The 133431-nt window shown below is 60.7% G+C and overlaps 10 protein-coding genes and 1 long non-coding RNA gene across 27 annotated transcripts; 6 read left to right on the top strand and 5 right to left on the bottom strand.

The window, feature by feature from the left end:
• Nucleotides 24200-35965, bottom strand: ZNF70 (zinc finger protein 70). Of its 5 annotated transcripts, none has more exons than XM_018060918.1 (3): nucleotides 29871-30207; nucleotides 29149-29288; nucleotides 24200-29058 (listed from the first exon to the last, which is right to left on the bottom strand). In XM_018060918.1, the coding sequence occupies exon 3, from the start codon at nucleotides 29010-29012 to the stop codon at nucleotides 27651-27653; it is 1362 nt and encodes a 453-aa protein (XP_017916407.1). In that variant the 5' UTR covers nucleotides 29013-29058; nucleotides 29149-29288; nucleotides 29871-30207; the 3' UTR covers nucleotides 24200-27650. The 5 variants fall into 5 exon arrangements, 4 of the variants coding, with proteins under 4 accessions (XP_017916407.1, XP_017916404.1, XP_017916405.1 ...); XR_001919347.1 differs by lacking the exons at nucleotides 24200-29058; nucleotides 29149-29288; nucleotides 29871-30207 and adding exons at nucleotides 30399-30572; nucleotides 30756-30939; nucleotides 31403-31447; XM_018060915.1 differs by lacking the exons at nucleotides 29149-29288; nucleotides 29871-30207 and adding an exon at nucleotides 35678-35965.
• On the top strand, nucleotides 36077-42165 carry C17H22orf15 (chromosome 17 C22orf15 homolog). Of its 2 annotated transcripts, none has more exons than XM_018060913.1 (6): nucleotides 36077-36225; nucleotides 39955-40064; nucleotides 40510-40596; nucleotides 40699-40836; nucleotides 41072-41372; nucleotides 41810-42165. In XM_018060913.1, the coding sequence occupies exons 2-6, from the start codon at nucleotides 40040-40042 to the stop codon at nucleotides 41949-41951; spliced, it is 693 nt and encodes a 230-aa protein (XP_017916402.1). In that variant the 5' UTR covers nucleotides 36077-36225; nucleotides 39955-40039; the 3' UTR covers nucleotides 41952-42165. The 2 variants fall into 2 exon arrangements, with proteins under 2 accessions (XP_017916402.1, XP_005691796.2); XM_005691739.3 differs by lacking the exon at nucleotides 36077-36225 and having other exon boundaries at nucleotides 39831-40064; nucleotides 41072-41146; nucleotides 41231-41372.
• Nucleotides 36956-39801, bottom strand: VPREB3 (pre-B lymphocyte 3). Its single transcript, XM_018060914.1, has 2 exons — nucleotides 38091-39801; nucleotides 36956-37396 (listed from the first exon to the last, which is right to left on the bottom strand). The coding sequence occupies exons 1-2, from the start codon at nucleotides 38137-38139 to the stop codon at nucleotides 37080-37082; spliced, it is 366 nt and encodes a 121-aa protein (XP_017916403.1). The 5' UTR covers nucleotides 38140-39801; the 3' UTR covers nucleotides 36956-37079.
• On the bottom strand, nucleotides 42137-45585 carry CHCHD10 (coiled-coil-helix-coiled-coil-helix domain containing 10). Its single transcript, XM_018061195.1, has 5 exons — nucleotides 45540-45585; nucleotides 44613-45117; nucleotides 44180-44402; nucleotides 43314-43461; nucleotides 42137-42335 (listed from the first exon to the last, which is right to left on the bottom strand). The coding sequence occupies exons 1-5, from the start codon at nucleotides 45583-45585 to the stop codon at nucleotides 42316-42318; spliced, it is 942 nt and encodes a 313-aa protein (XP_017916684.1). The 3' UTR covers nucleotides 42137-42315.
• MMP11 (matrix metallopeptidase 11) lies at nucleotides 47773-56746 on the top strand. The gene is made up of 8 exons (XM_018060912.1): nucleotides 47773-47889; nucleotides 52407-52636; nucleotides 53461-53604; nucleotides 53696-53829; nucleotides 53939-54180; nucleotides 54261-54477; nucleotides 55145-55402; nucleotides 55949-56746. The coding sequence occupies exons 1-8, from the start codon at nucleotides 47773-47775 to the stop codon at nucleotides 56080-56082; spliced, it is 1476 nt and encodes a 491-aa protein (XP_017916401.1). The 3' UTR covers nucleotides 56083-56746.
• On the top strand, nucleotides 58307-73402 carry SMARCB1 (SWI/SNF related, matrix associated, actin dependent regulator of chromatin, subfamily b, member 1). Of its 2 annotated transcripts, none has more exons than XM_018060908.1 (9): nucleotides 58307-58624; nucleotides 61831-61942; nucleotides 63273-63402; nucleotides 66171-66308; nucleotides 66968-67095; nucleotides 67274-67440; nucleotides 69578-69768; nucleotides 72715-72846; nucleotides 73072-73402. In XM_018060908.1, exons 1-9 carry the CDS (start codon nucleotides 58532-58534, stop codon nucleotides 73109-73111), a joined length of 1131 nt encoding a protein of 376 aa, XP_017916397.1. In that variant the 5' UTR covers nucleotides 58307-58531; the 3' UTR covers nucleotides 73112-73402. The 2 variants fall into 2 exon arrangements, with proteins under 2 accessions (XP_017916397.1, XP_017916396.1); XM_018060907.1 differs by having other exon boundaries at nucleotides 61831-61969.
• On the bottom strand, nucleotides 74496-77281 carry DERL3 (derlin 3). Of its 3 annotated transcripts, none has more exons than XM_018060909.1 (7): nucleotides 77102-77281; nucleotides 76926-76991; nucleotides 76761-76834; nucleotides 76541-76634; nucleotides 75945-76140; nucleotides 75453-75543; nucleotides 74496-75352 (listed from the first exon to the last, which is right to left on the bottom strand). In XM_018060909.1, the coding sequence occupies exons 1-7, from the start codon at nucleotides 77228-77230 to the stop codon at nucleotides 75271-75273; spliced, it is 732 nt and encodes a 243-aa protein (XP_017916398.1). In that variant the 5' UTR covers nucleotides 77231-77281; the 3' UTR covers nucleotides 74496-75270. The 3 variants fall into 3 exon arrangements, with proteins under 3 accessions (XP_017916398.1, XP_017916400.1, XP_017916399.1); XM_018060911.1 differs by having other exon boundaries at nucleotides 76926-76988; nucleotides 77138-77281; XM_018060910.1 differs by having other exon boundaries at nucleotides 77138-77280.
• SLC2A11 (solute carrier family 2 member 11) lies at nucleotides 84569-99488 on the top strand. Of its 9 annotated transcripts, none has more exons than XM_018060902.1 (12): nucleotides 84569-85180; nucleotides 88644-88742; nucleotides 90280-90440; nucleotides 93430-93554; nucleotides 95068-95197; nucleotides 95671-95819; nucleotides 96839-97026; nucleotides 97139-97249; nucleotides 97706-97807; nucleotides 97964-97980; nucleotides 98103-98361; nucleotides 98583-99488. In XM_018060902.1, the coding sequence occupies exons 1-12, from the start codon at nucleotides 85100-85102 to the stop codon at nucleotides 98781-98783; spliced, it is 1623 nt and encodes a 540-aa protein (XP_017916391.1). In that variant the 5' UTR covers nucleotides 84569-85099; the 3' UTR covers nucleotides 98784-99488. The 9 variants fall into 9 exon arrangements, with proteins under 9 accessions (XP_017916391.1, XP_017916394.1, XP_017916393.1 ...); XM_018060905.1 differs by having other exon boundaries at nucleotides 97905-97980; nucleotides 98234-98361; XM_018060904.1 differs by lacking the exon at nucleotides 98103-98361.
• Nucleotides 105996-107111, bottom strand: LOC106503063. The gene is made up of 2 exons (XR_001296739.2): nucleotides 106597-107111; nucleotides 105996-106275 (listed from the first exon to the last, which is right to left on the bottom strand). It is a non-coding gene; the product is annotated as an uncharacterized LOC106503063 (long non-coding RNA).
• MIF (macrophage migration inhibitory factor (glycosylation-inhibiting factor)) lies at nucleotides 108570-109454 on the top strand. Its single transcript, XM_018060897.1, has 3 exons — nucleotides 108570-108804; nucleotides 109015-109187; nucleotides 109270-109454. Exons 1-3 carry the CDS (start codon nucleotides 108697-108699, stop codon nucleotides 109334-109336), a joined length of 348 nt encoding a protein of 115 aa, XP_017916386.1. The 5' UTR covers nucleotides 108570-108696; the 3' UTR covers nucleotides 109337-109454.
• Nucleotides 128524-132727, top strand: LOC102179973 (glutathione S-transferase theta-4). The gene is made up of 5 exons (XM_018060896.1): nucleotides 128524-128671; nucleotides 129541-129628; nucleotides 130135-130285; nucleotides 131197-131373; nucleotides 132423-132727. Exons 1-5 carry the CDS (start codon nucleotides 128560-128562, stop codon nucleotides 132618-132620), a joined length of 726 nt encoding a protein of 241 aa, XP_017916385.1. The 5' UTR covers nucleotides 128524-128559; the 3' UTR covers nucleotides 132621-132727.

The raw sequence follows: 133431 nt of genomic DNA, 5'->3' as shown, positions 1-133431 counted from the left end.
CCTCGACTGGAGCCCCTGGAGTGAGCCCACCCCCTCCCAGCCCTTGAGAGGCCTGGGTGCAGCCCTAACCGTTTCCCACTCAGTGACAGATCCGTCTGTGTGGAAACCTGCTCTTGTCCCCAGGGAACCTGGCAGGACTCAGGGAGAATGTCTCCAGGCAGCCACAGATCAGGGGCCAGGAGGCAGGGCTGGGTCCAGCAGAGGCCCTGAGCCCACTCCCGGGAAAGAGCAGCTGACGGTCAGCACGACCCACCAGGGCACCGACGCCTGCTTCCACACAGGCCGCCCCCTCATGGTGACACTCTTTTCCTGTGGCCACATCACGCGCCCCAGGTCCCTCCTGCTCCCCAGCTCCTGACCTGGGGACCTTTTTCCCCCACGGGGACGTCAGGGCTGGCATCCACTGAGCACCCCGTGCCCGGACCGTGCTGATCACCAGCGCTTGCACCCCCTCTCGGGTCTCACCAGGATGGGCAACTCCTGCCCGCCCAGCACCCGGCCTCCTGGGGACACGTCGAGGGAGGAGGGAGAAGCCTGGGCCAGACTCCCAGTGAGCTCCCTAAGGAGGACAGAAAGGCTGCCGTGGGCCGGCCGACAGCAGCTCTCTGAGAGACGTGGACCCCAGACCACCTGTGAGCCACCCGCAGCGTCTCTGCTCACACGGGCCACCAGCACCAGTGTGGACCAGGGCGAGTGGGTGAGGCCCAGGAGGACAGGGCGCGTGGGTGAGGCCCGGGTGGACCAGGGCGAGTGGGTGAGGCCCGGGTGGACAGGGCGAGTGGGTGAGACCCGGGTGGACCAGGGCGAGTGGGTGAGGCCCGGGTGGACAGGGCACGTGGGTGAGGCCCGGGTGGACCAGGGTGCGTGGGTGAGGCCTGGGTGGACCAGGGCCCATGTCGGTGAGGCCCACTGGACCAGGGTGCGTGGGTGAGACCCGGGTGGACCAGGGTGTGTGGGTGAGGCCCAGGAGGACAGGGCACGTGGGTGAGGCCCACTGGACCAGGGCGAGTGGGTGAGGCCCGGGTGGACAGGGCGAGTGGGTGAGGCCCACTGGACCAGGGCGAGTGGGTGAGGCCCGGGTGGACAGGGCGAGTGGGTGAGGCCCGGGCGGACCAGGGTGCGTGGGTGAGACCCGGGCGGACCAGGGTGCGTGGGTGAGACCCGGGCGGACCAGGGTGCGTGGGTGAGACCCGGGTGGACCAGGGTGCGTGGGTGAGGCCTGGGTGGACCAGGGTGCGTGGGTGAGACCCGGGTGGACCAGGGTGCGTGGGTGAGGCCTGGGTGGACCAGGGTGCGTGGGTGAGGCCTGGGTGGACCAGGGCCTGGAGCAAAGCCCTGACTCAGCAGTGATTTCTTGAGTCCCCACTGCGTCCAGGGACCTCAGCGATGGCAAGCAGCCCTGTTAGGGGCTCCCGACGGGGACCGGGCCGGGGGACAGCCTGTGGAGAGTGAGAGGTGCCCTGGAGAAACAGCCGGGGGATGGCCGGGTGCCCCACCAGGCTGTCCAGGGGCCACAGCTGAGCCCGGAGGCGGCCAGTGTCCGGGACAGCCCTGATTCTGGGTTGGGAGCTGGGGACCAGGGTACCCTCTGTGCAGCTGGGCCGGCGACAGTGGAACCTCGCTCCCTGGGGGCCCGAGAGGGACGGTCAGGTGGAAAATGGACGTTTGCGGGCCTCTGGGGTTGACAGTTGTCGCCGTTGGCATTGGGCTGTTTGTGCCCAGCAGCCTCAGGCCAGCACCCCTGGGGCTCCCCACAGGCCCCGCACCCTCACCCCCACGCAGCTGGCCTGGCGAAACCAAGAGGCCCTGACGCCCGAAATAGCCAGGAAACCCCGACCAACCGGCCCAGCCCTGGCAGCAGGTGCCTCCCTCTCCCCAGGGTGAGGAGAAGGGTAGCTCCAGTTCTGGAAGCTTCCACCAGCCCAGCTGGAGAAGGGCCTGCAGCCCAGCACCCAGGCAGCCCAGGCCCCTGTGTCCAGGCCTGGCCGCCTGAGACCACATCGGTCAGAAGCGGCAGCTTCGGTCCCACGATCCTGTGTCTGGGATCCTGGAGGTCGTGGCCCCTCTCGGGGCCCCAGGAGCCCGTCTAAGTGCCGGGCTCAGAGCTGAGGGTGCCGCGGGACACAGAGCAGCTGAGGCTGGCCTGAGGCACCACGGTCACACTTCCTCTGCTGCCCCTCACTTGGGACTCTCTGTGGGGAGGGACTGAGCCGAGTGTGGGGAAGGGGAGAGAAACGGGGACCCTCACGATCGCTGCCCTCGGAGCCCTGGTGCGTCTGGAGTAACAACGAGGTGACTCAAAGCACAGCTGATGCCCACGGGGCCTCACAGGGTCATTCTCCAGGGCACGGGACCTCAGATGGGCCAGCCACTCATCCATCCGTCTGGCCACCCATCCATCCAACCATCACCTTTCCCTCCATCCATCTGAACGCCTCCCTGAGGCCTCCCCGGGGGCCCGGCCTGCATGCGGCTCTCAGCTGCTCATCCCAGGCAAGTCAGGCCCGGCACAGTCAAGGCCAAAGTCAGACCTGGAAGAAGCCTGCTTCACCACGGGAGGAGGGGGGCTGAGGACACAGGGCGCCCCGTGCCCTGCCCAGCCTGCCCCCCATGCTCAGCCGAGATGCTGAGGACAACGTGGGGGCAGGAGGTGGGACAGACGGGCCAGCTTGGGGAGGCTAGCTGCCCCCCTGGCTGCGGGTGAGCAGACTGCCCACCCCACCCCAGTTACAGGCCTCCCTGATGGCCCCTCCTCGCCTCCCCATCTGTCTCCAACAGAGAGGTCCTGGGACATTCCAGGGCTCCGTGGTCCTCACAGGAGTAAAAGGTGGGGAGCAAGTACCCGGCACGCTCTCCTGAGCCCACCCCCAAACACAAACACACAAAAATCCCTCCGCCGGTGGGACTTCACCAGCTCGTTCTCAGGGGAGCTGCCAGGGGGTCCCCCAACCCCAGGAAGCCAGAGGCCAGGCCCGCAAGTCCACAGCCATAACACGTCAGCTGACAGAGAGACACAGCGTCCGGCAGACAGGTGCCCCCGCCCGCGAGCCTGGGGACCCGGGGAGTGTGGCCCTCGCCCGCCCAGCCAGGGTCGGCCGGCTCATCAACCGCTGCCCACTCCCAGCACCCTGGCCTCCCCTGTGGGCCCAGCTCAGGTCCTGGGGGTGAAGCTAAGCCACGGAGCCTCATCCCAGCCCAGCCCGGAGCCCACGAGGCTATTAAGAAATGCTTCTTCCCTGCGTCGGGAAGCATCAGTGGGGAAGGCAAGAGCCGGGGGGTTCTGGGGTCCTGGGGGATCAGATGAGGGGGTCTGGGAGCAGCAGCAGCTTCAGGCACCACAAAACAAGGCCCGGGAGCTGGACTCCCAGGGCTGAGGGGCGCAGGGAAGGAGGACCTCCTGGGGGTTGGCGTGAGCAGAGGCACCAAGGTGGGGGCTGAGCACCCCTCGGCTGGCACACAGGCCCCACTGCAGCACCCTTCCCCCTCGGAGACCCCAGGCTCCCATCTCCTGCCTGGCCTGCCATCCTGCTCACCACCCGGAAATCCCTGCGTGCGGTGCCATGTGGCTGGGCCCTGCCCTGGGGGGGAAGGAGACTCAGACAGACAGGATGCCAGGACAGAGAGGGGCGAGCAGAGAGCGCTGGGAGGGGGCCGAGGGAGGCCTGGGGGGCGGAGGGGCAGGAGTTCTCCAGGGTGGACGGCGCTACGCTGGGCTCGGTGAGCACAGAGGCCCCAGGTGTCCCAGGCCTGGGAACCCAGCAGAGGGGCAGGGACGGGGCTCAAAGGACCCGAGGGCCGAGCCCTGACCAGACCTGTGGGTCCAGAAGGCAGCTGCACCCTGAGGCCACTGAGCGGCCCCTGTCCCGAACCACCTTTGAAACGTGGGACACACGCTCCCGGGTGGAGCCACTCACGCCTTCTGGGAGGCTCCCAGTGAGCTCATCACTCCATCTCACAGGGAGGGAAACCGAGGCCCAGATGACGAACATCCCAGCGAGCAGGTTAGAGCCAGCCCCTGGGGTACCCCCTACCAGCCTGGGGCCTCCCCTCTGTGGCGTGGGAAATCAAGGCCACACAGGGGCTCCACGAGGGCTGCCCTCTGCCAGGCCCTGGACACCACGTGGGTGACCTCCGCCTCCATCATCCAGCCCTGGGGGGCAGAGGGGAGGCCCAAGGGTGGACTCCCTGGCCACCCCCTGCCCCACAGCTGGGAGGAGCTGGGAGCTGGTGGCCAAGGGCCTGGAGGAGCCCAGACCCCAGGGTGGCAGGGGGGTCCCCCAGCCACAGCCCTTCTCAGCCTTGACCTGGGGCCACTGGCCTTCCTCTAAGTTCAGTTCCCTCTCTCCATCTGCACAAGGTTGGGGGTGGGGGGTGGCGCGGTTAGTGAGTCTCCCCTGAAGGGGGGCCTGGGGCTTAAAGGCGATGACACCTGTGACGTGCTTGGACCCCGGTGACTCTCACCCACCCCAGTCACTCTGTCCCCTCCTGGGCTCCTTGTCCAGGGCCTGCCTCTGCTGTGCTGTGAGACCCTGGGCAAAACGCTTCCCCTCTCTGGGCCTCAGCCTTCCCCTCTGCTCGGGGAGAAGTGGGTGGGGAGACTTGCAGGCCAGAAGCAGCAGGAAGACCGTTGGATTCCTGGATCAGGGAGCTGGGCAGCCAGGCCCTGGGCCTGAAGGGGCAGTGAGGCCAGAGGTGAGAGCAGGGAGGGGAGCGGGTGGGGTGGGGGCTCTGCCTGCAGCTGGCCGCCCCTGGGAATCCCCAGGCTAAAGTTAACCCTGCGCTGGCTGAAACCAGAACTCCGGGTGCCAGCAGGGCGCCACAAGGGGAAGAGAAACCGAGCCGCGGTCGGCGGGGCGTGGGACGGGGACAAACAGCGCCAGGTGCGGCCCGCGCGGCGGGACAGGCCAGTTTCAGGGCTGATGCCGGATGTTTGTGCAGCTCACAGGTGGGGATGTGCAGAACCCCCCCCTCACCTCCGCCCAGCCCCTGCCCAGCCTGGTCCGGGCCTGATGCCGCCCCCTAGCTGCCTCCTCAACATCCTTGCCATCCTGGGTCCTGGGATCCTGGAGGGCTGGACCCCAGGGGAATCTCAGAACCAGCTGGCGGTGGCCCCCGAGGTCAGCAGGGCCCCGGGGAGGGGGCAGCAGGGTCACCAAGCCCATCAGCACAGCAGGGAGGGGCTCTGGCCCCGGCGTCCCAGCCCCAGGGCCCTCCTGGCTGCAGAGTGAGCCTTGGGTGGGCGAGGGGGTGAGCAGAGGCCTCCCCACTGCCCGTGACTCCAAGGGGCCCCAGGGAGACGCAGTCCAGCCCTTCAGCAGGAAATGTATCCCTTGTCCATGGCCTGGGGACGCTCTGTCCTTTGGCCCAGCAGCCCTGCTCCTAGGAGCTCCTCACCGGCCCAGGACCCAGGGACAACGTGGTGCCCAGCCCTGGGTCCCCACCAGCAGCACGTCCGCACAGCCTGACCTCCACAGCCCCAAAAGGCCTTGGAGATGTGCCGTGGGAGGGTTCCACTGTAGGGGACGGGGACAGGGGATGGGCGGCGGTCGTGTCTGAGCCCACCTTTGGGAAAAGGCCCTGACTGTCACAGAGGAAAGGCTGCCAGCATGCACACCAACACGCTGAGTGCCCCCTGGAAGCAAGACCGGGCGTTTACTTTCTTCCTTATGCGCCCCTGTTCCTTCTCATTTCTCAAAGACCGTGACACTTTCAGCATCAGGAGACAAAGCAGGACGTGATTTACGATGAACGACCCTCTAAACATGGTGTGGTAGAAGGTTTGAACGGCATCGAGAAAACATCATCCCCAAGAGGTCACAAGACAAGACCCAGCATCTGCGAGCGTGTGTCTCTGTATCCACAAGCCCACCCGTGTCCGCACCTCTTACTTGGGGCTACCCGGGCGGGCGGACGTGCCAGGAACGGTGGTTCTCACTTGGCCCTGGCCACTTCCCTGATTTGTTTCTACAATGATGTTTACTATGTAGCTATAAAAACACATGTTTTTAAGTGTTTTTGTTTTCACTTGTGTTATTTCAGTTCACTTAACATTCAACAAATATTTATTGCTTACCTGCTACATCTATGACAGGCCGGGTGCAGGTTTGGGACTGACCACGTTGATGATGAGAGAGAGAATCATCTCTCTTGATCAGTGGTCCAGGGTGGTGGGGGTGGCTATTTGGAAAGAGGTCATGACAACGTTAAGATGGAGTCTCACCTCTAAGTCGTAGGTCATGTCCAAACCCACGAAACTCTCTCACAACCCCAGCTCCACACCCAGAAAGGCTACTGAGCCCCTAAGAACAGACAGAAGGCACTGCAGGGGTGCGGAATGCCTGCCAGCAGGCAGGGAGCAAAGAGGATTGGAGAAAAGCAGCCCCTTTCAGAAGCTCTCTGGTGGTTCAATGGTTAAGACCTTGCCGTCCAGTGCAGGGGGCGTGGGTTGGACCCCTGGTAGGGGAGCTAAGACCCACAGGCCTCATGGCCAGACCACCAGAAAATAAAACAGAAACGATGTTACAAGTTCAATAAAGACTTTAAAAACGGTCCACGTCCAAAAAGCTTTTAAAACAAAGAAAAGCAACCCGTTTTAATACAGCTAAAAACATAAGAGTGAGCGATTGCACACCAAAAGTGTAAGCAATTTCTGCAGAGTTAAAAAAAAAAAAAAAGACAAAAAAAAAAAAACCTTCCCACAAATAAAGTGGACTGGCCTGGGACAAAGTCCAGGATTGGCAGAACTTATAAAGGAAAGAGGCACTCTTTGAAGCAGACCAGAGTAAGCTTCACGAGCGTTTACCCAGTTCTTCGGACAGGAAGAGTTACGCGGTAGATGAAAGCACAGTCTGTGTGGGTGGGAAGGCCTAGGCTGCCACAGAGCTGACAAGGCATCTCAGCAATTCTCTGTCTCCCTGGGTCTGATCTGGTCGATGTTGGTAATATTAGAGGCCACCTCACAGCTCCATCCTGAGGAATGCAGAAGAGGAGGTAACTAAGCCTTTTCACAGAACACCTGGCTCAGTGAATGAAAGAAACGGGTTAGCAGTAATTACTAGCAACTCACTCACACAGAGCTTGTTAATTCTAATCGTAGTTACAGGAGCCGAAGGACCCTGTACAGACGTCCTTTCTTTTTCTTAGCCCCCTGGGTCCTGTACAGACGTCCTTTCTTTTTCTTGGCCCCCTGGACACTCTATTTAGACCCTCCATTCAAGGGGCCTCCCTGGTGGCCCAGACAAGAAAGAACCTGCCTGCTATGCGGGAGACTCAGGTTTGATTCTTGAGTCAGGAAGATCCCCTGGAGAAGAGAATGGCCACCCACTCCCGTATTCTTGCCTGGAGAATTCCATGGACAGAGGAGCCTGGCGGGTTAGAGTCCATGAAGTCATAAAGAGTCAGACACGACTCAGCAACTGACACAGCACACACACAGTCACTGCCAGCCGGTGGTCCTGCGGATGCGTGCACACACCTCAGCTGTCCCTTCCACACGCTCTCCCCAGAAAAAGATGAGGGCTTAACCCAGTTCAGTGAGTCTGGCACTGTGACTTCGAGTCCAAACGGGCAGGAAGTCAGCAGCCATCTCTCCAGCCTGCCTGTCTCCGGCCTCAGCTCCCACTCCCAACCCTTTCCACAAAGGAAGAGGCGCAGCCCCCTCCCTGGGCATCTCACCCCCAGCCCAGTACCTGACTGCTTCAAGGCTCTCGGTAAAGAGTCTGAATGAGGGCAGGAAGGAAGGAAGGGAGATATGACGGGCAGGTGGATGAGTGGATGGGTTGGTGGGTCCATGGTTGTGCGGGTAGCTGGGTGGGTGAGTGGATGAATGGATAGCTGGGTGGGTAGGTGAGTGGATGGGATAGCAGGTGAAGGATTGGTGGATATGTAGGTGGCTGGGTAGGTGTGTGGATTGATGGATGGAGGAAGGATATGAGGGTGGATGGGTCAGTGGCTGGCTGGCTGGCTGGGTGATTGATGGACATGGGGGTAGACGGGTCAGTGGCTGGATGAGTGGATGGATGGGTAGATGAGTGATTGGACTGGGGGTTCATGAGCAGGCTAGTAGTCGGATGGCTGAGCGGATAGTTGAGTATGTGGGCAGGTCCTAATCCTGAAGAACACAGACCCTTAGCACCTGGCTGCTCTGTGGAAAGGGTCTGAACTCAACACCCAGGTTCCAAACGCAGCTCTGATCCTGACTTGGTGTGACCTTGGCCATTTCCTTAGTGCCTTGAAGCCTTGTCCCCTTGCAGGCCAAGAGGACCCCAGCCCCTGCCCTGCCCACCTCACAGGCTGGCGGGAAAGACACACACGCGTGGAGATGCTTTGGAAACCCGAGGGACTGTCCAGGCACACTCAGCCCTGCGAGGGCCTTTAAGGGAGTTGAGCCGACACCCCTTACCCGACCCCGGGCTTGGATCACATCTGCGGTGGGAAGAGCTTGAGCTTGGAGCCCAGACAGACCTGGGTTGCAGTCCTGGCTCCACCCTTTTCCAAGTATGTGACCTTGGGCAGATGACTGTCCTCCTCTGGGAGGTGGACATGATGACCGCTCAGGGCTGCGGGAGATTCAGGGGGATCGTTCGGGAAGGCACTCAGCACAGCACCCACCAAGGGCGCAGCGATGGATCTGGGGTCCCAAAGAAGAGGCCCAGTCCCGCCTCTCGGCAGCAAGGGGCCCTGGAGACCGGGAGGTGTTCCAGGACACTGACCAGTGGTTTGCGAAACCCCGAAGTGTGTCTGTGAAGATGTGTTTTGTGGGGGGACAGGTCCAGAGCTTCGAGCAGAAAATCAGCCACCGCCTGTGGAGGGCTAAGCACGCTGGACCATTTTTAAAATTTTCACTGAATTTGCTGCAATGTTGCTTCTGGTCTATGTTCTGGTGTTTTTGGCTGCAAGGTTTGTGTGATCTTATCTCCTCAACCAGGGACTGAACCCACAGCCCCTGCAAGGGACAGCGAAGTCTTTTTATTAATTTTTATTTTTACTTTATTTTACTTTACAATACTGTATTGGTTTTGCCATACATTGACATGAATCCACCACGGGTGTACATGAGTTCCCAAACATGAACCCCCCTCCCACCTCCCACCCCATATCATCCCTCTGGGTCATCCCCGTGCACCAGCCCCAAGCATCCTGCATCCTGCATCGAACATAGACTGGAGATTCGTTTCTTACATGATAGTATACATGTTTCAATGCCATTCTCCCAAATCATCCCACCCTCTCTCTCTCCCTCAGAGTCCAAAAGTGCGCTCTACACATCTGCGTCTCTTTTGCGGACAGCGAAGTCTTAACCACCAGACAGCCAGGGACGTCCCTCCCCTCACTGATCTAATCCAAGATCCTCATTAAGGAAAAACAGAGGTTCGGAGCTCCCCTGGGGAGGACTCGGTGGGCCAGGAGAGAGCCAAGCACACAGGCGCTCAGCCCAGCCTGGCGCCCTCCCTGCCCCCCAGGACGAGGGCACGGCAGAAGGACCACAGGAGACCCGGTCGGATTCAGCCATAGGACTGTGAGGAATCGCAACTTACTTTTTAAATCTGTCTCTCAAGGTTGTTACAAGAGGACTTTACCAGTAACTTAAAAGTTGAAAGGGACTTCCCCGGTGGCACTCGTGATGAAGAACCCTCCGGCTGGTTTTGGGAGACATAAGAGATGTGGGTTCGATCCCTGGGTCAGGAAGATTCCCCTGGAGAAGGAAATGGCAACCCATTCAGTATTCTTGCCTGCAAAGCCTCACGGACAGAGGAGCCTGGCAGGCTACAGTCCACGGGGTCGCACATAATCGGACACGACTGAATCGACTTAGCTTCACGTTGAGACAGGAAGAGGGGGCGACTGGTGGCAGAACATCTCACCCACGCTCCCAGGGGACCTGCACTGCTCTGCTTCGTGAGCTGTGCTAAAATCAACCCAACGAGAGGCCCAAATGGAGGGAAACTGAGTTTATCAAACATGGGTGTGACGTGGAGGAGATAATCCAGGAAGGGGGCTGCCAAGCCCATCACAGTCCTGTCCTGCTCAGGGCCGTCCTGGCAGAGCGGTGCAGGGCCCTCCAAGCCCCCGAACTCCAGACCCAGCTGGGGGCAACAGGATGTGGCTGAGCTGCAAGGACTCTGGCGTGAGCCCAATGTCAGGGAGAATCACCTTGTTTTCTGAGTTTTTCTTAAAATAGCCTTTATAAGTCCTGGTCTTTGGTTTTAAAATAACAACTGTTCACCGTAAACGTGAAGAGTACAGAGACACAAACAGGAGGAAACACGCACCCCGGGTATTTCACCCAGAAGAGCCGCCACTAGTGTTTTGATGGGTTGCCGTCTATTTTAATCCTGTTTTCATGGTAAACTGTAAACACCACATCATAAATAAATTAAAGGTATCTGTAAAGTTTAAAAAGTAAGAACGCCGGTGGGGATGGTTGCACCACGCTGCGGATGCTCACTTCACGATTGTGGGTTCTAGGGACTCCCCCGGCGCTCCAGAGGCTGAGATGTTGCGTCCATTGCAGGAGCCGTGGGTTTGACCCCTGGTTGGGGAACTAAGATCCCACATGCCATAGGGAGTGGCCAAAAAGAATGTTTTGTAAACGGTGAGTTTTAGGCGATGTGAATTTCCCGTTAATTAACGTCACAGGCTCAGAATGCAGCCAGGCCCTCAGAAACCCCAAGTTCACTGTTTCTTTGCTTTTCCTTAGAGTTTTATGCCTTCCGTATTTGCCCTTAAACAAACCATGTTTCAACCTCGTCCGATTTTGGACTTTATATAAATTTTAGACTGTGTTTCAGGAAACTTTGCTCAATATTCTCTAATAATCTCAATGGGAAAGAATTTGAAGAAAGGATACACACTTGTATATGCATAACTGAATCACTTTGCTTTGTGTCCGACTCTGCGACCCCATGGACTGCAGCACACCAGGCCTCCCTGTCCATCACCAACTCATGGAGTTTGCCCAAACTCGTGTCCATGGAGTCGGTGATGCCATCCAACCATCTCATCCTCTGTCATCCCCTTCTCCTCCCGCCTTCAATCTTTCCCAGCATCAGGGTTTTTTCCAATGAGTCAGTTCTTCACATCAGGTGGCCAAAGCATTGGAGTTTCAGCTTCAGCATCAGCCCTTCCAATGACCCTCCCCCGCCCAGACCTGAAACTAACGCAGTACTAATCCACTATGCTCCAACATTAAAGAAAAAAAAGTTTTCAAGTTTAGACTGTGTGTGTCTTCCTTCTCTCAATACTGCGTCTGACACCCACCCACACTGCCCAGCACTGCATTCACTGTGGACGGGAGGCCCCCTGCCCCAAAGCTGCATACTCGGCCGGTCACCGCCAAGCAGAGCTGTCCCCCCAGAGCGGGGCCACCGACACGGGGGACAAGCGAGGGGCTTCTCCAGGGCCTGTCATTGCCCGTTGCTCCTGCTGGTTTTGTTTTCAAGAATGGAGGCAGCGTAATACTTCCCTGATTATAAAAAGAAGTACACAGGCTCTCCACAAATAAAACGGGAGAAGTATAAAGGACGGAAGTTCCCAGCACAGCCTGGAGAGCCTTCCAGGCTGGACCTCACATCCCACGCGGATATCAGGAGGATGCGAGATCGTGGGTGCATGGGGGATAGGCCGATGACAGACAGTAGACAGAGGGGTACACAGACAGACGGACAGACAGACGCTAAGACACCAAGCGAGGGCACAGACGGATGGGAGACCCCGTCCTTTGTCACTGACCGCACACCCACACGGGTGTGGTGAGCTGGCTGTCACACTTGTGAACCTGCTGCTCTCTCAACACCAGCTGGGTCCCTCCAGCCCCAGCGTCCCACACAGCAGACGCCCCGGCTCCATCCCCAGGCAGGAATCCCACCACCGAAGACGGTGGACCCTCCCTGCAGGAAGGTCGTGCTGTCTAAGGCCTTCAGAGCAAGTTACAGGCCTACTTCCGGGAAGACAGCACACACACCTGCCCCGCAGAGCCCAGGAGGACCCCCAGGGTCCTGGGGAAGGGACTGCACGGCCTGGACGGGGAGCGGCCTGGGACACTGCCCCCAGCCTGTCCCACCTGACTCCTGCTCTCCTCTGAGGCAGGGCACAGAGGGGGCCCCGAGGCCTCTTCCCAGTTCTTGGGAGCACCTGCCAGGTCTGAACCAGGCTGGAAGCCCCCTCCTCAAGGTGTCCCCAGACCACTCCCCTCCACCTCCACCTCCAGTTGCTCTGTCTCCTGGCAGCAGGGAGCCCCGGTGAGAAGAGAAAGCTCCAGGCTGTGATCTCGGCCCCCGGCTGCTCTGGGAGTGTGTCGGGGGTCACCGGGAGGCCATGAGTGCTGGGGGTCGGGGCTGTGAAGCCACCTCGAGGTCAGCGAGCTGTGGGCCGGGCTCTGTGAGGTCCCCATGGGTGGAGCTGTGCAGGAGGCCCAGTCAGCGGTCCCGAGTCAGGGCCGAAGGAAGGGGTTCAGGCCCCTTTGGTTCCTCAGCTGCTGAGACTGGGGACCCCAGTCTGGCCTTGGTAGGGGGGATTGCAGGGGAGGCCCTCAGCCCCAGGACCTCCAGGAGTGGGACCTGGCTCCCCAACCCACTGGGCCCTGATCTCAGAGTCTGAGCTCGGCAGGACCATCGGTGATCCTGGCCACTCTGGCTGACTCAGAAGTCAGTGGGGGGGTGGGGGTTATCAAGGGACCAGGAAGGGGGGCTTAGAGATCGGGGGCCACCCACCCAGCTTGCACAGGAGAAATGGAGGCCCACAGGGTGCAAGGGACTCGCCAGGGTCACACCGTGAGCCCAGCTGCTGGACTCAAGGCCCAGGGCCATCCCCCACCCATGGTGGCCACACCCCCTTGGCCCTGAGTGCCCCTTCAACTTGGACAGGGTCAAGCCCCCTGACCTGCACCCCCAAGACTCAGGCTTGGCCGTTCTAAGCTGAGGAGCCCTCAGGATCTGCAGTCAAGGCCACAGGGCCCAGCCCCTCACCCCGTGCAGGCCTCTGGCCAGGCTCCTGTCCGCTCAGTGGGCCAGGGCCTGGCTGGGGTTCCTGCAGGCCTCGCTCCCATCTTCTTCCTCTGGGCCTGTGGGGTCCCGCCCGCAGCCCCCGTGTGACAGCCCTGTAGCTGAGGCTCCGGCCTCCCAGAGCAGGCCGCTCCCACGGGGGCCACAGGCGCGGTGTCCTGTGCTTACCCACCGAGACTGCGGGGGCATGCGATGCCAGAGAGGAGGGGCCTGCCAGGCCCCCGGGAGCAGAATGAGACCCCCAGACCGAGGTCCCCTCTCACAGGCCGGGGCCTGGGGGCCTCGGTCCACACGTGGGGCCTAGAGCTGGGCCTGTCGGGGGCTGCCCCGGGGGTCACTGTGCACCACGTTGGCGGGGAGGGGGGTCACCCACACAGCGGAGCCAGCCCCTCCCCTGACGGTGCTCGTGGCCCACGTGGAGGTGTCCCGGCTGCATTCCTGACCGCAGAAGCGTGTCCCCGCATCGTGCGCCCCCACAGACGCACACACATATGCATACACGCTCACACGCGTGCACACACTCAGGGCCCGGCGGACAGCGCCCTCTAGCGGCCACTGTGGGCACAAAGCTCGCAGGCACGTCTGTAAAGACCCGGAAGACTGCTCTCTCCTTTCACAGGGTGGGGGGTGTGACCTGGCCAAGGTCACACAGCAGGTGAGCAGAGCGGCCCTGACCCCTGACCCCGCGTGCGCGCATGGGAAGTCGCTCCACTCGTGTCCGACTCCTTGCCACCCCAAGGACTGTAGCCCATCAGGCTCCTCTGTCCATGGGATTCTTCAGGCAAGAATACTGGAGTGGGTCGCCATGGCCTCTTCCAGGGGATCTTCCCGACCCAGGGATCGAACCCGCATCTCTTATGCCTCTTGCATGGGCAGGTGGGTTCTTTACCACCAGGGAAGCCTCCACTGGCCCAGATTCCAGCTCATTCCAGCTCCCGAGGCCCTGCCAGGGCCCAGAGGCTGGGCCCTCTGGGACAGAAAAGCTGGGGGGTCTTGTGCCCCCACCCCCCTCACACACGGTGCCTGGCCCCCGCAGGATGGGGGAGTCACATGCGGAGAGGAATCTCAGGACCAGAGTCCCCAAGCCCAGTCTCCTCTCTGCTGATCGGACAGGGTATCAGGAGGGGAGGGGCTGGGTTCACAGAAACCTCGAAATGCCAAGATGACGGGCACAGACAGGATATACCTGCCACTTGGAAGCAAGACACGCTGACCTGTGTCCCTCGCTTGGCTCCTCCCCCGGGGGAGGAAAACCGGCCATACCAGGTCCCCTTATCCCCCCAGCCTAGGTCTCTCTTTCCCCAGAAGAAGCGAGCACCATCCACTCCACACACGTAGTCCCTGATCAGACTTAAAGCCCAGCACTGCTCTGGGCCCTGGGGACACCGCAGGTGCCTCAGAGACCAAGGCCTGCAGCAAAGTCCCAGGAGGTGACGCAGGCAGACAGGCAACACTGTCCATTCTAATGGGAGGTGTGATGAGCTCTTTAGGAAAGGAAGCGGTTGGGTGACAACTGCTGGTTTAAACTAAGACCATGGCATCCAGTCCCCTCACTTCATAGCAAATAGAAGGGGAAAAAGTGGAAACAGTGGCAGATTTTATTTTCTTGGGCTCCAAAATCTCTGTGGATGGTTACTGCAGCCAGGAAATAAAAAGATGTTTGCGCTTTGGAAGGAAAGCTAAGACAAACCTAGATGGTGTATTAAAAAGGGGGGCCAATGAAGGCCCATCACTTTGCCAATAAAGGGCCATCTAATCAAAGCTATAGGTTTTCCAATAGTCATGTACTGATGTGAGAATTGGGCTACAAAGAAACCTGAGCACTGAAGAATTGATGCTTTCCAGCTGTGGTGCTGGAGAAGACTCTTGACAGTCCTCTGGTCAGGAAGGAGATCAAACCAGTCAATCCTAAGGAAAATCAGCCCTGAATATTCACTGGAAGGACTGATGCTGAAGCTCCAATACTTTGGCCTCCTGATGCACAGAGCTGACTCATTGGAAAAGACCCTGATGCTGGGAAAGATTGAGAGCAGGAGGAAAAGTGGGCAGCAAAGGATGAGATGGTTGGATAGCATCATTGACTCAATGGACATGAGTTTGAGCAAACTCCAGGAGATAGTGAAGGACAGGGAAGCCTGGCGTGCTGCAGTCCATGGGGTCGCAAAGACTGGGAACAGCTGAGCTGCTGAACAACAAGAGGGGCCACCCCCTAACGAAGAAGGGGCACCCTGGCAAGAGCCTGGGGAGGGGCAGTCCTGGCAGAAGGGGCAGCAAGCGCAAAGGCCCTGGGGAACAGCAAGGCAGCAAGGAACAGCGAGGCAGCCGGTGAGGCCAAATTCAAGGCAGGGGGCCAGGGAGGGGGCCGGCCCTCGGGGCCTCACAGAGCAGGCTGAGCCCCTTGAGGTTTGTCCAGGTTCTCAGACGAAGCTGGATGGCATTGTGTCACCACACCTGCCCCTTCTAACTTCCTGCACACTCAGGTCTTGGGTGTATGTCAAGCTAGTGGAGCCAGATGGCTCAGCGTGCGGACACACGGCGGGTGCCTGCCCGTCTGTGAGGACGGACATGCGGTTCTGGCCCTTCCATCCCAGACGCGGCCGGGGGAGCCCTGTGCCGCCCCGGTGCACAGGTCAGCGCTTCTGGGGGGCACAGGCCCACCTGGAGCCGCAGAGCGGGGCGTCTCTGTGAGGGTCACTGCGACCTGCTGCCGCCTCTGCCAAGCAGCTGGACTCACGCCCCGGGACAGGCCGAGCCGGGTCCCGCCTCGCGCCCCTGCTCCGACTGCGGCCCCTGGGCACTGCCCAGCGCACCCCCGGCGTCAAATGAGAACCCGGGGGAGGCCCCCGGCCCCGCCCCGGGCCCCCCGCTGCCCCTGCCTGGGGTGACCCCGGGCTCCGGGGCTCGGAGTCCCAGGCTGTCGCTCGGGGGCCCCGAGTCCCTCCGTCTGGGCCCTTCGCCCGGTCAGCGGGCTGGGCCCCTCAGCGCGTCCAGCGGGGGCACAGCGACGCCTCGCGGCCACGGAGGGCACGGGCGGCCCCGGAGCCGGCGCCGCGCCCAGCAGAGCGGGCGGAGCGCGGCTGAAACCCGGCGGCCTGCCCGCCGGGCCCTGCCCGCTGCCTCCTCTGCGGCCGGAGGGACGCCCAGCTTCTGCGTCCCCGGGACCGAGAGGGAGAATTCTGAGTGCGCGACGCGGGGAACCAAGTCCTTCTGGTCGTGGCCTCGAATCCGCCCAGGCGACCGGGAGGAAGAAGGCTGCTCTCCCGCAGGAGGACCTGAGCGTCTCTCAACTAGGATCGGCTCCTGGGCTTCTGTCTCTTAGAAGAAAGGTGAAGGAAATCGCGCCTTGAACCAGCTCCGCGGGAATTCACCAGGCAGTTTGGGGGAAACTGGCAGCTTGACCACGTTGACTCTTTCAATCCGTGAATATCCTGGCGCTCTCCCCCTTTAATAGGTTTAAAAATTCTCAGTGAAGCTGTGTGTGGAGTTTTCCTGATAAACAAATGTCTTGGCCATCTCTATAGATTCATCCCTAGTAAACTTACACTTTTGAAAGTGAAAGTGTTAGTCGCTGGGTCAGGTCCGACTCTTTGCGATGCCCTGGACTGTAATCCACCAGGCTCCTCTATCCATGGGATCCTCCAGGCAAGAATATTGGGGTGCACGAGATGGAGTGGGTTGCCATCTCCATCTCCAGGAAACATATATTTCGAGGGGGGGTGGATTTTATTGAAATATCGATGTACAATGTTGTTTTAATTTCTTCTCTACAGCAAAGTAACTCAAATACACACACACACAACACATATACACACTTTTTGTCGATTATGGTTTCTCACAAGCTGTTGAATATACTCCCCTGTGCCATAGAGTAGGACCTTATTGTTTGTCCTTATCCATCCTGTATATAACAGCTTGCTTCTGCTAACCCCAGACCCCCACTTCATCTCTCCCCACCCACCCTCTCCCCTGGGAACAAGTCTGTTCTCTACAAGCTGATGTTTTTTATGCAATGGTAAAATATGTCCTCGTAAATGTTATTCTCTATTCATTTGCTATTACACTGTGCTGTTGGAGAAGACTCTTGAGAGTCCCTTGAACTGCAAGGAGATCCAACCAGTCAATCCTAAAGGAAATCAGTCCTGAATATTCATTGGAAGGACTGATGCTGAAGCTGAAACTTCAATACTTTGGCCACCTGATGCAAAGAACTGACTCACTGGGAAAGACCCTGATGCTGGGAAAGATTGAAGGCAGGAGGAGAAGGGGATGACAGAGGATGAGATGGTTGGATGGCATTGCTGACTCTATGGACATGAGTTTGAGTAAGCTCCAAGAGTTAGTGATGGACAGGGAAGCCTGGCGTGCTGCAGTCCATGGGGTCGCAAAGAGTCGGACACAACTGAGCAACTGAAGTGAACTGAGAGACCCAGTAAGTTTTTATATTTGAAATTGCACCTGGTAAATTTGCTGCACGATTTTTTAATAGATTATATTAATTTATCTGCATTCTGTGGGACTTGCTACATACTTAAACATATCCTCTGCGAAGAATGACAATTCTGTTGCTATCTTTCCAATGCTTATATATTTCATTTCTTTCCCAGTCATTTCAAAAGCCAGTTTGCGGGGGGAGAGTTCCACTTTAGGAACAGTAGCACGAAGACATCCACAAAAACACCCCCAAGCCAAAGGGGTGAAAATTATTTTTTAAATGTATATGTTTATAACAATATTGAAATAGATTTACCATATGTTTCTATTTATAATATCTGAGTGTGTTTATAAATATATATGTAATATTTAAGTAAGTTATTCATATGTGTTAGTCAGTCTGTCGTATCCAGCTCTTCGCGACCCCATAGACTGTGACCTGCCAGGCTCTCTGTCCATGGAATTCTCCAGACAAATGTGTTGGAGTGGGTTGCCACTCCCTTCTCCAGGGGATTTTCCCGAACCAGGGATCAAACCCAGGTCTCCTGTACTGCAGGCAGATTCTTTACTGTCTGAGCCACCAGGAAAGCCCAAAGTTACTTCCATTTATAATTATGCTTATATAATATATACTTGCTTATAAGTATATTATAAAGTATTATAAGTATAATAACATATACTTGCTTATAATTATGCATTTATAATATAAATCTATTATATGCTTATGATTGTCTGCGTGTATTTGTTTTATATATTAATTTTAAATTTATGTATCAGTTCAATTCAGTCACTCAGTCGTGTCCGACTCTTTGCGACCCCATGAACCATAGCACGCCAGGCCTCCCTGTCCATCACCAACTCCCAGAGTTCACTCATACTCATGTCCATTGAGTCGGTGATGCCATCCAGCCATCTCATCCTCTGTCATCCCCTTCTCCTCCCACCTTCAATCTTTCCCAGCATCAGGGTCTTTTCCAGTGAGTCAACTCTTCGCATTAGGTAGCCAAAGTATTGGAGTTTCAGCTTCAACATCAGTCCTTCCAATGAACACCCAGGACTGATCTCCTTTAGGATGGACTGGTTGGATCTCCTTGCAGTCCAAGGGACTCTCAAGAGTCTTCTCCAACACCACAGTTCAAAAGCATCAATTCTTCGGCGCTCAGCTTTCTTTATAGTCCAACTCTCACAGCCATACATGACCACTGGAAAAACCATAGCCTTGACTAGACGGACCTTTGTTGGCAAAATAATGTCTCTGCTTTTTAATATGCTGTCTAGGTTGATCATAACTTTCCTTCTAAGAAGTGAGCGTCTTTTAATTTCATGGCTGCAGTCACCATCTGCAGTGATTTTGGAGCCCAGAAAAATAAAGTCAGCCACTGTTTCCACTGTTTGCCATCTATTTGCCATGAGGTGATGGGACCAGATGCCATGATCTTCGTTTTCTGAATGTTGAGCTTTAGGCCAACTTTTTCACTCTCCTCTTTCACTTTCATCAAGAGGCTTTTGAGTTCCTCTTCACTTTCTGCCATAAGGGTGGTGTCATCTGCATATCTGAGGTTATTGATATTTCTCCCGGCAATCTTGATTCCAGCTTGTGCTTCCTCCAGCCCAGCGTTTCTCATGATGTACTCTGCATAGAAGTTAAATAAGCAGGGTGACAATATACAGCCTTGACGTACTCCTTTTCCTATTTGGAACCAGTCTGTTGTTCTATGTCCAGTTCTAACTGTTGCTTTGTATACATTCTATGAAATAATATTTTTCTATAAATATTGAAAGTCTTTCAATATATTTAAAGTGTCTGGAAATAGATCTAAGGGCATACAAAAAATTAAATATTAATTAAAGAAAATCTACTGAAATTTGGCAAGAGCAGGGACAGTCTGTCTAGAGCATCTCAATCATGACCTGTTTCCTTCCTCCCGTTCCCAGCCCAACATGAGGAACCTCCACTCCAAGCAGTTGCGGAAAGAACACAGGGCACCCTCTCCACCGAGCTCCGGGTCAAGGTCGCATCGTCCAGACATTCTCCCCAGGGGAACTACTGAGAGGTGAGATCTCCGAGCCGGACCCGAGGTTTGGCCCGCGGGTGCAATGCCGCGGTCCGCCGGCAGACGGTGCTCGAGGAACGCGAAAGACAAAAGCAACCATAAAGCGCCTTTGCTTTCCCGGTTTCCCTCCCTTCTGTCGAGCACAGGAGCCAGTGATGATGGGAGGATGGCCCCGTGTCTGCTCAGCAGCACTGACGGACCAGTTCAGCAGGCGCTCAGGCCCCACTCTGGCCACCAGGCGACTCCTTCTGCAGTAGACCAGCCCTGGGCTCCCACACCTTCTGGCCCGTTGGGGGCTACTTCTGTGCACCAGCCCGGGCCACGCCCTCCAGGCTGTCTAGCCCGGGGCCAGGTAGGTTTTTCCTGCATCCTAGGACCTGGAATCGGCCCTCTGTCCCAAGACTTCACCTGATTTTATGTGTCACCCCAGATCTCAGCACCGATGGCAGGATAGGTGGGGGTGAGGGCGGCCCCTGAGATGGTGACACTGCGGGTCGTGATCAGTCAAATCCATTCCGCCTGCCCGCTCTAATCAAGGGCGTTTTAAGACTTGAACGTCCTCCAGTCACGAAGCCAGAACCATAAAATACCCGCCCGGGTTGCTGTCTAGAAAGCCGGACTCAGCGGCGTCTAGCTGGAGCTGAGCTTAGGACTGGAGGGACCGCTGACCCTCCCACTGGGCGTGGCCGCGTGTCCCTGGAAGCTCCGCCCCAGCCCGCGCTGCGAGCGCAGAGGCGGAGCTTGGGTCCACCGCGCGGGCCGCGGTCCCCGCACCTTGTCCATCGCTTTCCGCAGGCTCCCCGCGCCCCGCGCCACCTGCTGCTTGGTCTTCATCCGTGAGCCCCAGCCCCGTGCCCGCAGGGAGGCAGATTCCAGAGCGGGCTCTGGTCTCCTTGCCTGGTTGCCTTGTGGATGAACCCGCTCTTTGCTGCAAACCTGGCATCTCAGTATTTTGGCCCGTTGTTTGTAGGGGGGACAAAAGGTTCCCTAACAATAGTAAAACCATTACATGTGGCATTCGGAGTCCCCTCACCGCCGAATCTCCCTCACCACCGAATCCCCCACAGATTGCTGACCACCACAGGTTTGTCTTTGACTCCCTGCAATGGTGAATCTTCTAGAAAACTTTGGTCTGGCCCAGGCCTCCATTTCCCAGATCCCTGAAGGGACCCCAAAACAGCCCCTCTTCCGTGTCACTTCACTGCTGACCAGCAAGCCTGGGCGGAGGACGGTGCTGAGATGCCTCAATACGTCCTTTAGGGTCGCCCCTACATCTGCTGAGACCGCTGCACAAGTCCACAACCAGGAGGGCAACGCTGGACACTGACCTGGGAGGGACACGGGGCCAGAGGCCCGGGGAAGCCCGTGTCTGGACAGCCCACAGCTGACCCAGCCCAGGAGGACGCGATGCCTGTGGGCGCGATGCAGGCTAATAGCTCTGCCCCTGAGCCGACACGCCCCAAACGTGCCTCCAGGTAAAGGACCATCATCGTCACTGATAAAATATGGCCCAATGACTCAGAACACCAGGCTGAGATCTTTCCACACTAGAGGGCGCCAGAGACCGCGGGGGTCGCACCCGGGCTCCCGGGGCTGCCGCAGTCTGTCCGCCAGGGGGCGCGAGCGCTGGCCATGCGCTGGCCCTTCCGGTCAGCTGTGATGGGCATAGAAGGGTCTAGTCCCAAGGGGACAGTGGGCTCTCGAGGTTAGGGGTGCTCCTCACCCCAGAGGACTCAGAAAGTTGGGAGTCAAGAAACAAAGGCTTTGGGCATGAACTAATGAGTGACCAGCAAAAAAAAGATACTTTAAAAATAAGGTAGATTAGATTTGAAGATTATGCAGTATTGGGGCCGTACTTAGACTAAAAAATTGTTCACTGGGCATTCTGTGTTTTATCTGCCATCCCGCTCATGAAAGATGAACAAAAGAGAACCGCGAGGACTTTTGTCTTTTTTCTTTGCTCCTTATTGTGTATGCGTTTGTATTTATCAACCACGTTCTTTTCTTCTCAGTATTGCCTTATGTAGGAGCTGTCAGAGGTTAGCAGAATGTTCCGTGGAACTGTGAGTGGATCTGAGGACGAATTAACACAATTGGCTGTGATTATAATGACTCTTGGACGGAGGGTGCTATCTCGGGGTCAAGGATGGGGCACCCAAAAGGACACCGAGGTTTCTGTGCAGCTAGTGTCATGCCAGGCTCTGCCAGCAGATGGTGATGGAGGAACGCGCAAGGCCACCGCGGCCAGAAAGCGCTTTTCCCGCTTTCCTTCCTTTTATTGAGCACAGGGGCCAGTGACGGTGTGAGGATGGACCCGGGTCCGCTCAGCAGCAGCGCTGACCGACTGTCTAGGACACGTGTGGCCCCCATCTCAGCACCCAGGCCCCCCCTTTGGCAGGGTAGGTGGGGGTGAGGGCGGCCCCTGAGATGGTGACACTGAGGGTCGTGATCAGTCAAATCCATTCCGCCTGCCCGCACTAATCAAGGGCCTTGATTAGATTTAATCAAGCCTTTAAAAAGTCTCACATGTCCTCCAATCACGAAGCCAGAACATAAAATACCCGCCCGGAGTGTTCTCTAGGAAGCCAGACTCAGCGGCGTCTAGCTGGAGCTGAGCTTAGGACTGGAGGGACCGCTGACCCTCCCACTGGGCGTGGCCGCGTGTCCCTGGAAGCTCCGCCCCCAGCCCGCGCTGCGAGCGCAGAGGCGGAGCTTGGGTCCACCGCGCGGGCCGCGGTCCCCGCACCTTGTCCATCGCTTTCCGCAGGCTCCCCGCGCCCCGCGCCACCTGCTGCTTGGTCTTCATCCGTGAGCCCCAGCCCCGTGCCCGCAGGGAGGCAGATTCCAGAGCGGGCTCTGGTTGGTCTCCTTGCCTGGTTGCCTTGTGGATGAACCCGCTCTTTGCTGCTAACCTCAGCATCTCAGGGTTTGGGTCTGCTTCTTGAAGGGGGAAACACATCAAAACTGGTCCAGTAACAACAGTAAAACCGTTACACGTAGCACTCACCCCTCCATCCCCCACAGATTACCGACCACCTAAGTTTTTCTTCGAATCCCTTCAATAAAGAATCTTGGAGGAAGCTTCCGTCTAGCCCAGGCCTCCGTTTTCCAGATCCCTGGAGGGGCAGTGGGGGAAAGATTATAATATAAACAGAAGTCCCGGGTCCAGGTAGAACCCAATCACCATTCGCTACGGGGAGGGATCCACGCCTCCACAGCAGATCAGGCTGGTCGTCTGGGGTGGCCTCTATCGAAGGTTTCACGGGAAACTGCCTTCCAGGGACACAGCGCAGTATTTTGCCTCTGGCCCCTCGAGACTCCGGGGCTCACCTCCCCGCTCCCCTCCCGTCCTCCGGGCTCTGCTGGCGCTTCTCCGGGCCAGGCCCCAGCACCTGCAGACAGCCAGCGGCCCAGGGGAGAGCAGGAGGCATGGACCCAGGCCGGCCCACCCTCACGGGGTTGGACCAGAGGGGAGGGGCCAGGCGCGAGGACGCAGGCAGCTGCTCTGGGATGGCCTTGGGGGTAGGGGTAGCAAACGTGGGTGAGTCTCCAGCCTCAGCCCCACCCGAGTCCTGGAGGCTGGGTGAGCGTGTGGCCTGTGGTGTGGAAGACACCCCCCTCAGCACCCCCAGACCACCTTCTGACCTGGTTTCCTGGTTATCAGACACTGACAAGGGGGCCCCCAGAAGAAAGGGGCTGCCCCCCTCCTCTTACCCCCCAAAGGTGGTGCGTGTCCATGGTGCACACATCCAGATACCCGTGATCCCGGGGAGCCTCCGCGTGGCCCCAGGAGCTGCGCGAGAGGCCGTCTGGTTTCCACCTGGGCCGAGGTGACTGAACCCCCTTGCCGCCTCTGAGAAGTCCTGGCAGCTCTAGTGGGGGCTCCTGCCGCCCACTGAACTGTCCCCCAGACCCCGCGGTGGCCGGCTGAGCTGATCCGAGACTACTGCTCGAGAGGTAAACTCCTGCCCTCGCTTCCCTCCCGCCACAGGAGCGGCCAGGCCGGCCCCCTTCTGGAGCCTCTGCAGCTGTGACGGTGGCCGGCCCTCGCCACAGGAGGGCCAGGGGAGAGAGGGGCAGGCGAGGGGACCATCCTGGGACAGACAGGAGGTGGGAGAGGGCCCCCGTCTCCCACACGACTGTGTGGGCTCCCTCACGCAGGGGCCTGATCTGTGATGTCTAGCTCTTTGCTGCATCTCGTGGTATTTGCTGAAACTTTTCTAGAATGTAATAAAGCACCACGTAACACTCCAGGTTATGCTGAATGATCTGTGGGAGTTAGGGTAGAAAATGAAAGCAATGTTTCAAACGCTGTCGGTGTGAGAGTCATCTGTGCCCTCAGGCTGCCGGGCAGGGGTGCACTCTTTAGTCCTCCAAGCCCCACGGGGCTGGGCAGCGCCATCACAGCCTCCGTGTCACAGCCGAGGTCACTGAAGCACCAGCCTGTGACGTCAGGAGTGGACTCAGGACAGAGCCCGGCACTGACCAGACCAGGAGGAGGGGCAGGTGTGCCCGATGGTGGATCTCTCGGCGGCCTAGACGGGACGCTCCACACTCGGACAATAACTCACAGAGATGGGGCGGGGATGAGCATGACCTTTGGGGGTTAACCGCGCCAATGCAATACTAAGCTGGAAATAAATCATGCCTCACTCTAAACAGTCACGTTACGAATAGAACTTCTTATGTAAGAATTACAGAAAGAGTCAGAAAGCAAACTCCAATAATTTGCTGTTTATAAGTTACAGACATATAGCAAAAATATATACACAAATTTTAAAAATAAAATGCCAAGCTAAATAAACTCTCGTGCAGATGCAAATTTAAAAAAAAAAGCAAGGGGTTTCCGTTATGATGTTTGGAAAAGAGAAGTTGAAGCTAGAAGCATTAAGAGGCAAAGAGGGCGTGCAAAGGCACCGGTTTTCAGTTCATCTCTGCTGAACAGACATCTGCTCCAAATACGGTAATTACTTGATCGTGTGCACCCTGTCCATCAAGGCAGCGGCATGACTAACAGAGCGTAAGCAGCACGCACAGAAGAGAAACTAAGGCAAAGCAGAAATACGTGAAGAAACGCACAAAGCCAGACTTCGATTGGACCAGGAAATGAGCGCTCTTAACCACTGTGGGGTCACAAGGCGCTTCAGGGGCTACAGGCTTCCTCCCAGAATAGCCCATCCCTGCACATACCCACTCGGCTTTGCTCGGTCCCCGGGCCCACAGCCCCCGAACCCCGGCACGCTCACAGGCTGCCAGGCGTCCTCAGACCCTGCAGGAAAGACAAGTTAGAGCAAGTGCGGACTGGAGCAAAATAACATAAAGATTGATGCAACGACCTGAACTAACAGAGTAAAAACACATTTCCTGAGGGTACACAAGTGCTGTATGAAAACTGACAATATGTTCAGGCTCAGAGAATTTCTATGGACGCTTAGAAATACTGACACCACCACATACAACAAGAAGTAACAGCAATGTCTTAAGCAGTCATCACTGGGATTAGGATTAGGATTAATTTTAAAATACTAATTTTTAATTAGTATTAAAAATACTAATTAAAATAATAATAATGGGGTCAAAGGGAAATTCCCAAGAGCAAAAAAACAAACATGTAACATTATAGAGCAGAAAAGGCTCTAACTACAAGAAAACATAGATCAAAGCACCCACGTTTACTAGAAATATTAAAAATTATTAATTACCTAAATAATTAATCTTAGAAATGTAAAGCATTAATATTAAGTAACAAAAAAGATAAAGAAAAGAGCAGAATACATGTACTTTGACAAAACAATTCGATTAGTAAACAGAACCAAAACCTGGAGCTTTCCAACAGTCAACAACGTCCGCTAAAAGAAGGAAAAAACATAAGACAATGAAATAAAATCCAACAACGAAACTCAAGGACGATTCAGATACTGCCAAGATGGCCTCTTATAGCATCGCGCTGTCTGAGAGCCTCAGTAAAAGAATTTAAAAACACGTAAGGAAACAGGGAAAGAACGTGAACTGAAGAACGGGGTTCTGCTCACACTTCTGAAAAAAAGTGCTTGCCTGGTCTGACCACAGTTTTGTGCGAGCCTGTCAACCCTTCAGGAAAGGAGTCTAACCCCCCGTGTTACATAAATCATCAGAAAAGGAAGGAAACAGGGGTGGGGGAGAAAGAGTGCACGTTTAGAAACGTGAGGCGAGCAGGAAATAGTTGAGGCCGATGGGAGGGAATGGCGGGGGTTCAGGAGGCTTGCTGGGGTTGGGGGTAACCCAGGTTGGCTGAAACGGGGGGTTTACGTGCAGGAGACCCCGGAAGGGTGGTTTTAAGGAGAGTGGTGACGTGTGCAAAGTGATCCTTGGAAAAAAATAAAACAATTTGGCTGGGAGCACGGCTCGCAGGAGGAGACGGCAAAGGTTGGAAGTGGATGACTGCCCTGCCCAGTAAGGACAGTCCTGGCCAAGGCTGAGGCCGAATGGGGTGCCGGGGGCGGGGCAAGGAGGTAGATCTTGGGGGGCCCCGTCCCCCTGCACCGAGCAGGGGTGTCGGCATTCTCTTGACTCTCCCAAGTGGCGGGCGGTCCTCCAGGCGGGCTGCCACCCAGACGGGCACACACAGGGGCTGGTTTAGTGCCCACGAACAGCAGAGGGGCTGCACAGAGCTGGTCTCCCCAGACCAGCAGACCTGTCCTTTCAACATCCCCGGCTGCCAAGCCCGCTGATGGAGGAACAGCTCTGGCTTTCCCATTTATATTCAGGACCATCCTAGCTGCTGAGCTGAGCCCTATCCGCTGAAATAACCAGCGTGACCCTGATGGGCTCCTGGGACTGCAGCCGCAGACGTGCAAAACTTCAAAAACAGCTCAGCCCACCTCCTCCCCAAGTGGTGCTAAGGGGGCCTGCGAGGGCCAGTACCAGAAACCGCCGCAGGCTGCAGACAGACGCTTCTGGGGCAGCCAGATGCAGCCCTGCCCAAGCCCATTCCTGGGCCGGGGCCAGGGGACTGAACTGGGAAGGCCACCTTCAAGCCCCGCTGGGTCAGAGAGGGCAGGCCTGCACCTGGGCGATGCCAGGGGGCTACCTGGGAGCTGGCCCCCCGCCTGCTACAGGTGGGAGGAGGGGGAGCTCTGGAAACACGGCACCCTCAGAGCCCCGCCCTGGGGATGCCCAGCTAAACTGGCCTGGGAAACCGGAAAGGGTCTCTGTGCTGGGTGCTATAGCCCCAGGCACCACACCCAGGGCACAAGCTAGAGGAGGAGGGGCCCTGCCATCTTGGGAACCAGTCAGGCCTGTGTCTCCTGCCGGGGGGCGAGGAAAGGAGCAGGGGGGCCGGGGGTCACCCTGGGTCTCCGTCCTCAGTTGCCAGCTGCCAAAGCTCGAGAATGCCGCGTCCTAGTCTGCATGGGAGCCTTGCACACACCCACCCCCAGGGGAATGTGGCATTCCCAACATCCCCACCTCCCGGAGAGGGAAACGGAACCTTGGGGCCTCCTCCAGGACACCAAGGCAGGAGGAGCCAGAGCTGGACCCTGAACCCAGCCCTTCAAACCGGAACCCCTTCATCTCCAGAGGACAGAGAGCAGGCTGCCCAGCCCGCAGAACAGAGGCCCCGCTGACGCCCCAGCCCGGACCCCGGGTCTGGCGGAGGGCTGCTCCTGGTGGCAGGGTCCTGTGCCTGGCTGAGCCCAGGGGCGCCTCCACCTCCGCTGGAGGGCCCACAGCCAGGCCCGCCCTCAGCCAACCCCAGCCAAGGGCTGAGAGGCGCTGGGGCCTCGTCCACCACCCCAAGCCCAGGACGAGCCCTCCGGCACCCTCTCCGCCCTGCCGCCGAGCGGCCCTGCAGTGGCCAAGGCAGCCCTCGGCTTCGGACTCGTCTTCCCTGGGCTGTTTGGGCTGCGCCCGCTTCACTTCTGCAAGTGCCTGAGGTTAGAGCTCACCGGACGTCTCCGGGGGCTTAACCCCACTTTCTCCCTCTGACGTGTATTCATCTGCATTTTAGAAAAAGCGAAGGAAGGGCAAAACCAACCCCCCACCCCCGGGTCACAGCAGAGGACGAGACGGCCAGCCGAGAGCCAGCTCCGCCCCGGCGCCGGGATCCGGCCTTCCGGCTGGCCCCCAAGTCCACCCACTGGGCCAGGGGCACCAGGGCCGGCGTGCCCTCGGCCCGGGCGGGCCCCTAGAGCTGGTCGGCCGCGTGGACCTTCTGGTGGCGGAGGAGGTGCGAGCTGCCGCGGAAGGCCTTGCCGCAGCGGCCGCACTCGTAGGGCCGCTCGCGCGTGTGCGTCTTGTAGTGCTCGATGAGCGCCGCGCGGTGGCGGAAGGCCTTGCCGCACTCGTTGCACCCGCAGGGCTTGCGGCCCGTGTGGATGCGCTGGTGCTGGATGAGCGCCGAGCTGTGGCAGAAGGCCTTGCCGCACTGGCCGCACTCGTAGGGCTTCTCGCCCGTGTGGATGCGCTGGTGCTCGACGAGCGACGAGCTCTGGCTGAAGGCCTTGCCGCACCTGTGGCAGCGGTAGGGCTTCTCGCCCGTGTGCGTCTTGCGGTGCTCAATGAGGTTGGAGCTCTGGCTGAAGGCCTTGCCGCAGTCCTCGCAGGCGTACGGCTTCTTGCCCGTGTGGACGCGCTGGTGCCGCAGCAGGTGCGAGCGGTGGCTGAAGGCCTTGCCGCAGTCCTCGCAGGCGTGCGGCCTCTGCAGCGAGTGGGTCTTGCGGTGCTGGCTCAGGCCCGAGCTCTGGCGGAAGGCCTTGCCGCACTCCTGGCACGCGTAGGGCTTCTCCCCGGCATGGGTGCGCTCGTGCTTGCGGAGGCTGGAGCTGCGGCTGAAGGCCTTGCCGCAGGCCTCGCAGGCGTGCGGCCTCTGCAGCGAGTGGGTCTTGCGGTGCTGGCTCAGGCCCGAGCTCTGGCGGAAGGCCTTGCCGCACGCGCCGCACTCGTACGGCTTCTCGCCGGTGTGGATGGCCTGGTGCCGGAGCAGGTGCGAGCTCTGGCTGAAGGCCTTGCCGCACGCGCCGCACTCGTACGGCTTCTCCCCGGTGTGAATCACCAGGTGCCGGAGCAGGTGTGAGCTCTGGCTGAAGGCCTTGCCGCACTCCCGACACGCGTAGGGCTTAGCCGGCTGCGCGGTCCCGGGCGGCCCCTCCGGGCCCGAGTCCCCCCTGCCCACCGCCTCCCCAGCGGGCGGATCGGCGGCTTCCGCGCTGCCGGTGATCCGGTACGTAGTCAGGTCTGATTTCTGGAGGAAGGTTGGGCCGAACGGCTCGTCGTCCTGGGCCCTGTCTCCCGAGGGGACGCTCTGAGGCGGAACGGGGCTGGAGCACAGATCGAAGTCCCCCCGGTAATCGTCCTGCTCCCCGCCTTGCTCCCTGAGAGGGATCTCCTTGTAGATGACGGCCATCTGCTCCAGAGCCCTCCCCTGAAGAAAAGGGGCCCCCAGGTCCTCCTCTGCGAACAGGTCTGTCTGCATGTCCAGCCCGCCCGCAAACACGAAAGCCTCACCCAGCTTGGCGGCCGGGGGGATCTCCACGGAGGGGCCAGTCATCCCAGTGGCTGGATCTGTCTGGGACACACACAGCTGCTCTCGGATTCTGGAAAGAAAACAAGAGATACTGTCACGTCAGCAGGTCAAGCACCGAGTAGGAGTTGGAGCCCAAAGGAGATGGAACCAAGGACACAACCTTGCCCTCGAAGACGGTCCTGGGTGAGCCAGAGACAAGCCAGAGACTTCCCAGAAACCCGTGCAACGGAGACGCTGGTGTCCAGACTCTAAGGGTTCAGGGCGCCGGAAAGATGGGCGAGGACATGAAGGGGAGCCATTCTGGAAGGGGGGCGGGAGTCCGGCCCCGGAGGATGCTGGGGCTGGGGTCTTGCTGGGAGAGAGCACCCGTCTGCCTCCTGGGCTTGGTGGGCGGCACCCCTCCAGCCCGGAGCCCCAGCCGGAACCCAGGAGTCAGATCTTCCCAACACCCGCCCCATCCATGTCCTGAGGGCCCACTGAAGGGGTGTCTGCCTCTCTCCAGGCTGACCTCCGATGGATGCCCATCCCCAGCTTCCCCCCAGCCACATCTGTTCTCTACGTGGACGCCAGGGTCAAATGCCTAACCCCAGTCCTGATGGTGGCATCCCCCTTCTCAGGAGCCTGCAGCAGCCCACGCCCTCCATGGCCGGCCCTGCGGCCCTGACCCCTGCCTCTGCTTCCACACACCCTTATGCTTCCAGCTCCGCAACTCGTATGAGCCGCTCCTCCCTCCGCCTGACTGGTCCCCCCACCACTGACTTCTCACATGCCACATGCTCATTTTCCCAGACTCAGTCCAAACGTCCCTCTTCTCTGCACCCTCAGACCCTGACAATCCCGGGCAATCTCAGCCACGTGGCCCCGGAGATGCGGGACACGCACCCATCGCAGCACTGGACACCCGCAGGGCAGGCATCCTGGCAGGACCCTCCGCCGCGCTGCCTGTGAGCTCCCCAAGGGCAGGTCCGGGTTCCTCTGAACTGGAAGCCCCAGCTCCCAGCCCAGCCGCTCCACCTCTATAGGCACACATCCGTTGAGTAAATAAGTGACTCATCGGAGGAAAAGCCGTTTGCTTTTGTGCTAGTACTTCGTGCCACGCTTTTATTTTTTGCCAAAGAACTCTGTATTCAATCAAGTCAATTATCTCTGAGCTATGGTTTTCCCAGCAGTCATGTACGGACATGAGAGTTGGATCATAAAGAAGGCTGAGTGCCGAAGAACTGACGCTTTCGAACTGTGGTGTTGAAGACTCTTGAGAGCCCCTTGGACTGCAAGGAGATCAAGCCACTCAATCCTGAAAGAAATCAACCCTGAGTATTCACTGGAAGGACTGATACTGAAGCTGAAGGTCCAGTACTTGGCCAGCTGATTCGAAGAGCTGACTCACTGGAAAAGACCCTGATGCTGGGAAAGACTGAGGTCAAAAGGACAAGGGGACAACAGAGGATGAGATGGTCGGATGGCATCACCGACTCAATGGACAGGAGTTTGAGCGCGCTCCGGAGATGGTGCAGGAAGAAGGCCTGGAGTGCTGCAGTCCACGGGGTCGAAGAGTTGGACACGACTGAGCAACCGAGCAACAATCTAGGAGATTCAAATAAAGACAACAGACAAAAGCAGGGCTGCTTGGGTGGAAGCGGGTGTTTCCACGGGGACAAGCAAAGGAGCGGGGAACACCCGCACTCAGCCCCCAGTGCCACTGTGGGAGCCCAAGGGAGCCCATTCAGAAACCGTGCGAGCTCCAAGGAGGCTCCTGAGGCCACTCACCCACCAGTGCCACTGTGGGAGCCCAAGGGAGCCCATTCAGAAACCGTGCGAGCTCCAAGGAGGCTCCCAAGGCGCCACGATGGGGCCAGCTCGAGGCTGTCGAGCATCTGCGGCGTGCAAGGCACGACTAGGCCTTCTACAAGCGCGTCTCATTTGCTCCGCAGGACTCCATACGAAGGTGCACCTGCCCGAACACGGAAGTTCAAAGAGGAATGGCCTCAAGAGGACATGGGAAATTCACCAGGAGAGTCACGGGGGACTCATTCCCAGTTGGAATCTTTTCACTAAAATGTTTACTGGAGTCTAGCTGATTGACAATGTTGTATTTGGGGGTTCTGAACTTGCATTTGACCTTTAATTGGAGGATAATTACAGTACTGTGTTGCTTTCTGCCATATGTCCACATGAACCGCCCACAGGCACACGCGCGTCCCCTTCCTCTTGAGCCTCCCTCCCACCCCTCTAGGCTGTCACAGAGGAAGGGTTGTTTTGTTTTGTTTTGAGTGAATTTTCAGCCAGGTGTAGAGCATCCGAGGTCAGGGGCAACGGTCTGGAGGAGCCATCCCGCGTCCGGGGCCAGGGACGGCGGCCAGGACGAGCCAACCTGCGCCCAAGGCCAGGGGCGGTGGCCGGGAAGATCAACCCACCTCCAAAGAGCAGTGGCTGCACTGGCGCAGGAGGGTCTAGAGGAGCTATCCCACGTTGAAGGTCAGGAAGGGCAGCAGTGAGGAGATACTCTTCGTCCAAGGTAAGGAGCAGCAGCTGCGCTTTGCTGGAGCAGCTGTGAAGAGATACCCCACGCCCAAGGTAAGAGAAACCCAAGTAAGATGGTAGGTGTTGCAAGAGGGCCTCAGAGAGCAGACACACTGAAACCATACTCACAGAAAACTAGTCAATCTAATCACACTAGGACCACAGCCTTGTCTAACTCAATGAAACCAAGCCATGCCTGCGGGGCAACCCAAGACGGGCAGGTCATGGTGGAGAGGTCTGACAGAATGTGGTCCACTGGAGAAGGGAATGGAAAGCCACTTCAGTATTCTTGCCTTCAGAACCCCATGAACAGTATGAAAAGGCAAAATGATAGGATACCGAAAGAGGAACTCCCCAGTCCATTAGGTGCCCAATATGCTACTTGGAAATCAGTGGAGAAATAACTCCAGAAAGAATGAAGGGATGGAGCCAAAGCAAAAACAGTACCCAGCTGTGGATGTGACTGGTGATAGAAGCAAGATCCGATGCTGTAAAGAGCAATATTGCAGAGGAACCTGGAATCTCAGGTCCATGAATCAAGACAAATTGGAAGTGGTCAAACAAGAGATGGTAAGGGTGAACGTCGACATCCTAGGAATCAGCGAACTAAAATGGACTGGAATGGGTGAATTTAACTCAGATGAGCATTATCTACTACTGCGGGCAGGAATCCCTTAGAAGAAATGGAGTAGCCATCATGGTCAACAAAAGAGTCCAAAATGCAGTACTTGGATGCAATCTCTAAAACGACAGAATGATCTCTGTTCGTCTCCAAGGCAAACCATTCAATATCACAGTAATCCAAGTCTATGCCTCAACCAGTAACGCTGAAGAGCTGAAGTTGAATGGTCCTATGAAGACCTACAAGACCTTTTAGAACTAACACCCAAAAAAGATGTCCTTTTCATTCTCGGGGACTGGAATGCAAAAGTAGGAAGTCAAGAAACACCTGGAGTAACAGGCAAATTTGGCCTTGGAATGCGGAATGAAGCAGGGCAAAGACTAATAGAGTTTTGCCAAGAAAATGCACTGGTCATAGCAAACACCCTCTTCCAACAACACAAGAGAAGACTCTACACATGGACATCACCAGATGGTCAACACCAAAATCAGATGGATTATATTCTTTGCAGCCAAAGATGGAGAAGCTCTATACAGTCAACAAAAACAAGACCAGGAGCTGACTGTGGCTCAGATCATGAACTCCTTATTGCCAAATTCAGACGCAAATTGAAGAAAGTAGGGAAAACCGCTAGACTATTCAGGTATGACCTAAATCAAATCCCTTATGATTATACAGTGGAAGTGAGAAATAGATTTAAGGGTCTAGATCTGATAGACAGAGTGCCTGATGAACTATGGAATGAGGTTCGTGACATTGTACAGGAGACAGGGATCAAGACCATCCCCATGGAAAAGAAATGCGAAAAAGCAAAATGGCTGTCTGGGGAGGCCTTACAAATAGCTGTGAAAAGAAGAGAAGCGAAAAGCAAAGGAGAAAAGGAAAGATATAAGTATCTGAATGCAGAGTTCCACAGAATAGAAAGAAGAGATAAGAAAGCCTTCTTCAGCGATCAGTGCAAAGAAATAGAGGAAAACAACAGAATGGGAAAGACTAGAGATCTCTTCAAGAAAATTAGAGATACCAAGGGAACATTTCATGCAAAGATGGGCTCGATAAAGGACAGAAATGGTCTGGACCTAACCGAAGCAGAATATATTCAGAAGAGGTGGCAAGAATACACAGAGGAATTGTACAAAAAAGACCTTCACGACCCGGATAATCACGATGGTGTGATCACTCACCTAGAGCCAGACATCCTGGAATGTGAAGTCAAGTGGGCCTTAGAAAGCATCACTATGAACAAAGCTAGTGGAGGTGATGGAATTCCAGTGGAGCTGTTTCAAATCCTGAAAGATGATGCTGTGAAAGCACTGCACTCAATATGTCAGCAAGTTTGGAAAACTTAGCAGTGGCCACAAGACTGGAAAAGGTCAGTTTTCATTCCAATCCCAAAGAAAGGCAATGCCAAAGAATGCTCAAACTACCGCACAATTGCACTCATTTCACATGCTAGTAAAGTAATGCTCAAAATTCTCCAAGCCAGCAATACGTGAACCGTGAACTTCCTGATGTTCAAGCTGGTTTTAGAAAAGGCAGAGGAACCAGAGATCAAATTGCCAACATCCGCTGGATCATCAAAAAAGCAAGAGAGTTCCAGAAAAACATCTATTTCTGCTTTATTGACTATGCCAAAGCCTTTGACTCTGTGGATCACAATCAACTGTGGAAAATTCTGAGAGAATGGGAATACCAGACCACCTGACCTGCCTCTTGAGAAATCTGTATGCAGGTCAGGAAGCAACAGTTAGAACTGGACATGGAACAACAGACTGGTTCCAAATAGGAAAAGGAGTGTGTCAAGGCTGTATATTGTCACCCTGCTTATTGAACTTCTATGCAGAGTACATCATGAGAAACACTGGACTGGAAGAAACACAAGCTGGAATCAAGACTGCCAGGAGAAATATCAATAAACTCAGATATGCAGATGACACCACCCTTATGGCAGAAAGTGAAGAGGAGCTAAAGAGCCTCCTGATGAAAGTGAAAGAGGAGAGTGAAAAAGTTGGCTTAAAGCTCAACATTCAGAAAACGAAGATCATGGCATCTGGTCCCATCACTTCATGGGAAATAGATGGGGAAACAGTGGAAACAGTGTCAGACTTTATTTTGGGGGGCTCCAAAATCACTGCAGATGGTGACTGCAGCCATGAAATTAAAAGAGGCTTACTCCTTGGAAGAAAATTTATGACCAACCTAGATAGCGTATTGAAAAGCAGAGATATTACTTTGCTAACTAAGGTCCGTCTAGTCAGGGCTATGGTTTTTCCAGTGATCATGTGTGGATGTGAGAGTTGGACTGTGAAGAAGGCTGAGTGCCGAAGAATTGATGCTTTTGAACTGTGGTGTTGGAGAAGACTCTTGAGAGTCCCTTGGACTGCAAGGAGATCCAACCAGTCCATTCTGAAGGAGATCAACCCTGGGATTTCTCTGGAAGGAATGATGCTAAAGCTGAAGCTCCAGTACTTTGGCCACCTCATGCAAAGAGTTGACTCATTGGAAAAGACTCTGATGCTGGGAGGGATTGGGGGCAGGAGGAGAAGGGGAAGACAGAGGATGAGATGGCTGGATGGCATCATGGACTCGATGGACGTGAGTCTGAGTGAACTCCAGGAGTTGGTGATGGACAGCGAGGCCTGGCGTGCTGCGATTCATGGGGTCGCAAGGAGTCGGACACGACTGAGCGACTGAACTGAATTGAACTGTAGTATCCTCAAGACATCTACACTCACTCCCATTCCTCTTCACAACCCCCATCTCCACTGCTCCCCCTCCTCAAACCTCCCACCCCATTTCCACCCCGGCCCACCCCTTCCCCGTTCAGTTTAGACCTTCTCTACTCAGGCCTTCTCCAGCGGGTCCACCTATGGGCGTCACTCCAACCAGCTTTCTAAACAGACTCAGGTTCCTCACCTTCCTGCCCTGCTGCAACCGCCCACGAACTACCCACCTCCCCCGCCAGCTCCTCCTAAGATGCTGAACGTCGCCAAGGAAAATCATACGACTTGTGGCTGGCATGGAGACAGATTTCAAGTTTCTAGTTTCAGCTGCCGCTTCAGCTCCAGCGTCCAGTGACCTCTTTGCAGCCGGCCAAGCCCTCTCTTCTGGGTCCTCACTTCCCGCGCCACCCCCCCATTCTGGCAGGCGTCCCAAGACCTCTTCAAAAAACCCTCCGTTTCAGAGACTGCAAATGGGCAGCCTGGAGACCCTGTCAGAGACGCATTGTGCCTGGCTCTCAAAGAGTCGGGCTTTTCATTACTGTTTGACTCAGCTGCCACAATATTTAAAACGCTGTAGGTTTTCTCACGAAGAGCTGGAAGATGCGACAGTACGGGGCCCAGCCTTCGCGGGGGGCGGGGTGGGGGTGGCGCTGGATAACCAACCTCCCCACTCCCAAGCCTCGCTTCATTCCCTTGGTTTCTGAAAGCTCCTCTCCCCGCTAATTTTCCCGCCCCGCTGACCCCTCTTTCTCGGGGTCTGGGGAGTGTGACCTCCTCCCACCTGCTAAATCCTGGGTTTTGCATTCCCCCTAGGTGCCAGCTACCTGCTAAAGTCTCCGCCGTGTTGAAAAAGTTGGCGACGCTTTCATCTGTGCCCAGCAACGTGTTCACCGACGCTTTGGGGCCGAAATGTCCAGGCCTGGAAGCCCGTGCTCCCCACGTCTCTCGGGCCTTCCCGGCTGCTCGGGGCCCGTCCTCCGGGCTGGAGGCTGGCGAGCGGCCGCGGCCCCGCACCTGCTCCCGGCGCCGGGGCCCGCCCGCACCTGCGCCCCCAGAGGGACAGGCGGCCGCGCTCCCGGGCGGGGCGGGGCCGCGCTCCCGGGCGGGGCGGGGCCGCGGCTCAGCGCCTCCAGCCCCGTCCGTGGCCTCGCTCGGCGGCGGCTGCTGACGCGAAGCCCGCGGCCCCGCCCCCGCCGGCGGCACTTCCGGGGCCGCTCTAGGCCGCGCGGAGGCCCGCGTCTCGCTGGTCCCGCAGCCTGCACGCCGGGCCCCTGGAGGCAGGACTCGGGGTCGGGGGAGCCAGTCCCGTGGGCGCGCGGCTCTCGGGGCGGTCCCCGAGCGTGTCCCGGACGGCCGGGCGGGCGTCGACCAGGTACCTGTCCTGCGGGTGGGGCCGGCCGGAGGCCGAGAGGGGCGCTGGGGTTCCCGGGAGAAGGGCAGGCGTGCCCATCACGCCTGTTGGGATTTTCCACCCGCCGCCTTCGTGGAGAGCCCGGGACCCGCCTGCCCATCTCGTCCCCTCAAAGACCGATGAGAGCCCAGGAGATGGCTGGGCGCCTGGGCGGGACCGTCTCATGGATCTGAGGGGTGGTCCCCCTGTTCAGGTCGCGCCTCTTAGAGGAACCGGGAGAAAAGAGAGCTGCGTTCTTCAACCCCCTACCCCTCTCCCACGGCTAAGTTCTGCTTCTGGTGGCAAGGCTGCCCGGCCACCCCCGGAGGGCTGCTGCCCATGCCGCCCCTGCCCTCTGCCCACCGGCCTTCAGGTGCCTCTGAGTGCCCGCACCCCGCGCACACACACCTGCCCCCTTGCCCCACCCAGGAGCAGGCAGGGGCTCCCGAAGACCCGGTCCAATCCCCTTGTTGAGTGTTGGACCCCAACCAGCCATGCAGAGCCGGGACCAGCAAAGGCTGGTTCCTTTTTCTCTCACTCCAGCTCCTCCCATCACAGGAAGACAAGAGCCACCAGTCTGGGCCCCTGGGGGCTGGTGGGGAGGCTGGGCCCCATGCCAAGGGTCTCAGGTGCTTCCTCTTCTGCAGTAATCCCCAGGACCATCCCTACCCCCACACCCCCGGCCGCAGGGATCTCATGACCCTCAGAGCAATTATTGTTGACATGGTGAGTATTATTAACCCATTTCACAGAGGAGGAAAACCAAGGCTCAGAGAGAGGGTCCCAAGGTCAGGAGTAGAAGTGGGAGGCAGACGGAAGACACTCATCCCACACCCCTAGAATAACTCGCCCACAAAGCAGTAATAATCGGCGTCATCTTCGGGCTGCACGGGGCTGATGGTCAGGACGCAGGTGTTGTGCGCTGCATCCGCAGCTGCGGAGAAGCGGTCCGGGGTGCCGGGGGCCCGGTGTTGGTCCTCCTCTGAGCGGTAGTAGAGGAGCAGGCGGGGGGCGCTGCCTGCTCGCTGCTGATACCAGGACACGCCGAGGTCCCCGACGATGGCGTAATGGGGGCTGATGGTGCAGGACAGTTGGGCCACTTGGCCTGGGAAGACCAGCAGTGCTTCTGGCTTGGCCAGGGCTGGCAGAGAGGCTGAGAGACACACACACTCAGGTCTGGCCTGGGCCCCTTCCCTCCGGCCCCTGCCCCACAAAGCCTGGGTCAGACTCCCCAGGAGAATCTGCTCCCAAAAGCTCAGAGCCAGTGCTGCGGAATCAGCATTGTGTGGGCCACAGAGCGGGCGACCCTTAAGCCCCGTCTTCCCAAGGAGCCACGTGCAGCTAAGGGTCCAGAATTCAGAGGGTGGGCTGGTGGCCTCTGGGTCCCCCTGCTGCCCATCCTCATCCCTTGCCCTGCAGACCCCTATCACTTAGGTCACTCTGGTTTGTTCAAAACCTGGCTACAGACTGATCACCCCCAAGAAGCCTCCTGGGCCGTTACTATATCCATCGGCTCAGCCTCCGGCCACTGACTGCTGGAGACCTTCTCAGGGATAGCTTGTCCCTGAGGCCCTGCGGGGCAGTGACGAGGCCACACCAGCTTCCCCTCTGAAAACCTAAGTAGGTGACCAGTCTCTGAGACCCCCCAGAGTCAGAGTCCAAAGGGACCCTAGCTATCTGGTCACTCACCAGTGGGGAAACTGAGGCCAGGTCTCCTCTCCCCCTCACGGCCCCTTCGGAAACCGTCCCCCCTGCCCACTGCGATTCACTTCCGCGCAGGGGTCTTCTAGAGCCCCGTGCTGTCTTACACCCCACCCCCAGGTGAGCCAGGCCTTGGGAGGGCTCACCTGCCAGGAGGGCCCCCAGCAGAAGGAGGGCCAGAGGCGGGCAGGCCATGGCCGGAGCAGGGAGGCAGGCGGGAGTCCACTGTTCTGCGGGCGGGCGGTGCTCCAGGTGCTTCGGGACCTCCCCACGAGGGAGGCCGCTGGACCCCGACAGGGCATGCAAATCATCAGCCCCCCGACAGCGGGGGAGGGCGGTGCCGTCTCCCCAACGTCAGCCAGCTGGCGCCACGGGCCGCCTGAGAGCAGGAGCGGGAAACCCACAGGTGCAGTCAGAGCAGGTGGCTGCTTTCCACCGAGGTCTCATGCGTACGGTCACGTGCACAGACCTCACACGTGTGGCTCGAGGGTCACACACACACACACACACACACACACATCCCTGCAGCCTGTACCCAGACCAAATTTTAGAACATCTCCATCGCCCTGGAAGGCTCCCTCAAGCGCCTCCCTGACCTGGAGCAGCCCTCCGCACCACTGTTACAAAGCTCCCGCTGTGAGCCCTCTATGGCACTTCCGTGACACTGCAGACAAAAGACCCCTCCCCAACGGCTCGAAAGACAAAAACCCCTGGACAAACGGGTGGTGACTGGAGCCGAGGGTGCAGGCCGGAATCTGGCCACAGCCGCTCCCGACCCTGCAGGACTCGGGTCCCCAGACACAGCGGCATCCTGGGGAGAAAGCGCTGGTGTGAGTTGGGAACGCTGCCCTGGGGCCGCCTCTGAGCGCCTGCTGCCGTCGCTGAAGCGCGTCCTCCCGCTAACCTGCCTGTGGTGGGGCTGCGGCCGGTGCCCCTTGCCCTTTTTCCAGCTGTAAACGCCGAGCGAAGCAGAGCGATGCTGGCGGGCTGCGCTGGGATCTGGGCCTCCTCCTGCCTCCTGAGCTGAGCTCTGCCCCAGAAGGGCACAGACGGCCTGACCAACCGGTGGGGAGGGCCGCTGAGAGGGAGGTCTCCTGAGTCCAGAGGCCCGGCCACAAGCAGATGCACACTGGAGAACACCAGCAGCTTCTTAGAAACGGAAACGCACTCTCCCCGACAGCCCGGCACCCCCTCCCAGCATTTGCCCTCAAGAAAGGGAAACAAATGCCTGTTCACCCAGAGACCTGCTGGCCTTCCTCATCATCACCCCACACGGGAAACGACCCAAAGAGCAGGCAGTGAGCGGATCCACAGACGGGGGCACCTCCAGGCAGGGGGACCCTCCTGGCATGAGAGGAAGGACCCACCAACACAGTGACGACCCCGGTGGATCCCACACGCAGGGAGTGCAAGGCCCTGCCCCGTCGGCCGCCTCCCTCTTCGTGACAGCCTGGCTGGGAGTTTAGGGGGGACGAGGGACATGTTCTGTATCCTGATTGTGGAGAACACTGCGCAGGGTGGCTCTGAACTGTATGCCAATCATACCTCAACAAGAACCGGGGACAGAAGACGGGGAGGCGGGGAGTGCGTCTGGGAAGGGGGCCTGCAAGGCTGAGGATGCCCCCACCTCCAGGAACCTCCCCACTCCCCGCCTGGGAGCTCTGTCTCTCCTTGTGGGCGGCGGCGGGGGGCGGGGGCACTGGTCTCTGGACAGCTCTGGGCCCGAGGCTCCAGCCCCCACTAGAGCCCTGCACCGGGAATGCCCGGACCCTCCACAAACCCCGTTACCCGGATACTGGCCGCTCAGACCTCTTGGCACCTCCCACTGCCATGGAGACCAGCTTGGAAGCTGGGTGGGGGGGCGGGGGAGGGAGCCTCAGTCCTCTCTGATCCAGTGAGTGGGAGACTGCTGAGGACCCTGGACTAGCTGCAGGGACCCCCTGGACTGAGCAAGGTGCTCCGCTTGAACCCACCCACCCATCATCCCCCCTACTCGTTCGCCTCCCACAGGGCCCCACCCTGCAGTCGAGCTCCACCCCAGCTCCTTCCCCAGGTGGGAAGTTGGGGGTCGGAGGGGTCTGTCCCCACCGCGGCCATGTTTATCACGGTGATGTTCGGAGGTAAGTGGGGGTCCCCTGTCCTAGCAGACGGGTAGGTTCCCTCTGCCTTGGAGGGGGAGAATGAGAAGGCGGTGTGGGGAAGGGGGTGTCCATGGGATGAGTCTGGGAGGAGTTGCTTGAGGGAAACCATCCCCCAAGCTGGGTCCTGGGCGAAGCAGGCAGGCTCCTCTGGGCTGCACAGCTGCTGTGCCGCCACTGGGGCAGTGTGTGTCCCAACTGCCCCATCTCTTCGCTGGTCAGGGGTCCCGCAGTGGGGGCAGGGGTGGGCACGGGGCTCCTGAGCTTCTGGTGGAGGCGGGGCTGCATGGTGGAGGCAAGAGTGGTTCAGATGTCTGGGGAGATGGAAGGGGGTACGTTCCTGACCCCGTAGGCGGGAGGGAGGCGGAGCATCCTGGTCTGGGGGTAAGACGGGTGCCATGCGCCCACCTTCGCCCCTCTCCTGTAGCTGGCTGCTGGGAGCTGGTGAACACCTGGTGTGGCCTCGGGACCCTCACCGCCCACCTGAGGCAGAGGGGCCAGGTGCCCCCTGACGGTGAGGGGGCAGCGAGGGGTGCTGGAGGACTGGCTGAGGGGCCCCCCCCACCCCGGCAGGGGTAGCACCAGCCCTGCCCTGCCTCCCTCTCTGCCCTCCCAGCGACCATCGCCCTGCTGGCTGAGGATGGGCACCTGGTGAGCCTCGCGGAGGGGCTGGAGGAAGGGCCTTCCCCGGCGCCCTCCGTGGCCAGCCCCCTGCTGCGGGAGCGGGGGACCTACGTCCTGGTGCAGACCATCAGTAAGTGGGGTCCGGGATCTGTGCCCCCTGCAGTGACGCTGGATCATAAGAGGAGAGACAGCATCCACGGGCACCCGTGCCCTGCAGAGGCCCCAGCCTGGCCAGGACCCAGCCCTGTCCTTCCCATCCAATGCCCTGTCCTGAGCCCAGGCGGGGGTAGTAAACACGTCCAGAGTCGGGGGGGGGCGGGTACGGACCACCAGCCTGCCAGTGATCAGACTCCCTCCCTCCGCAGAGGGGGAGGGAGGGGACCCCACCTGCTATGAGTCCCTCCTGGAGAACCTGGATGGGCAGCGTCCAGAGCTGGCCGGTGAGTGTCACTCACATGGGAGAGCCTGGGGGCGGGGGCGCCTGCCCACCTGCGCCCTCAGGCAGGGTTTCCCGGGCCTCACAGAGGAGCTGCGCTGGCGGTTGGGCCTGCTCCCCGAGGGCGACGGCCAGAGGCGGCGCCTGGGCACTCGGCGTGGCCACCAGGAGCAAGGCCCTCCTTCACGGCCTCTGCTGTCCAGGACCCAAGAGCTGGGGCCTGGAGCCAGGTAACGAGGAGACACGGACCCCGGGGGACTGCTCGAACCCAGAAATGGGACCCCCTTCCCAGGGGACAGGTGTGCGTGCTGAGAGGTGGACCGCGATGCCAGCCTCCCTCGGAGACACACGTAAAGCCACATGGCGGGACACGCTGTGCCCGAGGGCAGGTCGCTGGGGGCTCGGTGACCGGGTACGTGTAACAGGGCCTGGCACACAGAGGGTGCTCTGTGTGGAGACATTGAATGAACTCAGCAGAGGCAGCAGCTCCGAGTCCTCGATGCCGTTTGAAGGGCCTGCTCCTCTGTGCCGACAGGCCCTGTGACCTGGCACATCACGGCCAAGCGGCCGAGCTGGACTGAGATCCAAGGGGGCTGGCCGTGACCTCCGCCCCTGTGGTTAGGTGCAAAGGCCCGAAGCATTCCTCCTGCTGAATCTGTGATTACAGGGAGATTGCATCAGCAAGAGGCGCAAGGTCACCGACGGAGCGTGAGGCCACAGAGACGAAAAGGGTGGAGGGGCGGCGCTCCTTGAGAGGAGGTGGCACGCTCCTCCAGGGTCTCCAGCTGGCCGGAGTCAGACGCCCTTGAGGCCTGAGGTCAGCAGTTAATGCCTCACCGTCCGGTCTGCGCTGCCTGTTGGATTACGCAGGATGACAAGGTCGCCCTCCCCACTGGGGACAGCAGCTGAAGGGGCAGCACCCCACCCCGCAGTGGGACTTCTATCTCCCTCCGCCCCACCCCCTGCAGACAGTTCAACGAGGGCACACAGCAGGTTCGGCTAAAATAAAGGCTTTTAATTGCACATTTTCATCTCAGGTCATCTGTGGGATGAGGGACCCCCTCCTCACTCTGGGTCCCAGCTCGGTGGGTACAATCTGACGTCATGGTCCAGCTGTCGGTGGGAGGGGGTGGAGGTGGGTGCAGGGCTGGCCACCCAATCTGCTCTGGTCTCTCAGGGCAGGGAGCTCAGACCTGTAGAGGGAGGAGGTCAGGCCAAAGGTACAGGAGCAGCCAGGAGGAGCAGGAGCACCCAGGAGGCATAGGAGCAGCCGGGAGCAGCAGGAGCACCAGGGAGAAGCGGGAGCACCCGGGAGGAGCGGGAGCACCTGGAGGAGCGGGAGCATCTGGGAAGTGCAGGAGCACCCGGGAAGAGCAGGAGCACTAGGGAGAAGCGGGAGGACCCGGGAGGAGTGGGAGCACCCGGGAGGAGCGGGAGCACCCTAGAGACATAGGAGCAGCCAGGAGCAGCAGGAGCACCAGTGAGAAGCGGGAGCACCCAGGAGGAGTGGGAGCACCCGGGAGGAGCGGGAGCACCAGGGAGAAGCGGGAGCACCCAGGAGGCATAGGAGCAGCCGGGAGCAGCAGGAGCACCAGGGAGAAGCGGGAGCACCCAGGAGGCATAGGAGCAGCCGGGAGTAGCAGGAGCACCAGGGAGAAGCGGGAGCACCCAGGAGGCATAGGAGCAGCCGGGAGCAGCAGGAGCACTAGGGAGAAGCGGGAGGACCCGGGAGGAGTGGGAGCACCCGGGAGGAGCGGGAGCACCCTAGAGACATAGGAGCAGCCAGGAGCAGCAGGAGCACCAGTGAGAAGCGGGAGCACCCAGGAGGCATAGGAGCAGCCAGGAGGAGCGGGAGCAGCTGGGAGTAGTGGGGGCAGCCGGGAGGAGCGGGAGCACCCGGGAGGAACGGGAGCACCCAGGAGGAGTGGGAGCACCAGGGAGAAGCAGGAGCATCTGGAAAGTGCAGGAGCACCAGGGAGAAGTGGGAGCACCCGGAGGAGTGGGAGCATCAGGGAGAAGCAGGAGCATCTGGGATGTGCAGGAGCACCCGGGAAGAGCGGGAACACCCGGGAGGAGTGGGAGCACCCGGGAGGAGTGGGAGCACCCGGGAGGAGCGGGAGCAGTGGACCGCCCCCCCTAACCCTGGCGCGGGTCGGGCAGCGGCCCCTCACCGTGGTTGTACTTGCACTGCTTCAGGGCCTCGCTGAAGCCCTCGCACAGGGTTAGGTCGCTCTGGGTGGTGGAGCAGTCCAGGAACTGCCTGATCTCATAGGCGCAGGGCCCCATCTGCAGGGGCTGCGGGGCAGCATGGGCCGGGGCCTGGGGCACAGCATGGGAGGCAGCCGGGTCAGCTCGGGCTGGGCACCCGGGAGAGGACTCCGAAGCTGGGGGTGGTGGCTGCCCCTCCGCAGAGCCCCTGGCCCTGGTGCCTCAGGGGTCCCTAGTGGGCAGTGTGCCCCAGGTCGCAGAGGCTCCATCCCTGAAACGGTGAGCCCACAGCCCTCTCGAAGCCCCTGCCGCTGCTGGTGGGGTGCGGGAACAGGGGCAGGTGGGGCCGGAGGCGGGACACGGGTCTAGAAAAGCCCAGGGCGCTGCTGGTGTGAGCTCCAGGCCGACAGGTTCTGACACCTTCCGGGCTCAGTCACGCTGATCCCCATGATCCCTCACCCCATCACTAAGCCCAAATGTGGCTCAGGACTGGTGGGGTGCCCAGTGGGGGACAGGTCGGCAGGCCCAAAGTCACCGACTACCAGTCACCCTTGGCCTCAGGAAGGGGCCTCCCGGGGAGTGGGAGAGCGGACACTCAGGAACTCCAACAGCCCTCCCTTCTAGGGTTGGGCGACCCAGGGCCATCTCTGACCCCTAAGCGCCTCGGTTTCCCCATCTTTAAAGGGCTGGTTGGTGTCTGTCCAGTGGTTCTAGGGACCTTGGCCTCAGGAGATGGGTTGGGAGAGCCCGCCTGTGAGTGACCCCAGGTCAACAGCCGAGTGACCCGTAGGATCCTTCTGGCCTCAGTTTCCCCTGAGCCTTTGCTCACCTGCTGGGCGGCAGGCTGGGCGGGCTCTGAGCTCCCCCCACTGAAGGCTCCGGTCAGGGCGCTGCCCACGACGTGGCCCACAGCCGAGCCCACGGCCACTCCGGCGGCGGTGGTCGCCATCTGCGCCATCAGGCCGGGCTGGCCCGACGGGGCGGGGGCGGGGGCCGCGGCCGAGGGCGGCGGGTGCGCAGGCGGGTGCGCGGCAGAGGGCGCGGCGGGGCGGCTGCGGGGTGCGGGGAGAAGCGGGGTCATTCGCGGCCGGGCCCCAGGCCGGGGCCTAGGACCACCGTCCCCGCCGCGCGGCGGCGGCCCCCGCCCCGCCCCCGCCAAGATGGCGCGGCCGTCGCCAAGGTCACGCCGCCGCGTCCTTGCGGGGCCGCGCTTCCCCCGCGCCCGCGCCCGCGCCCGCCCCGGGGCCCGCGCCGGCTCCTACCTGGCGGGCCGCGAGGCCACGCTGCGGCTCCCCCGGGCATGGCGGCGGCGGCGGCGGCGGCGGCGGCGGCGGGGCCGGACGAGCCGAGTCGGAGACGGCGACGGCGGCGCTGGCTGTGGCTCCGGGACGGAGGCGGCCGCGCGGGTCCCGGCCGGCGGGGCGGGGCCGGGGCGGGGCGGGCCGAAGACACGCCCCCGGCGGGAGGCCCGGGGCCCGGTCACGCGGCACCCCCGCGGGTCCCCGGCTTCTCCCTCGGCAGCTCCGGGGGCCGGTGAGCCTGCGCCCTCCTGGCCGCCGGCCCGAGCTGAGTGCGCCCTGGGGAAGCGGAGCCGCTGTGGCAGGGCGCGGAGGGCGCACTCAGGGGCCACGGGACGGTCCTTCGAAGGCCGCGGCGGAGCGCGGCGAGCCGAACCGAGGGCGATCCGGCGACGGCCGAGCCCTGCTCCTCCCCCTCCCGTGGGGCCCGGCTCGCTGGCTCCCGCGTGGCCCCAGGGTCGCGGGTGGACTGGGGCGGGTACAAAGCACTCACCCCCGTCCGGCCCCCAGAAAGCCTCCCAGGGCTGCTCACAGAGCACCCGCCAGTTCCCCTCCTTGGTTCAGTTCACTTGCTCGGTCGTGTCCAACTCTTTGCGACCCCATGGACTGCAGCACCCCTGGCTTCCCTGTCCATCACCAACTCCCACAGTTTACTCAAACTCATCTATTGAGTCAGTGATGCCATCCAACCATCTCATGCTGTGTCATCCCCTTCTCCCACTTTCAATCTTTCCCAGCATCAGGGTCTTTTCCAATGAGCCAGTACTTCACAACAGGTGGCCAGAGTATTGGAGTTTCAGCTTCAGCATCAGTCCTTCCAGTGAACACTCAGGGCTGATTTCCTTTAGGATGGACTGGCTGGATGCAGTGCCAGACCCCGACTGCCTTTACCCTGCATGTCCTTTCCAAAGGCTGTCCCCTGCAGGCCTAGGGGCATTGGTGCGAGTTTGAATCCTGTGGCCTTGAATTTTACCCCTTGGTTCCAGGTCCAGAGCAGGGCCACCCACATTCAGGATGCTTCCCAGCCCTTCAGGAAAGGCAGGTTTTCCTGGTCCTCTCTGAATGAGGAGGGCTCCTGACTTTCCTATACTCACATCACTGTCCCCAACCCCCAAGAGAGGCCTCCTGGCCCCGGGACTGCAGGGAGGATGAAGTCAGGAGCAGAAGCATGGGGTGGGGGGCTCAGGTGGGCAGAGGAGGCCCCTCTGTGAGGAGGTTCGGCAGGCGAGGAGGGAACAGGGGCACCGGCAGTGCCTGGCAAGCTGGTTGATGTCACGACTGCATCCCGACCACACAGTCCTCTCAGCCAGCCTGGGAAGCAGGGCCCTCCCCTGATCCCCATCTGGGCCTGGGCTTCAGTTTTCTCCTGCCTGCAATGGGGTGACTGTTTGCCTCCGGGAGAGGGGAGCGTGTACAGGTGGCCACTCTCTTCTGGCAGACATGCCAGGCCTGGGCCAGCCTCCACCCCTTTGCTCCTGCAGCCCCTGCTGACCTGCTCCTGTTTGCCATGCCAGCCCCTCCTGGGCTGATCAGGTCCCCCCTCCTCCAGGAAGCCCTCTGGGACCAGCCCTGCTGCTACTGCTAAGTCACTTCAGTCGTGTCCGACTCTGTGTAACCCCATAGACGGCAACCCACTAGGCTCCTCCGTCCCTGGGATTCTCCAGGCAAGAACACTGGAGTGGGTTGCCATTTCCTTCTCCAATGCATGAAAGTGAAAAGTGAAACGGAAGTCGCTTAGTCGTGTCCCCAGCTTGCTATAACTGTGGCTTTCCACTGTGACCTGTAATGTGGGAGGTTGTTACTTAAAACTCTCATGACTGGTGGATTGCGGGTCCATTTTTACTTTATTCATTTTCATGTGTATCAGAAAGAAAAAAAATGTATCATCAGTTCATCAAATCCATGATTTCTTGACCAATATTGCTAGGATGAGGCTGAAGTAGGCATTTTCATTTTTTAAAAAGTGAATCACTCTGAAGAAACAGACGGCAGCTTCCCTGCTGGTCCGGCGGTTAAGAGTCCATGCTTCCAATGCAGGGGGCATGGGTTTGATCCCGGGTTAGAGAACTAAGAGCCGACATGCCTTGCAGCCCAGCCAAAAAATTTTAAAAAGGAAGAAAAAGATGGCAAACGGCCTAAGGAGTGAAAAATCACGGCTGTCTTCCCTCTTCTCGCCCTCTAGGGGTCTCTGTGGAGCCTCCCTGGAGAGGCCGCGGCGGCCCCGGGAACCGGAGGGGGAGGGGGGATTGAGTCAGCCGGTGGCCCTCCCCTCTGCCCGTCTCCTCCCTTTTTAGGCGCAGCCTCACCCTGCGGCGGCTCAGGAGCCAGCCCGCCGGGACGGGGGCCACTGCCCGTGCTTCGGTTCCCCGGAGATGAAGCAGATTGCCTGCGCCCCGGGTCATCACAAGGACTGCATGACCATTTCGCAGTGTGCTCACCACCCCTCCCTGTGATTCTCAGAGACGCGTCCTCGCCTCAGGAGGCTGGCCCTGAGGGCCTCTGAGGAACCTGTTGTCCCAGGCCAAGGGGCGGCGTGGGGTCCCCAGCGCCCCGCACAGACACTGCCTTCTGACCGCCTCCTCCCAACACCTGACCTGCCAAGAAGGCCTCCTGACCCCTCATCCTGCCCAATGGTTTGGAAAAAGCCTCATCTGGCCCCTCCCTCTCGGGGCCTCAGTTTCCTCCTCTGTGAATTGGCGGATTCTGCCAAGCTGAAGTCCTGGCCAGCCGCCTCCCCGTGGCTCCGTGTTCCCCGGGACACAGCTGAATGTCCCTGCTCGGGATGCGCCTTCCCAAGTTGGCCTGTCAGGAGGCGGGGGCGAGTAGGGAAACCTGACTCCTCTCAGACGGCCCATCGCTTTGGGGACACTGAGGCCCGGAGCAGCGGCACACCCCTGACCAGGGTCACCCTCCCGTCCCCCCGTCCCTCCGGGCCTCCGAGACCGCAGCCCGGCCCGCCCCGGGAAGGACCGGATCTGCGGACCGGGCCACCCCCCTTCCCTGGCCGCGGGCGCGGGGCGAGTGCAGAACAAAAGCGGGGGGCGGGGCCGGGGCGGGGGCGGGGCGGAGGCTATAAGGGGCGGCGGCGGGCGGCGGCCCAGCAGGCCCTGCAGCCCCGGGGCGGATGGCTCGGGCCGCCCGGCTCCGCGGCGCGGCCCCGCGCGCCCTCCCGCTGCCGCTGCTGCTGCTGCTGCTGCTCCCGCCGCCGCCGCTGCTGCTGGCCCGGGCCCCACGGCCGCCGGTGAGTGCCCGCCGCCCGGCAGCGCCCCCGCCCCGCCCCGCCCTCCACGCCGAGGGGCGCCGGCGGGCAGAGCGGGACCCACGGGGGCGCCCGGGAGTGGCCCGGCGCGGCCCGTTAGCCCGAAACGCTGTCTGGGTGCCCCGGGGGCGTGGTGGATAGTGAGCTTCCCGTCCCTGGGGATATGCAAGTGGAGCCGGCCCCGGGATCTCTCGGGCTGGCTGGTGAGCTGGACTCCGTCGGGCGTTAGACGCGCGCCGCCACCCCCGCAGCTCCTGGACCTGCCCCCTCTGCGCCCGCCCGGCCACGATCCCGGGTGTGTGTGTGTGTGTTGCAGGGTAGGGACAGCGGGAGGAGCCACAGGGCTCCCGACTCACTGCAGGGACAAAGACCCGTGGGTCTCCAGCTGGCGTCAGCCGCCAGGTGTGTGGCCTCGGTGAGCACACCTCCAGGCGGGAGGGCTGAAGGAACCGCTGTGGGGAGGGCATGCGGGGTCTGAGCCTGGAGGAGACAGATGCCACCGCCTGGGACCTGTGAGTGCGGGGATCGGGAGCCTGTGGAGCCAGGAGGCAGCCTAAGCGTGAGAGCTCCGGTGTGCCACGGCGGGGGTGGTGGTGGGGGACGCCCCTGTGTGTGCCAGCCCGCGTGTGTCCTGAAGGCTGCGCCCTCCCCCACTGCCGGGGCTTCGGGAGACCACTCACAGCCTGGGGTACTGCAGGCGCATAGCTCCCCGGGCGCCCAGCCCACGCGGTCGTGCCGCTGAGCCTCCAGCCTGTCCAGGCAGGGGTCGGGGGCAGGGATGGGGTCGTTAGCGGGGGTGGGGGCAGGGGCGCAGGCAGACTCTCTGGGGACAGCTCCGGTGACAAGGGAGGTGTGGCCAGCCAGCCCCTGGCAGCGCTGGGGTTGAAAGGGGTGGCGGGTACCTCCGAACCTCGGTCTGGGGGCCCTGTCTCCTCCCCAGCCCCGCCAGGCCCCCTAGGCCTAGGGGCAGAGTCTAGGGGTCACCCTGGGGAGCTGCTGAATCCGCGGGTTTAGGAACCGGAGGGACCTGGGCTTTTGAACCACGTGGCCCCATGTGAGCCCTCCAGCGCCTCGGTAGCCCTCACCCCCAGCCTTGTCCAGGTGGGCGGGTGGGAGGCGACCGTGCCCACTGCTGGGCTGAACAGCGTCTGCAGGGAGGCCAGGAGAGCTGGGCACACGGACATGGTCCATCACCGGGAGCTGCCACTGTGCCGCTTGTGCGGGGCCAGGCGGGGTCTGAGCCGGGCTGTCACGCTGCAGATGTGCAGGGGGCACCCGGGGTCGCCTCGGACGTGCTTATCCCTGGATGGCTGTTGGCAGGGCTGGGAAGGCTCTGTAAATATTTATCCATCCAAGCTCACAGCTTTCAGGGTTGATGAAAGCCCCGCCGCCCGCCCGCTGGGGGGGAACCCCCTTCCCTTCTGGAGCCAGCGGGGTGAGGGGGTGGGGGAGATGGACCTGCCTGCCCAGGAGCGGGCGGTGTGACTTGGGCAGGTCACTTGACCTCTCTGAGCCTCAGAGAGGCCCGGGATGGTGTGTGGATGCTCCCTGCCTTCCAGCCTGACCAGTGTCCTCTCCTCAGGGTCGCCTCCTGCCCACCGCAGAGGGGGTGGCTATGGGAACCTGGGCCAGTGGCAGGCAGGCCAGAGAGGGCATGCCCGGCCCAGCCGTGCCCAGCACTTCCCAGTCCAGGGGCCCCCTCTGCTACCGGCCGCTGGCTGCCTCCCATTTTCCTGGTTGCAGGTTGACCCCGAGGCTGACCGGAGCCTCTGGCTCAGCTGGGAGACTGAATTCCCCAAGTGATTCCTCGAGGATGTGTGAGGCTGTGGTGTGGTGCCTGTCGGGGAGAGGTGGGGTGAGCGGACTGGGCACCCCCGCCCAGGGCAGGCCCAGGGAGACGCTGGCCAACGAGCAGCTGTCTCAGGAATGTGGGTTTTGGAGACAAGCCACAGCTGGGGTTTGGGGGGACCGTGGGTGGGGAGGCCTGATCCCCAGGTCTAGGTCCAGCTCTGAGCTCCCTCGCTGTGTGACCCTGGGCCAAGCCCTGGACCTCTCTGGGCCCTGTCTCTTCCCCTGGGAGGTGGGGCGACGCCTGCTCTCCAATCCCATGGGCTGTGGATGAGGCAGGCGTGGTGTGTGCTCACCCCACCTCACTGCCTCCCAGCAGCCCCGGGCAGGGTGGGGGGACTGGCACACCCAGGTGAGGGATCAGGCCTTGCAGCTAGGGAGGGCCCCCAGCCCCAGGCTGGAAAGGACGTGGGGAGACAGAATGCAGGAGGGCGGCAGAGCAGGGGCCAGCGGTGGAGAAACTGAGGCCAAGAGCCTGTGGACGGTGGGCTCCAGGAAAGGACCTGGCTGCCCAGGGCCCTGACCCTAGAGCCTCTAGGGGTGGTAACCAAGACGTAGGCAGGGAAGCAGAGGCCCCGGCTTGCAGGTGGGCCCTGCGCGAGCCCTTCTTCCTCTCTGGCCCTGAGAGCTTCCTTCCAGCTGCCTCTCCCACATTCAGATGTCAGGTCTGGGGGCCTGGGGGGGAGGTGGGTGCTGACTGCCAGGTGGGGGACGGCAGGAATTCGGCAGAGCAGCGTCCCAGAGTCGGAGAAGCCAGCCCAAGGAGGGGACTCTCTCCGTGCCTGCTGCCCCGAAGGGCATTACAGAGAGGTTGGTTACCCCTTCGCCGCGGCCCCGTTCCCATTGGACAGATGGGAAAGTGGAGGTTGAGAGAAGGCTGTGACTTGCCCAGGGTCTCCGTGGCGTGGAACTGGGCCTTCTGAATCTCAGGCTGGGGATCTGGCAGCTGCACTGAGCGTGCCAGGATGCAGGGGTCTGGGCCTGGACCTAGCGCCTCGTGGGGGCAGGAGAGGAAGGCACGCTGGGCGTGTCTGTCACCCTCCCCCACCGTGGCTTGCTGCTCAGGCCTCCCTGGGGGCAGAGGAGAGGGGAGATTTTCACTCGATGACAGGCTGGGCCCTGGGCTCTCTGGGGCTCCGGGGGAACAGTGCAGCCCTGACCTTTCTGGGGAGGGTCCTCGGGCCCCTGCCCGGGTTGAGGAAAGGGTTTCTGTTCCTCCTGGAGGTCACGGAGCGGTGTGGGGAGAAGCAGGGGCAGGCCCCGGGCCCGCATCCCCAGTGTGAGACGCGGACGTGTGTCCTCCCACCTAACACTGGGGGAGGGGGGCGGGGGACGGGGGCCCGGTGAACCTGCCCCCAAGGTGTCTAGAAGACAGAGGGTAGTTGGTCATTTCCCCTTCCTCCTCTTCGTTTGCTCTTGTGGGGCCAGTCCCTCCCCTGGGGAAGGGGGACCTCAGCCTGAAGGACAGAGCAGAGTTGGGGTTGGGGGTGTGCTGGGAGCGCAGAGAGCCTCCTGCTCTGCCTGCTGCTGTTCCTGGTGACTCTGGAGTTGGCGAGGGGGGGGGGGTGGAGCTCTGGGGTGCCCAGGCCCTGGGAGAGTTGCCAGAGGCTGAGGCCGAGGGTGGGGCCCGGGCGGCCCAGCTCCTGCCCCAAATATGGCTCGGGAAGGCCACAGCGGCGCTGAGCAGACAGGCTGGGCCAGACAGGCACTGAGGCTCCGGGCCTCTCCCCCAGCTCTGCTGTGACCCTCACCTGCGGCCCAGGATGCCAGCGCCCCCGCTTGGCTCCGTCGTGTCCTTGTGGGCTGATGCCGCGGGCTCTCCCTGCCTCTCTGAGCTTCTGCCTTTTCCAGGCAGGGGAAACCCGACCTCCTGGCTGGGACGCAGGGAGGGTGGGTGCGCCAGGTCAGAATCACCCCTCCACCGGGCGAGCGTGGTCCAGGGGCCCTGGCAGGGTGGGGGCTGGGCATCTGGGAACTGCCAGCCACCCCCACCCATGCAGGGAGGACACAGAGAAACACAGAGGCCGCGCCTCCGCTGGCAGCAACTGGAGAAAACCCAGCCGCAGCCGAACATATAAATAACTAAATAATAAAAGCTTTAAAGATCATTACTTAAAAACAAGTGCGTCCCAGCGATCAGACCCCAGTTCCCGGTGCCCTGAGTGGTGCCGGCCCTGTGCTGAAAGCGGCCTGGTTGGTTCACCCCCAGATCCACACTAGAGGGAGGGATCACCCCTACTTGTCAGGTGAGCAGATGCAGGTGAGGGAGGGTGGCAGCCCCTCCATGCTGGTGGCAGGTGGGCATCGTGGGCAGGAGCCAGCTCACGGAGCTGGAGAAGACAGACCTGGGGGCTGGGGGCGCCCAGGAAGAAACGCAGGGGGAGAGGCGTCTGCTGGAAGGGGGAGTCCCTTCAAGGCTGTTCGTGAGGAAGGCAGGCGGGCTGCAACCCCACCCACCCCTCCCCGGCCCAAACGGTGAGAGTAAGTGACCCTGGGCGCCTGGGGCCCTCCAGGAGGGGGCGGGAGGCCTTGGGATCAGCATCTGGACGCCAGTCAGCCCGTGCCAGAGCACCATGCTCCCCGACAGCCTCCGCTGGAGTGAGGCTGTGCTGACGTCCACACCACTGACCCGGGGCCTTTCTCCTGGTCAGGACGCCCCCCGCCGCCACCCCATGAGCAGAGGGCCACAGCCCCGGCCCAACGCCCCTCCTGACAGCGACACCCCCGCCCTGGCCACCCAGGAGGCCCTCCCGCTCGCTGGCCGCCCCAGACCTCCCCGCTGCGGCGTGCCCGACCCGCCCAACGGGCCAAGTGCCCGCAACCGACAGAAGAGGTTCGTGCTGTCGGGCGGGCGCTGGGAGAAGACGGACCTCACCTACAGGTAGGGCCAGTGGCCACGAGCTGGCCTTTGACCTCCACCTGCTGTCTGAGACACTCTGGGACTAGGGTGGGGCAGATCCCTATGGCCGACAGGCTGGAGTGTCCCCTGACTCCCGTGCTGCTGCTCAACGCCCCAAACCCACACTTAGATGCACTCCCACGCCCTCGCCTGGGATCGTGGTCTCCGCATCCGTCAGTCACCCATGCGACCTCTGCGGGCTTTGTGCTGCGGGCCAGGCCCTGGGACTCTCAGTGAGGGAGGCAGACGCGGCCCCTCCTCTGGCAGAGCGAGGTGCTTCCCACACCAGGTTCAGCTTTAGCGCCGCACTCAGGATCCGTGCAGGGAGGGGCCCGCTGGGGCAGGCCAGGTGGTGGCTCAGGTGGCCTCGGCCCCTGGCGCTGAGACTTACACATCCTGCAGCGGGCAGCAGGGGGCGGCGAGGACGGGTGTGGTGTCCCATGTCATTGCAGCAGGGACTCCTGGGGGCCCTGAAGTGTCCTGAGTGGGGAGCCTGCGGACACAGGAGGGGCAGGTCTCAGGGTCTAAGGTCTCCCCACGGTCAGTGGCACGGTCAAGTCTAGGAGGGGGCCTTGGGGCTCCTGGGTCCTTTCCGCCCAGTGCAGACCCTCGTGGGCACCTAAGGGCACACAGACCACACAAAGCTGTGCCCATGTGGTGGAGGGAGCGGTGTGCACCCTCGGAGCACGCCAGGCCCGAATCCTGCACGCCTGCCCCCCCACTGCACATCCGGGGCAACTCCTGGCCCTGACAGCCAGCCCCGTGAGCCAGACCTAGGCCCCCCCCACCGCCTCGGTCCTCCCCAGGATCCTCCGGTTCCCGTGGCAGCTGCTGCGGGAACAGGTGCGGCAGACGGTGGCAGAGGCCCTCCGAGTGTGGAGTGATGTCACGCCACTCACCTTCACTGAGGTGCACGAGGGCCACGCCGACATCGTGATCGACTTCACCAGGTGAGCCGGGGGCCTGGGGACACCCCCCACCCCGGGAAGGAAACCCATCTGCCGGCAGCCACTGACTCTGCCCCTACCCACCCCCCCACAGGTACTGGCATGGGGACAACCTGCCCTTCGATGGACCTGGGGGCATCCTGGCCCACGCCTTCTTCCCCAAGACCCACCGAGAAGGGGATGTCCACTTCGACTATGATGAGACCTGGACCATCGGGGACAACCAGGGTAGGGGCTCGGGCCCCGATTTCCGGAGGGGCCCCGCCGAGGCCCCAGAGCCGGGCCCGGCGTCCTGCTTCGGGAGCTCATGCGCTGCCGGGCTGCCCCCCTCTTCCAGGCACAGACCTCCTGCAGGTGGCGGCCCACGAGTTTGGCCACGTGCTGGGGCTGCAGCACACGACAGCTGCGAAGGCCCTGATGTCCCCCTTCTACACCTTCCGCTACCCACTGAGCCTCAGCCCAGACGACCGCAGGGGCATCCAGCAGCTGTACGGCCGGCCTCGGCTAGCTCCCACGTCCAGGCCCCCGGACCTGGGCCCTGGCACCGGGGCGGACACCAACGAGATCGCGCCGCTGGAGGTGAGGCCCTGCTCCCCCTGCCTACGGCTGCCTCTGCGGCTCCACCATGGGCTCCTCCTGACCCCTCCCTCTCACCCCAGCCGGATGCCCCACCGGATGCCTGCCAGGTCTCCTTTGACGCGGCCGCCACCATCCGCGGCGAGCTCTTCTTCTTCAAGGCAGGCTTTGTGTGGCGGCTGCGCGGGGGCCAGCTGCAGCCCGGCTACCCTGCACTGGCCTCTCGGCACTGGCAGGGGCTGCCCAGCCCTGTGGACGCAGCCTTCGAGGACGCCCAGGGCCACATCTGGTTCTTCCAAGGTGAGTGGGGGCCAGGTCACACTTGGGAGACTGCTGGGAGCCAGGAACGTCATGGCCAAGGGAAGGGACAGACAGACGTGATGAGCGGATGGACAGACAGAGGGGGCCCCGGAGTTCTGGGGCCCAGCAGGAGTGTGGCTCACTCCTCTGGGCACAGCTGGGAGGCTTCCTGGAGGAGGTGGTTCTCAAGGCTGGAGTAGGATGGAAGGTATTGTGCCCCACGAAGCACGTGTGGCGCTTGCCCCTGGACACAAGGCTCTGCGGCTCAGAGGTGGTGAGGTGACCCACATGAGGGCACAGCTTGGAGAAGGTCGGGAGGGATGTGAGCTCAGTGTGCCAGAGACGGGAGCCTGGAGCGTGCCGGGGGCGGGGCCTTCTGCCTGAGGGCTGGCGCCAGGGTGGGCAGCCAAGTGCAGGGAGTGGGCGCCCAGGTGGCCTCTTTGCTGCTCAGAACGACCTTTCCCACGTGTACCTCCCAGCGCCGCTGGCATTGCCCAGTGTCCTTCTTGGGGGTGGGGTTGCCAAGCAGGCGTTATTACTGGCCTTTTGTGTTTTATGGACAAGGAAACTGAGGCTGGGAAGGTCTGAGGTGGTGTCGGTGGCGGAATGTGGCCGCTGGGCAGCCCTGTTGCAGCACACGCCCCCCAACCCCCTGTTTCTCCAACAGGAGCTCAGTACTGGGTGTACGACGGCGAGAAGCCGGTCCTGGGCCCTGCGCCCCTCTCTGAGCTGGGGCTCCAGGGGTCCCCGATCCATGCCGCCCTGGTGTGGGGCTCCGAGAAGACCAAGATCTACTTCTTCCGAAGCGGGGACTACTGGCGCTTCCAGCCCAGCACCCGCCGTGTGGACAGCCCCGTGCCGCGCCGGGCCACCGACTGGCGAGGGGTGCCCTCGGAGATCGACGCGGCCTTCCAGGATGCTGAAGGTGTGCAGGGGGCGGGCCTCTGCCGGGCCCCCTCCCTCTCCGCCCCTCCTCCTGCCAAGGACCGTGCTAACCCCCTGTGCTCCATCTTTGTGGCATGGAGACTGGGGCCCGTGCCTGGGCCCCTCGGGTGTGGCTAGCGAAATCAGTCAGAGGCTCCAGCTTCTGTCAGGCTGGGTGGTAGCTCAGACCAGATCCTGAGGGCAGGTGGGAGGGCTCGCCCAAGGGTAGGAAGACCCTGGGGCTTCCCTGGTGGCTCAGATGGTAAAGCGTCTGCCTGCAATGCAGGAGACCTGGGTTCGATCCCTGGGTCGGGAAGATCCCCTGGAGAAGGAAATGGTGTCCAGTACTGTTGCCTGAAAAATCCCATGGACGGAGCAGCCTGGAAGGCTACAGTCCATGGGGTCACGAAGAGTAAGACACGATGGAGCGACCTCACTTTCCTAAGGGCCACCTGAGGTCCTTGAGTTTCAAGGAACCCAGCAGTGGCCAAGGCCTGCGCCCACCCCTGTGTCCACTTACCAGGCCCTGACCCTCCTGTCTTCTCAGGCTTCGCCTATTTCCTGCGTGGCCGCCTCTACTGGAAGTTTGACCCCGTGAAGGTAAAAGCCCTGGAGGGCTTCCCCCGCCTCGTGGGCCCCGACTTCTTCGGCTGTACTGAGGCTGCCAACACTTTCCGCTGATCATCGCCTGGCTGTCCTCAGGCCCTGACACCTCCACACAGGGAGACCGTGGCCGTGTCTGTGGCTGTAGGTGCCAGGGAGGGCACGGAGCCACGGCTGCTGAGGGGGCAGGGCAGGGTGCTGCCACCAGGACTACAGGGAGGGCCACGCGGGTCGTGGCCACTGCCAGCGACTGTCTGAGACTGGGCAGGGGGGCTCTGGCAGGGAGGCTGAGGGTGGTCTTGGGCCGGCTCCACACAGCCTGTGCAGGTCACATGGAACCCAGCTGCCCATGGTCTCCGTCCACACCCCCCAGGGTTGGGCCTCAGCAGGGCTGGGGGAGCTGGAGCGCTCACTGTCCTCGCTGCGCGGTCCCCAGGGGCTGGCACCTGGGTGTCAGGATCCTGTGCCTCCTGCCTCCCACAGGGGTTGGCTCTGGGTAGGTGCTGCCTTCCAGTTCGGTGGTTCTGGAGACCTGTTCCCCAGGGTCCTGGCCGAAAGGCCCGGTCAGCTGGCGGGGGTGCTTCCTGCCAGAGACCCTGCGCCCTGGGGGCCCCAGCATACCTCAGTCCTATCACGGGTCAGAGCTTCCAAAGCCATGTAAATGTATATAGTGTGTATAAAGCTGTTTTGTTTTTCTTTTTTTTAAACCGACTGTCATTAAACACGGTCATTTTCTACCTGCCTGCCTGGGGTGTCTCTGTGAGTGCAAGGCCAGGATAGGGGTGGAGGTGGACCAAGAGTTGGGAGGCTTGGCTGGGGACCTGCACAGTCCTCTGGTCCTCAGGGCCGGGTGTCGCGTTTAGGGGCCCCCCTGCTCCACCTCATCCTGCCTGAAGGCCTGCAGTGGCTTCAGTCTGCTCCCCATTTCCCCAGCGGCCTCTCAGACCATCGTCCACCAAGCGCTGCTCACGTTTTCCTATCCTGCCACTGCCAGGACACAGAACCGAACTCAAGGTTACCGCGGCTGACTCCTCGCTCTCTGGGGTCTACTTGCCTGCCACCCTCAGAGAGCCCAGGATCTGCCTGCAATGCAGGAGTGAGTGAAGCAGCTCAGTCGTGTCCGACTCTTTGCGACCCCACAGACTGTAGCCTACCAGGCTCCTCTGTCCATGGGGTTATTCAGGCAAGAGTACTAGAGTAGGTTGCTATTTCCTTCTCCAGGGGATCTTCCCAACCCAGGTCTCCCGCAGAGCAGGCAGACTCTTTACCGTCTGGGCCACCAGGCAATGCAGGAGACCTAGGTTCAGTCTCTGGGTGGGGAAGATCCCCAGGAGAAGGGAATGACAATCCGCTCCAGTATTCTTGCTTGGGGAATCCCATGGCTACAGCCCATAGGGTGCAAAGAGACACGACTGAGCAAGTCACTCACACTCACACACACACACACACACACCTACACACACCCCTACACACAGACCCCTACACACACACTCCTACACACACACACCCCCTACACACACAGCCCTACACACACACACACCCCCCTACACACACACACACCCCTACACACACACACACCCCTACACACACACACACACCTACACACACCCACACACACTCCCCTACGTGGATGCTCATAGCGGCGCCTCTCATAGCTGCCAGGTATCAGGTGTTGACATGGGCAGCCATCAGCAGTGGGCCGTTTCTGACCTACTGCCGTGTTCCACCGGATACACGGGTGCCTCCCAGTGTGTCGGCCCGCTCAGCTGTCAGCGCCCCAGGGCAGGGCTGTCGGGAGGCACAAGGCACAGAGTTAAGGAGGGGAAGGGGACGTTCGCTCCTCCCCAGCTCTCAGCGGATGCAGCGGGCAAAACAGACACCGGCTGGGCCTAGGAATCCTGCAAGCCCGGTAGTCTCAGCCCATGCCCGCCCCATCCCCAGAGCCACAGGAACGGGGGCTGGGGGGCTGGCCCGGAGCTGGGATACTGGCCCCTGGGCCGCCCATGTGCTCAGCCGCACAGCGTCCTCCGGGCGGGGAAACTGAGGCAAGGGAGCCTCCGGCTTCCTCCCGGCCTTCCGGGCCTCGCCTCGTTCCTCCTCACCAGGGCAGCATGCCAGCCCCGGCTGTGAGACGGGGAAGGGCGCCGCTCGAGTCAGGGCGGAGGCTGCTATTTCTGCCCGTGAGCGGCCTTCCCTGGTACCTCCACTTGGGAGGCGGCCGGGAAGGCCGAGAAACGGGCCGAGGCTCCTTTAAGGGGCCCGCGGGGGCGCGCCCAGCCCTTTTGTCAGGGCGGCGACGGCGGCGGCGACGCGCGCGTCAGCGTCAACGCCCGCGCCTGCGCACTGAGGGCGGCCTGCTTGTCTGCGGCGGCGGCGGCAGAGAAGCCCAGCGGCGGCGCGAGCGCCCCCGGCCCGGCCCGCCCTTCACCTCCCGCGTCGGCTTCCCCGGGCTAGGAGCGCCCCCGGCCCCGCCTCGGCCCTCCCGATCCTCGCAGCCCGGCCGTGGCCGCCCGCGTCTGCCGCCGCAATGATGATGATGGCGCTGAGCAAGACCTTCGGGCAGAAGCCCGTCAAGTTCCAGCTGGAAGACGACGGCGAGTTCTACATGATCGGCTCTGAGGTAGCCGATCCTTGCCCTCCGGGCCTCCCGGCCGGCCCGGTTCCCGCGGGAGCCTCGGGGCGGGTCTGCGCGCCGGGAACGCGCGTCTCCATTCATCGCGGAGGGCCTGCGTGCGCGTGCGCGGCCTGGCGCATCGGGGCGTGGCCTGTTGGGGCGTGGCCGAGCAGCCCCGCCCCCGCCGTCTGGGCACGCCCACCCGTGTCCCGCAGGGACGCTGTGGGCGGATCGGGTCGAGAGCGTGGTCTATCGGGGCGTGGTCGAGCAGGCCCCGCCCCGCGCCCCGCAGTCTGGGAACGCTCACGCGTGTCCCTGGCCGCGGGGATGCGCCACGCGGCCAGGGTCCCGGGGGTCGCGATGGCCCCGGGTCCGCGCTGAGTTCCACAACTCCAGCCGGACGTACAGAAGCGGGGTGTTGGGTTATCCCTTGCTGCACACGGGGCGAGGAGTTGGACCCCTCGCACGCTCCCTCCTCTCCCTCGTTGCCCCAGCTGGAATCCTGAAACCGCTGATTCGAAACACCGAGCTTAGTCGGGGCTCACCCGCTTGGTGCTCTTTGACTTGGAGTTGGGCGGGTGGGCGTTCTGATCTTCCATTATCAGTGAGAAGACAGGTTGGGAGAACGATGCTTGATTTTGGATGGCTAGGGCCCAGCCAGCCCTGAGCTAGATCCATCAGCAAACGGGAGGCACCTGGCACTTCGGCTACCTTGGACTAACTCTGAGTTAGTGCAAGGGAACGAGCGCGGAACTCCTTCATCCTTACCCAAACAGTGACCTTTCAGCACTCTGTAAGTCGGCTGGGTTAGCAGTGTGCACCAAGTATGTGAAGTTCTTCCAGTGTCCCTCAGCCTTTGGCAGTCTCCGGCGTGTGCGTGTGTGTCCACACACACATTTTAAAATTACAGATCCGCAGTTCAGGTGTGCAAGCGCCGAGCAGCAGTGCCTCCCTTTTGTAGAGAGGCGAGTGCGGGTCTTGGGGAGTTACAGCAGTCACAATCGCCGACGCTTGCTTCTCCTAGCAGCAGTTTTCAGTTTTACGCATTTCACTCTTTTGTTCTTTTTTACAATTTTTTTTCCCTGTTCATGATGGAATATGCTGTGAATGAATTAAGCCTCATGATGGTCACAGTCAAGGAGACTTTGGGGATTCCCTGTGACTCCCTGTGGCTTGTCTGACTTGTATTGAGTTATGAGACCCATGTTGTCAGTAGCATCAGAACTTTCTGTGTTTCCTTTCCTCACCGGTTTTTATGAAACACGGGGCCGAATGCAACGTATTTTCACAGTATCACAGAAACGCTCCTCTTGACAGCTGGCCGTACTGGAGAGAGGCGCCACTGCCTGCCACGTGCCGCAGCTCAGAAAGGTCTTCGCCAGCCTGTGGGCACAGATGCGGCATGTGGTGACTGGCAGGTTAACTAAAGAAAACTTCACCCGATCTAACGGGCAGGAAAAGCGCTTGGTTTAGCATTGGCTCTGAGTCGGTAGTACTTTTGAAAATCAAGCTTGTGTTTACTGGGTGGAGCCCGGTGCCAGGTGGGCAGAGCGTGAGGAGCTCTGGCTCCAGCCTGGTGTCCACGGCACTTGTCTCGGGCATCTGATGAGATGCTTAGGCTAGACAGCTTCTGCAGCTTGCCCTGCGGCACATCTTAGACTGAGAAAGACAACTGCAGTCTTGGTGAGTGAGAAGATTTGTCCTGAGATGCAGTTTATGGAGACCAGACAGCAGGAGGGAGAGGCAGTTGCCGTCCGGGGCCTGACTTTACAATGTTCAGACCTCAGGAGGCCTGGGCAGGGTTCAGGGCTAGACTGGCATCTACTCACAGCCAGCAGCTCTTCTGACAGCAGTGGTGCTTGGCCCCCGGGCCGGTTTCCCTGGGCAAACAGCAGGCGCTGGTTTCCAAGAGGTGCGCCAGGCAGAGCAGTGCCTACAGCGCCCCACACCACTCGGGGTAGCAGCCTTGGGAGGGTGTCTGCAGCTGCCCCAGTCCTGCCCCCACCAGGGGCAGCCATCATCACCACACAGAGGCACAGCCGAGAGGAGCCCAGGGGGCCTCCATACCAACACCTTCGTTTTCCATTTGGGAAACCCGGGTCCAGAGGGGGCAAAAGCTGGCGCAGGGAAAACCCAGGGGGCAGACTGAGTCCCCTAAGTTCTGAAGGGACCTCGGGAAGGGCCTAGGAGGCTGGGAAGCCTGCAGGACCTGCACGGTGGTACTGGGGGCATTAGGGTCAGTGTCTTGTCAAAAACCTCCTAGAAACTCTGTGTTTACCCCCAGATGGTAACCACGCTCAAGCCAGATAACTCACAAGGGGCTGCCCCTGCAGCAAGGAGCAGGAGGGACGATGTGGCCGCTCTCTCACGCTGTTCAGCAGCCGTGGTTGTGTAAATCTCTAAACTCATGAAAAATGGAGAAACTGTAAAAAAGAAAAATACTGTAGTGGGGTAGGTACATGGGAAAATAGCACAAGTGGGTCCTTCGAGGGTGAACTTTACAGCTGATGAACATCTGTCAAGAGGAGTAGGGAGGCTGAGAAGAGGGCAGTGTTGCCCGCTCACAGAAGAAGCCAGCACCCAGTCCAGCGACTGTCCCCTGCCACGTGATCGAGTGGTCGTTTCTGAAAAGTTGGCGAAGCAGTGGAGTTTCTTTGTAAAAACGTTAGGACTAGGTTTGTTTTCGTCAAGTAAGTCGTGCTTTGAGCATCTGCACAGCAGGCTGTTGTTTGGGGCAGTGATGCTGTATGCGGCCAATCCAGTGATTGCTGATAAGCGCTTTTGAAACTCTTTGGAAAATTCCTTTGGTATTTTTGGTTTGAGTTTTGTTACTAAACAAAGCAGCAAGGGCCACGGGGGAAATTATCCTACATCTGTCTAAAATTAAAAGCCCTTTTTGGTGTTTATTACATCGTAAAAATATCAGAGTCTTAAGATAAAAGGAAGAGAGGCCTCACATTTTTGGACTGCGCCAGAGATCTTTAGTGCAAAGTCAGAGCTTCTCGGGGAGCTCTGGGCCAGGTGCGGGCCAGACCTCCGCTCCTGCGGAACCCCTGATGTCAGCAGATCGGGCTTTGCCTGCTTTCGCAGCCCGGCGCCTGCAGGCCGCGGTGGTCTGCGTGTCACTAAGGTGGCAGAGCCCCTGCGCCAGGGCCCTTCCCTTCCCCGAGGAGCCCTGGCCCTCGTAATGAGCCTTCTCGCTTTACCCCTAGGTGGGAAACTACCTCCGTATGTTCCGAGGTTCTCTGTACAAGAGGTACCCCTCGCTCTGGAGGCGACTAGCCACTGTGGAAGAGAGGAAGAAAATAGTTGCGTCGTCACATGGTAAAAAAACAAAACCTAACACTAAGGGTGCGTCTTCACGAGGGTTTGTAAACCTGTTTCAAAACCACTCGCTTATGTCATGAAGATAAAACGTTTTCACCCCGGCGTGTCTTCACGGCAGTCCTGACCTTAGCGTGGCGGAGCGTCCCCGGGGTGGGGGTGGGCTCCCCGGTGCGAGTGGGGGTCCTCGGTCAGGGTGGTCGGGGTCAGGGCATGCCCGGCGGTCGGAGGGCCGGGCGGGGCGCGGGCGCGGTGAAGACGCACCGGTCTGAAAACGTTTTAGGATTGCTGTGATGCTGTGCCATCCGCGGGCGTGCGCCATCCTCACCCTCCATGCGCCCGGGCGGTGGGGCGGCCCCGGCCCCGCCCCCCTCCGGGCTTTCACCGCTTGGCTCCCCGCCCCTCCCCGTCCCCACCCCCCAGCCCATCCCGTGGCACCTGGTCTGGCAGCCGGTCCGCTAGCGCTGGCTCGTGTGCATGTTTGCTCCGTGCTGTGTGCCCCTGGGCCGCAGGGCGCCGCCTCCGGGCCCGGGCACCAGGGCGCCCTGGGACAACCGGCCCGCGCCCCGCGTGCGCGCGCCCCGTGTGTGTGCGTGTGCGCGCGCGCCTCGTGTGCGCGCGTTCCGCAGTCTGTCAGGTGTGAGTGTGTCCGTGGCGCTGCCGTGGCCTGTCCACCGCGTTCTTTTAACGCAGGAGCCGGAGCCTCTTGTCCGCGCACTGCTGTGACCTTTCAGCCCCTCCCTGGCCCTCCTGCGCCGGGTGCAGTGCCGGTCACTAACCCTGCGCCCCTAGCTGCGCTTGCCCCTGGTGAGCCTTGGCGACCCCAGGCCTGGTGCTCCCTGGGGAGCCACCTTCTCCTAACCCCCCGTCTCCACCCGGCTCCCTAGGCAAGCTGTGGTCGGACTGCCGAGAACTCGGGCTCCCAGGGCGCTGGCGCCAGGGCCAGTTCTTGTTGCATGTGCAGCAGCTCTTTCCAACTCTCTGGGCTCTTGTTTTAAAAGAAAAGTGTTTCTCATCCCTCATCCCATCTCCACCTCGCTTCGTGTCGTGGACTGCAGCGGTGTCAGACCTCTTCCCGCCGGCCGGCTCACTCTGGAGCCCTCCTGTCCCCAGAGGCCCTGTGGCTGGAGCCCGAGCAGGCGGCCCAGCAGGGCTTCTGGAGAAAGCCAGGGTCCAGGCCGCCGCTTTGGAAGAGGCCCGCGTTGGGCAGTCGTGAGGCCCACAGCCGCTTCCCCCACCTCCTGCATGTGAGGACCTCGGTGTGCTGCGTCTCCTGGCTGCTCCTGCCCGCCGCCCGCCCGTGGGCTGACCGCAGCCCCGTCTCTTGCAGATCATGGATACACGACCCTGGCCACCAGCGTGACCCTGCTGAAAGCCTCCGAGGTGGAGGAGATCCTGGATGGCAACGACGAGAAGTACAAGGCCGTGTCCATCAGCACCGAGCCCCCCACCTACCTCAGGTACCGCTGGCCCCGTGTGCTCACAGGCCGTCTTCTCCAGGTTTCCAAAGGTCTGTCTTTGGAATTTCTAAGAAATGTAAGCCAAGCCCTGGGTTCTGGAGCGTGGTTAAGAATGCTTTGAAAGGCAGAACAATGAGTGGCCTAGGTTCACTCCCAAAAGAAACCCACGCGGTCTTGAAGTAGAAACTTGGGCCCTTTGAAAGCTCGTTTACGTTCCCAGTTGAACAGGCGAGGGTCATGGCGACGTTGCCGCTTGTGGGTAGTGTTTGTTCATTCAGACTTACCAGTAAAACTTGGACGCGCTGATAGACAGTAGATAAAGGGTGTGGAGCAGACACTCGGGAACGGTGTTTGTCCTCCAGTACCGTTTCTAAAATGCAGAGTAAAAACAGGCACAGCCGGCAGCATGAAGAAGCAGGGAGGGAGGGAGGGAGGGAGCTGGGCCGCTCTGCACCACAGCTGCCCTGCGCCAGGCTCTGCGGCAGCCTCGGCAGCCTCGTTTGGATCTCCGGCCCATTCGTCTCAGCCCCGGGAAGCACTGTACAACAAGGGCCGTCCTGAACCCAGAGACACCCTTGGCGGTGTGGGAGAGTCCTGCCTGGGGAGGCAGGTGGCTGCAGAGAGCCGGGGCTGCATCTGTGTGCTGGGCAGGCAGCCCGGCAGCGAGCCCGGGCCACATGAGTGAGGCGGGCAGCAGGCCTGCTGGCACCTTCAGCTCTCCGGGCACGAGACCCAGGGCACTGGCAGTGGGGGAGGAGGGGGAGGGGGCGGGCACGTGGACAATCCCCTTCCAGGTTTTCTCCCAACTGCACCATCGGATTCTTTTTCTAACCCCCGCCACCCCCCGAAGAAGGTGGTGTGCTCACGGCCTGGCCCATTGTAGACGTGAGCGCTGCAGATGGCTTTTCTCACCCCAGTGGTGCGGTGAGGATGGCGGCATAGCTGGGCTTCCCTAGAGAAGTCACTGGAGGAGATTCCATGCACGTGGATGGGGCTTTGAGATCCGCATGCGCAGCTAGGAACCTTGTGTGGGGCAGTGAACGCTCCTGGCTGAGTCCATCACATGAAGGAGAGAGCTAGGCCAGTAGCCTCCTGTTACTGGGCAGTGAGAACTGCTGTGTGGCGGTGGGGCTGCAGGCAAGCCACCAGTGGGCTCCACTGTCAGGAGGCGCCTGCCCAGCGCCCAGCCAGCCCCCCGGAGGGGTGGCACGCCCCCTCCCCCACACTAGCCAGGTCAGGCAGGGCCTGAATGACCCCCGGGGCTCTTGGACAGACCTCTCTGCAGTGGAAGGGAGGCTGAGTGGTGGGACTCAGATGCCTGGACCCCGCGTGGCACTGCGTTGCCCCGCTCGCATGCTGCGACGTGACTTGCATTGTCCACGTGAGGCCATCAGGCAGGAGGGGTCAGCCGGGCAGACTCGGCCTAGATACGAGAGGCTGCTGCAAGAGGGGAGCTGCCCTTGGGGGACCTGGGTGACAGCTCTGGCTGGAGACTCAATGGGGAAAAGTGTGATGGTCCACGCCCATACTGCCCACATGGGCCCAGCGCGCCAGCTTCGCCCGTGGAAGTTACAAAGGATCCGACCTCGCAGGCGACCCCCGGAGACAGGAGGCACCTGATCTGAGTGGGCACCTTTTCCCTCTTGGCCTGCAGGCCCGAAGCAGAAACTTTGAGCCAGATGGCCTGTGGCGGGGACCCCATCTCGCCGCCTCAGCTCTTGGTCCTGCCCACGTTAGCCCCGGGCCCTGTTTCCCCAGGTCTCTGGTGTCAGGGTAGGGCAGGAGATTCGGTGGGGGGGGGGGGGTCCTGGCTCCCTTCAGTGTGTGGCTCCCCCTGCCCCACCCCAAGGGGTGCTCCTGGGCCCAGGCGCTGGGGTGCGAGGGCCCCCTGCTGCAGAGAGGAGTGAAAAGGCCACCGTCTCTCCCTCCGCCCCCTATCCTGGAAGGCTGCTGTCTTAGCGGGAAACTGGGCGGACGTCACCGATGGTGACACGCTGTGGGACAGGGCTGCAGAGGTGAGTTGTGCAGTCGCTGGGCTGATTGCTCCCTGGGCCACCGGGGACATGGCCCAGGGGTGACGAGCGGTCTCGCAGTCGGAGCGCCCAGCCCGGGAGCCTCAGCTCAAAATGGCCTTTGTTATTTTCCTCGTAGTAAACGCCCCCTGTAAATTGGAGAGAAGGGCTCCCCCTGTGGGACGCGAGTTCCTTGAGTTACTTTGAGTTCCGCTTTCTAGAGTATCTTCCCATCCCTGAAGGCCCGGAGGCCAGAGGCGTTACCTGTCTCAGGCTGGCCTATGCGTCTGAAACAACAGCCTGATCGAAAGTGTGCAAACTCCCGGGGACTCTCAGCCGCCCGCTGAGGGCAGGGCCCCCCCCAGGTCGGGACCCTCTCTGTGTCTCCAGCCCTGGCCCCCTGCCCAACCATTGACCCGAGCCTCCTCTCTGCTGCCCTCGGGGCTCCTGGAAATCTGCCCCCCACGCCCTGTGAACCCTGACCTTCTTTCCTGAGTGCCCAGCCCAGTGCACAGCACAGGGTGACAGCTCATGGACTGGGCTGGGGCCCCCTGCCCTCTCCTCCCCTAAAACTGGTGACCCCGAGCAGGTGCCACTCGGAGCCTGGAGAATAGCCACCGCGGAGCTGGGTGCACAGAGGTCCGCGCTGGGGCCTGGGCCCAGCAGGGGCGCAGCGGGTGTCCACTGGCCACGACCTGGCGGCTAGGGGCAGCTTTTGGCCCATAGGCTGAGCGGATGGGTGTCCTTGTCTCCCAGGGAACAGAAGGCCAAGAGGAACAGCCAGTGGGTACCCACCCTGCCCAACAGCTCGCACCACCTAGATGCCGTGCCCTGCTCCACCACCATCAACAGGAACCGCATGGGCCGCGACAAGAAGCGGACCTTCCCGCTCTGGTGAGGGGCCTCGGCCGTGCGGCCTCCCGCCTGCGGGCTGTTTCCCGCTGTCTGCTCGTCCGGCGCCCCCGCGTCCTTGGAAAGCGGTTATCACCCCTGGGTCTAAGGGGGGAGCATGCCTGTTTCCCTTGCCCCCCGCCGCCCCTCTTCCCTCTTCCCCATCCGAAAGGGCAGGCGTGAGCGCAGAGCTGCCTTGCTCTCCGTGCTCTGGGGCTTCCTCGGGGTCCAGGCTGCAGGCAGGGAGCCCCGGGCACTTGGCCACCGAGGCTCCCCAGGGTCCCCCTCCCGCCCCCGCCCAGTCAGCACCCCTCCTTCCCTGCTCCCCCAGCCGCTCCTCGACCCTCCTGCCCCTCGGCCTTTGTTCCAGGGCTGCTTCTTCTGGACATACCCTTTCTTCCCCAGAGCTGCTAGGAGAATCCTGCCTGCTCTGGGGCTTAAACCTCTCTTCCTGGGGGGAACATCTGAGCTTGTCCCGCTGCCCAAGTTGGCAGCTCCCCTCCCGCCCTGCGTGGACCCCCACCGGCCCTGTCTCTGCCGGCTCAGCCTGTAGTGGACAGGTCCTCTCTGGGCAGGTCTCAGTGACCAGTGGTGCAGAGAGGGAGGCCCTGGGCACAGGGACACAGCCTGCTTTGCTGAGCATGCGGCCGCTTCCCTTCCAGCTTCGACGACCACGACCCAGCTGTGATCCACGAGAACGCGTCCCAGCCCGAGGTGCTGGTCCCCATCCGACTGGACATGGAGATTGACGGGCAGAAGCTGCGGGACGCCTTTACCTGGAACATGAATGGTCCGTCCACCGCCCTGGCTGGCGTGCACTCAGCTCTGTCTGCCTGGTGTTGGGGGGGTCCTGTTGTCACCCAGGGGTGGGTGGCAGAGGAGGCAGGGCTGGGGGAGGCCAGGGCTGAGCGGCCTGACCTTAGGCCCCGTGGTCCACTGGTGGTTCCCCACCTCCGTCTTCGTTTCAGAGAAGCTGATGACCCCGGAGATGTTCTCAGAGATTCTCTGTGACGACCTGGATCTGAACCCGCTGACATTCGTGCCGGCCATTGCCTCCGCCATCAGACAGCAGATCGAGTCCTACCCCACGGACAGCATCCTGGAAGACCAGTCAGACCAGCGCGTCATTATCAAGGTAGGCGGCTCCTCACCCGCAGCAGGCCTGCCTTGTCCTCGGGGCTTGCGAGGTGCGGAGGTGCGTGGAGGCCTCGACAGGAGCGTGTCTGGGGTCCGTGTTGTGGGGCAGGGCTCTGGAAGGCTGTCTCTTGGGCAGCTTGTCCCAGGAGGGGCACGGGCCGACTTCTGAGGAGGGCATCACGTTCTGGGCGCGTCCAGGTGCTGCTGCGGCCTTGCCAGGCGTGGAGCGGAAGCTGGGTGGTCCCAGGGGTGACCCAGCTGACGGGCAGAGCAGGGAGGGGCACAGCGAGGCGGGCACACTGCCACTCTTGTTGTGGGCAGGCTGGGCCAGGCACACCCCATGCTGTCTCAGCAACCCCCGCAGTCCTGGGGGGCGTCCCGAGAAAAGAGGGGGCCACCTGCCCCGAGCCGCCCTCAAGAAGGGCTGCCTGGTGGTGAACAGTATCTCCCTGTGGTTCCGATTTGCGTTTCCCTGTTGATTTGTTTTGGTTCAGTGGCTCAGTCCTGTTGGGGATGCATGGACTGCGGCACGCCAGGCTTCCCTGCCCTTCACCGTCTCCCGGAGCTTGCCCAAACTCACGTCCATCGAGTCAGTGATGCCATCCAACCATCTCATCCTCTGTCGTCCCCTTCTCCTCCTGCCTTCAATCTTTCCCAGCATCAGGGTCTTTTCCAATGAGTCAGTTCTTCGAATCAGGTGGCCAAAGTATTGGAGCTTCAGCATCAGTCCTTCAGTGAATATTCAGGACTGGTCTCCTTCAGGACGGACTGGTTGGATCTCCTTGCAGTCCAAGGGACTCTCTAGAGTCTTCTCCAACACCACAGTTCAAAAGCATCAATTCTTCAGCACTCAGCTTTCTTTATAGTCCAACTCTCACATTCACACATGACTCCTGGAAAAACCATAGCCTTGACAAACTTAACAATTTTAAGTCTTCCAATCCATGGACGTGGGATGTTTTTCCGTTTGTTTATGTCTTTAATTTTCTTCAGCGTGTTTTATGTTGTTCACTGTGCAAGGCTCCCATCTCCTTGATCGAGTTCATTTCTAAGGACTTTGTTCTTCCTGACGCTATTGCAGTTTCTCCGTGCTCCCTTTCTCGGAGTGCTCAGGGCCGGCGCACAGAGACGCGGCTGGCCTCCGCGTGTGGACATTGTGCCCCGCTGCCTTGCTGAGCCCACTCACTGGCTCTAGCTGTGTCTTGTCAGCTCCTTAAACTCTGCATATGAGACCATATCATCTCGGAACAAAGATAGTTTTACTGCTTCCTTTCCAGGTGGATACCTTGTATTTATTTTTCCTGCCCAATTGCACTGAGTAGAAATTCCAACGCCATATTGAATCAAAGTGGCAAGACTGGGTATCCTTGGCTAGTTCCTGACCTTAGAGGAAAAGTCACCAGTCCTCTGCCACTGTGGGTGATACTTGCAGTGACTTTTTGGACTGAGTTAATCTTGTAGACGTAGTTTCCATCTGTTCTTAGTTTACTGAGTGCTTTGACCGTGAAAGCATGCTGAATTTTGTCCAGTGCTTTTCTCCCCGATTATTGAGATGGCTGTGTGGTTTTGTCCTTCACTCTGTTCGCGTGGCTCATTGCACTGATGGGTCTACTTACTGAGCCGTCCTCACGTTGCCAGAGCAAGTCCCCCCACTTAGGATTCGTGCCACATCACATCACCTGTAACGGTGTATAATGCTGACGTGCTGCTGAGCGTAGCTTTGCTCGTGTCTGCTGAGGTTTCACATCAGTGTCCACAGTGAGTACTGGTCTGTGCTTTTCCCTTCTCGTAGAGTCTTTGTCTGGCTTTGGTGTCAAGGCAGTGAGTTATGGAGTGTTCCTTCCTCTTCGGTTTCTTGGCAGGATCTGATAAGGATTGCTGTTAGTTCTTGAAATGTTTGGTAGAATTCACCAGTAAAGCCATCAGATCCAATCTTTCTTTGTAGGGAGTTATCCAATTACCAACACATCTTCCTCGGTAGTTAATCCCTTTGCAGAGAGATAGGGGTTGTTTTCCTTACCCCAACTAGCAGCACAGGGGCGCGGCCGAGAATGAAGGGGGTCGTTCTGGAGAGAAGGGGTGGTGAGGGTCCCGGAGGGGGGCCACTCCAGCTCACGTCTGTGCTCCCGGGCCAGCTGAACATCCACGTGGGGAACATCTCCCTGGTGGACCAGTTCGAGTGGGACATGTCGGAGAAGGAGAACTCACCGGAGAAGTTCGCCCTGAAGCTGTGCTCCGAGCTGGGGCTGGGCGGGGAGTTCGTCACCACCATCGCCTACAGTATCCGGGGACAGCTGAGCTGGCATCAGAAGACCTACGCCTTCAGGTAGGGGCTCGGACGGGTGGCCGCCCCCGCCACCCTCTGCGGGGATGCCTCCGGGACTTCCTGGGGCCTCAGTGCCAGCTGACCGAGCGCCGCCCCGCGCGCTCGGGGGCCTGTCGCCTCCTCCCGTCCCCTGTCCCAGCGGGGACATTACTGAGACCCTCACCTATCCCCTGGCCTTGGGCTCAGTCTGGACAGGTCTGCCCCCGCCGAGGGGGGTCTGGAGGCCACTGCCACCTCTTGTTCAGTCCACGAGCAGGCGGCGGGTGCCCCGTGGGAGCGAGGGGGGCGTTCAGGCCGCCCACAGAGCGGGGAGGGGATCTGGTCCCAGGTGCTGGCGGCAGTGGACACGGGTGGGCTCCTCGCGACCCTGGCGTGCCTTCCGATTGCCAGCAGCCCCGGACCCGGTGGAGCTCGCCCCGGGGAACCCCATCCCTTGGGCCCACTTCCACCACGGGAGGCTTCCAGACCGGATGTTAGCCTTCACGCGGCTGTTGAAGCTGTCACCGTTGCCATGTGGAGGCCGTTACCAAGGGACTGCCCTTGACAGGGAACAGCTGAGGGCGCATGTGGGGCTGTTTGCATCTCAGGTGCTTCTCCAGAAACCCCGGGAGGCAGCGCCCACCATGTTCCCGGGACTCTGAGCAAGAGAGGGAACAGCCGCCACACGGGGCCCCCCGCGACCGCCGGCAGCCCTGGGGTCCAGGCCACGCCCCAAGGCCGGTAGGAGGCCTGCTCGCGGCACCTGTCCACGCGTGGCTCACGAGCTGGGGCCAGCAGGCCTGGGGCCAGCCTGGGGGGCCTCGCTTCCCAGAGCAGATCCTGAGGTCCTGGGAGTGATGTCGACACCAAGTCCCTCATCCCTGGAGGCTGACTCAGAACGCACCTCTCACTGCCGTGCAGCAGGGGGACTCGGAGGGGGTCCCCTCACAGGCTTGGGCCGAGCCCCTCCTGCTCTGACGTTCAGGGGCCCTGGAGGTTTTTCTACCCAGGTGGCACTACTGGTAAAGAACCCCCCTGCCAGTGCAGGAGAGACGTAGGTTCGATCCCTGGGTTGGGAAGATCCCCTGGAGGAGGGCATGGCAGCCCACTCCAATATTCTTGCCTGGAGAACCCCATGGGCAGAGGAGCCTGGCAGGCTACCGTCCATGGCGTTGCAAAGAGCTGGACACGACTGAGTGACTAACACTTCCACTTTTCAAGAGTTCGTTACACATTCCAGATCCAGGTCCCTCACCACGTATCTGAAGATACATGGGCGTGTATCTTCTCCCGTCTTGTGGGTTTGTAGTTCACTTACGTGGCAGTGTCCTTTGTAGCACAAAGGCTTGTGACGGTGTCCAGTTTGTTTTCTCCTCGCGTTGCTTGTGCTGTTGGTGGCATAGCTGAGAAACCGTGGCCGCCGGGTCCTGTCCCAGCACCGCTTGTTGGAAGGACTGCCCTTTCCCCATTGAGTGGGCTGGGCCCCTTGTCAAGTCAGTTGATCTTACCCAGGAGGGTGACACCGAGTTTTGTCCCCTCCTCCCGGCTGGGGAGGTGTGGAGGGGTATCACTCCCTGCAGTCTTGTTCTCATCTACCAGGTGGGCACAGCCGCGCCTCCCAGCTGGCCTGCCTCACCCGTGAGTTTGTCAAAGTGAGGTCCCGTTGAAGACGCCCCTCCGGGCCCTCTGCCTGCTCCGACACGGCCTCCCTGCTTGCACCTGGCGCGTGGTGGGAATGCAGGGTCCCAGGTGGCCTTGAGGCCCAGGAAGCCAAAGGCCCAGGAGGGTGGGCTCCTGGCTCCAGGCCCTTCCTTCCAGGCCTGAGCAGCCCTTGGTTGAGAACAACCCCCTGGGATGCAATCTTCCTGGAGCCACATGGAGGTAAACACAGGGCCTCCCGGACCCGCGCCTGTTTAAGTTTAGAGGAAGACGTATTTGCTCCCGTCGGTGTGGGCTTGGTGACTTTTGTGTCCACTGCCCCCGAGGAAGGCAGCTGGGAGCCTGAAACGTGAGGAGTGACGTTTGGGTCTGCAGCGCTGGCTTCTGGATTGCCGCAGCACGACCTGGCTGGGAAGCGGCTGTCGGCAGGGGCGGCCGGGGCAGCCCAGCCACCGGCCTGGGACTCGGGGGCACCGGCTCGGGCCCCGGCCCCCACACAGTGGGTGTGTGCTGGCTGTTTGGTGGCAGTGGTCCTCTGAAACTCCTCGCAGCAAGGACACTGTCCCCATTTTCCAGATGAGGAGTTAAAACTAAGGCCAGGGGCCTGTTTTTCCCTGTGCTGTCCCCTGGGGACCCCCACCCTCCCTCTGGGGGCTGACTCTGTAGGGCTCCCGGCAGGCTGACTCCTGGGGCCGAGCACCAGTAGCCCAGCAAGAGGCCAGAGGACCCAGAGGCCAGCGTGGCGGCTGCAGGCAGGGCAGGCGAGGGCGCAGCTGAGGCTCACTGGCGGGCTGGGCCTGGCTCTCCAGGCAGAGGCAGCGCCTCGCCGAGGCTGATCCCCAGCCCTGAGTCCACTTCGCCAGAGGGTGTACAGACTCCTCAGATGGAGTCTGGGCGCATATTTGAGGGGCCCCGGTGTGGAGCAGTCAGGGCTTATGGCTTCTGGGCCCGGTGATGTGGGCCGAGGGGCCCCCTGCGGGCTGGTCAGGGCAGGGGCCCTGGGACCCCACTCCTGGGTGGATGGACTCCTTTGCTCTCCTTTCTCCTGGACGCTGAGCGGGGCGGACAGCCCTCCTCCTCCCTGCAGGCCCACTGGGAATGGCTGGGCCCGCAGCACTGTCCTGTGGACCCCTCCCCACGTGCAGATCCGAGATGCCATGTTGGCAGCGTGCCCGGCCACCCTGTGTCGGGAGCCGGGCGCAGAAACCAGGCTCCACGTCCTGTCTGCCCGCGGGGGGTGGACACTGCTTTCTGGGGGCCTCTCCTGCAGCTGCTCTTCGAGCCGTCTACCTCTCCCATCTTCCACAGCGAGAACCCCCTGCCCACGGTGGAGATTGCCATCCGGAACACGGGGGACGCTGACCAGTGGTGCCCGCTGCTGGAGACCCTGACGGACGCCGAGATGGAGAAGAAGATACGCGACCAGGACCGGAACACGAGGTGCGGCCCCAGCCCCTTCCAGGGACAGCCCCGGGCAAGGGGTCCCAGGCTAGCCCTCGGGCAGCTCTGACCGCAGCCCAGAGCAGGCTCACTCTCCCTGGGGAGGGGGCAGGACAGGGCGGCTTCGGGGCCCCACGCAGCAGAGCATCCAAGGGAGGGGCTAGGGGCTCCTGCTCCCTCGGTTGCCTGAGAGATCCGGGGGTCGCTGCCTTCCCCCTCCCGCAGGCGGATGAGGCGTCTGGCCAACACGGCCCCGGCCTGGTGATCACCCCGCGGCGCCTGGCTCCCAGGGAGCGTCTGGAGATTGGCCCGCCTCTCCTCCATCTTCTGGCTCGGAGGGGACCAGGCAGGGGCAGCCCGGCCATCCTGAAGAACGGGCCAGGGGCCTCCTGGTCCCCCGCCGCCCAGGGACACATTCCGTCTGCTGAGCCCATCCCCACCACCCGTCTCTGGTCAGGAGAGGCCGAGTTGAGCTGTGTTTGTTTTTTGTATAGAAGCCCCAGGCAGAGCACCAATACTTTCTAAATAAAAAGACAACAGGTTCTGTTTCTTCAAAGTGGTGGCACGGAGCTGAGAACAGGGGCAGCATGGCACGGGCTAGCCCCTCACCCTCCTGCATGCACGTCCCAGCTGGGCCTCAGCAGGGTTAGGGCGCCCCCGGACTCCCCACCCGACAACCACGAGCAGGGCCAGGGCTCCCCTCAGCCCTTCGAGCCACCCCTCCTGCCCCCACCAGAGTTTGACTCCCCGTGGCTCCCACCCGCCCAGCTCAGCAAGTCCTTGGAGTCCCAGGCGGGTGGGAAGTGGTGGGGCGCAGAGGGCAGGGCCGCCTGCCAGTCCCAGCCCGGCCCCCAGCCAGGAGCCTGGCTTCTCTGTCCCTTGCAGGGGCCCCGTCCTGTGCGGGCACTGCTGGTGGGCCTGCGGGCCTGTGCCCACCTGTTCCACTGCAGCCGGTGGGCACCACTCTGGCCACACCTCTCAGCACCACGTGCTTGACAGGAGAGCTGGGGCCCACCTCCACCCACAGCCGGTGCTCCAGCAGGGCCCGGTGCCAGCTCACCACGTGACCCTGCATCTTCTGTGATGTGGACGGGTCCCCAGGCAACCTGGACATGGCACCCAGGAGGGTGGCACTTGGGGGCTTCCTCCTCCCGGGACCAGGCCCTGCAGGTGACCCAGGCCCAGTTGCGTTAAGCCCGTGGGCCCAGGCCCTGGACCTTCCATTGCTGGCACCAACACGGCGGGGGCCTCACAGTGGGAGGGGCAGAGCTCCGAGGGTTTCCAGCTGCGGGGTGGGCTGCGATGGGCCTCGACCCTGGGCTTGAGGGTCTCGTGAGCACATCCTAGGAACACCTGCTCCAGCCTCTGCCCTCCATACAGGGCAAGGGGATGGCAGGGCTTTAGAGAGAAAGGCTCCAGGCCCAGCTGGCCTCGAGGACACTGGGCTCCCCCACTAGGGGGGATGTTCCGGCCATAGCAGGAGGTGGCCTGAACCCCAGAGCCAGTGGGGGATGACACTGTCTGCCTCCCCTGCTGGCCAGGCGGCACCTGCCTGGGAGAGGCCCGGGATGGAGCCTTCACCTGCCTATCCACTGCCGGGCCCACTGCTGGGCCAGAGGTTTCACGACAACATTAAGGTCCGACTCCACAGCGAGTCCTTTTATCCTCTGTGAAAGTGACAGCCGGCGGCCGCTGGTGCCAACCCAGGAGTAAACCATTGTGTGGACTGGTCCTCTGATGCCCGTGAGCTGGGGGCCAGGTGAGGCTCCTGCGGGCCTCAGCTGTAAGCGGCAGGGGCGGAGCTTCCCAGAGGCCTTTGCCTCAGCCACTGGACTCTGCAAACGTGACACTTGAGGCTTTAGAATCACAGAAAGGGCCTGGCCCTCTTCTGCACCTGGCCCGTCTTTCAGGGGCCTGGCTGGGAAATGAGGCAGAGGTCCCCTTGGGGGTTGCTAGTTCGGGACAGGAGGACCTAGGGAGGCGTCAACGGAGGGCCCCCACGGCCAAAGCTCAGCAAAACCCAGCATCCCAGTCCCAGCCCTGCCCCTGAGATCTGAGCCCCGTCAGTGGAAGCTAAGTACAGCACAGGCAGGGCGGGGATGAGAACCCTGGCAGGGCTGCCCTCTGTGCTCAGAGCTCTGCTGGCGACCGGGCAGGTTCTGGACCCTCCCTGGGCCTCCGGCTGTGCTGCCTGTGCTGGGCCGGAGAGCAGGTCAGGCTTGATGGCCCTGTCTCTCGGCCAGCAGCACGTGCCCTGCGTGGAGAGGCCGGCCGTGGCAGGAGAGCCAGTGCTGTGGGGAACAGGCTGCAGGTCACTTGTTTATTCAGGGCAGGGGCCCTGGGCCCGGGCCCGGTCTCCAGGACAGGCAGCTGCGTCGCAGGCCAGGGGTGGGGTGGGGGACCCAGCTCTGGGTGAGGTCGTCCTCACCGCTGCAGGGGTCCTGGCTGCTCCTCGGGGAGGGGCAGGTAATTGGGGTCCTCCGCTGGGGCATCCAGTAGCAGTTTCCTGTGAGGAGGGGCCCACGGTGAGCTGCAGCTGGCAGGGTACCCCCCATGGGGTGGAGAGCCATCTGGGGAGGGGGGTGGGGAAGGCTGTCAGCACTCACAGGAAGCTGGGGGTCAGCAGCAGCCTCTTGCCTCCAGGCTGGTTGGGAAAGACGTCCTCCAGGAAGTAGTAGACATGGCCCACCGCGATCCCTGTGGGAGAGCCACCAGTGCTGAGTGAGGCCACCCGTCACAGCCCTGAAGCCCCCAGAGCATGGGTGTCCGATGCCCTGCACGGCCGGCCAGCCCAGCGTGGGGCCAGGCTTGGTCCAGAAGTGGGCAGAACCTGGGAGGAGGTCAGGCCTGAGGACATCAGAGGAACTAGAGCCGTGAAGCAGGCGCCCTGAGCCACCCATCCCCACGAGGTCGGGCCCCACACAAGTGCCAGCGAATGGGTCAGGCTCGAAGAAGGAAAACTGATAGGCTGGCTTGCTGGAGGGGCTGGAGGAATGGGGGTGCCCGGAGTGGAGAAGAGCGGTGGGGGACAGGGAGAGGACCAGGGCTCTGGCCCAGCACACCCAACTTGGGGCGGGCTCCCTAGACAGCAGGCTTACCCAGCAGGTCCACCAGGATGGAGTTGCCCAGCAGCATGGAGAAGCCCATGAGCGCCCAAGGCAGGAATGGCGCCTGGAAGGTGAGGAGGCCAAAGAAGTTGACCCTCACCCCAGGGCTGCGGCGGCTCCACACGTACACCAGCATGGCTGTGAGGGCCTGGCCCAGGAAGAAGAGGCTACCCAGGAGCCCCAGTAGCTGGGCCAGAGTCAAGGTCTTGTGCCCTGCCCAGGGCCCCTCTGACTTCCTAAACCCCTGAAATCAAGCTAGTTGGTTTCACTTCCCACTCTAAGACCAAGTCGTGGCCTCCAGGGGCCACCTGATCCGCCCTGCCTCTCCACCTGACCCCAGCTCCCGGGCCCAGCCCTAGATCCTCCTGGCTACCTGCATTCAGGACTCAGCCCCTGGGCACCTTGCCCTGTGGTACTTTGGGTGTAGCCCTGGAGTTCGACAGGGGCACCTGCAGCTGAGCACGGGATTTACGCTCCAAAGCACCCTCAGCTCGGGGGCGCAACTCTCCCTCTGGGCCGGCGCTCAAGCAGGGCCGCAGGGCCAGCACAGGCCCGGACCCACAGGTCCCCGAGCCCTGGAAGGATACAGTCATCAGGACGCCCCCGAAGAGAAACATGAAGACGAAGTCGGCCGTGCGGCCGCGGAAGGAGCCCTCCTCCAGCATGCGGCAGTAGCGGAACCTGCGGCTTTGGTATAGGAAGCGTGCCCCTTGGAAGGGCTCAGCTTCCCCAGGCCCGCCGCCTCCCGCCCAGTCCTCCGCACCCCGCCCCCCCGCCCGCTCCCGCCTCCACCACGGCGCAGGATACACGAAGAGCATGTTGAAGAAGAAGCTGAATCCCAGGGGCCCGAAGAAGAGGAAGTTGGTGATGAGCCTCCAAACCTGCGTGAGGTGCGGCGGGGTGGGGGGCGGTCAGGCCAGCTCTGGGCGGGAGGGGTTGGGCCAGCAAGTGCAAGGGGCGGGGCGGCCTCACCTGGAACTTCCGGAACACGAGGTGCGGGTTGAAGTAGAGCTGGAAAGGACTGAGGAGTTCCAGCTGCTGCGGAACCAGGAGATCTTAGAAACTGCCCCCCGACCCACCCACCCTGGGGGAGCGGGGCGGGGGGGGGGGGTCCAATCGTAACCTTGGCAACCCCCGGGGGCGGTTACCACGGCGGCGCTCCCCCACCGCGGCTCCCGGCTCACCACGGCGGCGGTGGTGAGGACGCAGGCCGCGGTGTACGTCCGCGTCACCGCCGGCACCTGCAGGAATTCGGTCGCCAGCCCCTGCCACGCCATGGACGCTTCCGAGGCATCGTGGTCGGCCCGCCACGCTCTCTTAACCCGCCTCCAAGCCCCGCCCATCCGCCTTCAGCCAATCCGCACCTGCGGTGGAGCGCGCCCGCGGCTGGAAGGCGGGGCCCTGGGGCAGATAGCCAATAGGAAGAGATAGCGGAGGGACGGGGGCGGGACGGGGCGTGGGCGGGGCGTAACCCGGGGCCAATGAGCAAGCCCCACGATGGAGCACGAGGCGCGTGTTGTGGTGCCCTCGGCGGTGGCGCGGGAGGTGTGGCCAATGAGGAACTGAGCCCTTAGGGGACTTAGGGGCTGCCGGTAGCGGGGACACCTTGGCCCACCCTGCGGGCGAGGCTGAGGCTACCAGCACTTGTTAGAGGGGGCCCCCCGCCCCCGTGAGGCTGAGGGGTGCGGCCTCGCAGCCTCCCGCCCGGCCCACCACCCGCCGTCCAGCCGCTTCCTGGCCTCCACCCACGCAGCGTGGGTGGGGCATGGGCGGGGCGGAGCCTGGAGTTGGACCGCCCTGCTCAGCCACCCTACCTGGGCTGGCTGGGGTCCCAGGCTGTCCTTCCCTCTGAGAACCAGAGCAGGAGGGAGACGCTCGGCGGCTGTGTCCAAATCTCCCTGCAAGCCCAGGCCCCGCTGAAACTGTCGGTTCCTTTGGGAAGCCCCAACGAGGGCCGCCAGGGGAGGGGCAGAGTGGGGACCTGCGGCACTGGTGAGACAGAAGGTGCGGAGACCGGCTGGCGCAAGTGGACAGGCTGGAGAGAGACTCGTTACTTGGGTGGAAAAGAGAAACTCTATGTATTCCTTCTAATAAATACAGTCTCTAGTTTATTGAGCATGGACTGTGTGCCAGGCACTGTTCTGGATGCTTGGAGACACGGTGGCCAACAAAAGATGCTATCACTCCCGGTGTAGCCAAGGAGACCGCGGGGTCAGGGGCTTCTGCTACGATGAGAACTAGTGTTTGCAGGACAGTGATGGTGATTAGAGTCAAGTGGAGGCTGGAGGGTTGGGTAGCGGGCCCCCTGCCAGATGGGATGATCTGGGAAGGCTCTGTGAAGAAGTGATGCTTGATTGTCACTTTAAAAAGATGCCTGTGGCTGCTGTGAGGACAGCAGAAGGCCAGAGGAATCCGGGGGCAGGCGGAGGATGCCAGGGATGCTGGTGGCTCGGGCAGGGCAGAACCTGGAGGACCAGGAGGGACGGGATGTGGGTTTTGCCAGCAGACTAGATGGAGCTGTAAGAGAGAGTCAAGGGTGACTTGAGGGACTGAGCCACAGGGGAGATGGAAGGCAATGGTCTTTCCTGAGCTGGAGAACGCTTACGGGGGAGGGCAGGCGGATGGAGCATCCTGTTCTGGCCTCACTGAGTCTAGGGGATCTATGTGACATCCGCGTGGAAAAATCCACGTGGCAGAGAGGCCAGGCAGGCGGCTCAAGTGTGGGTACCAGTCTTCAGTAGACCAATGGCCTTTGTAGCCTTGGGCCCGCATGAGATGCCCGAGGCGCGAGGGCAGGCCCAGCCAGCTCCACCCTCACGAGTTAGAGAGAGAAGGTGGACAACCAGGGAGGCTGCTGCAGAGACAGGACAGGGCTGTAGGGGCCAGGCGGTGGGAGGCCCTGGGGCACGTAACCTGGGAAGTCTGAGATGCGCAGCCTCGCCAAGGGCCCTGGGTAACAGTGGCCACAAGGGAGAGGAAGTGTCCAGACTTTTACCAAACAGGAGCTCAACCTCAGACTCCAGTGTGGCAGGTGAGGGAAGCCCTGGGCTGGGCCCTGAGTCCCCCCAAGGAGACCAGAGTGGAGATGACCAGCCAAGACGGTTATCTCTGATGGATCACGGGAGGGCTAAGAGGAGTCCCTGGGGAGTGCTCTTGGAGGTCCACTTGGGAAGGGAGGGGGAGGAAGAGGCGCGCGGATGAAGGGGGGTTGTGCATTTGGTTCAGGCATGAGGAGAGTTCAATCTGATACAGCAGGAGTCGGATCAAGGCGATTGGGAGGCTGGGCAGTGGGAGCAGGCTGAGAAACCCCCGCTCAGGCAGCCTCCGTTTCCCAGCCGAGCAGACCTAGGTCAGGCTGGAGGTGAACTTGGGGGAGCAGAGCTCACCCAGCTGGAAGTATGGCTGCAGGCCAGGGATCCAGGGCCTCAGACACCCCAGCAGGCGCCCGCCAGGCTTGAAGGAGCCGGTGAGAGGGGTCAGGCTTCCTGTGTGCATGGGGAAGGGGAGGCATTCTGGCCTGCCGGCTGTCAGCAGCAGGGGCTGGCTGGCCCTCTGCAGGGGTCAGGCGGGGCTAACGGAGGGGCCGTCGTGGGATAGAGGGCCTGTCTCTCCCCTTCGACGGGGCCGATCAGGCAGGAGCCTGGTTTGCGGCTGAGGAAGCACACTCCTGGGAGGCTGGGAGCCCCGGGTAGGGGGCAGGACGTGCCGGGGACAGCGCAGGTTCTACTGCAGACCTTCCGTCCTGCCTGGAGGGTCCTCTCCTGGAGAGCCCGGGGGTCCCCAGGTGGGGCTCCATAGGAGGCAAAGCAGGGCCTGGGGCGGGCCATTGCCACGTGTCCAGGCTTTCCCGCCCAGCAGCAGGCCCAGGACAGGCCGCTCTGGAGGCACTGGATCCGCGGCTCCCACCCTCGGCGCCTCCAGACGGTTCATTACAGAAAGCAGCCCCAGGCTCCACACATCCCCGGGAGCCAGGCTGACCCGGGAAGGTGGCGTGCTGGATGCTGGCGGCTTCTACCTGGTCCGTCTGTCCTGGGCAGCAGGGCCACCGGGGGAGAGGCCTATGTTCCCTTGCTGGCCCGGGGCTCCTGCCTGCTGCAGAGCAAGGAGCCCAGGGTGCCCAGGTCTGGAGACCCCCCTTCCTCCCGTCCTACAGGCGGGACAGCACCCTCTGCCTGCCCACAGTGCCCTCTTTCCTCTCAGGGCTCCCACACCAGGAGAGACCCTCGCGAGCCCCCAGCAACAACCCCGAACCCGGGGACCGTCCCTGCCCACCCTCCCTCCCACAGGGAACCCTCCAGCCCTCCCCCCACCCCTGAGTCAGCGTTCCTCTCCTGGGACGGCCCAGATCTGACTCCTTCGCTCGCTCACTCCCTTCCCTACCATCCTCAGTGTTCCCTTAAAAGAGAGAGAGGGAGGGTGCTGGAAATGCCCCCCACTCCAGGAAGCCTCCCTGAAGGGACCAGAGCTCACCTGCCTTCTCTGAGGGCCCCATGCACTCAATTTTTAAATGTTAGTTTATTCCGAACGCAGCACAGGCCCGAAGCAGAGACACGGTGAGTGCTGGGGGCGCGGAGTCTTCCTGTGGATGACTTCCCCCCACCCCCACTGCTGTGGGTGGGCCTCACCGCAGCTCCAGCCCGCGCCCCCAGGAGCAGCTGGGTCCCGGGCGGCCCTTCCTGTCTGGGTCACGGGATATTTTTAGCACTGATTCCGGAACTCACTGGGTAGCAGCTGCTCGTGGCAGGAGGGTAAAACGGACACAGTCCAGGTGGGCTGCGCCAGGGCTGCCCAGCAGAGGGGGCGACCGCGGCCTGGCCTTCTGAGCCTGGTAGCAGACTCGACCTTCCGGGAGTTTGAGGGTCTATGAGTGGGCTGGGGAAGGCAGGGGGGCTGTCAGGGTGGAGGAGGAGGACAGAGAGCTCGTGCAAAGGTCCTGAGGCAGCCAGAGGAACAAAGGTGGGGGTGGGGAGGGGGCTGCACGTGCTGAGAGGCTGGCCCACCGGGCCCTGCAGGCTGTGCTCTCCGTTCTGCGGGCAGCAAGGAGCCTCAGTGGGGTGAGGTCAGATGGCGGCTGGCTCTTTGGAGGAAGCCGCGGGTCAGAGAAGATGGCCACAGCCTACAGTTACAGGCACTAGACAGAGAGGGTGGAAGGATCCAGGAGGCAGGAGGCACAGACCTCAGTAAGCGCCCGGCCCGGTGAGGGAGCTGAGCCGGGTAGGGCCAGGCCCAGTTCAGAGACTGAGCCGCCTGCCGCCTCTGGGCTCCGGTCACGGAGTCCTGACAAGCGGCTCTGCGCCCAGCCTGCTCCCTGGCTGAGCAGTGGGCCTGGGGCTCCCCGCCCGGCCCTCGGTTGGCTGGATGAAGCGGTCCCTCCCCAGCTGCCGGGCCAGCCTGACCCTCAGTGCCCAGCTGTCAGGACCCTCGGCAGGTGCCCGGCGCTCCCGCTCACCACCGTGACCACTGCCTCCAGCTGGCGCCCGGAGCAGCTGGCAGGGCCTCCCCTCCTCCGCCCGGGGCCATCTTTTGGAAGAAGATTATCTGCTTGGCCAAGTCAGCCAAGTGGCAGGGCTGGGGATGCGAGTTCCTGGAGACACGTGTGTCCCCGCGTGGGTCTGCCCCCCACCCCTGCCCACTGGGCTGCATGTGGGATCTGGTCCACATGAAACCTAAAACCACCTGTCCCATGGCCTCCTTAGCCATTGCCGGCCGGCCAGGACCTCAGACAGTTCCGGCCTGTGGTCTGGCAGTGACCTGGAAGGCCAGGGCCACCGTTCTGGAGCCTTTGCCCAGAACCAGTGACTCAGCGCTCAGAGAGGCTGGGAGAGGCCCGGGGCGCCACACCTCCGTCCTGGCTTGTCCCCCCCGACAGCCCTGCTCCACACCCGGGAGAGGGAGCCCCAGGCCGGGTGCGGGAACAGGAACCCTGCGCCCTCAGGTCCTCTGGAGACACCGCCGCAGGCCCTGCCGCCAGTTTACTCAAGACCTTCTCCCAGCCTCACCTGCCCTTCACTTGTGTGAGGTATCAGGGCCTCTTTAAAAAAAAAAAAGGCAAAATCACAGATCTAAGATTAGGTATGAAAGTACCTCGTTTGCTTAGTACGGATAAACAAAACAAGCGACAAGTTCGTTAAAGGTAATAAATAGCACTTCATATCACAGCCGGAGAAAATCCCCTCCCTGGTCAGAAGCCGCGCCCAGGTCAAGCAGGCGCTGGTGAGAGAGGAGCCCCAGTTAACCAGGCCCCCGGGGAAACAGGTTGGGGTGTGGGGAAGGCACGGGGAAGGGGGAGGATGTGCCCAGGAAGGGGTGGGCTCCCTGTTCAGCTCCTTCCCAGACCTGCCCAGGTGGCCCGGCCACAGGGGACTGGCTGCTTTGGGTTCTCCCCTCTCCCCAGCTCCGCGGGCCCTGCTGGGAGGGGCCTCCCCCTGCAAGGAATGCGGGTGTCAGCACTACAGACGCCCTAACCGTCATCCCGACCCTTCGCCTCCAGATGTGGGCACAGCTGTATCTTTAGACAGCCAACCACAGGGACATTCTTTCCTTCTAATTAAGATGGCTCTAAATCTCCGGTCCAAAATCGCAGTCAGCTCCACTCCTCGAATATCAAAGGGTGGCCGGGAGGGTTGCTCACCCTGTGGTTGCTTGAGGTTTTCCTTTCTTTCTTTCTTTCTTCTGAATTGTTAAGTTGGAAATGTGTCCCAGAACTGGAGTGGATGCCAGATCGGATGGGAGGGGAGGGGGAGGGGGAGGAGGGCAGAGCTGGGTCTTGGGGTAGAATCTGCCCCCTCCACACTCGGCCAGGTCCACAGGTGGGCCAGGTGTGTCTGGAGATAAAGAGAGGGCGGGGTACCTGTCCTCAGGATGCTGGGTGCAGGCAGTCAGTAGATACAAGTGGGGCCTGAGGACGCAGCACCTGTGCAGGGGGCAGGTCGGTTATTATGATGTCCCCATTTCACAGGTGAGCAGCTGGAGGCTGGGAGGCAGGAAGTAAGTGCTGGGATTGCAGGGGCTCGGTTGGGATCCACCACAACCAGGCCTGTTGCCGGCCTGCTGAGCTTCGTGGTGGCTCACTGCCCACCTTGGCAGCCTGGTGACCAAGGTCAGCTGGCCTCTGAGCTCTGCCCAGTGCCCAATCTGGAGGCTCCTGGTGTGGAGTAGAGATGCCAGCCCAAGTGGGAAGGCCACAAGGAGGAGGGGCCTTGGAGCAGCCCGGAACAGCTCCTGAGCCCTTTCTGGAAGGCACCGTTGACCAAGAAGGACACTGAGGTCAGAGAGGGGGCAGTCAGGTCAAAGGCGTTCGGCCCACCGGTGGTCAGGGGCAGTAGGGGCCCAGCCGCCACTCCACCCGAAGATGGGCGCCCAGCTGACCGGCTGAAGGACAGACCAGGGCCTCTGGGGTCCAGCCTGGGCCCTGGCTCCAGGCCTTAGGCCTCTGCCCAGACTCCTGTCCCATGACCTCATGGATCAGCGAGGGAAGGCACGCAGCGAGGCAGAGGCAGGGTGGGCTGGGTAGCAGACCTCCCAAGCCCCGCCAAGACCCTGGCTTACCGGCCCGGCCGGGCGCGGGCTGGGTGCGCAGGACAGAGAAAGCGAAATCACCCGGGGATCGCGGAACCGGGGATGCCCAGACTCGGCCAGGAGCCGCGGAGGCAGCTCTGCTGGAGGGCCCCGCGCCTGGCGGGGCACGACTCAAGCCGCTTTGTCTCCGCCTCGGAGCCCCGGAAGGTCGCGCCGCGCCGACGCCGGCAGCGCGGGCTTTGTCGGCCCCTCGCAGGCGGAGCGGGTCTCCGCGGCGCGGGCAGATCCCTGGGAGCTGGCGCCTGGGGCGGGCTGGACGGGTCACCCGCGGGTCTGGAGGCTGCATCTCTGCGGAGGGCCTCGAGCCCAGGTAGTGATGGAGGCCTCATCTGGGGCGGGCTCTGATCAACAAGGCGGCCCGCCGCTTCTGCGGGGCTAGGAGTAGCCAGCGGCTTTTGGGGTCGCGGACCCTGTGGAGCCCTCCAGGCGGCTTTGCGGTATCGATCGCCTGCGGTGCGAGCCGTTGCTGCTCCCGCCTCCGGTTGGATGCTGGGCGCGGGCCTCCCCGGCCTCCGCCCTCCCCGCCGCTCTGGGTCTCAGTTTCCCGATCTGCAGAATAAGAGGCTCTGGCGTGTAGAAGCGAGCGCGGGGCCTGGCTCCCAGGGCTGGGAAGGGGCGCCACCACGCACGCTGGCCGCGGGCGCGGAGGTCCTGAGCACGGAGGCCGTGGGCAGGCCGCCCCTCCTCCCCCGCTGCCTTCTCCCCCTTCCCACCCGGGAAACCGAGACTGGGTGGGACTCCACGCGGGAAGGCCCGCGGGGGAGGCGGCTGTCCACGCTCCCCCCACTCGGGCGTGGTTTGGCCGCCCCATCGCGCAGGGTCCGCTGCGCCGCGCTTGAGGTCTGGCAGCCCAGCCCGGACTCCCAGCACGACTGCGGGGCACAGGGTGCGAGCTCCACCTTGCGGCGTCTCAGGGGCTCTTCCGCAAGGGAGGCTGAAGCCACCCCGTGTGGGGTGTTGAGAGGATTCGTCGTCACCCACAACCTTGACTCGCGCGTGCTGAAGGTTAAACCGCGGGTTAATGTTTGCCGAAGAGAAACCTCAAGCTTCCTTGCTCAAGGATAATAATTAGCGTCTGGCGAGCCCGCGCACTGAGGGGGTGGGGGCAGCTGACTCCAGCAAGGTGTCCACGGGGGGGGGCGGAGTGGGTGCTTCTACGGCAGTGGATCATCGCAAAAGACGCAGAGAGGCGAGCACTTGGCAACTGCTAATATTTTATCTTGTGTATTTTTCCTTAAAAATATATGACGCTTCCAAAGTTCAGAGCAACGAAATAAACCCAAGCAGGAGCGAGAGGAATACGGCATCGTCACTTGCGGCCTGCGTCCTGTCACCGTCGTCGCTCAGATGACCTTCGGGTCTCTGTTTCCATGACCACAAATAGCATCTGTGGCAGGTCTGGTTTCGATTTGACCTTAATCGACCTCCTGGATTCACGAAGGACCTGAGAAGCCCTAAGAAATGAAAGATTAATCCGGCCCAGCGGATCCGCTAGTTGCTCACCTCACAAAGTCCGCTGGACTGGGTTCATCCTGTTTCCGGGGCCAGCGCGGCCTCGCACACAATGCATGCCTGGGCTGCAACCCGAGACCCGCTCTCCTATCCGCGGCTCTGCCGGAGACGGACAGATGAGAGCGCTCCGGAGACTGGTGGGTCGGCCCTTCGTCCCTCCGAATCCTGCCCCTCCTCCGGGGAAAGGGCGGGGACACCTGGGCTGGAGGAGCGTGGGGATGTCCGCGCAGAATCAAGGGCTCAGCCTCAGAGTGCCCGGGGACGGAGACCTCCCGGGGACGGGGTCCTCCCGGGGACAGGGGTCTCCCGGAACCTGAAAGAGGGCGGGGGCGCCAGATGGAGGTGAGAGGCGGCCCCGAAAAGGGGCCGGAAGGGGCGGCGGCGGAGGTCCACAGAAAGGCGCGGCAGGGACCTGCAGAAAGTCGGTCCGGAGGCCGCCGCGGGGCAGGGCAAGGGGAACCAGGGCCGGGATTTCGGGCGAGTCCCGAGCTCGCTGATCAGAGCCGCCCGCCAAGACCTGCGGGGGTCGGAGGCAAGCTGTTTGTTGGGGGAGAAGTCCCCGGATCGGAGCTCCCTTCCGGTCTGCAGAGGTGGGCCCGGACTGGTCCTCGGAGCTGCAGAAACGGGGGCATGGAGGATGCGCGCGAGCCGCCTCATCCCAGATATAGCCTCGGACCCTGGAGACCAGCTCGCGGGCCCCCCACCCCTCACGCCCTGTGCGCCTGCGCGCGCGTTAAGGTGCGCCTTGCTCCAGCCTTCGCAAGCGCCCACCGCACATGCGCCTCGCCTTCCCCTCGGGTCCGCTTCGGGCGAAGGTCTGGCTGGGGCGCAGGGTGCTGGAGCTGTCCCCCACCAGCGTCACTTAGGTTCTCGTGCGGGCCGGACAGCGCCTCCACACTCAGCAGCCCCTGGCCACTGCACCCGCTCCTCGTCCCGTGCGGGGCCTGTTTCCCACCTTCGTCTCCACGCTCCCCCTAAACTCCGTCTCCATTCACCTGCTGCTTTTCCCAGAGCCAGGCATCCGGAATAGCATGTCCACACCGCCCACCACCCCATCCCTGGGGGCTTCCCGCCAGGGCCAACCCGCGGCGGAGTCCCTTCAGAGCCCTGCACGGCGCCTCCCCTCGTCTCCTTGGTCTTCGCGCCGGCGACCCCCTCAACGCCCGGCGCCTTCCCTGACCCCGCCCCAGACCCCGCCCCTCCCCTTCCCCTCTTTCTCTGCGTCTCTGCCAGCTGACACCCTACTGCCTGTCACTCCCCCGCTGGAAGGAAAGTTCCGTGAGATCCCGGATCTCGTCTTTTTGGTTCGCTGCTGTTTCCTCAGCACCTAGAACCGTAGATTTATTGCCCAGAGTGGGAAGGCAAGCCTTCCTCACTCACTGAATGACTCCTCCCCACCATAGCTAACGTTTGAAGGCTTTCATGGCCAGTCGCCGCAGGCCTAGGCGGTCTTCATCCACGGTCTCAGGGAATTAACTAATTTATGCTCCCTTGGCGACCTGGCAGCCTCCGCCCTGCCACCTGGGATCGGTTCTCATCGGGTGACTTGCCGCTTCCTGCGCATCTGCGCTCCTAGTGAGACTCTCACCGCAGGCAGCCCATTAGGGAGCTTCCACGTGACTCCAGCGGGATCGGACTCTCGCGTTCCCACCTGGCTTCCCTCTGTGGCTTCCCGCTTGGGGGGAAGTCACTTAGCCTTATAGGAACTTGGCGGCCGGCCACGGTGCCCGGCACAGACCTGCCCGCAGACTGGTGGCAACATCTTTGGCAAGGTCCTGCCCTGGGAGCCCATTCCCCCGCCTCCCCACCCAGCCGTTTCTCACCATCCGGTGAAAGCAGGTCTGTTTCCACCCCTCCATCGCCCCTACCCGCGCCCCCGCCCCGTGTCTGCCCCCTAGCTCAGTTCCTGGCTGGGTCAGGCACTCGGTATTCGATGGATGAATGAGTAAGTAGCCTTCAGGCTCTGGAAATTTTTCACGAAGTCCTGAGCCAAACATCCTTCTACCATGAAACCTGTATTTAAATATTAAAAAAGTAATAATTATGACACAGCACTTTATACCTGGGAGACAATTTGCAGAACATGAAAGGTAGTATAGCGTTACTGGGAAAAGATCAACAATCCCATTTTCGAACAGTGAACCACTTTGTGAGTGTCTCGTGAAATATCTGGGGGATGCAGGCCACTGTTCTTTGGGAGAGTGGAGAAGCTTCAGTGTGTGCTGAGCTTCCAAAAGATTTAATGAGCGTGTGTGTGTGTGCGTGTGTGTGTGCGCGCGCGTGCGCTAAGTTGCTTCAGTCGTATCCAACTCTGTGCAACCCCGCGGACTGTGGCTCACCAGGCTCCTCTGTCCATGGGGTTCTCCAGGCAAGAATACTGGAGTGGGTTGCCATGCTCTCCTCCAGGGAATTTTCCTGACCCAGGGATCGAACCCAGGTCTCCTGCATGTCCCATAGTACATGTGGATTCTTTACCACGGCACCACCAGGGAAGCCCCTTAATGAACATATTCTTTTGTAATCAAAAATGACAAGACGAGGATGTCCCTGGTGGTCCAGTGGTTAAGACTTCACCTTCCAACGCAGGAGGTGCTGGTTTGATCCCTGGTCCTGGGAGCTAAGATCCACATGCCTCTCGGCAAAAAACAAACAAACAAAAAAGTACCCAAAACATAAAGCAGAAGCAGTGTTGTAACAAACTTAATAAAGACTTTAAAGAAATGACCCACACCAAAAAAATCTTTAAGTGAGAGGTGGGAGGGAGACTCAAGAGGGAGGGGATATAAGTGTGCTTAGAGCTGATTCACGCTGTTGTACAGCAGAAACCAACACAACATTGTAAGGCAATTATTCTCCAATTAAAAATAAATTTTTAAAAGTGTAAAAAAAATCTTTAAAAAGTATATGAGGCAAACTCTAAATAGATGGTGAATGCCTAGGAAAGCTTACCAACCTAACAACGCGGCATCAGGGCGATGAGCCTCCTGGGGGTGCCTTGGGGCGTCGCCCGCCTGTCTAGGGGCACCGCTCTAAGACAGGAAGATGCCCTCTTGTTGTGCCAGGCATGTGCGCACCAGCTGCTGCCAGCCTGGAAGTCGCCATCAGCATCAGCGGGCTCCCGCTGCTCCCTGCGGCTCAAGGTGCCTCCCAGGTCCCCACATGTGTAGGTCCACGTGGCCCCTTCTCTGAACAGAGCGGGGCGCCCAGCCAGTCTGTGGAGAAGCTTCACAGAGCTCCACTCCCCTGGGGCCCCAGCTCAGGGTGTTGTGCCCTGAGCCACAGCAGGCATGCCTGGGGGGCAGCTGGGCAAGGCGGGGGGCAGGGGACCGGGAATGCCTGTCCATCTCCGGGAAATACTGTCAGGGCCTAGGGGCAGTCGGATCCCGGGCTCAGAGCAGAAGGCGAGGGGCATCCCTGCTGCCTGCCCCGTGCTGTTTGGCCTCAGCAACTCCTCTCTGCCTCTGTTTCTTCATCTGCAAAGCGGGGACGTCGCCACTGCCAGCTTCAGACAGATCGCCATGCTGGGATTGGTGGGCTGCAGCCCCGCAGGGGGAAGGCGGGAGCTGCCGTCGGCCACTGGGTCCTCTCCTTTCTCCTCAGGCTCAGGGCAGGGTCCTGCTCCTGACCATCTGTGCGGCTGGTATTGGTGGAACTTTCCAGTTCGGCTACAACCTCTCCATCATCAATGCTCCGACCTTGGTATGTACCCTGCGTGCCCACGGTCACCACCCCAGTGTCAACAGCAGCCCACGTCGCATCTGCAAGCCGCCATCCGCTTGGTGGCGCTTCCTCCCACGCCTCCGCCTCCACTGGGCTGTTCCCCAGGCCCTGCGAGTTCAAATCCAGCTCTGCAATCCCCCCTGAAACTCACACATACTCCTGTGTCTCTGATGTCAGCAGACGACTCCCCCTGTGCCCCCAGGGAGGAGGTGCCCCCTGACTCTGCCCTCCCTCCTGGAAAAACACCAAGTCCGTCCTGACCGTCTCTGGCCTGGGTCTCTGCCGTGATCCTAGTTCAGACCCATCCTTCCTGCGGGGATCACTCGCCCCGCCTCCCCACTGGCCTCCCTGCCTCAGCCTCTCCCCTTGTAGGTCCTCTCAAGTCTGATCAAACCAATGCCCTGCTCAGGAACCTTCTGTGACCCCCAGTGCCTGTAGGATTAAGGACAGACTCATCTACCTGAGGGCTTCGCTGGGGGTTCAGATGATAGAATCTGTCTGCACTACAGGAGACCTGGGTTCAATCCCTGAGTCAGGAAGATCTCCCAGAGAGGGGAATCTCTAGTCTTCTTAGCTGGAGAATTCCATGGACAGAGGAGCCTGGTGGGCTACAGTCCATGTGGCCTCAAAGAGTCAGACATGACTGAGAAACCAATACACACACATCTACCTGAAGTCCAAGGCCTCCTGGGGTCCGAACTTGTCCGCCTGTCTCCTGCCTTGATTCCCCCAACTCCGTGCCCAGAGCAGTTAAACACAGACACCCCACTTGGGCCAAGCCCTCCCTGCCCCTCCTGCAGAAGCCCCTCGAGAGCCACCCAGATGCCATCACTTGCTTGAAGCCTTCCTTCAGCAAGCTCCCAGCTGGACTCAGCCTCCTGCTGGTCCCCTCTTGGGGTCCCATCATCTCTGAGTCCCCAGCAAGCTCGCCAGGGCTGTGCCCATGCTCAGCGAGTGCCTGTGGAAAGGCAGCATCTCTCAGCCCCGGTGATAGAGGCCGCCTCTGACCCACCTGACTGAGGAGGTTATGTGCCCCGTCACATAGCTGGGGCTGCAGGAAAAAAGGTCCTAGGATGGAACTGGGCCCTTCTGTCCCTTCAGGGTTAGGGTTAGGGTACAAGAGAGCAGCTGTCAGCGAACTCACTTCCCATCCAGGAACGGAGCCTGGGGGACAAACGCACCTCCAGCTTCTCTGATACCCTGCTGATGCTCGCTGACGGCCAAGTCGATCAGAAAGCTGGCCAGTGGGGGAGGCTGATGATGTGGCCCAGGTGGGATTGGGGGAGAGACGGGGCTGATCGTGGGCTCAGAGGGGCCACATAGACACTGGCCAGCTCTGAGCTCCAGGACACACGGCACAGCGCCCCACACTCAGGGGAGTTCCGTCCCCCCAACAGCGGGCAGGGGGGCTGGGGAGGCTTGCCTGCCCTGTGGGGGCAGGGTCTGGGGGAGAAGGCCTGTTGTGGGGAGCCCCCACCCCGGGGTGGGGGCTGCTGACCGGCATCTGTGTCCACAGCACATTCAGGAATTCACCAATGAGACGTGGCAGACGCGAACCGGCCAACCGCTGCCCGACCACCTGGTCCTGCTCGTGTGGTCCCTCATCGTGTCCCTGTATCCCCTCGGGGGCCTCCTGGGAGCGCTGCTCGCTGGGCCCCTGGCTGTCACACTGGGAAGGTGAGTGCTTCCCATGGGCCCCCAAGTGCCTCTCAACAAGAGCCACCCTGGTCCACGGGCTGAGGGGTGGGGGCAGGTCACCCGGCAGGCCCAGGCCCGGGTCAGCTCTGCACCGGCCCCGGCTCTGCCTGCTGCGTCACTGAGAAGCCCACATTTCCCAGGGACGTGGGAGAGGAAGAGTCCCCGCTGGGAGGGAGGGAGGACCCACGTCTGACAGGGGAACGCCGCGCAACGCAACGCAACACAGCGCAACGCAACACAGCGCAATGCTCATTCAGCCGTGTCTAGGCCTCCCTGCCCATCACCAACTCCCGGCATTTGTGCAAACTCATGTCCATCGAGTCGGTGATGCCATCCAGCCATCTCATCCTCTGTCCTCCCCTTCTCCTCCTGCCCTCAATCTTTCCTAGCATCAGGGTCTTTCCCAATGAGTCAGCTCTTTGCATGAGGTGGCCAAAGTATTGGAGCTTCAGCTTCAGCATCAGTCTTTCCAATGAATACCCAGACTGGTCTCCTTTAGGATGGACTGGTTGGATCTCCTTGCAGTCCAAGGGACTCTCAAGAGTCTTCTCCAACACCACAGTTCAGAAGCATCAATTCTTCGGCGCCCAGCCTTCCTCATGGTCCAGTTCTCACGTCCACACATGACTCGTGGAAAGACCATGGGTTTGACTAGACGGACCATGAACAGGAGCTTTCTCCCCGAGGCCCCCTTTGTATCCACCTGAGGCAACTCTTGGATCGCAAGCAGGAGACAGACTCTGAGGCGTGGAACGCTGTGAGATCGCGGAGGGCCCTGAGGCAGCTCACCAGCCGGAAGCCGGGCCTGGGGAGGGCGGGCCTGCAGCCTGGCCTCTCCTGGGGGGTCGGGGCGGGGGTCGCCTTGAGCACATCAGCTCCGGCCACGCTGAGACTGCCTCGTCTGCACTCGGGCTCAGAGTCCTGGGAGACGGCTTGTTACTGGCTGAGACGGCAGGGGGAGGCAGGCCAGGCTCCCACCATCCCCTCCTTGGCCGGCCGGGCCGCCCAGCACGCGTCAGGACCATTCTCCTGTATCTTGGGCTCGCCACTTCACGGTACCCAGTCCCGCCCCTCCTGAGCCTGCCCAGGGCACTGCCTCGCCACAGCCACCAGCGCCGACACAACCGAGCTGAGCTGCCCGCAGGCGGGGTTTCCACGAGGCGGCCAGCCTGCCAGCCCTGCAGGCCTCTTAATGTCCCACCGTCTACACGCTGATGGTAAACTTAACTGCCCTCAAGACCTCTCACGGGAAGAGAGACAAACAAAGGGAACGGACAGAGTAACCAAGGGAAAGGAAGCTACTGGCTGAATTTAGCTTAGAGCCCTAGCCTTGGAAACAAGGGACGGGGTCTGCTCCGGGGTTTTGGAGCCGCTCACGCTGTCGCCCGCCTCGCTGACATCCATGCTCCGGTCTCCCAGGCCGGTTTTGGGTCAGCGCTTCCAGAGGTGCAGCTCTTTGCCCACTGGGGTGACCCCAGTCTTTGAGCTGGAGTGGGTGCCACAGTCCTGCCGGCCTGGGCCCTTCAGCAGGCTCTACCCTCTGAGGCAACCAGCTCCTGCGCCGCAAGGCTCCTGAGATGACGCCAGGTGCCGTGGGCTCTCGTCCACCGTTACTGAGGTAACCGCCACTGTCAGAAGCAGATGTGCATAAGACGTTGTGTTTGGCTTTTTAACAGAAGCATCAACTGCAAGCGACAGAAAACCAGGACTCAGCTGGCTAAACCACAGCCAGACACCCCGGTCTGATGTTTCTCCGCTTTCAGGTTAAGAAGATGATAATTCACTGAAGTTGTGGCTTCGCTGCAAAGTCCGAGGTCTTGCATTCTGATTTTCTGGAGGCACTTTCAGCACTACAGTCTAAAGGGTCGAAGGGCAGAGCATCTGGCAGTTGGTCTGGACTGCTGGCCCGCTGCTGAGTGGGCCAGTAGAAAACACTCCCCTCACAGGACCCTGGTTTGCAGATCACCCAGGTTTGCAGATCACCTGGGGTAGGTGTCAGGTCACGACACCCACTGAGGGACAGGCTGCCTCCAAACTGGAAAGAAGCCATCTGAGATTTTTCCCATCCTTTTCTTTTTTAAAAATTACAAGCCACGTCTAGCCCGTTTTCCCAGCAGGACCTGAGCTGCAGGATCTCCTGTGAGCCCTCGTGGTGACCTCAGGGTGGCGCCTCCGAGCGCAGAGTCAGGAGCCCAGAGCTGACGCTGACGTGCCCAGTGTCCCCTTCCCGGTTTGCCAGTCTGTCCCGCTGAGCCAGCTGGGCAGGGGCCGTCCAGACGTCCTGCTCTGGGCAGTGACTGTGATGGATGGAGGGTGCAGGAGTTTCCCTGGCTCTCCTTCCCTCCCTTCCCAGGCTTCCCTGGGTCTGAGAAGTCAGATGTCAGGCACTTGCCTTACGAAGGCCTTTGAGGAGAGCGCTGCTCGGTCTGTAGGGATAAACACATGAAATTCGAGCTCTGTCCATTCAAGCTGTGGTGGAGGCAGAAAGGACAGTAGTCTGAGGGTATGCTGGGGACGGGGGGCTTCCCTGGCTCAGAGGATAAAGAACCCGCCTGCCAGTGCAGAAGACCAGGGTTCGATCCCTGGGTCGGGAAGATGCCCTGGAGGAGGGCATGGCAACCCACTCCAGTATTCTTGCCTGAAGAATTTTATGGACAGAGGAGCCTGGTGGGCCACAGCCCATGGGGTTGCAAAGAGTCAGACACGACTGAAGCAACTTAGCAGGCACCCACTGGGGCTGTGGGTAGGGGTTGGCCCCTGAGGGCATCCCATGGGCGACCCCAGCTGCAGTGGCCGGCGTCACTTCTGTGCAGGCAGCTCACACTCCTCACACACACACACACACACACACGCACACAGGGGCGTGATCAGGGCTGGCTGTGGATGCAGGGAAGGGTCCCTGTGGGGGAGAGGGGTCGTCCTCGGCACTGAACCTGAGCCTGCCTTGCCTGTGCTCCGCTTCCCCAAGGAAGAAGTCCCTGCTGGTGAACAACGTCTTCGTGCTGGCCGCCGCAGCGCTGTTTGGCTTCAGCCGCAGAGCGGGCTCCTTCGAGATGATCATGCTGGGAAGGCTGCTCGTGGGCATCAGTGCAGGCACGGAGTGGGCCTGGGGGTCGCCTTTCCTTCCCGTTGCCCCGTATTCCTGTCATTCACTCATTTCCTTTCCAGGCGTGCTCACCATCTTTTTTTTTTCAGAATGACTTACTCATGATTTATCTTAAAAGGCTCATATAACTAGACAGTTGAAGTGGATCTAGAAAAAATGGAAACGCTCTACAGGGCTGGGAGGACAGGCATCCCCAGAAGGCTAAGCCGGGAGCTTCCTGGCGGTCAAAGTGTAGAGGCACGTAGGAGCAGACCTCTGGTCATCCCCACAGAAGCCGAGGAGCCTGCCAGGGACCTCGGGCTCCTGCAGGGGTGGGGTGTGGAGCAGAATCTTGAGCGTGTCCACCTGGGCTTTTAGGGGTGCCATCATCAGTCCCCTCGACGCCCCACTGTGTATACAGCTGGGTGCCCATCTCTTTATTAGGTGTCTATTCCTGTGACACAAAGCGCTCCACAATTCAATGGCTTAAAGCCAGCAACGCTGATCCACTCGCGGTTTCTATGGGTGAGGGACCCAGAGTGTCTTAGCTGGGGGGTCCTGGCTTGGGGCCGCTCGGGAGGCTGTAACGTGTCAGGCGGGGCTGTGGTCAGCTGAGGTTTGGCCGTGGCTGGTGGGCCTGCTGCTGAGATGCTGTCGGCCTTGGGTGCGGTTTCCTGGGGGCTGCGCTCCCCAGCCTGCACGGGTCTCCCAGCAGGGCTGCTGAGTGTCCGTGCAGCACAGTGGCTGGCTTCCTCCAGGGGAAGTGATGGGTGGCAGAGAGCCCGTGTGTGTGAGTGTGTGTGTGTGCGCACACACATGCACGCGCGCCTGTGTGTGGGCCCACAAGGAGAGAGTCCCGGGGAGGTTTATGGCCTGATCTCAGGAGTCACACACCGTCAGCTTTGCCACGAAGCGAGTCACTAACAACAGCCCACGCTCAGGGAACAGGCCAGGTCAGACGGTGCCTTTGTGCCCCGAGTTCCTAGCGCAGAAGGAACCCCTCCCGCAGCGTCTGCAGCACGAGTAGGCTACCTCTGAGAATTTCTGGCCATCAGCGCAACCCCGCTCCTCTCAGCTCCCCCAGCCAGTGCCCAGAGAGGCAGGGCCTTGTCGGGGGCCTGTTTCCCGACCTGAGGGCAGGGAAGGGCTGCAGGAGCACCCCAGCTGTGTTCCCTGGCAGATGAATGGTGCCCGGCACTGCCAGCTGTCACCCTCTGGGGTGGGCGGGGGGGCGGCGCCTGTCCGTCCCAGCACCCCATGCAGTGCTTGGGCGCCGGGGGCCTCCCTGGGGCAGGTGGGAGGGGGACAGCCTACAGCTGATGGGCGCCGGCTCCCTCCTGCCCCTCCTGCTCCCCAAGGGTGACCAGGGTTTCTCTCCTGGGAGTCCTGGGGGAGGACTGGAGTCCTTCCTGCCCGACGGCGGGGAGCGGGGGCGAGGGGGGGAGGAACCCCCAGAGCGCTCAGGCTGAGGGAGGAACCTGGAGGCCCAGCCCGTGGCTGACCGTTGCCCTGCACGGCCAGGTGTAGGCATGAACGTCCAGCCCATGTACCTGGGGGAGAGTGCCCCCAAGGAGCTCCGAGGGGCCGTGGCCATGACCTCCGCCATCTTCACCGCCGTGGGGCTCGTGATGGGTCAGGTGGTTGGACTCAGGTACACGCCGCCCCCCACCCCACGCACTGAGTGGTTAGAGGGCAGCCTAAACTTCCCCCTACCCCCAAGTAGGTTCAGACGTGGCTTCCTTGGACGAAGGCATTGAAAGCCGTCCATGGGCTTCTGGCCAGCATGCTGTCTGTCAGCCTCTTCCAGCCCCGAAGGACCAGGCGGCAGGGACAAGTCTGGACAGAGGACAGGGGGCAGGTTTGGGCTTTGAAAGGGAGCGTGTACTGTTTGTCCCAGAAAAGAGAGGCGAGGGCAGAACCTGGAGCCCTGGGGAGAGCCCTGGAGAGAGGAGCCGCCAGGGATAGCGGAGGCCATGGCCCTGCCCTGCCGTGGGTCCCTAGCTGGGTGTCCGACCCAGAGCTGGCTAGGAGGAGGCACAGGGGAACGTGGATGCTGCCCTCAGGGGCGGGAGGGAACAGGGCTCCGACCAGGCGGCGCTGGCCCAGCCCCTCCTGTCTCCCCAGGGAGCTCCTGGGTGGCCCGCAGGCCTGGCCCCTGCTGCTGGCCAGCTGCCTGGTGCCCGGGGCGCTCCAGCTGGCCTCCCTGCCCCTGCTCCCTGAAAGCCCACGCTACCTGCTCATTGACTGTGGAGACCCTGCGGCCTGTCGGGCAGGTGAGCCTCTGGCTTGGGCCCCCAGACCACGCTTCCCATGGGGCACAAGTGGCCAGAGCGCGCAGGTCGTCCGTCTCACGTAGGAAAAGCTGTTGCTCTCTCGGTGCCTTAATTTCATGACTCATCCGTCCCTTTGACGCTCTTTATCAGGGGCCTGTCCTGAGCGGCAGGGCAGTGGGAGGGCACAGACCCAGCCCCTGCCATCTGGGAAGCCCCAGGCAGGTGCGAAGAAAGATCCCGCCGCCCCTGCCACAGGCAAGATGATGAAACCCAGAGCAAGGGCTCAAGGGCCTGATGCCAGCTAGGCTGGTGGTCTCACCTGCTAGCCAAGGCCACAGTAAGGATGCCCAAGGAACAATCCCCAAACCTCCGGCTTAAAACAGCAATCCTTTACGCGGCCTCCTCTACTCATTCACTTGTTGGGCTGGGCTGAACGACCCTGCTGATTTCAGCCCGGCTGGCCCAGGGTGCCAGGGTGCCAGGGTCAGCGAGGGCTAGCCAGCCCAGCCTGCTTCTGCTGCCAGTTTTGCTCATCTTGGTCACTGTCGAGGGTCAGCAGGGCATGGGCTGATCTAGGACCGTCCCAGCTGGGCTAACCCTGCGGCCCAGAGCGAGTCAGGGGGCAGAGCCAAGGAGCGGCGCGCACACGCCCACTTAGCGGGAGCAGCTGCCAAATACCGCAACCCCAGGAGCTCTGTGGGCACGGGGACCCCTGGAGAGCCGAGGCGGCAGTGCCAAGCGGCCACAACTGCGTCCTGCGTGAGGCACCCGCAGACCACCGGGGTTCTTAAAGCCTTTCTGGTCCGTGGGGCTGCGAAGTGACCCGGAGCGGGGTGTGGGGAGCTGACTATGGGGGCCACCGAGAGGCTGGGGACTCTGCCCCTCCTCCTCCCCCGTCCCTCCCCTCCCCTCCCCCTCCTCCACCCTTTCCTGCCCCACTCCTCCCTGCCCCCTGCCCCCTTCTCTCCCCCTCCCCTCCCCTCCCCCATCCGTCCCCGTCCTCCCCTCCCCCTCCCCAGCGCTTCAGCGGCTGCGGGGCCCCGCGGACCTGGCCGGGGAGCTGGCCGAGCTGGAGCAGGAGCGCGCCGTCTGCCGGGGCGGCCGCGCGCGGCGCCCGTGGGAGCTGTTCCGGGAGCGCGCGCTGCGGCGGCAGGTGGCCAGTCTGGTGGTGCTGGGCGGAGCCATGGAGCTGTGCGGGAACGACGCGGTGAGCCGGCCGTGCGGGCCCCGGAATGCGAGCGGGCGGGGACGGCTGGGAGCCGGGGCAGCCGCTGCCCGGCGCGACGCGAGCCGGCGCGCAGCGGCCCCTCTCCCCGCAGATGTACGCCTACGCGTCGGCCGTGTTCAGCCAGGCAGGGATCCCGCAGGCCAAGATCCAGTACGCGGCCATCGGGACCGGGGGCTGCGAGCTGCTGGCGACGCTGCTCAGCGTGAGTCTGCTGGGGCCGACCCCCAGCGCCTAGCCCTGCGGCGGACCCTCGGGGTGCTCACCTTGGGGGTGCAGACCGTCGGGGTGCTCACCGTGGGGTGCAGACTGCCGGGGTGGAGACCCTCGGGGTGCTAAGGCTCCAGGCACCACAGGCCTCCAAGCTAAGGCACTTCCACTTCAGGTCACTGTGTTAAAATGCAGGGAGCGTGCGAGCACTTATTGAGCACCTGCTGTTTGCCAGGTGCTCACACCGCCATTTTGAGATGGAGAAACCCAATGGGTGTTGAGTGACCGCGGCCCTCTGCGAAATTAATAATGTCTTAATCCGCGAAGTGGCAAACCGCGCCCACCCCTCGCCAGCTTCTGCATGGTGCCCCTGCCCACTGCGGGCCGGCGGCCTAGCGGCCCTTGACCGGGGCTGCAGCGGTGAGTCATCCAGGGCTCCTTCCCTTCGCAGTGCCTGGCGATTGAGAGGGCGGGCCGGCGGGTGCTGCTGACTGGGGGCTACGGCCTGATGACCTGCTGGGGGAGCGTCTTCACGGTGGCCCTGTGCCTCCAGGTAGCTGGGCCCTTTGGCGGGGCAGGTGAGGGGGTGGGGGTGGGGAGGCTGGGCCCCGCCCACTTTCCCTTCGCCCCGCCCCCTGCCCCTGCCGCAGGGCTCTTTCTCCTGGACGCCCTACCTGGCCATGGCCTGCATCTTCGCCTTCATCCTCAGCTTTGGCATCGGCCCTGGTGAGTTGGGGCCCCGGGGGCTCCCTCCTCTGGGCCTGGCTGAAGGACCAGGGGTGTCTGGGAGAAGGATGAGTGGGTGTACCTAACCCTAACCCTGACACCCTCACCCCTGCCTGGTACAGGCTTCTGGGAGGGCGTGGCTGGAGGAAGGCTGGGGGACCCCACTTTCTTGTCCTGGTATGGGGGCAAGGTGGGGTGAGGCAGGCCAGGGAGCTCCGACTGGCAGCGCCCCCGTCCCTACGCCCCCTTCCAGCCGGGGTGACCGGGATCCTGGCCACAGAGCTGTTTGACCAGATGGCCCGGCCTGCCGCCTACATGGTCTGCGGGGCGCTCATGTGGACCATGCTCTTCCTCGTGGGGCTGGTGTTCCCCTTCCTCGTGGTAGGCCTGCCTGCCCCTGCCCCCTGGGGGTTGGGGGCCTGCCTTTGTAGTGTGAGAACCCCCCCCCCCAGGCTCCATCCATCCAGGGAGTGTGAGCCTGAAGGGGGAGGGGGCTCACCTGAGCCAAGAGGGCGGAGGCCCTCGCAGGGCCTGTGCGGGGGGCCCCGGGCGGCGGGGGGCTCCATGGCCACAGCAAGCCTCGGGTCTCTCGCAACCTCCAGGAGGGCTTGTCCCACTTCATCTATGTGCCTTTCCTCTGTGTCTGCGTCTGCGCGGCCGTGTACTCGGGCATCTTCCTCCCCGAGACCAGAGGCAAGAGCTTCGTGGAGATCTCGGAGGAGCTGCACAGACTCAACTTCCCAGGGAGGAGCCGAGGCCCAGCGTGGGCCGGCCCCGAGGTCGTCCGGTCCACGGAGCTGTAGCTCGGCCGGCACGGCGGGGGCCAGCCCCGGACCCTCCTCCTCCTGTGGAGCCCCTGGGTGTGCAGGCCTGGTGCTCAGCCTCAGAGAGATGGTTTCAGGGGCCTCTCGGCGCCCTGTGTCTGGAGGCTGTCGGCAGGAAACCAACCATGACAAACTCAGAGAAACGCAGGGGAAGAAAATACAGCTTGTGACACCTTGGAGAGGGGCGTGGTCACGAAAGGATTTTGCGAGGAACTGATTTTTTTAATCAAATTTTTTGAGGTGTAATTTACACACAGTAAAATGCATCCGCAAGTGTGCGTCCCCGAGTTTTGACACGTGTGTGTACCTGTGAACCACGCCACGGCCCAGGGAGGCCGCTCACGCCGCCCCTCCTGCCGCTTCCTGATCAGTACCCCCCACCCCACCCCCGAAACCTGGGACCTGCCTTCTGTCGCTGGAGGTCGCATTTCTCTCTCAGACCATTGGACGAAAGTCCCCACTGTGTGCATGCGTCTGTGTTTGGTCTTGCTCCAGAGGAAGTCTCTGAGACGAATGCGTATTTTTGCATGTAGTAGCGCATAGTCCTTTGTGTGGCTTTGTGTTCGCTGTATGGATGTACCATAATTTGGTAACCCGTTTCCCTGTTTGTGGACATTTGCACTGGTTTTAATTGTTGGCCACGATGAATAAATCTGCTGTGAACATTCCTGCACGAGGTGTATAGACATGTGCCTTCATTTCTTTTGGGTAAATGAATTGCTGAGTTTAATAACGAATGCGTGTTTACCTGTAGAAGAAACTCTTCCAGACTGATGATACTGTCTTACATTCCCACTAGCCATCCACGAGACTTCTGGAACCTCCAGTCCTCCTCAGCCCTTGGCATCATCAGTCTCTTCAAATCAGCCATCCTGCTGAGTGTAGTGGCGCCTCGTGGTGTAATTGTGGGATTTCCCTGATGGGCAGTGACGCTGAGCATCTTTTTATGTACTAATACAAATGGTGCGCCATTCACAGATCTCCTTTGCTGAAGAATCTGTTCAAATCTTTTGCCCATTGTTTAAAAAAAATTTTTTTTTGAGCAGTTTCAATTTGACAGCAAAATGGAGAGGAAAGTACCGGGATTTCTCGTGTGCCCCTGGCCCCCATACATGCACAGCCTCTCTCATCAGTGTCCCCACCAGAGCTGATGTCTGTCGCAACCCACAACCCTATGTTGAGGTGTCATTATTATCCAAAGTCCACGGTTTACACTGAGGTTTTCTCCTCTGTATTTTGCATGCTAATTTTTAGCTGCTTTTCCACGCTAATATTTTCCATGCTAATTTTCTCTCCTGTACATGCTGTGGGTCTACAGATGTATGGTGACATGTATCCACTCTCTGCTCTACGTGGTCATCCCTTTCCTGCCCTGCACACCCCCTGTCGATCACTGATCTTTTTACAGTCTACAATCGTAGCTGAAGTTGAACGGTTCTACGAAGACCTACAAGACCTTGTAGAACTAACACCCAAAAAAGATGTCCTCTTCATTATAGGGGACTGGAATGGAAAAATAGGAAGTCGAAACACCTGGAGTAACAGGCAAATTTGGCCTTGGAATGCGGAATGAAGCAGGGCAAAGACTAATAGAGTTCTGCCAAGAAAATGCACTGGTCATAGCAAACACCCTCTTCCAACAACACAAGAGAAGACTCTACACATGGACATCACCAGATGGTCAACAGCGAAATCAGATGGATTATATTCTTTGCAGCCAAAGATGGAGAAGCTCTATAGAGTCAGCAAGAAAAAGACCGGGAGCTGACTGTGGCTCAGATCATGAACTCCTTATTGCCAAATTCAGACTCAAATGGAAGAAAATAGGGAAAACCGCTACACCATTCAGGTATGACCTAAATCAAATCCCTTATGATTATACAGTGGAAGTGAGAAATAGATTTAAGGGCCTAGATCTGATAGATAGAGTGCCTGATGAACTATAGAATGAGGTTCATGACATTGTACGAGAGACAGGGATCAAGACCATCCCCATGGAAAAGAAATGCAAAAAAGCAAAATGGCTGTCTGGGGAGGCCTTACAAATAGCTGTGAAAAGAAGAGAACTGAAAAGCAAAGGAGAAAAGGAAAGATATAAGCATCTGAATGCAGAGTTCCAGAGAATAGAAAGAAGAGATAAGAAAGCCTTCTTCAGCAATCAGTGCAAAGAAATAGAGGAAAACAACAGAATGGGAAAGACTAGAGATCTCTTCAAGAAAATTAGAGATACCAAGGGAACATTTCATGCAAAGATGGGCTCGATAAAGGACAGAAATGGTCTGGACCTAACAGAAGCAAAAGATATTAAGAAGAGGTGGCAAGAATACATGGAAGAACTGTACAAAAAGGATCTTCACGACCAAGATAATCACGATGGTGTGATCACTAATGTAGAGCCAGACATCCTGGAATGTGAAGTCAAGTAGGCCTTGGAAAGCATTGCTATGAACAAAGCTAGTGGAGGTGATGGAATTCCAGTGGAGCTATTTCAAATCCTGAAAGATGATGCTGTGAAAGCGCTGCACTCAATATGCCAGCAAATTTGGAAAACTCAGTGGCCACAGGACTGGAAAAGGTCAGTTTTCATTCCAATCCCAAAGAAAGGCAATGCCGAAGAATGCTCAAACTACCGCACAATTGCACTCATCTCACACGCTAGTAAAGGAATGCTCAAAATTCTCCAAGCCAGGCTTCAACAATACGTGAACCGTGAACTTCCTGATGTTCAAGCTGGTTTTAGAAAAGGCAGAGGAACCAGAGATCAAATTGCCAACATCCGCTGGATCATCAAAAAAGCAAGAGAGTTCCAGAAAAACATCTATTTCTGCTTTACTGACTATGCCAAAACCTTTGACTGTGTGGATCACAATCAACTGTGGAAAATTCTGAGAGAATGGGAATACCAGACCACCTGACCTGCCTCTTGAGAAATCTGTATGCAGGTCAGGAAGCAACAGTAAGAACTGGACATGGAACAACAGACTGTTTCCAAATAGGAAAAGGCTGTATATTGTCACCCTGCTTATTGAAGTTCTATGCAGAGTACATCATGAGAAACACTGGACTGGAAGAAGCACAAGCTGGAATCAAGATTGCCAGGAGAAATATCAATAACCTCAGATATGCAGATGACACCACCCTTATGGCAGAAAGTGAAGAGGAACTCAAAAGCCTCTTGATGAAAGTGAAAGAGGAGAGTGAAAAAGTTGGCTTAAAGCTCAACATTCAGAAAACGAAGATCATGGCATCCTGTCCCATCACTTCATCGTAAATAGATGGGGAAACAGTGGAAACAGTGTCAGACTTTATTTTGGGGGGCTCCAAAATCACTGCAGATGGTGACTGCAGCCATGAAATTAAAAGAGGCTTACTCCTTGGAAGAAATGTTATGACCAACCTAGACAGCATATTCAAAAGCAGAGACACTACTTTGCCACCAAAGGTCCATCTAGTCAAGGCTATGGTTTTTCCAGTGGTCATGTATGGATGTGAGAGTTGGACTGTGAAGAAGGCTGAGCACCAAAGAACTGATGCTTTTGCACTGTGGTGTTGGAGAAGACTCTTGAGAGTCCCTTGGACTGCAAGGAGATCCAACCAGTCCATTCTGAAGGAGATCAGCCCTGGCTGTTCTTTGGAAGGACTGATGCTAAAGCTGAAACTCCAGTACTTTGGCCACCTCATGCAAAGAGTTGGCTCATTGGAAAACACTCTGATGCTGGGAGGGATTGGGGGCAGGAGGAGAAGGGGACGACAGAGGATGAGATGGCTGGATGGCATCACAGACTCAATGGACGGGAGTCTAAGTGAACTCCGGGAGTTGGTGATGGACAGGGAGGCCTGGCGTGCTGCAATTCATGGGGTGGCAAAGAGTCACACACGACTGAGCGACTGAACTGAACTGAACTGAACTGTCCTTTCTTAATCCTGCTGTTACGCAGCCTTTTCAGATTGGGTTCTTTCACTTACTAATGTGTATTTTAGTTTCTTTCCTGTCTTTTTATAGCTTTTAAAAGTCCATTTCTTTTTGCACTGAGTAAAATTCCATTGTCCAGATGTCCACAGTTTATTTTTGGTTGCTTCTGGAAATCATGAGTAAGTAGGTACACGCACCCACGCGCAGGTGTTTGTGTGGACATACGTTCTTACCTCGTTTGGGTGAATACTAAGAAGCATGATTGCTGGGTCACAGAGCAAGAGTCTGTGTAGCTTTGTGAGAACCCACTAAGCCCTCCTCGAGTGGCTGTGCCAGTCTCGTTCCCGCCAGCAGCGAGCGGGCGCTCCTGTCGCTCCGCGCCCTCAGCACCGTTTGGTTCGTCAGTGTTCCGGATCCTGGCCGTTCTGTTAATAACGGGTGCATGGTGCTATTTTGTTTTTGTGGTTTGTACTTCCCTGAGTTCAAACCTGGAGCGTCTTTTCATAGGCTAATTTTCCACCTGTATATATCTTCTCTGGTGAGTATCCCTTTAAAGTGACCAATTTTTTTTTTTTTTTTAATTACTTGTTTTTGGCTGTGCTGGGTCTTTGTTGCCGTGCGGGCTCTTCTCGAGTTGCGAGTTGCGGTGCGCGGGCTTCTCACCGGAGTGGCTTCTCTGGTTGTAGGGCTTGGGCTCCAGGACGAGCAGCCTTCAGGGGTTGCGGTCCCCCCGCCCTGGGGCACAGGCTCAGTAGTTGAGCCTGTAGAGTATGTGGGATCTTCCTGGACCAGGGATCAAACCCAAACCTGTGTCTCCTGCATTGACAGAATTTTTTTTTTTTTTTTTTACCAATGAGCCACCAGGGAAGCCCTGTTTGGTCAATTTTTAAAAATCAAGTTGTTTGCTTTCTTATTGTTGAGCTTTAAGACTTCTTTGTATATTTTGGATAATAGCCTTCAATCAGATGCATCTGTTGCAAATGTTTTCTCCCAGTCTGTGGCTTGCCCTTTCATCTTGACAGTGCCTTCCGCAGAGCAGACGTTTGTAATTCTAAAGAAGGTGAGCTCATCGATTCTTTCATGGCTCGTGGGCATCTAAAAATCGCCACCAAATCCATAGTCGTCCAGATTCGCAACCAGCGTCCAGCAATGTTTTCAGCTGCGCCCCACAGCTTGCAGGATCTCAGGTCCCCAACCAGGCTTGAACCCCGGGCTCTTGGCAGTGAAAAGGGCCAGGTCCCAACCCCTGGGCCACTAGGGAACTCGACTATTCATTTACTGGCAATGGATGTGCAGTGGTGCCGGCGTCGTTCACTGAGAAGACCATTTTCCCCGCTGGATTGCCTTGGCACCTGGGTACAAAAGCCAGCTGGCCACTGTTGTGTCGTGAAGACTTTGTTGGCTTCCACAGGGAGCAGTGACCGCCAGGTTAGCAGAAGTGGCGGGCAGTGGGCTCTTCAGGGAGTGAGAACTCTCTGAGCCAGGCTCAGGGGAGGTCTCGCGGAGAAGTCACCTGGGGCTGGCTTCCTACAGACAGGCCCAGCTGGGGCTCCCTTGGAGGTAGGAGTGTTGGAGGATGGGAATGAGGGCCTCTGGGTCCAGTCACCGCAGTGCTTTCTGGAAGGCAGGAGTCAGCACTCCGGGAGCCGTCTGTGCGGTCTCCCAGCTTCTCTCTGCCATCCATCCGCCCCAACTTTGCCTCTGCTGACCGGCCTCCCCGGATCCTTCTTGGGCTCCAGGGGGCACTACTGGCCTTGTGATCCTGAGGTGTACTGGCTAGGAGCAGGGCAGGCGTCCGGCTGGGTCTCAGGTCCGGGACTGCATGGTCACACTTGAGCGCGCTGCTCCCCAGCATGGGCCGCAGAGGCAAACCCAGCCCAGGCCCAGCCCTTGGGCCACGTCCCGCTTGCCATCCACCCAGCTGAATTGGCTGTGAAAGTGTGGGGTGAGTGTTGGGAGTCCTTGTTGCCCAGGGAATACCCCCAGAGGGGTGAGACAGGGATGGGACCCCACGGATAGGAGAGGCTATGCCGGGGAAGTGGACGGGACACGGCCTGGCCTTGGCTCTGGTGGGATGGGGGCGGGGCGGGGGTGGGGAAGGCACCGGGCCAGCAGGGAGGGAAAGCCCGAGGCGCCACCGGGGTCAGGCCCGTCAGCCCAGTCGCTGCTCCAGGACAAGTGGTGACGACGCAGTAAGATCGGGGAGCATTTACTGAGCACCTCCTGCACGCAGGCGCTCTGTGCTTGAACTGTAATCTCCCATCTTCACCTACGTCTGCGAGAGAGGAAGTCCCCTATTTTGAAGTTTTCTGGCTGAGACTCAGAGTTTGTTCACAAGGTTCAGCCCAGCTCGCCCCCTCTGAACCGTGTCGCGTCCTGTGGGGAGACCTGGCCAGGCCCGCTGGGGCCCCACCAAGCCTTGGCCCTGCTTTGGTAGCGTGGTGGTCTCCTGGCGGACACCCCTCTTAAAACCCTGTCCCTTCAGCCGGGATGGTGGCCCCCACGTCTCCTTCTGCTACAACTAGAGGGGAGGGGGTTGACTTGGCTGATCTTTGCTGCACCTTTCACCGCACTCAGCAAACAAGAGCACAGGGGCTTGCTGAGGGCTCTGCGCCAGCTGGATCCTTCCACGAGAGATGAACCGTGAGTGCTGGGGGAGGGACACTGGGGAAGGAGGCTGGCAAAGGCGCCCTGGGAGCTGTTGGGCAGGAGGCCACCCATGGATGGGGACTGGAGGACAGCAGTCGCCCTCCCTGGGCACCCCTCCCAGCGTGGCTGACTCAGGCCCTGCCCTAGGAGATGTTCAGATCTGGGCCCAGCTGCCAGCCCTCTGGGCACGCTGGGTTCCCCGCAGCTGTCCCCCACATCCTGAGGTTTGCTCCTTTCCTGGTCTCTGCCCACAGCCCTCACCTGTGGGCCATGGCCCCTGGTGGTCCCATCTGACTGCCCATCGGGCAGTCCAGTCCAGGTTCCAAGCAGGGCAGGAGGCAGGGCGCGGGGCCGCGGCCCCATCTGCAGGGAGCTGCTCCCTGAGAAGTCTGCATGTCACGTGGACACAGCTGCCAGGGGGTGGGGGCCGCGCCCGGTTGCCAGTGGCTCTGGTGGTGAAGGTTCTAAGCAAATAGAACCGGGATGCTGTCGGTGAGGAGGGAGTGGATGGTCAGGGGTCCAAGGCCTCCTGGTGCGCAGGTCAGGTTACTGCTCGGTGGCTAATTACAGAGCCCCTGGGGACTCAGGGGTGATGCTGTTATATTGCTCCTAGAACAAATTACCACAAATTGAGCAGCTCGAAACAACACACGTTTATTATCTCACAGTTTCTGCAAGTCATTCGTTGAGTACAAAGTGACTGGCCTTCCGCTTCAGGCAAGTCAAGGCATCTCAGGATCAGCCAGGGAGGAGCCCACTTCTGAGGTCATTCGGGATGCCGGCAGAATTCAGTGTTGGCAGAAATCAGCTCCGGATGACTGAACCCCCTTTATCTACAAAGCCGTTTACAGCACTTCCGAGTCCTCCTGCTTTGAGGCTTTCTGACTGCCCCTTCCGTCTCATCTGCGACTTGAGATGGAGAAAATCCTCTGCTTTTAAGGGCTCACGTGATTACATCAGATAATCCACGATAATCCACCCAGATAATCCAGTTCGTCTCCCTACTGTAGAGTCTGTAACCCTAATTACATCTGCGAAGTCCCTTTTGCCACAAAATGTAACATATTCACAGGTTCCAGAGGTTAGGGCAAGGGCATCTTTGGAGGCCCTCTGCCTGCCTGAGTCACATGTCAGAAGTCATGGGCCCAGAAGTCCTGGGCCACTCAGGGGCCCAAAAGAGACAATGCCCCTCCGCATGGAGCCTAGGAAGGAAGCAGCGCGGTAACTCACAGATAGAAGCGGGTCGGCGGCCAGAAGGAGAGGGCTTTCCCCAGGAACAGAGCCCAAGGCGGACGGGCAGCAGCAGGCCAGCAGCGTTCCAAGAGCAAGGCCCAAGCCAGGGGCCGGGAGCACGGCATCGCAGGGCAGGACACAAGCTTCAGAGAGCCAAGGAGGGCGGGCCGAGACGCTGGGTGGGGACCAGGCCACCCAGGGCGCTGCGACAGCACCGCCCCGAGGGCTGGAAGGGACCGTCGCCAGAAGTTAGGCTATCCGGTCCCTCTGGAAAGTTAGGCCCTCTGGAAAGGGGGCGCCACCGTCATGCCCAAATTACCCATGCGGAAACAGGCTCAGAGAGGTCAGCCAGGTGCCCACGCTACGAAGAAGTGGGATTGGGAGCCTGCCACCTCCTCCGATGCCCTTCTACAGACAAAGTACAGACACTCCTGGAAGGTCAGGGGTGAACAGAGGCGATGCTGACCAGGGAAGGCTCCCGGTGCCACAGCAGCAGCCTGAGGACCACAGGCTCACCTACCCCTCGTTGGCGCAAGTGTCTCTGCCAAGGGTGGGGCTTCACCGTGTCACCCGCTTCCACTACAGAGAACTGCCAAGCAGGCGCCGGCTGCTGAATCTTCTGCTTGGAGTCTCTTGGGTCTCTTCAGGTATCACTGGGCAGGTCACAGGACCGTATGGATTCGCTGCCCCAGGCGGCTCACGGAGACTGGGTGGGGTGGGCAGGAGGGGTGAGGACCCAAGCACAGTGGAGGAAGGTCCATTTCACTGGCAGGCCGTCAGGGACAGGCGAAAGGCAAGCACCTGGATTTGGACATAGAGAGCAGGCTGCGCGGGCTTGCCTGCTGGGGCTCGGCGGAGGCCCCGAGCTGGAGGCGGGCATGGAGGGCATCCGTGGTTAACAGAGCCCTGGGCACAGGTGGCCGGCTGGGGTAAGAGCAGGGACGGAAGGGGCCTGCAGCCCACCTTTTACAGAGCATCTGCCCAGCTGGGCCACGGGACCTCCTGCCTGAGTATACCTGGTCCCACTGGCATGGGGGCTGATGTCCAGGCCAGCATGTATGGGGCCCCCCTTAACCAAACCACGCCTGCCAGAGGCCAAGAGCAGGATCTCCCCAGAGAGATCTGAGACTTGGCCCAACCAACACGCCGCCCCAGTGCCCGACAGAGCTCCGCTCCCCAGCACAGCCCCGTGACCAAGGTCTCCTCAGAGAGGGAGCTGGGCAGCCTTTCTGCTCAGGGACGGCAGGGCCTGCAGGCTCAGCCCTGGCCCTGCCCTCTTCCTGCCCTGTCAGGGCTAAGTTCATTCACTCCTTCATTCAGCCAGTATTTAGTCCACGTCATCTCTCATATGCCTGGCACCTACGGGGTGCGCCCTGAGCTGACCAACAGTGGCAGAGAGAGACCTCCCCCCCAGGGCTCTGTGAGACAGCACCCCCAGAAGACCTGATGGGGTGGGCTTCCCTGAGGAGCTGACATTTTCAGCGCTGCAGAGAGGTAGCCCGGTGGACTGAAGCTCTGCGGACTGCCTCTCGGCTCCGTGTGCTCCCAGCCCCTGCCCTGGGCACCTCCGGGCAATCTCACCCACTCCAAGAGCTGGGTGCAGGAAGGCCCCTGGATGGCGACGCGCTGTGGCAAGCGCTGCCCACATGCAGCAGTGACCACCGCTCTCCATCACTCACACGCACACACACACGCACGCGCGCAAGACTGTGGCCCTGGAGACTGCGGACACACAAGGACTCCGCCTGCGACCTCCTGGAGGGCCAGGGGTCCTCTGTCCCGCTAACCGCTGTTCCCAGCACACAGACATCCCTGTGACTAAGTCAAAGGGCTGACAAACCAGGGAGCGGCCGACTTCCGGCCGCCGGGCGGAGAACGGCTTGGACGGGGCGCGCGGGGCCAGAGGCGGTGACGTCACCGGCCGGGAGCGCGCCGCCGCCGGGGGCGGGGCCGGCGGTGACGTCAGGGAGGCGGGGCCACGTCGGGCCGGGGCTGGGCGGGGCGCCGGGCGGCGGTCACGTAGCGCAGGTTCCCGGGCTGCCTTAGCGCGCGCGTCGGTCGGGTCCTGCGTGCCGGTCCCCGCCGTCCCTCGCCATCATGCCGATGTTCGTGGTGAACACCAACGTGCCCCGCGCCTCCGTGCCGGACGGGCTCCTCTCCGAGCTCACGCAGCAGCTGGCGCAGGCCACGGGCAAGCCGGCGCAGGTCTGCGGGGAGGGCCAGGCGGGGAGAGCGGCTGCGGGATGGGGCCCCGGGCCGGGAAGGCGGGCGGCTGTGGGATGAGGCCCCGGGCCGGAAGGCGGGCGGCTGCGGGATGGGGCCCCGGGCCGGGAAGGCGGGCGGCTCCGGGATGGGGCTCCGGGCCGGGAGCGGCGGGGGCGCGCGAGCCGGCTGACCGCGGCCCCTCGCCCGCAGTACATCGCGGTGCACGTGGTCCCAGACCAGCTCATGACCTTCGGGGGCTCCAGCGAGCCCTGCGCGCTCTGCAGCCTGCACAGCATCGGCAAGATCGGCGGCGCGCAGAACCGCTCCTACAGCAAGCTGCTGTGCGGCCTGCTGACCGAGCGCCTGCGCATTAGCCCGGACAGGTGCGTGGGCGCCGGTGGGCGGGGGGCGCGCGGCCCCGGCGGCCCCCGCACGGCCGGCTCAGCGTCGCTTCCTCCCTCGCAGGATCTACATCAACTTCTGCGACATGAACGCGGCCAACGTGGGCTGGAACGGCTCCACCTTCGCCTGAGGGACGCGCCACGGGTTCCCAGGGCCCGCAGCCCTGGCGCGCACGAGTTTCCCTCCCGCCCTGCCCCCACCAACCCTGCCTCCCTGGAAGGAGCAATAAACGGTGTGGAGACGCCGGCTGCCTCGTCTCTTTTTGGCTTGCAGAGAAATCGGTGCAGGGCGGGGCCGGTGAAGGTGGAACCGAGGCCGGGACGTGTTATCCCCGGAGTCTGCAGCCTAGCTTTCCACGCCTCAGCCCCCAGTAGAGGGCCCTCACTTGGTTGGCATCCTGCCTGCACCCAGACCCAGGAATCCAACTCAGATCCAGAACCTTCCATCCCCCTCCCCACCCCGACCTCCCGCAGAGGCCCAGCCACCACGTGGGTCGGGGCTGGCTGGGGAACAGGGGGAGGGGTCAGAATCCCAGTAGAGGCGCGGAGGAGAGGAGAGAGAAACCTGGGCTCCGTTGGGGTCACTGCCTCAATGCCGCCGCCCACCTCAGTGTCTCGATTTGGGAAATCCCCCTGTTCTGGAACTTGGGAGCCACTGTCTGGTGTGGTGGCGGGGGAGGTGCCGGGAAGGTGGAGTTCCTGATGTTGCCGCCCAGTCCACCCCGGGGCCCCTGGGGCACAACAGTTTCCTTTGAGAACAAACTCGTGGTTTGGATGCCATTCAGATCTCAGGGTACAGCAGCTGTCCGAGCCTCCAGGTGGCTGTTAGCCCCTGTAGGATAGGAAGGTCTCGGCGCCGAGGGGACAGTCAGGAGCACCAGTGCGCCTGGGGTCTCCTGGCCCGGGTGGGGACAGTCAGGAGCTCCAGTGCGCCTGGGGTCTCCTGGCCTGGGTAGGATCCCTGCTCCAAGTGCAGGGGCTTGCTCCCTTGTGGCCAGGCCAGTTGCCTTTGGGCCCCGCCTGGCCGCAGCTCCTTCCAAATAAGAAAAGGTGCCGTCACTCAGCTGTGGGCACAGAGACGGCCTCCCCCTGCCTCATCAGCTCCAGTTCTGGGGCCTCCCCTATGGACTTGTGCTAGCCCTGAACCTCAGCCCCTAAGACAGACAAGAACACCCAGAGAGAGGTGACTTAAAATTCCACGGAATTGAAGTGAGTTTGGTTTTGGAAGCTGAGATACTGGGGGAAACGGTTTTACTGCCTGGGCAGGCCTCTGGTGCTGGGAGTAAGGAGCAGGCCTGACTTTGAGCCACAGTGACAAGGGCCCCTTTATGCGCGTGGCCACCCCAGGCCCTTCTTGGGCGGCTGCCAATGGCCCAGCCCATGTGGCTCCCCGCAGGCAGGGGCAGAAAGCTCCAGGTGCCTAGCCCAGGCCAGTAGTTGAGGACAGGTCAGAACAACCTGGTTCACTGGCACTTTCCACTGGGGCAGCCTGCCAGGGCCAGCTTGCTCCCCTGGACACACCTGAGGGCTGCTCTCCTTAAGTCCAGGCCGTAGCTGGGGAGGGGGGAAGCACTCCATCCCCCAGCCCCAAGTCTGCTTCCTGGCCATGGAGGGTTTAACTTCCAGGACAGCAGAGACAGTCATGACCTTAGAAAGGAGGAGTCTAGAGGGTGTGGCCTGTCTGAGGGGGTCGTTCTCCCCCACAGAGGTCTTCAAGCTCCCCTCGGTCTCGTTCTATCCCCAGTAGAGGCAACGGGAGTCTCAGGGGCTCCAGGCTGGGGCAGGCGTACTGTGGCTTGGCTCAGCATCCCCAACTTGGGTATGAACTCCTGCCAGCCTGGCCCAGCGCCCGTGATAGGGAGAGTAGGGGTCTGGGTCTCAGAGCATCTCATCCAGCTTCCTCATCTCACAGCTGAGGACCTGGTTCTGGGCTCGGGGGCGTCTTGACAGGCTGCCTCCTCCCAGGGTCCTGCCTCACGCCCCCACCCCCCACTGCCCCAGCTAGGACTGACTGGGGCCCCACAGGAGCCATGCAGGGCTCCCCAGCTGCAGGAGTCTGAGGGCCCAGGCTGAGCGCCTGCTGTCTCAGGGAGAGTGGAAGGACTTGGGAGAGCGGAGCGGGGCTTGCCGCCGGAGCCTCTGGTCAGCTGCAGTGTTGCATGGCCAAGGCTGGTCAAGGACCCACATTCGTGGCCACGCCCACTGCACCCTGGGGTTCTCCGGAGGGAACCACTGTTCCTGCTGCACCCCGCTCAGGCCATCCCCGTCTCCCTCACCTCACTCCCCGCCTCACCCTGAAGCACGGGTCCACTGCCCCGGACAGCCCGTCCCTGCCCCCAGAGCCAGCAGCTGCCTTGGCCACGGGGGTGCCAGCAGCCTTGGAACTGGCAGCAGAAACTCATTTCCAAGGAACACATCACATGGAGGCAGGACAGACGGGGGTGGGGGCGCCGGCTGCCGCCTGCTCTCCGCCATCGCTCCAGTGCTGCCAGCGGTCTGCCAGCGAAGACCCCCGGCCTCCAGGGGGACCGGCCGCCCTCAGCCCCCGTTTGCAGCCTGGCGCCTCCGTTCCTCGTGCGCTGAATGCCCTCCCCTCCTCAGCCCCGGGAGCCCCGCACAGCACCTTCTAGGATGCACTCCCGGAGGCCTCGACGCCAAGGAAGGCCCCTCTGCGTCAGCCTAGGCCCTGAATGCCGCTCCTCCCGGTCCTGTGTCCCCAGCACCTTCTGAGCAGCTGCACCAAGCTCCGTGATCTTTGAGGCCAGCAGCCCGGAGGCCACTCGGGGCTTGTCCACTCTGGACAGCCTAGCAGCCTAGGTCCCCCCAGACCTCCCTTGTTCCCTCCTGGCTCATCCCACTGCCTTCTCTCCAGCCTGAGACCCCTGCCTGAAGGCCTGCTTCCCCTGGGAGCCTGACCCAAGGGGCTCTGGAGTCAAGTGCTTGCGGCTCCCCTTCTGGGCCTCAGTTTTCCCCATCGATGAAATGAAGGAATTCCCCAAACATCTTTCCTCCGTATTCCCCGAACCGCGGCGCCGTCGCCGCCAGCCTCAGCAGCACGGGCACTGGGATTGCCAGGGACACTGAAGGTGCCAGCAGGGTCTGCGCCTGCATTCAGGTCTCAATATTATCTGGGGGGCTCTGCGGATCCCAGAGCTCAGGACGACACCAACGTTTCTGGGCCAGTGAGCTCCTCCTTGACACTTTGCCCCACTCCACACCAGGTGCTGGCCCCCAAGATGGGGTTTGGTGAAGCTCTCTCCTGCCACTCAGCCCTTCTTTCCAGTTGAGCAAAGCCAGCTTCCAGCCCTGCAGGCCTCACAGCAAGAATTACAGAATGAGCTGGAAAGGTGGGGTGGCGGAGTGGGGGTGCATAGGAAGGCTCCACCAGCCGCTTCCCGCAGATTCACCCTCCTGGTTGACTGAGTGCGTCTCCCTTTCTGTGTTTGAAGCCCATGTAAGAGGGGAAAATAAGAGACCACTTGCCATAAGCTGGCGGTGTCCCCTCGCTCCTGGAGCCTTGGCTGCCATCCGGGGACAGCAGGGTACTCTCGTGGGTCCACCCCCAGACAGGGCTCCGAATCCCAAAGCTACAAATGGGAAGTCTCGTGGGTGCGACCCCATGACAGGATTTCTTGCCTAATTCTGCTCTTGTTTTAATAGGGGACATGTGTCTGGGGCTCAGAGTATTCCAAAGATCCCCCAAGAGAAAGCTCCCTGCGGCCACCCCCTCCACAAAGGCCTCCAGAGGCATCTTTACACACACATAACACCCCTCCCCCAGCTTTTGTCCCCCACAAATGGTAGCCTATTCTAATGCTAGTTTGACTTTGCTTTTTTTTTTTTAAAGTCTAGCTCAGCTACTTAAGCAGCCCTGGTCAGGACTGCTTGGCCTCGGTCCATCCCTCCGCCCTCAGCTCCGTGCTGTTGGCGGCCACGCTTGCGGAGGTGTATCTGGAGGATAGGTTCCTAGCAGGGTGAGTAGGTCAAAATCGACGTTGTGACCAGATGTCCCTCCTAGAGGGGGCGTCTGGAGCCCGGGGCCTTCCCACCTGTGGGGAAAGTTTTTCTCTCCTTATGAGGCGGACATGAACGGCCATTCCTGGTACCTTTTCAGGAAAGCGAGTCCAGTCCTCCAGCCCGTTTTCCCACTGAGTGGTTTGTTGTGTTCAAGCTCTTCGTCTATCATAGTAGCCAACTCTGCTGGGAGCTGCAAATGTTTCCCCGGCGCGGGCCCGGAACTCGGCGGGCCCGGAACTCGGCGGGCCCAAGCGCCACGGGGATGAAGCCCTCTCGGGCCACAGTGACGCTGCCAGCAGTGGGGAGGTGTCTCCCCAAAGTCCACAGCTACCAACTTGGCTTGTAAGTTAGGGCGTCTGGTGGCAGCCAGCCCCCTCCTCCTCCCCAAAGGCCTTCTCCCTGCCACTGCTAGCTCAGCAGGGGGTGGCAGGGTGATGCCCGCCTGAACTGTTACTCTAACTCACGACCCTCAGCGGTGGCACACATTTCGCTGTGGCTTTGCTGAAAAGAAGACCTGGCCGGTCAAACAAGCACTGTGACGGGGGCGTCCCTGGTGGTCCAGCGGCCAAGACTCTGCCCTTCCAACACGGGGGCGGGGGTGCGAGGGCTCGATCCCTAGCAGGCAGTCTGGCAACAGGACTGCGGCCCACGAGAAAGTGGCGTGGACTCTGTCAGGGTCTGCCAGTGTTTCCCCAGGAGAAGCCCAGCTTCAGGGAGCGAGTCTCTCCTCTTTTGCTCTCTGATAATTTGGAGGATACTTCTCTTGATTCTAAAATAAGCCCGTATTGTCCTTGTTCAGGGAGAAGTGAAAAGACCCTTTGGGTTTCAAGCCTATAAAGTTCTAGTGAGCCCCCAGTATTCCGCCCCAGAAGTGGGTCTGAGGGGAAGGGGCAGGTAGCAGACCCCCTCCAGGGAGGCGCATGGCTTCAGAGAAGAACATGTGACCTGCCTGGCAGTGCCAGCGTTTGGGGCGGCCCTGCCCAGGCGGCCCTGCCCCCCAGGAAGCAGCGGGATCCAGGCAGTGCGTCAGACAGCAGCAAAGAGCCCAGGCCTCTCCCCCACCAACAGCAAAGCACCACGAGAGCTGAGCGCTCACGAGGGTTCTGGAAGGGCGTTTGCAAAAGCAAAACCTTCCATGAAGGGCTGATTCCTTGCTGAGTGGCTGGCTGCCAGTCGGAACAAAACACGGCGACGAACCCGACAGGCAAGTCCAGGTTCCACCGCCATCCCGCGTGTAGATAAGGGTAAGGGGCCTGAGGATCGTGGTGGGGGAAAGGGGACGGGAAGGGCAGTCACAGCCCTTGTCCGGTTACGTCAACAACCCATGTTTCCCAGACAAGCAAAATAAAGAACGCTGAGGTATAGTGAATGTTGGTGCAAAAACACTTTCCAGAACAGGCTGCGACTTCACAGATACCACACCAAACGTGGCTTCAAACACGCAGAGAAGGCAAGATGAGAGGTGGGGAGGAGGGAGACAAGCAACAGTTGCTGAGCTCATCGCTCGCATCAGGGAAGGAAGCCGAGATGCACTGAACTCCACAGGGAAAACGAACACCCAGGGGGGCCACTGAAGGGCCCCATAGTCTCTTCACTTCCCCCCAGTCTGCCCCACGATTCCACACAGTCCCAGTAGAAATTCCCAGACTTGGGGTGGATTTGATCACCAAATTCTAACATCTATGAGAATCCAAAGGGTCAGGAGGAGCCAAAACATTTTCAAGGCGGGGGACCTGCTCCGACGTCAAGATTTCTTATCAAGCGCCATAAGTGAGGCGAAGTGAGTCAGCGCAGGGCAGACACCTGCACACACGTGTGGGCCCGATGCAGGATCAGGCAGAAGGGAACAAAATCCGTGTGCAAGGACCCGGGTCAGCGACCACCAGGGCCTCCACGCGCGAAAAAACACACAGTGAATTAAAGACACAAAGGTCACAGAAGAGCATATCACCTTCATGACTTCTTCAGCGAGGTGCAGAAAGCACAGATGACTAAGGGAAGCGGGACACGTTTGATCTTATCAGTAAGATCTCACGACGAGTCAAAAGACGTGCGGTGAGAGGTTCACATTCAGATATCAAAAAAAACCCCCAAAACCGTGCTACAAATTGGTGACAGACAAACCAATAAAAAATTAGCAAAGGACTTTATAAGCCTCTTCACAAACGGAATATCAAGTGGGAAAGGTGTTTGGCCTAAAGATGAGAGGAAGGCAGTTAAGGCACCACAAGCTGCCACTCCTACCCGTCCCGGCGGCAGTGATGAAGCCCCTGCAGCTCCCCGCCCAGACCCCACAGAAACCCGGAGACCACCCAACAGCCATCGAGAAGGGCATGGATAAATAAAGCGCGGCACATTCCTGGCACCCAGCATGTATGGCCGGGCAGTGCCATTGGCGAGCCGCAGGGACACGCGCCACCTTGGACCCGGCCCTTTCGGGCGCTTACAGTTCCCAGCCAGCGAGCTGCAACCAGCTTGTTCCGACCCCCGCTGAGGCGCTGGGACCCTGAGGAAGGCCGGGCCAGGCTGCCCCTCCCGGGGACAGCGGGCCGGCCCGCGGCGGGGAAGCTGTGGCGGCATCGTCTCTCACTCTTGCTACGAGCGTCTGCGTTGCGCCTGCTCAGGGGCCATGCATTTGGCTGTGTGTTTGCTATGCTCGGCGGTCTGTATGGCCACCCCCTGCACATACACGGAAGGGAAGCCGGGGAAGGCCACGAAGACCGCCACGTGCCACGGGGGTGGCCCTCCAGCCCCCACCCTGCGGAGGCCTTGCCTGGCAAGGGCTGTCCCCTGGCTGCCTCCTCCCAAGCCTAGCCCTGCCCTCCCTGAGCACCCAGCCGCCGCAGGCTTGCGGAGGTGGGGCAGTCCCTGTGGGGTGCGTCTATCCCACAGCAACCCCCCACCACCCGCCTCCACCTGCTGGCGTGACCCTCTGGGCTCCGTGTGCTCAGCCCGCTTTGTGGCATGTGCTGGGACCCCCACACTATGGCCAAAGCCCCCCAAAATGGAATTGGAAGAAAGCAGTGGTCTACCCAGGCCCCTCGAGCCCACCACCTTGCACACTGGCGTCAAGCTTTGAGTGGACCCCAGTGGACCCCACACAGGAGCCCAGGTGAAGTCTGAGGCTGTGGGGATGGGTGCCACGGGCCTCGGGGGCTGGGTGCAGGCCACACCTTGGCGGTGCCTTAGCCGACACCCAGGCTGTGAGGTCTTTGATGGGGGGAGGGGTGCTCATGGGTGGGTGGGTTTGTGAGCCGTTGGAGGCCTCACCGGGGCTCCAGAGAGCTTCAGCCTTCTGGGTGGGGTGGGGTTCTCCAGGGTCAGTTTACAGGGAGGTGCTGGCCCCTTGAGTTTACCATCAGAAGAGGGGCCATGGAGAGCTCGCCTACACCTTCTAGAACATTCCTGGGTGAGGTCTGGCCCCTGGGGCGGGGAGCCCAGCCAGCCCACCAGTGAGAGGTGTGGGGTTGTGAACTCACAGCAACATCACCGGCAGAGAAGAGGGGCTGAGACAGAAAAACAACTCAGGAGGTCACTGCCCACCAGAGGCTGGCACAGCAAGCAGAGGGGCGCCGGGAGCTGGTGGGCTGTGCAGGGGGTGGGGGACAGGATGGTTTGAAAAGCCCGCCCCGGTCTCACGCTCAAAACAGGAGCAGCGAAAGAAGGAGAAAGAGGGGTGTCCTCAAAGGAACATGAGGACAGGCTGGGACAGTCAGAGACAGGCTGGGCAGAGACGCAAGGCAGCGAGCAGCCAGGCCCACAGAGTACCTGGGCCAGAGGCGCTCCCTGGGGGCGGGGGCCCAGGGCCGAAGCTGGGGGCGCGGCCGGCGCCCGGGAGCCGGGCAGCACAACACGCCGGCGGGGGGCCTCTGAGAGAGAGGCTGGGGAGGAGCCGGGCAAGCTGGGCAAGCTCTCGGACAGGGGCACCGAGCCTGAGAAGCTCTGGGCGCATGGGATGGGCTAGCAAGCCTAGGGGAGGGGTCCCAACATGGGGGTGAGGCCTCGGGCAGGCCTGGCTGGAGGCCGGCCCGAGGGGCTGGCGGCGGGTGGTGGTGGTGGGGAGAGTGGAGCCCTGGGGCTGTTTCAGCGGCGGATGCTGTGACCACGCTGGCCTCAGCAGTGTTTCTTTCTCTTGCCTGGGAGAGCCCAAGGGACAACACCTAGAGGAATATGTCAGAAATGCTTAAATGTCTGGGCCAGGAAGCCACGAGAAAGGGCCAGGAGGAGGGGAGGCCCTGGATCCAAGAAAAGTGGCCGGCCTCTGTGCGGTGAGGAGCCGGCCGGGCGGCCCCGCTGGATGACAGCCCCCACGTGCCCCGCCCTCGGCGCGGGAACCCGCTCTGGGCCAGACGATGGACACTAGGCAGAGTTCAGTCAGGGGTGGCCAGAGGGAAACGGCAAGTACAAGGTTCCGAACATTTGGAAGGAGGAAGTTATCACAAATGAGCTCCGAAGGCTGGGCCGCCCACGGGGTAGGGTTTATGAGCCCGCAGGAGTGGCTCAGGTGGACTCAGAGGAGGCGGAAGGCAAAGAGGCTCCAGGCCTGGCCCCGTGCGTGCCCGCGAGGCTAAGCTCACCCTCTGCTGGGGCAGGACCCCCAGGGGTGGGGCTGGGCCGGCATGCTCCTTCCTGCCCACTCTCTGTCCATTTCCACCTGGACCTGGAGCCAGCGGGAAGAGGGGTCCACATGGGGCTCAGCACTGCAGATTCTGAGGCCACGAGCAGTCTGCAGGTGGCGGGCGGGGCACACGCGACAGGCTGGGACCATGCCGAGGTGTGGAGAAGGTCCCGGAGCCCTGCAGGTGGCTGGGCAGCACTGTCCCTGGACAGGGAGCACCCGGCCACCAGGCTCCCTGGGAAAGGCTTCGGGCTTTAATCCCCCTGACCTTAGATTTTCCATTTTTCTTTCTTTGAACTTTAACCCAAAAGGGCAAAATAATTTAATTTTTTGATTTGCATTTCACCCTAGGAAATTCAGGACAGAGGGTCTATTTCTAGGCTGACCCTTTATTGGGAGCATCTCTGTCGTTTTATCTCCTTGCAGAACCTCTGAGCCAAATTTGGACTCTGAGGTTGGACCTAATTCAGGATGGGAAAGGGGAGGGAGAGAGTTCTGGGTCTGGGGTCCAAGGTGTCCTGAGAGTTCACTGATGTGGGTTCCGGCCCATCGTGAGGCGGCAGATGTGGGAGGTTCTATAAACCGCCCACGGCCCCCATAGGGGGATGAGTAGATTTGGGGCCTGCCCCCACCCCTGGGAAACAGCTGAGGCGCCCAGTGGCCCCTGGCTTCCCATAGCGTCCAGCCTGCCACTCTGCTTGGGGAGCAGCAGCCGTATCGCTGACCCATGAACTTGGGAGGACAAAGGGGGCATCTTCCATCCGGCTCCCTCAGCCTCTCTGGGGACCTGGCCCGCCCTGCCGCGTGGGTTCCCACGGCCCTCCTTGCTCCGGTTGGGAGTGAAGTGGAGCAAAGTGCCCGGCAGGTGAGGGTCTCTGGGCAGCGCCCCAGGCCCCAGGCCGGCTGCAGACCGGTCCTCCCGCCGCCTCGCCACGCCCCCCACCCCCGGCCGCCTCCTCCCCCTCTTCATGCTGCAAAGCCCCTCTGACCACTGTCGCCCCCTCAACCCGTTGTCACCAGTTTCCTCTGCTGGAGACGAACCCCAAACTATCACTTCAAGTCAGCTTGTTTGGTTTCTTAACGGGGCCTCTCTGCACACACCAACAGAGGCAGAATGTGTTCAGATCGCGGAGGCGACAGGGAGCCGGGTGGGATCGGAGGGGCTCGCGCCAGGTACCAGGTGCGGAAGACCATCCATCGTGGGGGGGGCAGCAAGCCGGCCCTGTGCCCACCCCACTGGGGCCCACCAGCCCCACCCCGCTGCCCCCTGTGGAGGTGGCCCCCCGCTCCTCACGGCCCGGCCGGGCCCCACGGCTGCCCGATCGCTGCTGTGCCGACTGTCAGGCCCCCCAGCCTCTGCAGCCCCAGGGCTATGCCCCTACAGCAGCCCCTCTGTTTTCCAGGCTTTTCCTGCAGCCTGGGGAGCCGCGCCCCCTGCCCCCGAGCTCGGGCCAGGGCTCTGGCGGGCAGCACAGCTGCTGCTCCGCCTAAGGCAGGGTCAGCTTTGAGTAAAGGCCCGAGCGGCTTCCCCTCCCAGGCAAGGCCCCTGGGGCCTGTGTCTGGGGCCCTCCGGGGCTCCTGTCCCCCTTAGCCAGAGGCTCTGCAGCTCGAGTGACCTTTCCCAATCTCCAAAGCAATTTCCCCCGACGCTACCTCGTGTTATCCTCACAACAACCCTGCAAGGGAGGGACTAGCAGCCTTACTTTCAAGGGGAAACTGAGGCTCAGAGAGGTAACGTAGGCGGCCTCCCCAGTGTCACACAGCACGTCAGCCAGAGGACCGGCGCCTGTTCCCACCCCACCGCCCTCCCCCCGCCCCCCTCCGCCCCAGCCAAGGCCCACTCGCCTTTCTTCCCAGTTTTCTTCTACCCTTCCCCTCCCGCATCTCCCCGCAAACCCAGCCTGTCAGTGGACAGACAGGTTAAGGGCAGCTGGCCTGGGACCTGACCAGGTCCTCCCACCCTTCTGTTCCTCAGGAAGCGGCCTGTGGCGCAAGGATCAGCTTGACCAAGGCTGCGTGTGGACAGGGTGGGGAGGGCCCCCAGGAGAACTCTGCTCAGGGCCAAGGACCCTCCCCTTGTCCAGAGGAGGGCTTTGGGGGGGCACCCACAAACCCAGGAACTTCCCTGTGTGTGCTGGAGGACGGTGGCGGAAGGGGCAGGAGGAGGAGCAGGTGCAACCCCACCAAATGAACGAGGCAAAATTAGAGTGAACCGGTGGCTTGGCAGTGCAAAGGTGCCCACCCGTCTTCCCTTGAACTCCGCCCCCACCAACAGCTGCCATCACTCAGAGCCGCTCCCTCCTGTTACACATCCCCCGGGGGAGTAGTCAGGGGCATTTGGGGTGTGGCTACGGGGGAAGGTAAAGGTGGTGGATCACTAATGTATGGGTGGAGTGGGGTATGTCCATGTGCTTTGAAGTCACTCTTGTGTCTGCTGCTTTGGCACATAAATGGCTTCTGGGGACACGCTTACTGCCGAAGGAGAGGTGGGGGAATCCCCTGTTCCCTGCAGGAAACATAAAATCATGGTCAAAATGAAAGGTGAATCAGAGTCTGCAGTCAAAAAATATAGGGGGAAGAGGGAGTATTTGAAAGGAGAAGGTATGTCTGGCAATTAAGAAAAATGTCAGGGGATTTTGCTTGAGTTTGTGATGTCTGTGGTCCTCATTTTTAAAGTTTGTAACTTCTCAATCTAGATAATTGCTTTACACACATATATGTATTTATTTATGTAAAGGTTGTTTATCATTTTGAATGTGTTGACAATGACCCAGTTTTTCTGTTCAGCTTCCTTTTCCAACCAACTCTTCACTCAAGACTCAACGTTCCCCAGTGTTCACGGGTGGGACCCTTACTGGCTCCCCGGTGGGCTGTTCAGGGCTCTGTTCTCCTGCTGGGGCACCAGCTGCTCTTCAGGACTGAATACCCCCGCCTAATGCACGTAAACTGTAGCGTGACCTGAGAGCTTCCTTATCCCAAGCTTACTGGTTTCTGCAGGAATCCCTATCCCCACGTCAACACAGCAGGAAACTGAGGCCAAGGCCAACATTAAGGCAGAAGTGGGTGACAGGGTTGAGAAAGACAGCATGACAGGCAGGGTGAGGCAGACAGCTGTGCTCTGTCCCAAGGCCATTCCAGTCGGTGACAAAATAACGGTCTCTAACAGATTCCTGGCCAGGGCCGCTCCCCAGCCACAGCAGCCTCCTTCTGGAACCGGAAATGCCTTGGTTTCTATGGTTTCATTCACAGGCCAGCTTTGTCCTACTTAAGCAGGAAAGCCAAAATGTCTTGCCCAAGATCACTCAGCTAGTAAGCGACAGGTCCAGGATTTAAATCCAGGTCTCTGGGCCAAAGCAGGGCCAAGGGGAATGGGGGTACATGAGGGCCTACACATTAAGCTGACCTGGCCCGGCTAGCCAGTGGTGGCAGCAGGCTCCAGCCCCTTCCTTCCCCCAGTGGCTCCACAAGCCACATGGACTGGCCTTTCAAGTAACTCATCCTTGCATTAGAGGGCCCACACCCTCTAAAAGCACTTGCAGGGTCTCACTAGGTCTCCATATAACCACCTCTGGAGAGGGGAGAGCTGCAATTGTTTTACAGATGACAAGGTGGCCTCAGAAAACTTTGGGGAACTCAACAATCTGTGATGTTCTCTATAATGTGCGTTCCCCACTTCGCCCACAGGGGCCGTTCACCTAAGGTCACAGCAGGTTCTATCAGAAGACCACCAAGGTCCTCCCTGAGGGAAATGAGCTGGGACCTCAAGGTACCCGGGCAAAGGATGAATGGAGCCTCAACAAGATGGTGGGTGGGTGGGGTCCCACGTGAAGTCTCCTATTGACAAGAATTACCGAAAGGCTTCTTGTGCAGAGCCCCTAGTCTTAACTTGGTCCACCTCACTCAGAAGCTGCAAAATGGGACTCGGTGTCAGGACATGGAGTTCTCTTAAAACCAGTGCCTAGTTCTCACCAAGATGGACTTCATGGTGCTCTCTCCCCTTTCCTCCCGCTGACATCCCTTCCTTGCAATCCCTACTGGGCATCTTGTCCCTTCCTCTTTCCCCTGCTTAACCCAAAGATAAATCTCTCACAGGCCGAGGGAAGTCAAGGCGGTTAGATCTCTAGGCGCCAGAAAGGGCTGGGTTCAGACTTCCAACCACAGGTGCAAGCAATCCACGAGGACCCTCCCTGCTCCACAACGGCGTCTAGACTCCGGTGTCCGACCTGCCCACTCCCCTTTCCCTGACCATTCTGTCCCTCCTCTGTCGTGTGCGTAAATATATTCTCTTTCCAACACTGAGTCTGCCACGGTGTGCTCGGTGATAGGGCGTCTCTGGCTGGGGCATGATGACGCTGTGAAACTGGGTCTCCTACAGTTTGCTCAGTGATGTGACTCCACGAAACCTGCCTTGCCCGGAGGCCCGCCCCGCTGTTTCTTCCTTCTTCTCCGTTTCCCTGCACCTTCCTTCCGAGCCCGTCTCCCCTCGTCTTCCTCCCCTCGCTCTGGGACACCCTGCACAGCTCCCCTCGCTCGACAGGGCCTGAGACGCTGCACTCCCTCCTTTCGCCCCAGGCCCCTCTCTTCCGCTTCTACGCCTCGCTCCCGTGTGGTTTTTCCTGCCCTCTCCTTCCAGGCTTGGCCGCCGCCGGGCAGTAACCGAACCACCCGCAGCCCTCGAAAGCCCCGCGCGCAGCGGCCGCTCGGGTCTCGGGACTCCAACGGCTCAGCGCGCGCCCAGCCGCCCGTTGCCAGGGCAACCCACCCACATCCCTCTCTCCCGGCAAGCTCCGCGCGCCGAGCAGCCCGCGAGGAGGTGCGTCTGCCCACTCCCGGCATGCTTGACGCGCGGGGCGGTGCTCTGAGGGGCGGGGCGGTGCTCTGAGGGGCGGGGCGGTGCTCTGAGGGGCGGGGCGAAGCTGGCAGCTCCCGGCGTACTCCGCGCGGCAGGGCGCGGCGGGACCAAAGGCGACCCCGGGCCAGGCGGTTCCGGAACACCTGTCCCGGCCGCACCTGCCCGAGGGGCAGAGTGAGGTCTGGTAAGATGCGGCTAAGGGGCGGCATGAGGCTCACGTCCAGGAGAAGGATTATCTGACGTCATTTTTGTTTCTGCAGTGACCTTTCTTGTTAATACGTTGTTGCCCAGTCGCTAAGGCGTGTGCAGCTCTTTTCGACACCATGGACTGGAGCACGCCAGGCCTCCCTGTCCATCACCAACTCCCAGGGTTTAGGCTAACTCATGTCCATCAAGTCGGCGATAACATCCAACCATCTCATCCTCTGTAGTCCCCTTCTCCTCCCCCCTTCAATCCCTCCCAGCATCAGAGTCTTTTCAAATGAGTCAGCTCTTCTCATCAGGGGGCCAAAGTGTTGGAGCTTCAGCTTCAGCATCAGTCCTTCCAATGAATATTCAGGACTGATTGCCTTTAGGATGGACTGGTTTGATTTCTTGCAGTTCAAGGGACTCGAGTCTTCTCCAACACCACAGTTCAAAAGCATCAATTCTTCGGCACTCAGCTTTCTTTATAGTCCAACTCTCATATCCATACATGACTACTGGAAAAACCATAGCTTTGACTAGACGGACCTTTGTTGGCAAAGTGATGTCTCTGCTTTATTAAAGAGAATACGGTACAAATACTTGCACATCCCCGACGACGACGACGACGACGACGTGGGTCAGGCTTATGTGAAGCTCTCAGGGCGCTTCCACGCTCAGGAATCTGGTGTTTGCCATTTGATTCCTGTTTACAATTGAAGGAGGTCAGAACAGCCACCCCCAAACATGCTGCTCTGGCATGTTGACTATTTTGAGTCAGATACTTGAAAAACAGCAAATGCAAGAAAAACACTGACTTTTCTTTCATTTTCTTAAAACCAGGAGATGAAATTGTGAAAAAAGTTCACGTCTTTTGCCCAGTTTTCTCTTCCATCTTTTTTTTTAATCTTACCGATAGATTCTCAGGCCGGTTTTACTGGAGATTTACATTTTTAGGAGTACACTTGGGGGCTTTTCTTGCATGTCCTCTCCTGTGGCCTCTTCCTGTCGTTTGTGGAGATGGTGAAAGACAGGGTAGCCTGGCCTGCCACCGTCCACGAGGTCGCAAAGAGTCGGACACGACTGAGTGGCTGAACAACTTCTTCCTCCGCGGCTGAAGCCCAGCAGGGCCTCCAGAGCACACTGCACGGTGTTCAGTCATCACGGAGCCTTCGCCCTGCTCTACAGTCAGGGCTCCTTACGGCCGACAGTGAGTCCAAACACAAACGGGCAGGGAACGGCCCCTAAGTGTCCGAAGCAGCACAGATGAACACACCACGCTTCAGGTCTCCCTTGCATACATTTCTGTTTTCTTTTTTCGGCTGCACCTTGGGCATATGGGATCTTAGTTTTGGACCAGAGACCGAACTTGTGTCCCCTGCAGGGGAAGTTCAGAGTCTTAGCCATCGGACCAGCTAATGTGGGAAAGGCCCACATTCCTCTCTTCAGTGGAGTGACTTATTTTCTTATATGTGGGGTGGGATGGGATGGGGCGGGGTGGGGGGCGGGGAGGCTGTCTTCCAGGGCTCCCCACATGAGAGAGAAAGAAAGAAAAGGAGAAACAGGAAATGCCTTCTGGTCCTGTGCTGTGTGCACAGGATAAGAGTCTCGTTGGAGGCAGGCTGAGTCTGGAAGTTGGTGAAGCCGCCAGACCATGGCAGGGAAGGGGATGGGGGCGGTCCGGTGGTAAAGACTTTGCCTTCCAATTCCTGCAGGTTCGACCCCTGGTCTGGGAGCTAAGATCCCACATGCCTCTCGGTCAAAAGACTAAAACCTAAGACACAAGCAATATTGTAACAAATTCAATAGACTTTAAAAATGGTCTGTATCAAAAAAACTTAAAAAAAAAAAAGAAAAAAGAAAATCCAGCAACCAGCTGCTCGCCGGGGCAGAGGCCAGGGGGTGCAGTGTCCTGGCTGGCGGCCCAGCCAGTCACGGGGGGAGTACGCTGCGGGAGAAGTATGCATCGGACCCAAGTGGCGAGCAGGCAGGAGGGAAGCACAGGGATGGATCTTGACCTCTTTCTAGTCCTTACTTGGCCCCCTGCCATGCAATCTACATTTTCACCGGGAAGAATGGCCTGTGGAGCTGGCACCACGGGGTGAGCAGAACCAGGTGGGCTCCGTGGAGGGGGTACCCGGGGGCCAGACCCTGTGCTGAGCCTCCGCTGCACTCTCTCTGCTCCCCTCTCCCCCAGGGGAGCACCTGAACCCCAAATTCCTGGAGGTGAACCCTGCGGGGAAGGTGCCTGCCCTCAGGGATGGGGACTTCCTGTTGGCTGAGAGGTAAGGGGCCCTGCGTCCGGGGCTCATCGTTGCCTGGAGGCAGACATAAGGCTGGAAATCTTTCCAGCAGTCCCTTCCTCTTTTGAGCCAGTCCAGCTCAGAGGGCAGGGACCTGGACCAGGGGGCTGCTTTGGGGCTAAATCTGGGAGCTTCAGAGCGGAGGGCATGCTGGCCACCCCCTAGGCCTGCACAGCCTGGAGGCAGCCAGGAAAGACTGAGGCCCCAGGGGAGCCCCTCCCCAGATGACCCAGCACGCCTTTCAGAGTCACAGGGGCCGGGCGGCCTTGGGGCTTCACTGCGCTCTGAATGCCAGTCCCCTGTCTTCGCTCTTTGCCCGCCTGCAGGTCCTGAGCCTTGGGCCCCAGCTTCTCTTCTGTAAGACAGGGGAGTAAGGTAACCACCTCCCAGGGCCTGTCGGAGGATGGAGACTGAGCACCAGGTGCCTAGAGCCCACAGGTGCTCAGGAGTGGGGGGCTCTCCTGGGGGTCCGGTGGCTAAGACTCCCCACTTCCACTGTAGGGGGCTGGAGTTCGATCCCCCGGTCAAGTAACTAAAGCTCCCACAGGCTACCCCACCATGTGGCCAAAAAAAAAAAAAAGAGTTGAGGTCCCCCTGAACCCCTCCCCCAGACCCTGAACACCAGGCATAACTCACCCAGGAAAGAAATAAGGCGTGTGTGGCTGGTCTGCCTCACCTGCCTGAGAAGGGCCCCTGACCCAGAGAGCTGGGCTCTGAGGCAGAGAACAGGCTGGAGTCGTGGCAGGGCGTGCTAAGCATCCTAAGTCACTTCAGTCTGGTCCCACTCTTTTCAACCCCATGGAGTATAGCTCCTCTGTCCATGGGATTCTCCAGGCAAGAATACTGGAGTGGGTTGCCATGCCCTCTTCCAGAGGATCTTCCCGACCCAGGGACTGAACTCGCGTCTCCTACACTTCAGGCAGGCTGAGCCATGGGGGAAGCCATCATGGCAGGGAGATCTCTGACGCCTCCTGCCCGCAGTGTGGCCATCCTTTTATACCCGAGCCGCAAATACCAGACGGAGGCACACCGGTACCTGCCCAAACTGCAGGCCCGCGCCCTTGTGCATGAGTGCTGGCCCGGCAGCACGCGGCCATCCAGCAGCCCGCCACCAACATCGACCTGTGCGAGGTGAGCCTCCGTGCCGCAGCCTGCACGCTTGGGCAGGAGCTGTGTTTTTTGGCTCCAAAGTCACTGTAGCTGGTGACTGCAGCCCTGAAAGCGGCTCTTCCAAGGAGACGCTTGCTCCTCGGAAGAAAAGTTACCTAGACAGCATCTTAATAAGGAGAGACGTTACTTTGCCAACAAAGGTCCGTCTAGTCAAAGCTATGGTTTTTCCAGTGGTCATGGACTGATGTGAGAGTTGGACTATAAAGAAAGCTGAGCGCCAAATAATTGGTGCTTTTGAACTGTGGTGCTGGAGAAGACTCTTGAGAGTCCCTTGCACTGCAAGGAGATCCAGCCAGTCCATCCTAAAGGCAATCAGTCCTGAATATTCACTGGAAGGACGGATGCTGAAGCTGAAACTCCAGTACTTTGGCCACCTCATGCGAAGAGCTGACTCATTGGAAAAGACCCTGATGCTGGGAAAGATTGAAGGTGGGAGGAGAAGGGGACGACAGAGGATGAGATGGCTGGATGGCATCACCGACTCGATGGATGTGAGTCTGAGTGAACTCTGGGAGTTGGTGATGGACAGGGAGGCCTGGCGTGCTGCGATTCATGGGGTCGCAAAGAGTCGGACACGACTGAGAGACGGACCTGAACTGAGGACCCCCAGGGGGGTCCTGTCTTCTTCCCCAGGCAGACATCACTAATTTATGACGTTTCATTATGTCCTTTCCACACGGAGCAGCAACGTCACTATTATATGTCCTTTGGATCTTATCTTGGTGTATTATTCTTCTGTCTTATTGGCAGTTTCAGACAGCTCCACAGTGTGGGTTAAACCCTCTCCACCCCGTCACCAGTCTCAGAAATACCAATGCGTTCATTTAAGAGTACTGCCAGCATCTTTGTGGCCTTTCAGTATCCAACTTGCCAGAGATGGAGTGAAATGCATAGCTTTTCTCAGAGCCTGAATGAAACCTTGGAATCCTGAACACAAAGCCCCAGAGGGCCTCACTGATAAGTGGCTGCCAAGGGAGGGGTGGAAAAGAGCTGGGAGGCTTCCAGGGCCCCGAGATAAGCCGCCTCCCCTCTTCCTGGCCCAGTGTCTCCTGCCCCTCTTCCCCTGGCAGCCCGTGGATGCTGTGCAGGTGGAGCAGCCGCTGGGGAAGCTGACGCCCGCTCTGGGACACCTCCATCAGGAGCTCCTGGCAGCCAGGCCCTTCCTGGCCCCATGGGCAGGTCTCCCTGGAGGATCTGATGGCATTCACGGAGCTGACGCAGGTGAGGTTCTCCTGCCCACTTGCCCCGGGGGTGCTGTGGGCGCAGGCTGAGCCCAAGCCCCAGCTGCCCTGTTTCCCCAGCCCGCTGCTGTCGGCTGCGACCTCTTCCGAGACTGGCCCCTGCTTGCTGCGTCGCGGGCCCATGTGGAGGCTGCCCTGGGCCCCGAGCTCGTCCAGGAGGCCCACAGGCGTGTGCTCCAGCCTCAGGAGACCCAGGGGGACCCCCAGATGGCCCAGAAGCTGGCGCAGCAGGTGAAGGAGCAGCTCTGCTGAGGGCCGGCCATGCCCCTGTGGTTTGCAGGCTGCAGTAAGCGTGCTGCGTGCCCGTCGCTAGTCTCCAGCCTTGCTCTGCTCTAGTCAGTGGGCTCTCCCGGTTTCTAAACGGTCTGGGAATCTCCCCAAGTCGAGCAGCTCAGAGACAGCAGCACTCAGGCCCCCCGCGTGACCCTCCTCTGCCTCCGGGTGCTGGGTCCAGGTGCCTGGCTCTCGGGCGCGGCTGGTCCCAATGCAGGCTGGAAGCTTCTGAGCTCCTCTGTGACCCCTTGAGTCCCCACTGGTGTCACCCAGTGCCCTGACAACCCACCAGCTTCTGGTTTCTTTCTCTGCACCCATTTCTAGCCACAGTTCAGGCTAGACACCCGCCCCCCACCGCTTCTGGAACCTATAATGCCCCTTTGGTCACTTTCTGCCGTAAAGGCCTGGCCCCAGGAGTTCCTACACGGAAGCCCCTCTCAGACACGGGCCAGGGGCACACACATGCGTGCCCCCAGGGAAGGGAAGGGCAAATTCACAGCCACCCCGGGTTGCCGAGTGTCCTCACAATCCTTCCCGCTGTGAGCATTCCAGGCTTCTGGGCCTCATGGCAACACCAAGAGGACAATGAGTTCCAGAACGCAGGGCACCGGGCCTGGGTGGGTGGGCACGGGGCCAGGGCACAGGCTGCAGTGGGCTGCGTGCGGCTGGGCGTCTGCCAGCCGCGGTGGGGCCCAGCATGGGCCTGGAGCTCTACCTGGACCTGCTGTCCGCGTCCTGCCGCGCCGTCTACATCTTCGCCAGGAAGAACAGCATCCCGTTCGACTTCCAGTTTGTGGATCTGCTGAAAGGTGGGCACCTGCGGCTGCCCGGGTGGGCTGGGTGCTAGGGCAGACAGGATGCTAGGTCAGGGGTTCACAGAAGTGGAGGCAGAGGAGACCCGCCCCTCACGCACCCACGCCATGCCCCACCCAAGTGCACAAAGGGAAGAAAAGCTTCCTGGTGGGGGCAGTTGTCCACTCTGTGTCTGCCCCGCCCGCCTTTGCCGTTCCCCCGCAGATTCCTCCTCACTGTGATGAACGGGGGCGGGGGGTGGGGCGCAGTGGGAGCAAGAGGGCTCTAACCCAGCACACCCGCCTTCTCCGCTGCCGAGCAACTGCCGATCAGGGCGGCCGAGGTCACAGGAGCGCGAGTACTTATTCCTCACTCACCTGCTCCCTAGCCCCCCACCCCCACCCCACCCCACCCTGACCCCCGCCAAGTGTTCAGACCTGCCCAGGGTGACTCCTCGGGGCCCGGGTGAGGGTCATGGCCCGGGTCTCCACCACCGCCCCGACCACAGAGGGGGCTGCAGAATCTCCACTTGCAGAGCCTGGAGGGGGTGGGAGGCCTGGAGCTGGGATCCAGGCCCCCAGGGCTTCTGTGGACTCACAGGCTGTGGCTTTGGGCCCAGAGCTGAGGGTGAGGGCTGGAGGCCTCCAGCTTCCTGGAGCCAAAGGGCCGCCCTGGCCGCAGGGCCTGGGAGGGCGGCAGCGCGCTGGCCTGGCCCCTGTTAGGCTCCCTGGTGTGCCTCCTCACCTGGGGGCGGCGTGCTTCTCCTCTGGGGAGCAGTGTCCCCTTCTTGGGAAGATGCACCAAGAGGCACTGTTTCTGTCTTGGGGAGGCCCTGGTCTCTCGTCCCCGGGGTCTCAGCAGCCTCTGAGCTTCCTGCCCCTCTCAGGTCACCACCACAGCAGGGAGTACATCGAGATCAACCCCCTGAGGAAGCTGCCCAGCCTCAGAGACGGGAAGTTCATCTTGTCCGAAAGGTAACTGTCTTCCCGGCGCTCACACCCTGAGTCTCCGCTCCTCCTGGGGGAGTTTCCCACCCAGCTCACCTGCGCTGCTGATCGCTTTCTTTTACGACGGGACAGTTCACACGCACCGAGGTAGAACAAGCGCTAGAGAACCCAGGGGCGTAAGGAACCCAGGACCCACCCCAGCTCCGTCGGTGGTCCCCATGGGCTCATCGTGCATCACCTGGACCCCGCTCAGCTCCCCTGCCTCCTGGCCACCCCATCCTTCACCTGCAAACGTTTAGGAATGACCTCCCCAGGGACTTCCCCACGTGCTCTGCCCTGTCTGAGGCCACCCACCAATACCCCCTTTCCCCGCAGGGCCCTCGCTGCTGCCGGGGGTGGGCTTGACTGCCTTTCCCGAGGCCTCTGGGCTCCGCCCCCTCCAGGAGGGGAGCTGGGGGCCTCTGGGCGGCGCCAGGTGGCCATGGGGCAAGGGCGGGCCAGCCTGGGGAGCGCCCTGACCGCCCTCTCCGCAGCGTGGCCATCCTTTTCTACCTGTGCCGCAAGTACAGCGCCCCCTCGCACTGGTACCCGCCGGACCTGCACATGCGCGCCCGTGTGGACGAGTTCATGGCCTGGCAGCACACGGCCATTCAGCTGCCCATGAACAAGATACTCTGGTTGAAGGTGAGGGGCCACGACTGGGGCTCAGGCAAGCATCCCCCCCACCCTACTCTGAGCCTCATTTCCGCAGCGCCCTCTCCTGCCCACCTTACAGAGCTGTGGGGGGTATGACACGGACCACTGGGTAAGAAAGAGCCTTATAGGGGCGAGGGGAAGGGCACCCGGGAGGGGCTGGTGTCACTCAAGCCAGGATAGGATTCAAGACATTTCATTCTGAACTGGAGGGATCAGAGCTGGGAATTCCCCTGCAGTCCAGTGGTTAGGACTCGGTGCTGTCACTGCCGGGGCCCGGGTTCAGACCCTGGTTGGGGAACTAAGATCCTGCAAGCCTCGAGCTGTGCAGTGGGAGGAAAAAAAAAAAAAAAGTGAAAGGGCCCGTAAAGACCGTCATATTTGAAGATGACAAATAAGCAGTCCTCGTGCCCCAGCTTCTTACGCTACACCTGTGGCAGACATGACCGATCAGTCACAGGACTCTTTCCTGCTGGGACCTCGAGTCCTTCCTGTTTGTTTTTTAAATTTTTTATTAATTAATCTTTTGGAGCTGTGCTGGGTCTTAGCTGGAGCACGCAAGGTCTTCGATCTCTGTGGCAGCGTGGGGATCTTTAGTCGTGGCACGCGAACTCTTAGACGCAGCATGTGGGATCTAGTTCCCTGACCCGAGATCGAACCTGGGCCCTCTCTTCATTGGGAGCTCAGCGTCTTAGCCGCTGGACCAGGGCAGTCCCTCACATCCTTCTGAACAAGGGCCCCAGGCGACTTCTACCCACCAGAACTGCCAACGGAGGCGATACCACTTTACGTCCTTGGTACTGTCCACCACCTCTCTCAGCAGGCAAGGGTCAGACGGGGCCTCCAGAGGCCTGGAGGGTCAGACGGGGCCTCCTCTCCCTCCCCTCCCCCACCCCGGGCAGCTGCTGATCCCGATGATCACGGGTGACGAGGTCCCAGCTGAGAAGACGGAGCAGATGCTGGCGGAGGTGAAGAGCAACCTGAAGCTCTTCGAGGAAAAGTTTCTGCAAGACAAGATGTTCATCACTGGGGACAACATCTCCCTGGCCGACCTGGTAGCCCTGGTGGAGATGATGCAGGTTTGCAGCGGGGGGCAGGCGGAGCAGACGAGGGACTCCCCTGCAACCATAACTTGCAGAGAGGCTGGAGAAGGGGGAGCCATGCCTGGGTGCCTGGCCTTGAGCTGGGGCGAACCACAGGAAGCCCACGTGTTGAGCCAGGGAGGATGGTGGTCGTTAGTGCTTCAGGAAGAGTCCTACATGAGGATGGGAGCTGGAGGGTGAGCCTGCTCAGTCAGCCAGGATCCCAGGGGCCTCCTCCTCCCAAAGGACCCTCCAGGAAGAGTCCAGAGGCTTCCAAAGTGTCCTTCTGACCAAAATGCCCCTCTTTTCCAGAGCTCCGGTCAGGGCAGTTGGACAGGGCCGCTCCCTGGCTTTGGGCCTAAGGGTCCATCTGCTCTGCAGGGCGGGACACTTCTGGGCGGGGGACATTCATGCAGCTTCTGTGTGCAGAGGAGGGTGGGCTCTTCTGACCAAGCTGGTGTGCAGGATGGAGTTGAGGCCCTGGCCAGTATGCACGGTGGCCACTGCGGTCCTCGGTCAGTGGCAGCACAGACCAGTACAGGGAGGAAAGAAAGTCCCAGTCTTCCTGTCCCACGTGGTGCAGTCCCCTACGCTTCAGCCCACACCCACCCCAGACATCGTGGGCTCATGTTTCTTAGGCTGCGGCTGGGTCTCTCATCGCAGTTCCTGTGCTTGATCACAGAGGGAGGTTCAACACAGGGAGAAATAACTGAATTCCTCCCGCCTCCGTCTGGGGGCAGGGGCTTTCCATGGAAGAAGGCAAGACCCCTGGGAGGTTTCACACTGGAGAAGTGGGAACCCCTGGGTCACGGGCCCCTCTGAGAGGGACTCAGGAGCCGTGGAGCAAGACCAGCGACAAACGAGCCACTCAAGGTCCTCCACCCCCGCCTCCATCTGTTACATGACCTGTGAGCCCTGGCCAGGCCTCGGAGGTCAGCAGGCTCCCTGGCCGCAGGGGCAAATAGGGAGAGCCTTGCGGCTGTAGGCGGGGCCCAGGTGGGGCTGGTCCACAGGCTGACCATGCCTTCCTCTCCATCTGTCCACAGCCCATGGCCGGCAACCATAACGTCTTCCTCAGCAGCGCCAAGCTGGCCGAGTGGCGCATGAGGGTGGAGCTGGCCATTGGCTCCAGCCTCTTCTGCGAGGCCCACGACCGGCTGGTGAAGCTGGCGGAATGGGACTGCTCCACGCTGGACCCGATAGTCAAGGAGAGGATCGGCAATTTGCTGCAGAAGTTCAAGTAGAGGCGGCCCACCCTGCGGGCCTGGCCAGCTCAGCCCCCGAACCCCTTTCCTTAAGGGAGACGCTGAAATTCACTGCTTCTTTGCCTAATAAAGAACTGAAACAACCCCCGTGGCTCCCGAGCCCGAGATGCGCCTGGGGCTGGGTGGCAGTCGCAAGTCCCCCCAGCTTCCAAAAAGAACTGGAAGGTGAAAGGTTACACACGAGTAAACTGTCAGTGCGACAGCTGATGACCTTAGTGATCACCTTCACTAATGGATAGAATAACGAGATCAGGGATCCTGCAGGAAATGGAGGTTTGAGCCACATTCTGACATTATCGGGGAACTTCCCTGGTGGCCCCGTGGCTAAGACTCCATGCTCCTGACACAGGGAACCCAGGTTCAATCCCTGGCCAGGGACCTAGATCCCACGTGCCGCAACTAAGAGTTTGCTTGCCCAGACTAAAGACCCCTCATGCCACAATGAAGATCGGAGATCCCACTTGCTGCAACTAAGCAATAAATATTAATCTTGCTGCAGCCAAGTAAGTAATATAGTTTTAAAAAAATAAACCCATCGGCCTGCCGGCTACACACAGCACACAGCACCCGCAACATAAAATGCATGATCTTCTAGACAGCACATGCAGTATTCTTCAGGACAGACCCTGGGTGAGGTCATAAAATAAATCCCGAGAAATTTAAGCTGACTGAAATCATATGATGCGTGTCTTCTGAACACCGTGGAATGCAATGAGAAGTCAATAACAGAAGGACAACTAGGAAATGAAATGCTTTTAAAAATGCATTTAAACAACCAATGAATCAAAGA

This window comes from Capra hircus, chromosome 17 (assembly GCF_001704415.2).
Source record: "Capra hircus breed San Clemente chromosome 17, ASM170441v1, whole genome shotgun sequence".
Classification (NCBI taxonomy): Eukaryota; Metazoa; Chordata; class Mammalia; order Artiodactyla; family Bovidae; genus Capra; species Capra hircus.
This window is presented reverse-complemented; position numbering and strand designations above follow the sequence as displayed.

Coding starts and splice junctions, on each gene's coding strand:
- CHCHD10 (XM_018061195.1), bottom strand. CDS start 45,585: ATGCCCCTAGGCCTGCAGGGGACAGCCTTTGGAAAGGACATGCAGG. Junction 45,118..45,539: donor CTTTGGAAAGGACATGCAGG/GTAAAGGCAGTC, acceptor TACCCGCCCCAG/TCCACCCGCGACCCTGGGGC. Junction 44,403..44,612: donor GTGGCCTCGCGGCCCGCCAG/GTAGGAGCCGGC, acceptor CGCACCCCGCAG/CCGCCCCGCCGCGCCCTCTG.
- MMP11 (XM_018060912.1), top strand. CDS start 47,773: ATGGCTCGGGCCGCCCGGCTCCGCGGCGCGGCCCCGCGCGCCCTCCCG. Junction 47,890..52,406: donor CCCGGGCCCCACGGCCGCCG/GTGAGTGCCCGC, acceptor TCTCCTGGTCAG/GACGCCCCCCGCCGCCACCC. Junction 54,181..54,260: donor ACGAGATCGCGCCGCTGGAG/GTGAGGCCCTGC, acceptor CTCTCACCCCAG/CCGGATGCCCCACCGGATGC.
- LOC102179973 (XM_018060896.1), top strand. CDS start 128,560: ATGGGCCTGGAGCTCTACCTGGACCTGCTGTCCGCGTCCTGCCGCGCC. Junction 128,672..129,540: donor GTTTGTGGATCTGCTGAAAG/GTGGGCACCTGC, acceptor TGCCCCTCTCAG/GTCACCACCACAGCAGGGAG. Junction 131,374..132,422: donor CCCTGGTGGAGATGATGCAG/GTTTGCAGCGGG, acceptor ATCTGTCCACAG/CCCATGGCCGGCAACCATAA.
- C17H22orf15 (XM_018060913.1), top strand. CDS start 40,040: ATGTTTATCACGGTGATGTTCGGAG. Junction 40,065..40,509: donor TATCACGGTGATGTTCGGAG/GTAAGTGGGGGT, acceptor CCTCTCCTGTAG/CTGGCTGCTGGGAGCTGGTG. Junction 41,373..41,809: donor GAGCTGGGGCCTGGAGCCAG/GTAACGAGGAGA, acceptor CTGTGATTACAG/GGAGATTGCATCAGCAAGAG.
- DERL3 (XM_018060909.1), bottom strand. CDS start 77,230: ATGGCGTGGCAGGGGCTGGCGACCGAATTCCTGCAGGTGCCGGCGGTG. Junction 75,544..75,944: donor CATCCTGGTGGACCTGCTGG/GTAAGCCTGCTG, acceptor GCTCTCCCACAG/GGATCGCGGTGGGCCATGTC. Junction 75,353..75,452: donor CTGCTGACCCCCAGCTTCCT/GTGAGTGCTGAC, acceptor CCCTCCTCACAG/GAAACTGCTACTGGATGCCC.
- VPREB3 (XM_018060914.1), bottom strand. CDS start 38,139: ATGGCCTGCCCGCCTCTGGCCCTCCTTCTGCTGGGGGCCCTCCTGGCA. Junction 37,397..38,090: donor GCTGGGGGCCCTCCTGGCAG/GTGAGCCCTCCC, acceptor TGTGTCTCTCAG/CCTCTCTGCCAGCCCTGGCC.
- MIF (XM_018060897.1), top strand. CDS start 108,697: ATGCCGATGTTCGTGGTGAACACCAACGTGCCCCGCGCCTCCGTGCCG. Junction 108,805..109,014: donor CCACGGGCAAGCCGGCGCAG/GTCTGCGGGGAG, acceptor CCTCGCCCGCAG/TACATCGCGGTGCACGTGGT. Junction 109,188..109,269: donor CTGCGCATTAGCCCGGACAG/GTGCGTGGGCGC, acceptor CCTCCCTCGCAG/GATCTACATCAACTTCTGCG.
- SMARCB1 (XM_018060907.1), top strand. CDS start 58,532: ATGATGATGATGGCGCTGAGCAAGACCTTCGGGCAGAAGCCCGTCAAG. Junction 63,403..66,170: donor GAGCCCCCCACCTACCTCAG/GTACCGCTGGCC, acceptor CTTGTCTCCCAG/GGAACAGAAGGCCAAGAGGA. Junction 72,847..73,071: donor GACCAGGACCGGAACACGAG/GTGCGGCCCCAG, acceptor CCCCTCCCGCAG/GCGGATGAGGCGTCTGGCCA.
- SLC2A11 (XM_018060898.1), top strand. CDS start 85,100: ATGCCTGGGCTGCAACCCGAGACCCGCTCTCCTATCCGCGGCTCTGCC. Junction 85,181..88,643: donor TGAGAGCGCTCCGGAGACTG/GTGGGTCGGCCC, acceptor CTTTCTCCTCAG/GCTCAGGGCAGGGTCCTGCT. Junction 88,743..90,279: donor TCATCAATGCTCCGACCTTG/GTATGTACCCTG, acceptor CTGTGTCCACAG/CACATTCAGGAATTCACCAA.
- ZNF70 (XM_018060915.1), bottom strand. CDS start 29,012: ATGACTGGCCCCTCCGTGGAGATCCCCCCGGCCGCCAAGCTGGGTGAG.